General features: G+C 38.2%; 11 protein-coding genes, 1 long non-coding RNA gene and 1 pseudogene across 20 annotated transcripts in view; 7 read left to right on the top strand and 6 right to left on the bottom strand.

The window, feature by feature from the left end:
• LOC109066606 (D(5)-like dopamine receptor) overlaps positions 1-1,707 on the top strand; it is a 2,092-nt gene extending 385 nt beyond the window's left edge. The window contains exons 1-2 of the mRNA XM_042753365.1: positions 1-810; positions 1,581-1,707. The exon at positions 1-810 is cut by the window's left edge and continues 385 nt beyond it. Of these exons, the coding sequence (XP_042609299.1) occupies positions 1-810; positions 1,581-1,623 (853 nt within the window). The 3' untranslated portion in view covers positions 1,624-1,707. The remainder of the gene's footprint in view (positions 811-1,580) is intronic.
• A 1,996-nt stretch (positions 1,708-3,703) lies between these two features.
• On the bottom strand, positions 3,704-5,702 carry LOC122142402. The gene is made up of 2 exons (XR_006158574.1): positions 5,617-5,702; positions 3,704-4,962 (listed from the first exon to the last, which is right to left on the bottom strand). It is a non-coding gene; the product is annotated as an uncharacterized LOC122142402 (long non-coding RNA).
• Positions 5,703-8,669: 2,967 nt separating this feature from the next.
• Positions 8,670-17,904, top strand: LOC122142401 (annotated as a pseudogene).
• An 8,728-nt stretch (positions 17,905-26,632) lies between these two features.
• Positions 26,633-29,919, top strand: LOC122142400 (adenosine receptor A2b-like). 2 transcript variants are annotated; one of them, XM_042752894.1, is made up of 2 exons: positions 26,633-27,893; positions 28,213-28,494. In XM_042752894.1, exons 1-2 carry the CDS (start codon positions 27,022-27,024, stop codon positions 28,373-28,375), a joined length of 1,035 nt encoding a protein of 344 aa, XP_042608828.1. In that variant the 5' UTR covers positions 26,633-27,021; the 3' UTR covers positions 28,376-28,494. The 2 variants fall into 2 exon arrangements, with proteins under 2 accessions (XP_042608828.1, XP_042608829.1); XM_042752895.1 differs by lacking the exon at positions 28,213-28,494 and adding an exon at positions 28,509-29,919 and having other exon boundaries at positions 26,637-27,893.
• A 13,849-nt stretch (positions 29,920-43,768) lies between these two features.
• LOC109092850 (melanocortin receptor 4-like) lies at positions 43,769-46,189 on the top strand. Its single transcript, XM_042753500.1, has 2 exons — positions 43,769-44,717; positions 45,344-46,189. The coding sequence occupies exons 1-2, from the start codon at positions 43,846-43,848 to the stop codon at positions 45,378-45,380; spliced, it is 909 nt and encodes a 302-aa protein (XP_042609434.1). The 5' UTR covers positions 43,769-43,845; the 3' UTR covers positions 45,381-46,189.
• A 953-nt stretch (positions 46,190-47,142) lies between these two features.
• LOC109099123 (D(5)-like dopamine receptor) lies at positions 47,143-48,173 on the top strand. Its single transcript, XM_019112663.2, has one exon. It carries the CDS (start codon positions 47,226-47,228, stop codon positions 48,102-48,104), a length of 879 nt encoding a protein of 292 aa, XP_018968208.1. The 5' UTR covers positions 47,143-47,225; the 3' UTR covers positions 48,105-48,173.
• Positions 48,174-54,488: 6,315 nt separating this feature from the next.
• LOC109099124 (melanocortin receptor 4-like) lies at positions 54,489-57,375 on the bottom strand. The gene is made up of 2 exons (XM_019112665.2): positions 56,130-57,375; positions 54,489-54,916 (listed from the first exon to the last, which is right to left on the bottom strand). The coding sequence occupies exons 1-2, from the start codon at positions 56,999-57,001 to the stop codon at positions 54,865-54,867; spliced, it is 924 nt and encodes a 307-aa protein (XP_018968210.2). The 5' UTR covers positions 57,002-57,375; the 3' UTR covers positions 54,489-54,864.
• Positions 57,376-60,184: 2,809 nt separating this feature from the next.
• prnprs3 (prion protein, related sequence 3) lies at positions 60,185-67,240 on the bottom strand. Of its 2 annotated transcripts, XM_042752757.1 has the most exons (3): positions 67,075-67,240; positions 62,777-63,130; positions 60,185-62,740 (listed from the first exon to the last, which is right to left on the bottom strand). In XM_042752757.1, exons 2-3 carry the CDS (start codon positions 63,126-63,128, stop codon positions 61,539-61,541), a joined length of 1,554 nt encoding a protein of 517 aa, XP_042608691.1. In that variant the 5' UTR covers positions 63,129-63,130; positions 67,075-67,240; the 3' UTR covers positions 60,185-61,538. The 2 variants fall into 2 exon arrangements, with proteins under 2 accessions (XP_042608691.1, XP_042608690.1); XM_042752756.1 differs by having other exon boundaries at positions 60,185-63,130; positions 67,075-67,238.
• A 1,374-nt stretch (positions 67,241-68,614) lies between these two features.
• On the bottom strand, positions 68,615-80,182 carry LOC109099130 (inner centromere protein). Of its 7 annotated transcripts, none has more exons than XM_042753004.1 (21): positions 80,108-80,182; positions 79,230-79,379; positions 78,736-78,843; positions 76,615-77,216; positions 76,365-76,416; positions 76,176-76,248; positions 75,450-75,579; positions 75,332-75,359; positions 75,157-75,244; positions 74,805-74,942; positions 74,654-74,671; positions 73,738-73,847; positions 73,506-73,629; positions 72,721-72,843; positions 72,007-72,194; positions 71,819-71,915; positions 71,531-71,623; positions 69,892-69,975; positions 69,697-69,789; positions 69,287-69,434; positions 68,615-69,175 (listed from the first exon to the last, which is right to left on the bottom strand). In XM_042753004.1, the coding sequence occupies exons 2-21, from the start codon at positions 79,367-79,369 to the stop codon at positions 68,991-68,993; spliced, it is 2,622 nt and encodes an 873-aa protein (XP_042608938.1). In that variant the 5' UTR covers positions 79,370-79,379; positions 80,108-80,182; the 3' UTR covers positions 68,615-68,990. The 7 variants fall into 7 exon arrangements, with proteins under 7 accessions (XP_042608938.1, XP_042608937.1, XP_042608943.1 ...); XM_042753003.1 differs by having other exon boundaries at positions 79,985-80,142; XM_042753009.1 differs by having other exon boundaries at positions 71,840-71,915; positions 79,985-80,142.
• A 151-nt stretch (positions 80,183-80,333) lies between these two features.
• On the top strand, positions 80,334-116,175 carry si:ch211-272n13.3 (ankyrin repeat domain-containing protein 26). The gene is given in 46 exon segments (XM_042752755.1): positions 80,334-80,664; positions 81,154-81,447; positions 83,565-83,679; positions 83,764-83,937; positions 84,228-84,334; positions 85,079-85,216; positions 85,513-85,670; positions 85,806-85,838; positions 87,385-87,421; positions 87,513-87,585; positions 87,676-87,733; positions 88,021-88,226; positions 91,943-92,054; positions 92,145-92,209; positions 94,035-94,134; positions 94,372-94,461; positions 94,871-94,923; positions 95,392-95,467; positions 95,558-95,602; positions 96,169-96,468; positions 96,546-96,623; positions 96,710-96,783; positions 97,488-98,237; positions 100,354-100,577; positions 101,004-101,198; positions 101,567-101,597; positions 102,015-102,156; positions 102,253-102,264; positions 102,267-102,465; positions 102,556-102,739; positions 102,826-102,972; positions 104,255-104,641; positions 104,734-105,315; positions 105,848-106,000; positions 106,156-106,331; positions 107,347-107,440; positions 107,648-107,674; positions 108,034-108,111; positions 109,107-109,241; positions 110,023-110,135; positions 111,263-111,404; positions 111,553-111,843; positions 112,575-112,810; positions 113,858-114,107; positions 115,406-115,451; positions 115,882-116,175. Coding segments are annotated over 45 exon segments (7,038 nt in total). The 5' UTR covers positions 80,334-80,664; positions 81,154-81,250; the 3' UTR covers positions 116,037-116,175.
• Positions 116,176-117,732: 1,557 nt separating this feature from the next.
• On the bottom strand, positions 117,733-123,237 carry ccdc77 (coiled-coil domain containing 77). Its single transcript, XM_042752891.1, has 12 exons — positions 123,131-123,237; positions 122,502-122,549; positions 121,841-122,000; positions 121,610-121,752; positions 121,434-121,530; positions 121,247-121,328; positions 121,042-121,124; positions 120,538-120,686; positions 120,215-120,464; positions 119,122-119,247; positions 118,665-118,817; positions 117,733-118,519 (listed from the first exon to the last, which is right to left on the bottom strand). The coding sequence occupies exons 2-12, from the start codon at positions 122,534-122,536 to the stop codon at positions 118,373-118,375; spliced, it is 1,425 nt and encodes a 474-aa protein (XP_042608825.1). The 5' UTR covers positions 122,537-122,549; positions 123,131-123,237; the 3' UTR covers positions 117,733-118,372.
• A 100-nt stretch (positions 123,238-123,337) lies between these two features.
• LOC109099411 (haloacid dehalogenase-like hydrolase domain-containing 5) lies at positions 123,338-129,759 on the top strand. The gene is made up of 8 exons (XM_042752892.1): positions 123,338-123,676; positions 125,047-125,250; positions 125,372-125,484; positions 127,199-127,292; positions 127,403-127,436; positions 127,517-127,691; positions 127,777-127,965; positions 129,166-129,759. Exons 1-8 carry the CDS (start codon positions 123,560-123,562, stop codon positions 129,575-129,577), a joined length of 1,338 nt encoding a protein of 445 aa, XP_042608826.1. The 5' UTR covers positions 123,338-123,559; the 3' UTR covers positions 129,578-129,759.
• A 1,860-nt stretch (positions 129,760-131,619) lies between these two features.
• Positions 131,620-142,587, bottom strand: LOC109099137 (ras-related protein Rab-19). Its single transcript, XM_042752874.1, has 4 exons — positions 141,711-142,587; positions 141,218-141,546; positions 134,904-135,087; positions 131,620-133,599 (listed from the first exon to the last, which is right to left on the bottom strand). Exons 2-4 carry the CDS (start codon positions 141,410-141,412, stop codon positions 133,322-133,324), a joined length of 657 nt encoding a protein of 218 aa, XP_042608808.1. The 5' UTR covers positions 141,413-141,546; positions 141,711-142,587; the 3' UTR covers positions 131,620-133,321.
• Between the last annotated feature and the right edge of the window lie 469 nt (positions 142,588-143,056).

The raw sequence follows: 143,056 nt of genomic DNA, 5'->3' as shown, positions 1-143,056 counted from the left end.
GCTTTTGTTTCTCTTTAATATAATTCTCGCCACCGCCATTGTTTTTGTCAACGCGTCCGTGTTTATCGCCATCGTGATAAGCCGATCACTGCGGAACGAGAACCGCTTCATGTACATGCTCAGCACGTGTCTCAGCGACATATGCACGGGCGTCACGTATTATTATGCGGGAGTTATGAATGTACGCGATTATTATGACTCCCCAACTCGCACTTTCTTTCTCGCTTACAGTTTTATGGGTCTGTCCTATATAGCGATTTTGGTCGCCCAAGCAGACCGCTACCACGCGGTCTCAGCGCCTTTCAAATACTCGCAGCGCATGACTCGAAACAGAACCCTGCTGGTGATTCTGGGCTACTGGGTTTATTCTTTTTTTATAGTGGCTGTTAATAATTTGGTGCCTATAGGTGTTGCTATAAGAGTGACGTTCCTTGCTGCTTTTGTGAGTAACTTTTTCACCGTCATTATCATGATTGGGCTGAACTTCAGACTGTTCTTCATTGCCAAATTTCAGCTAGGACGCGAACCGCCGAGCGAGGAACGCGACAACAAGCGCGCGTCCATTTATCTCATCATAATAGTAGCCGTGTGTTTTCTGATCGCGTGGTTGCCCCTTTTTCTTTCTGTTATTGTGTGTAATTTTGCGGGGTCTTCATGCTATTCATTCAAAAATGAGGGCACAGACCCCCTGCGCATTTTGGCGCGTCTCAATGCAGTCACCACTCCTTTACTGTACATCAGAGGCTGTACTCCACTCAGGAGCACCATAATGATTAAAGTCTGGAGAATACCATGCTGCAAGAGTAAAGGGTAAATCTATCACACACTCACATGTGCACTTTGTCATAGACAATATGAAATAAGATAAATTTATAAGCCTGAAAATAAATGCAATCTTTGGAAACTCTTTCTATAGTAATCAGCTATATCTGTATATATTGATAAATTAAATCCTTATCCAGTAATGATGAATGGGTCATGAAATTCTTATGACCCATTCATCATTACTGGATGAAGTCATTAAAAAGTCATGAAATTTCCAGGGATGTTGTGCTGGTCTGCAGATTGAAATCTTTACGTTTGTAAGTCAATGAAATCCAGACCTACCAACATGAGACATATGGCAGGGCATTTGTTGGTTTTGCCCAGTAAATTCCTCTTTTTTTTCTATCCATGCATCCATTTTCCAACCCGCTTTATCCTCTGAAGGGTCACGGGAGGCTGGAGCCTTTCCCAGCATCTCGGGCCACAGTCAGGGTATCCTGAACAGATCACACACACACACACAGAGAGAGAGAACTGCAAGCAATTTTACAGTATCCAATTCACCTGTGCTGCATGTCTTTGGATTGTGGGGAAAACCCGTGCAGACACACAGTGAACATGTAAACACACAGAAAGAAAGGCCTTTCACTGAATCAATGTGACACCCACTTCTTTCCTGATTTTCCTGGTTAATCTTATTCATAGTAGTGAATGTATTTTCTCCCATACTTTTTCTCTTCCAGATTTAACCTTTCATATTTTCTCTGTTGCAATCTTAGACATATTATGGCAAAAGCTGCTTTATCTTTTCTCAGAGTGAAGCCACAGAATATGGAGAAGACTGTAAACAAGATGTAGCATGGATGTGACAAACTTCGAGTGACATGACTTTTTAAATTAAAGAGACTTCAAGAATTCACTGGCCAAAAGAAAAAAGTTATCATTTGGATTTAAATATGCAAATGCTTAAGAGTGAATGATTGTATCATTATTGCAGTCACTGATGTGTTTCTAGCATGATATATGGTTGACAACAATTATTTTAACCCAAACTGATGCGATGTGCAGCATTTTATTTCTTAAACAACTATGTTCGAAGATGTATTTAATGGCCATATTTTAGGATGATGATGCCAGGATTCAGTCGCTCAAACTGTAAAAGAATGGTTCAGGGTACATGAGGAATCATATTCACAAATGAATTGGCCACCACAGAGTCCTGAGCTCTACTGAAAGACTTTACAGAGTGGCTGTACATATTGACTTTCCCATTGTCAATACAAGATCTTGGAAATATGGAAATACATTTTGTGATGCTGCATAAGATTTTGAAAAAAATGTCAGAATAAATGCACGTGGTAGTCAAAGCTAAAGGCACTGCAGCAAAATATAAGAGTGCAGCAACATTTTTTTTTTTTTTTCGGCCAGGCAGTGTATATTTAAATATTCAGTAAACATCTGTGAATCTAAAACACACAAGTTAAAGCTAACTCTATGAGCAGTTTCATGTCTGTCCTTTTCCCACTTGTCTTGACATGTTTTTATCTTGAAATAGCATTTAATAGGGCAAATGTATTATTGCTTATGCATCTTAATTCTACTTTCTTAAGAAGTAACTTGTTGAAAATATGAAGTGCCAAGATGACATTGTGTATATGACATCTGTATGTAGCCCTACAAGCTATGACTGATGAGTGACTTCTTTTCTGTAGTAGGCTATGTGTCCAAAAAACAACTTACTTTTTTATCCACTGTTGTTTTTTATTAGTTTGTGTAAATTAAAGTTTGATAATCATTAAAAATATATATATATATTAATCACTTTTTATTTTTAAATTGTCCTGCGAATACTTTTATTATTTAGGCTAATATATAACTGTTTTCCTAATTTCCATAATGTTTCTGTTCGTTAAACACCTTTTAAACACCACCCTGCATTTGCCTCAAATTATAAATTGCCTTCTGAAATCTCAAAAATAAAATGTATATGCACATGAAATCTTAAAATTAGTGCAATGTTTAAGTTGCACATGTTATTTACTGTATGTCTGTATTCCTTCAACCCTACACATAATAGTGTGCTGCTTTTTTGAATAAAAATATAAACCCAAATACTTTCCTTGAACCTTAAATAAGCCAACCTGAGTTGCTACACTAAATTTATTTTCAAAAAAGTTTTCAAACATATTTTTCAGAGTTATTGATTTTTTTTAATCCAAATATAATTCCCGATATTTGAATCATGAATATTAAGTATTTTAAAACGAGATGACTAGAGAGATGCACTGATCGACCGGCCAGGGACCGGAATTAGCCGATTTTGACCAGGGCCGGATTGGGACAAAATACAGAACACACCCACCCACACACCCCAGCTTACCATATTCGTCGCAGCGACGTACCAAATAACGTTCCAGCGACGTAACTTTGTGATTCCCATATCCGTCGTGGCGACGTTATAGTGGAACGTCGCTGGAACATGAAGAGTACGTCCTAACGACCAAACTGGCACGTTGTGAGGACGTTACGATAAAGTACCATATTGGTCGCAGCGACGTACCATATAACGTTCCAGCAATGTAACTTTGTGATTCCCAGATCCGTCGTGGCGACGTTATAGTGGAACGTCGCTGGAACGTGATGAGTACGTCCTAACGACCAAACTGGCACATTGTGAGGACGTTACATTACCGGATCATATTGGTCGCAGCAATGTACCAATGTCCTAACGACCAAAATACCACGTCCACATTTATTTTTAATATTTTCACCTCTCCATTACCTTGAAATACATAAAGAACTAATAAACTCAATCCATCTCTGGTGCAAAAAATAAACCTTATGAAATCTAATTCATAGTAAATACATTACATACATGCAATGCAAACCAATACAAAAACGTTAAATTCTAATCGAAAATAGACAAAATCACACTGCATTCATTCACAAATCAACATTTATTAAGCACTACTTTCTAAAAATACTAAGCCAAAACATTTTGAACATTGCACCTGTTCTTCAACCATGCAAGTTATGAGCACAGAAAACTGAACACATCAATTCATAGATTACACAATATAAACAATAGAAAATGTCTGTCTTAAGGATGGGGATAGTTAATAATGACGTTATCAGTGAAAATTATAAATAATTATCAGTACACTCATTGATACAACTCTACATAATTTGGTGCAAAAAATAAAGACATGATAAATAGATATGAAACAATTCAGCAGATACGGCACTTTTTTTCCAGAAAAAAAGTTAAATTGTTTCCTGAGCGTCATATATGAGGCATCTGGTATAAATGTCTGGTGGTGATGTGCTTTAATTACACGGCATGCAGAAAAAAAAAAGTAGGCTAAATCGTGCCACGATTTACTATTTCATTCCCTCGACTTGCTTAATCGTGTACACTATTTTATAAATCGAGAGAACAAATTAGTAAATTGAGCGGACGATTTAGCAAATCGATGAAATGTCAAAGTAATCGTGCACGTTTTTAGTACATTGAAGGAACGAATTAGTAAATCGTGGACACGATTTATTTATTTTTTTCTTGCATGTCTCACTATCAGAAAATAAACCTAAACAATATTGCAGTTACCAAAGAACCATAATTCTTGAGCTTCTCAGAAGATTAAAAAAAAAAAAACATTCATAAAGGGTAAAGATATGAAAAATGAAAAATATAGAGATTTCTAGCATCTCTCCTGTATTATTTTTCCCACCCCAAAAAAAACACAAACAGTTTAAGAAAATGAGCATATTGACTTTCTCAGGAGAATCTGTGAATACTCTGATAACGAACTGTGGAGAAGACTCTTTCAGTCAGTGCTGAGGAGGCAGAGTTAGGTGCTGGACAGCCGATAGAGAAGAGGAAGAGTGTCTTTCTTACCCCAGCAGCAGAAGACAGGCTCTTCTGAGGGAAGGACAGGAAGCTTGATGCAGTGTTTTGCTGTAGAACAAGGCTCCTTCTCAGCACCTGATCTTCTTCAGGAAAGAGTTCCTCTAGTGTAGAGTCAGAGACTCAGATTTCTTGCAAACTGGAATCTTTTAATACCATTTAGCATATTACTGTAGTCATGTTCATTGTTTTTATTATAACACATGGCAAGTTTATGAGAAAATTGTTAAACATGTTCTTCCTCCTCTTCTTCATCCTGAGCCTGCATTGTCAATATCCTTCTCTGGCAGCTGAAAGGGAGGATCATCTTGTTAATGTTGCTTATGTATGTACACAACCAGTCAAAAATCTGGAATCTTTTCTTTATGGCTTTCAAGAGAAGTCTCTTCTGCTCACCAAGGCTAAATTTATTTGATCAAAATTACACAAAAAAGTAATATTGTAAAAAAAAAAAAATGTAAATAACAGTTTTCATACTCTTTTTCGAATATACTTTAAAATGTATTTATTGAAATAATTATGAGGCAAAGCTGAATTTTTTCAGTAACTTTACTCCAGTCTTCAGTGTCACATGATCTCTTTCATATACTGATTTGCTGCTCAGGAAACATTGCTGATTATCATCAATCAGTGCATTTACATGCACCTAATCGCATTATTGCCGCTATGATCAAAGGGTGCATCTGAAAATATTGGGTAGCACAACTGTTTTCAACATTGATAATAATCAGAAAAATTTCTTGAGCAGTAAATATTAGAATGATTTCTGAAGATCACGTGGCACTGAAGACTGGAGTAATAACTGCTGAAAATATAGCTGTGCATTATAGAAATAAATTATACTTTAAAATATATTTAAAACTTTTGACCAGCTGTGTACATTGCTACATTTAAATGAAAACACAACTTGTAATAAACAATGCACACATTCTCAAAGAACTTACATTCTGGTGATTACTTCCTTCCCTCACTGCTGTCTTCTTCAGTCGTTCCCAGACCTCCTTATTTTTCACCTTTCCCTCAAATCTACACAAACAAACAAATAATTTTATAGACAATTTGGATAAGTCACGAATTGCAGTAGGTTATATAATCACAATACTCAATTATGGCAATATATATTGAATCGCCACACAAGTATCGAGATAGTATTGAATCGGCAGATTAACGTGTCATCCCAACTCTAGTTACTACAGTCAAAACAATGAAACTCTCTTCAAGAGCGCACAATAACTGAGATTTAAAACTGTTAAAAGAAAAGGCTCAAAATATTGCACACATATAATACAGAACATCAATATCTCTTCCCTTGGTGTTTTGAACATTTATATGAGTAATGCTGCATGCTGTGACTCTGTGTTGCTTCAAGCGCATCATTCTGCGCACTGGTTGTGTATAAGCACTGTGTGCTGTATAGGAGCCATACCCTTTCGTATTATAATACTTTAGCACAATGAAAGATTATTATGTCTTTCTTGTTCTGTCCCATCTATCACATGTTGCTGCCTTCATTACTGTGCTATACATTTAAAAGAAATGTATTTTACACACACACACACAAATACACACACACACACACACACACACACACACACACACACACACACACACACACACACACACATATATATATATATATATATATATATATATATACACACTTTTGCACATCCTGTCATACCGGTGACTGGGTGTTGCTGCAATAGACGTATTTTGCAGCATTAAGGTTAACAATTAATCGATTAATTGATCGTTAATTTAAACGATGATCGATCATGGGAATTATCGAAAACTGACATCCCTACACAGAAGTATAGAAATTCTACATTGATTTAAAAAAAAAATGCAAAAAAACGACACTGATATCAGATCGGAATTGGCAGATACTGTCTCTTCTCATAGTGACAGCCAATCACATTAGTTTTCTGGTATTACATGCACTCGATTGGTTTGCGTCTACACTAGGGTATTTGCATAAGGGGTTCTGATTGGAGGACGGCAGCATTTGCGATTGAAGTTTTCAGCTTCTGTCACGAGCAACGGACCCACAATTAATTTCGCCAACGCTTGACATCACTCCATTCAAAGTAAACGAGAGGCACTGACGCCGACGCCCCGTATGAATGGGGCGTTATATGTCTGGATACCGCTGCACAAATCTTTCAACCATGAGAAATGCAGTTCCAGCATGGCCTTACATCCAGGACAGCAGAATGGTCAGGATGACCTGAAACACATAACCAACTGAAATAAATTTAAATGTATTTAGTCTTGCCTGAGTGATGCTGAAACAACCAGGTTTAGTTTTTCACCCAGGATTCACTGCTTCCTATGGAACAGTCTTCATGAAGAATCATCTCTTGATCCTGGATCCTTGCTGCCATCCACTTGGAGATGATTTGGATGATCTGTGGTTGTGTCTAAAGGATAATGAATCAACGTTACAAGAATACTGATAGCAGCACTATTGATCCTGTAGCTTATATCAATTTTTTCAGTACCGAACAAGTCAGGAACCAAAGTAGTACCAGTTCTGAAAACCCATCTCTACTTGTAATAGTTGTCTTGTTGCTGCTGCCCAGACTGTCTCTTCTCCTGATGATAAATATATGTGTTAATTTTAAAGCAATAAATAAAACATTAAACTACTAGGTGGCAACAGATTAATATATTTTCTTAAAAGCAACTCACCGAATCATTGACTCAACTGGTGGCAGTCAGGACCTAAAAAAAGTGAACGATTTGTTTACTTTTGTTGAAACTAAAGTGTCAGATCTATTTTGAGAATTAAACTAGCATTACAAAGCATTCATGTGAAAAACACCATTAACACCAATAATCAATAATGAGCAGATGACAGAATTTACAGGCCTGCCTCTTGAGGGAGAAAGGGGTAAATTATTAATCCCACATACACTGAACATGATTTCGGCAGCCTCGATCTAATTAAAGTTAAACTTTATACAGCGGTTTATATTCAAGTTCACAATATGACTAGCGGGAGCATCATCAAGCGCAAGCGGCAGACATTCAAACAAACTAACGTTACTACGGTTAAAATTTAAAGAATTAGAAAGTGAATACTGCATAGTTTATCGTGTTAAATTTCAAATAATTTAAAACAGGTAACGTTATATTAGATTTTAACAGTTAACGTTACCTTAGACCACCTCTGAGACTGCTTTTGAGCTAATTAACCAAACAGAGCATTTATTTATTAAATTGAATTAGAAAACCTACAAAAATACAAAACACTACTCCTCTTTGATGTCATCTAACTTTATATCAGTTAAAATCTATGAATAAAAGTAGATTTATAGCGCTTACCTTTTCCTCCGCGTCCGTCGCGTCCGGTGGAAGTTGACCGTTACAATATGACGGGCACGCGCACGTCGCGCACTTAACTCAGAAAGTGACGCGCGCTGCTAGTTTAAGGTTTAAATATTAATTTGTCCCGTACTCTCTTTCAATAAATCTCTTTCATTAACAAACATTATCACCATTTGCTAAGTAAATTGTTTATTTGTTTTGTTCTTAAATTGATGGCAAATATTATATATAGAATTCATGCCATCGTTTAACATGCTTGAATTTTTAGTATATTTTCCAAATAATAGGCTGTTCAAATGGTATCTTAATAATAATAATAATAATAATAATACATGTAACGTTAGTGCAATAATATGAAAAGTTATCTGGAGACCAGCTGACCACGTCGCTACAACGTCCCCAATGGGACTAACTAGTAGCGACGTCTTTTGAGGACGTGCCCACGACGTTTCTGGGACGTTAGCCGAGATTCCAAAAATGGAACTTTACCACGACGTCCTCACAACGTCTCCATAAAGTAATGTCGCGCTGACCAAATGACGACGAACTGGCGACGTCCTCACAACGTTCTGTGTTTGCTGGGCCGATTGCGTAATCGCTACGGACCAATAAAAACTCAAAGGTGTTTAGGAGCCAAACCGAACTCCCCCAGAAAGTTCGCTTTGGTGATCTGTTTTGAACTGCCGAAACGAACTCAAAACGAACTTCGTTTCGGCCTGATTTTGTTCGAAATGACGTCATATCAGTTTGTTCTACGATTTCGTTTGAAGTATATCGGGACCTTTATACTATTTGATAAACTCTTGGTTATCCATGATATTATGCAAACATTAAGTTAAAGGCGGGGGGGAAAGGCTGAAACTAGTTTCCAGGAACCTGCCACGTGAATCTCAGACAGTCCTCCTCCTCATTTTAAAAACGCCCCGCACGCGTGTCTGCGTTCACTCGCGCGCTCTCATCATCAGCGGTCATCAATACTATCAGCGATGGTTGTGCTTTCTTCCATGTGCATTTACTGATACTCTCATCACTCATGAATATTTCTGAGAGCAGTGTGCTCGGCACCGTGCTGCCTCTTACTAGTTTCGAGAACGTGCTCGTGTTTCTCTTTAATATAATTCTCGCCACCGCCATAATTTTTATTAACGTCTCCGTGTTTATCGCTATCGTGATGAACAGATCACTGCGGAACGAGAACCGCTTCATGTACATGCTCAGCACGTGTCTCAGTGACATCTGCACGGGCGTCTCGTATTATTATGCTGGAGTTATGGATGTACGCGATGATTTTGATTCGCCGACTCGCACTCTCTACATCGTTCCCACTTTTCTGGGACTGTCCTATATGGCGATTCTGGCCGCGCAAGCGGACCGCTACCACGCGGTCTCAGCGCCTTTCAAATACTCGCAGCGCATGACTCGAAACAGAACCCTGCTGGTGATTCTGGCCTACTGGGTTCATGCTTTTAGTTTAGTGGCTGTTTATAATTTGTTGACTACGGGGGTCGCTAAGGCGGTGACGGGCTTGGGTACTTTTGTGGCAAACATTTTTAGTGTCATTATAATGATTGGCTTGAATTTAAGGCTGTTTGTCATCGCCAAATTTCAGCTAGAACGCGAACCCCCGAGCGAGGAACGCGACAACAAGCGCGCGTCCATTCATCTCATCATAATAGTAGCTGTGTGTTTTCTGATTGCATGGGCTGCCGTGGTTTCTTCTTACGACTGTGTGTACATTTAGAGGAGGTTCGTGTTATCCGTTTAGAAATGACGGCACAGACCCCCTGCGCATTCTGGCGCGCATCAATGCGCTTATCACTCCTTTACTGTACATCAGAGGCTGTACTCCACTCAGGAGCACCATAATGATTAAAGTCTGGAGAATACCATGCTGCAAGAGTAAAGGGTAAATCTATCACACACTCACATGTGCACTTTCTCATAGACAATATGAAATAAGATAAATTTATAAGCCTGAAAATAAATGCTATCTTTGGAAACTCTTTCTATAGTAATCAGCTATATCTGTATATATTGATAAATTAAATCCTTATCCAGTAATGATGAATGGGTCATGAAATTCTTATGACCCATTCATCATGTTACGTCCTCTGGACTTAATTGTTTGTTATCTGTCTTTATTGTGGTGATGTTTGTTTTTGTTGTGCAGTTTCCCTTCTCTCTCTCCCTCCCTCTCTTTTCCTCTGCGCAGTGTTAATTGGATGCAGCTGCAGGTGATTATGTGGAGGATGGAGCATGCTTAAAAGCTGAGGAGGATGGCACTGAGGGAGGCGTGTCGGTCATTCGACATGTGGGTTGTCGGTTGATGTGGTTCGGCGTTGGGAGCTCGCTGTGTATGCGCGTTGCAGAGCTCCACGGTATTGGCCGCTGCCGTTCTGCCCGCCGTCTCCTGCCCCAGACATTCATCGCACTGGTTGCCCTGATGGTAGCTGTTGGGTGGTTGCCGTTCGAGTGAGAGTTCTTTGTTCTTATGTTTGCTTTAATGTAATCTTTTGTTTGTTTTGGAAGCCGTAGGGAGGAGGTTGCCATTTGCTTTATGATCCCTTGTTTTCTCCTGTTTTTTGGACAGCTAGGGAGTAAAGGGGAGACTGATGTATTTTGTTTTGGGTTTTGGTTTTGTTAGGTAAGTTAATGTTTAATCATGTCTTAGTTAGTTCCTCTTTTGTTTGTTATTTTGGCCATAACCCCTCCTGAAGATTCACGCTTCCTGTTATGTTACTTTGTGAATTAAAAGCTTTCTCTCTTAAGTATACTCTCGCTCCGTTGTGTTTGTGTCAGCTGGGACAGGAGAGGGGCGGGCATCGTCTCTAAATTCTTTATTTTAACTTTGTCCGGAATCCCCGACCCTAGACTGGGGGGAGGACGTGACAATTGGGGGCTCGTCCAGCCGTTTTGATAATTGGTATTTCGTCCGGTTATTATAACATTTGGTGTTTGTTTGGCCGTTCGCTCGTCTTTTTGTAATTCGTATGGCCGTGACACCATAGCAATTGGGGGCTTGTTTGTTCGTGGTGATTTGTTATGGTTGTTTGTTTGAATCGTTATCTGTCGTCAAAGCCTTTTTGCTTGGCTGTTTTGATCTTTTGATGGGGGAGGAAGTTCATAGGGTTTAGGATGGATTTCGATTTAGTTAAGTTCACTCTTTCGCCCACGTTAAGAGAATTTGAACGGTGTAGGAAAGTAGACCTGATACAGATAGCGGATTTCTTTAATATAACTGTTTCTAAAGAGGAAAGGAAGCAGGTTGTTAAGGAGGAGTTGTACGCTAGGTTAGTAGAGACTGGTATTTTGCCTGAACGTTCCATAGCTGGAGGTCCGGAGGCAGAGACTGATGGAGAGGTATTTGACGATGTATATTCAGGGAATGGTAAAAAGCCTTCTCAAGTAGATCCAATGGTAACTGTTCGCTTAAGAGAGTTAGATCTTGAGTTAAAGAAACAGGAATATGAAACGCAACTGCTTCGGCTGAAAGAGTTGGAGATAACCGATGATCGAGATGTTAAGCTGCGTAAATTGGACCTGGAAGCTCAGATGTGTAAGAGACCAGTTCCGTCACCACGCTCCAGGCTGGCTTCCGGTAGCTCTGAGATGGATCAACCCGACTTTGACATTAGTAGGTATGTCAAACTCGTTCCGCCATTCCGTGAGACTGAGGTCGATTCGTACTTCGTGGCCTTCGAACGTGTTGCGGCTAAATTGAAATGGCCTAGAGAGATGTGGGCATTATTATTGCAGTGTACGCAAAAACCCAAATCGCAAGAGATTTTTGCGGCCTTGCCAATTGAAGATTCACTGAATTATGATGTTGTGAAAGTGGCTGTATTGCGCGCTTACGAGTTAGTACCGGAGGCGTACCGACAGAGATTTAGGGCATGTTCAAAAGCAGCCAAGCAAACCTTTGTGGAATTTGCGCGTGAGAAGAGAGCGTTATTCGAGAAATGGTGTGCTTCTACTAAGATTACGACTCTTGAGGGTTTGCAAGAGTTGATCTTACTTGAAGATTTTAAGAGCTGTCTGCCCGAAAGTATTGTGGTACATTTGAACGAGCAGAGAGTATTTAAACTTTCTGATGCAGCAATACATGCAGACGAATTCGTGCTCACTCATAAGACTGTATTCCCGGTTATGCGCGCTCATAAAGCACCCTTCATTCCGGATGTAGGGAGAGAAAAAAGGATGTTAAGGGGTAATTTTGTTAGGGCTGACGATGAAGCAAATACATTAAAACGTCCTGACAAAAAAAGAGCTTGTTTTTATTGCCTTGATCCTGGCCATCTTATCACAAATTGTAAAGCCTGGCAGCAAAAAGCTAGCAAGTCTAAAGGGGTAGCGTTTATTTCCGTGTCTGGACAGCCACCGCATTCTAGCCCTAATGTGTTTGAATCATTTTTGCAAACCTGTTTAGTTTCGCTTTCGGATGATTCTGAGGCAAAGCCTATAGTCATGCTGCGAGATACAGGGTCCGCACAGTCACTGATATTGGAGAGTGCACTGCCGTTTTCGAGTGCGTCATATACAGGCAATGATGTACTCATTCGAGGTATTGAGATGGGCTGTACTCCTGTGCCGTTGCATGTAGTCCATTTAAAATCTGACCTCATTTCGGGTCCTGTTAGCATTGGTGTGCAGCCACAGTTACCTGTGGAGGGCGTGAGTATGATCTTGGGTAATGATTTGGCTGGAGCTAAAGTTTTTCCATTCCCGATTGTGTCAGCGAAGCCTAATGTTAGTGAGCAGGTAGCTGCTCTGTCACAATTCTCCACTGTTTTCTCGGCATGTGTTGTAACACGTGCACAAAAGAAATTTGAAGATGTAGTGGATCTGTCAAGTTCCTTTTTAGCTGCACTGCCTGAGGTCGCAGAATGTAAATTGCTTGTTAAACCCCATCCATTACCGTGTGATGAGAATTCCAGCGCAAACGAAACCTCCTTAAAAGTGGGAAGGGGAACAGTTAATCGCTGCGCAAAAATCTGATTCAACTCTGTTTAAATGCATCAGTGCGGCTGTTGATAGAACTCGAGCGTCAGATGCTTTGGTGGGGTTACTTTTGGGATGAAGATGTGTTGATGCGCTGGTGGAAGCCGTCAACCCCAGGCAGTGATCGTGTATATCAGATTGTTCTTCCTACTGGTTATCGTTTGCAAATTATGAAGCTAGCTCATGAACATATTTGTTCAGGTCACCTTGGTGTTACAAAAACGTACGACCGCATCGCTAGATATTTTTTCTGGCCAAGTTTGAAGTCTTCCGTGTCTGCATTCGTTCGGTCTTGTCACATCTGTCAACTTGTGGGCAAACCTAATCAAGTGATTCCGCATGCGCCACTCAAACCTATTCCTGTCATAGGGGAGCCGTTTGAGAGACTTATTTTGGATTGTGTTGGCCCCTTGCCAAAATCTAAGTCTGGCCATCAGTACGTTCTTACTATAATGTGCGCAGCCACCCGCTACCCCGAAGCTGTGCCATTGCGCTCTATAAAAGCGAAAGTGGTGGTTAAGGAGCTGGTAAAGTTTTGCTCTCTGTTCGGGTTACCTAGAGTAATTCAGACCGACCAGGGAACAAATTTCACTTCACGTTTGTTTGAACAGCTGGTAGATGAATTACAAGTGGAACACCAGATGTCGAGTGCGTATCACCCTGAATCGCAAGGTGCGCTCGAGCGTTTTCATCAGACGCTAAAATCAATGTTGCGCACTTATTGCGTTGAAACGAATAAAGAGTGGGTGGATGGACTACCTTTGCTAATGTTTGCAATAAGGAGTACCAAACAAGAATCCTTAGGATTTAGTCCGGCCGAACTCGTGTTTGGACACACTGTTCGTGGACCCTTGAAATTGTTAAGTGAACAGTTTCTTGCTAAAGATCCTTCCTCGTGTACCCCTCCTTGAATATGTGAGTACGTTTCGTGAACAACTTCATGGTGTTTGGGAAGTTGCTAAACAGCATCTTGCTGAGAGTCAAATTAAGATGAAGAGTAGACACGATAGAACAAGTGTTGTTCGTGACTTTCAGGCAGGTGACTCTGTGCTTGCCCTTCTGCCTGTGCCTAATTCCCCCATGCATGCTCGTTTTGCCGGTCCATATAAAATCGAGAAAAAACTGAGCGATACTAACTATGCAGTTCTAACTCCAGATCGACGACGCAAAAGTAGAGTTTGCCATGTGAATATGTTAAAAGCATATGTTGCCAGAGACGTGCCTGAAGTCAACCCTTCTGCTGCAATTGTGACTACTACGAATGTTGTTGAACCATCTCTCATTGGTGCACTAGAGACAGGTGAGGTGACTGGCAAGGATGTTCAAGCATCTTGTGGGAGATTTTCCGAATTCTTCTATCTTAGCCACCTTGCCATCTCACCTTTCGTATTTATCTAAGAATCAGCGTGATGATGTTATTGAACTGATTCACAAGCATTCTACGTTGTTTGGTGATGTTCCTTCGCAGACAAATATGTTAATGCATGATATTGAAGTGGGTCAGAGTACGCCGATCAAACAACACCCATATCGAGTTAATCCACACAAACGTCAAGCGATGAAAGATGAAGTCAAGTATTTAGTGAGTAACGGTTTTGCTGTACCCAGTCAGAGTCCATGGAGCTCACCCTGTCTACTTGTGCCAAAGTCTGATGGCTCGTTTCGATTCTGCACGGATTTTCGCAGAGTAAATGAGGTTACTAAGGCTGATTCTTTTCCTCTCCCTAGGATGGAGGATTGTGTTGATCGTGTGGGTTCATCACGTTATGTCACTAAACTCGACCTTTTAAAAGGTTATTGGCAGGTGCCGTTAACAGCGCGCGCTTCTGAAGTTTCTGCGTTTGTTACACCCGACGCATTCCTGCAGTACACGGTCATGGCTTTCGGGATGCGCAATGCACCTGCCACATTCCAACGGTTGATGCATCTTGTGTTGTCAGATGTGCAAAACTGCGAAGTCTATTTAGATGACGTGGTAATATATAGTCTGACATGGGAAGATCATTTATGCACTCTTGGTTCAGTTATGGAGCGATTGGGCTAAAGCATCTTTGACACTTAATCTCAGTAAATGTGAATTTGCTAAGGCGGTAGTGACTTACCTTGGTAAATTGGTTGGACAAGGTCAGGTTAAACCGGTTCAGGCTAAGATTGAAGCCATTGTGAAATTCCCTTCACCTATTAATAAACGCGATTTGCGGCGTTTCTTGGGAATGACTGGGTACTACCGAGGTTTCTGTCGGAATTTTGCCTCTGTAGTTGCACCTCTTACTGACTTGCTGAGCACGGAACGTAAATTTGTGTGGAATGAAACTTGTGAAACCGCTTTTTGCTCTGCTAAGGATCTGTTATGCAATGCTCCAGTTCTCCAGGCTCCGAATTTTTGCTGTTTCCTTTAGTCTGCAGGTGGATGCGAGTGCTAATGGTGCTGGCGCGGTGCTGATACAAGCTGATGATGCTGGGATCGAACATCCAGTGAGCTATTTCTCGAAGAAGTTCAACCGGTGTCAAAGGAATTATAGCACCATAGAGAAAGAGGCTCTAGCTCTATTGTTGGCTATTCAGCATTTTGAAGTATACATAAGCTCAGGTGATCACATAGTGGTGTACACAGACCACAACCCTCTGATATTTTTAGCTCGTATGTCTAATACTAACCAACGCCTCATGAGATGGGCACTCTTTTTGCAAGAGTTTAATTTAGACATCCGTTATAAGAAAGGGACAGAGAATATTGTAGCCGATGCGTTGTCCCGGGTTTATACCGACGATAGTTCGATGGCCTGTTGAAAACTGCATGGCTTGCTACCTTTTGTCGTTACTACAAATCGGGTTTTTGTAGTTAAGGGTGGGGGTGTTACGTCCTCTGGACTTAATTGTTTGTTATCTGTCTTTATTGTGGTGATGTTTGTTTTTGTTATGCAGTTTCCCTTCTCTCTCTCCCTCCCTCTCTTTTCCTCTGCGCAGTGTTAATTGGATGCAGCTGCAGGTGATTATGTGGAGGATGGAGCATGCTTAAAAGCTGAGGAGGATGGCACTGAGGGAGGCGTGTCGGTCATTCGACATGTGGGTTGTCGGTTGATGTGGTTCGGCGTTGGGAGCTCGCTGTGTATGCGCGTTGCAGAGCTCCACGGTATTGGCCGCTGCCGTTCTGCCCGCCGTCTCCTGCCCCAGACATTCATCGCACTGGTTGCCCTGATGGTAGCTGTTGGGTGGTTGCCGTTCGAGTGAGAGTTCTTTGTTCTTATGTTTGCTTTAATGTAATCTTTTGTTTGTTTTGGAAGCCGTAGGGAGGAGGTTGCCATTTGCTTTATGATCCCTTGTTTTCTCCTGTTTTTGGACAGCTAGGGAATAAAGGGGAGACTGATGTATTTTGTTTTGGGTTTTGGTTTTGTTAGGTAAGTTAATGTTTAATCATGTCTTAGTTAGTTCCTCTTTTGTTTGTTATTTTGGCCATAACCCCCTCCTGAAGATTCACGCTTCCTGTTATGTTACTTTGTGAATTAAAAGCTTTCTCTCTTAAGTATACTCTCGCTCCGTTGTGTTTGTGTCAGCTGGGACAGGAGAGGGGCGGGCATCGTCTCTAAATTCTTTATTTTAACTTTGTCCGGAATCCCCGACCCTAGACTGGGGGGAGGACGTGACAATCATTACTGGATGAAGTCATTAAAAAGACATGAAATTTCCAGGGATGTTGTGCTGGTCTGCAGATTGAAATCTTTACATTTCTAAGTCAATGAAATCCAGACCTACCAACATGAGACATATGGCAGGGCATTTGTTGGTTTTGCCCAGTAAATTCCTCTTTTTTTTCTATCCATGCATCCATTTTCCAACCCGCTTTATCCTCTGAAGGGTCACGGGAGGCTGGAGCCTTTCCCAGCATCTCGGGCCACAGTCAGGGTATCCTGAACAGATCACACACACGCACACAGAGAGAGAACTGCAAGCAATTTTACAGTATCCAATTCACCTGTGCTGCATGTCTTTGGATTGTGGGGAAACCCGTGCAGACACACAGTGAACATGTAAACACACAGAAAGAAAGGCCTTTCACTGAGCCACTTCTTTCCTGATTTTCCTAGTTAATCTTATTGATAGTAGTGAATGTATTTTCTCCCATACCTTTTCTCTTCCAGATTTAACCTTTCATCTTTTCTCTGTTGCAATCTTTGATATATTATGGCAAAAGCTGCTTTATCTTTTCTCAGAGTGAAGCCACAGAATATGGAGAAGACTGTAAACAAGATGTAGCATGGATGTGACAAACTTCGAGTGACATGACTTTTTAAATTAAAGAGACTTTAAGAAATCACTGGCCAAAAGAAAAAAGTTATCATTTGGATTTAAATAAGCAAATGCTTAAGAGTGAATGATTGTATCATTATTGCAGTCATTGATGTGTTTCTAGCATGATATATGGTTGACAACAATTATTTTAACCCAAACTGATGCAATGTGCAGCATTTTATTTCTTAAACAACTATGTTCGAAGATGTATTTAATGGCCATATTTTAAGATGATGATGCCAGGATTCAGTCGCTCAAACTGTAAAAGAATGGTTCAGGGTACATCAGGAATCATATTAACAAATGAATTGGCCACCACAGAGTCCTGAGCTCTACTGAAAGACTTTACAGAGTGGCTGTACATATTAACTTTCCCATTGTCAATACAAGATCTTGGAAATATGGAAATACATTTTGTGATGCTGCGTAAGATCTTGAAAAAATGTCAGAATAAATGCACATGGTAGTCAAAGCTAAAGGCACTGCAGCAAAATATAAGAGTGCAGCAACATTATTTTTTTTTTTTTTTGGCCAGGCAATGTATATTTAAATATTCAGTAAACATCTGTGAATCTAAAACACACAAGTTAAAGCTAACTCTATGAGCAGTTTCATGTCTGTCCTTTTCCCCACTTGTCTTGACATGTTTTTATCTTGAAATAGCATTTAATAGGGCAAATGTATTATTGCTTATGCATCTTAATTCTACTTTCTTAAGAAGTAACTTGTTGAAAATATGAAGTGCCAAGATGACATTGTGTATATGACATCTGTATGTAGCCCTACAAGCTATGACTGATGAGTGACTTCTTTTCTGTAGTAGGCTATGTGTCCAAAAACAACTTACTTTTTTATCCACTGTTGTTTTTTATTAGTTTGTGTAAATTAAAGTTTGATAATCATTAAAAATATATATATATATATATATTAATCACTTTTTATTTTTAAATTGTCCTGCGAATACTTTTATTATTTAGGTTAATATATAACTGTTTCCCTAATTTCCATAATGTTTCTGTTCGTTAAACACCTTTTAAACACCACCTTGCATTTGCCTCAAATTATAAATTGCCTTCTGAAATCTCAAAAATAAAAATGTATATGCACATGAAATCTTAAAATTAGTGCAATGTTTAAGTTGCACATGTTATTTACTGTATGTCTGTATTCCTTCAACCCTACACGTAATAGTGTGCTGCTTTTTTGAATAAAAATATAAACCCAAATACTTTCCTTGAACCTTAAATAAGCCAACCTGAGTTGCTACACAAATTTATTTTCAAAAAAGTTTTCAAACATATTTTTCAGAGTTATTGATTTTTTTTAATCCAAATATAATTCCCGATATTTGAATCATGAATATTAAGTATTTTAAAACGAGATGACTAGAGAGATGCACTGATCGACCGGCCAGGGACCGGAATTAGCCGATTTTTACCGCATGCTCGGCTCGGAATCGGCAGACCGCCTGGCAGGTCACCGGTCCGAGCCGAGCATGCGGTAAAAATCGGCTAATTCCGGTCCCTGTTTTGACCAGGGCCGGATTGGGACAAAATACACCCAAAACAAAGTTTGAAACCAAAGACAGCCCTATTTTTTCCATGGCCATCACAATCACATAAAAAAAAGGTTTAAGTTCTTTTGCCGGGGGCATGCAAAATAATTAAAGGTTCGCTCTTGAACTGCGCTTTCATTTTCCTTTTCAATCTGTTAATTTTCCCTGATATCTCTCTGTCTGTCATTTGTGTGTGTGTGTGTGTGTGTGTGTGTTAACTTTACCCGATGATTTTCTTGTAGTAATATCTGTCACGAACAGAACACACAGTCTCCACCTTTTTGCAAAACAACCACCTCATTGTAATTTGTTTGCATGTAATATATATTTATTTTAAATTTAATATATAAGCAAAATTAAATTATATATACATTTATTTTAGTTATATTTAAAGTATACTACCATATTTTATTGTTTTATATTATGACTTAGCCTAAATATTAGAGATTTAACAAAACTATAGCTTTATTTTTTACTTTTTTTTATTAGTGTGGCAAAACCATGGTTAATTCGAGGTTAACATGGTTCAGAGCATCTCTATTGAGTGTGTGCTGAGTGGGCGATGACGTAGCACAAAGTATCCTGACTAAAAAACATTATGTGGCCCATTCACTTATTTTGTCGGACCACAAACCTGCCCGTTACTACAACTATTGGAACGATGGGTCTCACAGTGCTTTTGCTTTGGCAGTTAAAAAGACAGGTCAGTGCGAGACACAGGTCAGTGGAATTAAAAAAGCACAAGGTCTAGAAATGTGTTTTCAAAAGCTGTACTTCTCTGAACTTGAGCGCCGTGTTTTATCATTCGCGTGAAGCTGATAAAGACCCGAGACCAGAGCGCAGCATTCAAAGACGTCCATAACGCATTTACATTGAAACACAAAAGTAGCCTACCGTTGTGGAATGACTACAGATGGCAGAGTATTTAATAATAGGCCTATTAAAACAAAATCGCGTAGGTCAACATATTCGAAAATTCTGACATTCAGGAAATAAATACATTATAGATCACCAGATATTAATATGACAGGTGATAACACCGCCGCCCCCAGAAATACTTACTTATGTCTGCTTTACAATAAAACACATATAAGCAACTAAATACGATCATCTAGCTCTCTTTTAAACATAAAAAATAAAATAAAATAAAATAATAACATTTCATCATACCTTTAGCTTACATGCAAGGCCTACATGCATTCTTAGTTGGATGGGAGGTTTGTGTGTCAAATGTAACAATTAAAATGTGGATTTGTCCTTAATTGTTGCTATAGTAGCGTAAAATCAATGCTGTTGGCAACTGTATTTTTAAAATGAATAATTATATTTCATAATTAAAAGTAATTTTCATATTTTTCACAATTTTCACGAACAATATACTGCCCACTGACTGTCACGCCCCGAGGGACTCCTTCCGCCCAAATTCATCCTCCTCCTGGTGGAGCAGCGGGAAAATTCACTCGAGGGTCATACCAGACTGTTTCTGGCTGTGGCCCACCATACTATCCGGACAACGCGCTCTGCGCGTTCTATGACACCAGCCTCAACACCGCGTGCAGAGCGCTGTCGTCCGAAGATGGTCCTCGAGCGGGATTCACCACCTTTATGGAGTGGACACTGGCGAGAAATGGATCTCCGTTCCCCGCCGGTTCTTAGGGATTAATCGCCAGTGCCACTCCTGACTCACAGCCCAGCCCGATGTGCGGAGAGCATGCCTGAGCCCATCGCTGACGGAGAGCCACCGCCGCGACCGACGAGCTATCCCTAGAGAGAGCGACAGAGCTGAGGATCGCCGCGGAGGCCGTGACGTCAGTCAAGATGTATGAGCAGGCAACAACACCTGCCACGAGGGAGAAAAGACACCGCATCGCACCACGGCTGAGAGTGATTTGGGTATGGAACGCCAAAAGGGCCAAAACGAGGAGGAGGCTATGTTGACTGGGAATCTGATCTGGAGATCGAACTGCCCCCTCTACTCTCTCCGTTGTTTTAGCTGGTCCGGTCCAACCCTTCTTCGCCCATGGTTCCCTCATCCAGCCCCGAGGGGTCTTCCGATTCTCCAGTGCCTGCTCCTATAGCCTTTTCCTATAAAGCCATCAAAGAATCGAATGGGCTTCCAGACAATCTAAAGAATAATGCAGCTTCTCACGGACAGTCAAAGACTGGCATTTAGACCACTAGTCCTGTTCACACTAAAAGCACCAGATGGGTATCTGGCCATCAGATGATACCCTCGTGGGTACCATTTGATGGCTTTTACACTGTATTGTGCTATGTGTTATAAAAAAAAAAAAAAACTAAAAGAAACTGTTGCACTCCATATATTTAGTACCTTATAACCTTGCAACTAGCTAATTTTGCACACGCATTGGTAATTTGCACTTTATATTTGTATATTGTACCTTCTCTGTAAACTGCCTTTTTATATCGTATTAACCATCTTTGTTATATCATTTTTTATATGTTAATTGCCTTTGTTATGTAATTTTAACTCTGTTATGTAATTTTAATTGTGTAGGACTACAGATGGAAATTAGCATAATGCTAAATCTGGTGCAGCCATCTTTTTTAAGTAACTGCACAGTGTCCTGATATAAATAAATAAACTAAACTAAACTAAACTAAACTAAACTAAACTAGAAAGCGCCCTCCAGTGCCTGCTCATAGAATGCGCCCTCCAGTGCCCCCTCCTCAAATATCTGCCCTCCCACCTGCTCCAGCCTCCTCCACTGCTGTCGCCTGGCAGCCCCTCTGCTTACCCTCAGCCCTCCATCATAGGAACCACCAGCACAAACAGATAAAGTTACCTTACAAAGATAGCCATCTGTCTTGTTTACATTGTGCATACCACTTTTTTCTGATTCAAACATATATGGGTTAATTAAAACAATATTTCAGTATACAGTCTATGATCAGGAGGCGCTGGTCGGTGTGACTGAGTGGAGGCAGGGATAATTTGCATATTCATAGATCCGTGTAGAGTAAATGAAGAAAGGGTGCAGAGTTTCATTCAAGCTATTTTGAGGCATGAGAATTTTCAAAAGAAAAACATTTAAATATGTCATTTTGATGATCAAAGATGAGTTTTAAGGGTTACATGTTTTGACTACGGGGGACTTTAAAGTTCTTTGCCATCCTAATAAGAGCGCTGCATATGGAGCAGCAAGAATTTCTAATATTGGTGTTTGGGCACTTTATAGTGGTTTGTTCAAACAACACCATTATTGTGATTGGAGTGTGGAATGTTAGAAATAACCATAATTTATAGCAGTAATTAATTTACTGCTAAGAGCCACAAATGCAGAATAAACTGTGAGCTGTAATGTACTTAATCGAGTATCGTTACTGAAACTAAACAGATTTTTAAACCTGATTTTAAGTGCCTATGCGCAGTGGTCGTGCGAATGGCTGGAGCCACGCGCATCTGTAGACTAGCACAGATTAATTATCACACTTTAATAGTATTTATATCTCCTAACAGGCTTGTGACTGAGGAATAATGACTACTTCAAAATATAAGTTGGTATGCAGTTTTCCCTATTGGTCGCTTGCAGTGATGCCCAGTGGCGCCTGCAGGTGTACGGCCTGAGAATTGTCCCGCAAACATTTCAGCAGTATCATATGCATCTCGTATTTCTGTCAACTGAACCAGCCATGCCATTAATTATGAATTTATCAGTCTTTTTAATTGGTGCTTTCACAATCGATTCGCATTCGTTCGAACTGCTCTCTCACTGTTTCTCCGTTAGCACCATCTCATATCAGTAGCAAGATTGTCTGCACGCCAAAGTCAATTTCTGCGTCTAAATATTAGGCCGAACAGAAACAGAAAATCATGCTATAGCCCACGCACTTTCATGAGATCTGGAAAGCCTTCAACAATTAATTTGTATTTTACAAATAGGAATACAACAAATTCATGATGATGTTTTAGATTCAAGCTACCCGTATGAAGTTATTTAAAATCATCTGGAATGCAAGTATTTTTAAAGCTGTTTTTTAAAGCATTTGCTGCATTGATTAAAAATATTAGGCTAATAAATAATTCACATATCAGACATTTGCGTAGCAGCAAATTATTTAAATTTTATGGTATTCAGCAACAAAAATCTGAAATTATAAGCAGCTATACAATTATAGTACAAAGTTTTACATATGCCATTATAATTTGTGGTTTATTTTATAATTTGATACAATGATATTTGTTTAGGACTATTTATTTTATTCCTTTTTATACATGTTGTTTTACTTTGTTTTTCTCCCTATAGAAGCGCTGCAGGTGCGTAATGTGTGAATCCTTATAGTTCTGGGCTGCGTTTCCCGATAAAGCGGTCTTTTAGCGTACTATAAGGCTCTTAAGTATGCCTTAACTAAAAGGTATACCATTTCTAGGAATGTTCCTCGAACTACAGTAGTCAACATTTGAAGTGGATCAAAAAGTTCAGAGTTATCATAAGAGCCAAGTTATCCTAAAAAGAAGGTTTCATGACAACTTTGGTGAATGGTTTTGATCCACTTCAAACGCTGACTACTATATACCTTTGGAGGTTGCTATGCCTTCTTACATGTGACGTTACCAGGTGCTGTCCGTTACCATTTGTCAATACTTCGCAAATAGAATAGAGCAGCAGTTTTCTGTCGGGGATTTGTCATATGTCGTGCCGCATCCAATGTAGACCGCATCAATGATTAAACTGAGTTGTAGTATTTTTTGCGCCGCTTAAGTTTAATGCTTAAGTAAACAAAGACAAAAATACAACAGCCTTTTTACAGATGAAACTGTAAACAAGTCCTAAACAAGTCAGAAGTTAATTGTTATTTCTACCACTTTCCAGTCACAGGGCACTTTTAGATTTATACTAGATTTTTGTTTGTATGTACTGTCGATTATAGTTCTTCGAAGCAGAGAAACACCCGAGACAAGTTTTCCAAAGCCATGAAAAGAGTGAAAGGAAAGAGTAAAGATATAAGGTAGCAAGTACCAAATACATGTTTCAATTAAATGTTACACTATACTGCTGCTGTTGTTCGTTTAATAAGCGAATTTAAAGGGTATACAGTAAATGAAATGCCAAACGAACATACAATAATAAACCTTTGTTTATCCAGTTTAATAAAATAAATGGACACTAATAAAATAAAGCAACAAACTGATTCCAATATTTTTTTCCCCACATCATGCTAAAGTTTTCAGATTATGAGCCATTCACACTTTCCATAAAGGACTGATTATGGAATGGTACTTTTGTATTGCAAACGTGATACTTGACTCTCAATTGCTGCTAATCATTATTCTTTTGTCTATAATATTCTGACCACTGGGGCCCGTCTCACACCTAGATTGCCTACACTTCTTCATTTCATCGTTGTTTTGTTTAGGGGATACACGCGAGCGTTGTGACATATGTTTCCATTAATCTACACCCCGCCTCCAGCAGCGCGGGGGTGTTGGAAAGTTCGTTAACAGTGCACCGTCGCTCAGCCATTTCGAACTTCTTTTTGCCCCGAAACGAAGAACGAAAACGTACTTCGTTTTAAGTTTAACGTAAAAAAAGAAGTTTGAAAAGGCTGAGTGACGGTATACTGTTTCCGAACTTTCCAACACCCTCGCGCTGCTGGAGGCGGGGTGTAAATTAATGGAAACATAACTCGCGACGATCACGCGTATCCCCTACAAACAACAACTATGAAATGATGAAGTGTAGGCAATCTAGATGAGTGAGACGGGCCCCAATGGTCAGAATATTATAGACAAAAGAATAATGATTATGGGAAATGTGAATGTCTCATAGTCTGAACACTTTAGCATGGCGTGGAAAAAAAATATTGGAGTAAGTTTGTTACTTTATTTTATTAGTGTTAATTTATTTTATTAAACTGGATAAATTGTTACACATTTTTATATTGTATGTGGTGTCATGATTTAATTTTGATATAGACAAAGGTTTATTATTGTATGTTCGTTTGGCATTTCATTTATTGTATACCCTTTCAATTCGCTTATTGAAAGAAAATCAACAACAGCAGCAGCAGTATGGTATAACATTTATTTGAAACATGTATTTGGTACATGTACCTTATATATTTACTCTTTCCTTTTATTCTTTTCATGGCTTTGGAAAACTTGTCTCGGATGTTTCTCTGCTTCGCTTTTTGCATAACTCCGTCTCCGGGTCATCAACACCAAGCTTCGTTGCAATTTCTTTCTAGGAATTAAATGCTTTCTCTGAATCTTTAAAATCTGTCCGCGAGCGACCGAACAGGTGCGAATATATATGTGCAGCTCAGCTATTCGACACTCCAGTGTAGGATTCATGTTGCTAGTGAATAGGCCGGAGATATTGTTAGGTGCGTTCGACTTCACGCAGCGCTGCACAGACCGATCGCAATCTGACTTGAAGCAGTGCATGCCGGTTAGAAATTTTGTCCGACTTGAGACGGCACCAACGCCACATGACGTTCACGTGTGGCATCAAAGTACTGCGTAAACGTTTCGAGAGCAGCCGGCTGACTCAAGGTGCGTTCGACTTGAAGCACGGCAACAGGCGGCGATCAATGAGTGCAGCTGCTTGCAGTCGGGGGCGGAGTTGAAAACAGACACCTCAAGCTGGACACTTTCTGTTCCCATAGTGGCACTCACGCTGTGTTTGCAAACTTTATCACAGATGAAGCGAATTAAATGCAACATTTGTTAAATACACAGACGTTTCAGAAACGTTTTCATGAGCAACAGAAACACTTTTTATATACTGCTTACTACAGCGCCATCTTTTCAAGAATAAAGATCATACAATTTAAATACTAATAAAGTGGGGGTATATATGTTTTTATCAGTGTTGTATGATAAACATTACTCAATACAACAGTGCGACTACAGTAAAAAAGCTTTTACCATTCTAAAAACACAGATTTGTGGCCATTATTGGAATTGAAAAGGTTAGAATAAACCCGAAACACACGAGATCGTTGTCATGGTGAATCTGGCCAATCGTGAAGCAGCTGTGTCGTCATCAGCGCTCCTGCAGCTGCTCTGGAGAAACTGCACCGGCTGAGTCAGCCGGCTGCTCTCGAAACGCTCTCGCGGTACTTTGATGCCACACGTGGCCGTCATGTGGCGTCGGCGCCGTCTCAAGTCGGACAAAATTTCTAACCGGCATGCACTGCTTCAAGTCCGATTGCGATCGGTCTGCGCAGTGCTGCATGAAGTCGAACGTACCTTCAACCGCCGCAGTTTCTCCAAAGCGACTGCACGAGCGCTGATGACGACACAGCTGTTTCACGATTGGCCAGATTCACCGCATGACAACGATCACGTGTGTTTCGGGTTTATTCTAACCTTTTAAATTCCTATAATGGCCATAAAATTGTGTTTTTAGAACGATAAAAGCTTTTTTACTGTAGTCGCACTGTTATATTGATCCACGCCCACGTTTATCATACAACACTGATAAAAGCATATATATCCCCACTTTATTAGTATTTAAATAGAATATGATTATGTTGAACTTTATTCTTCTAAAGATCACGCTGTATTAAGCATTATATAAAAAAGTGTTTCTGTTGCTCATGAAAATGTCTGTGTATTTGACAAATATTGCATTTAATTCACTTCATCTGTGATAAAGTATTCAAACGCGTGAGTGTCACTAACTGGAGCAGAAAGTGTCTGGCTTGACGTGTCTGTTTTCGCAGAAAAAAATCGCACTTCAAAGAAGGTGGAGTTTCAGAACACACCCACCGATTGCGTAATCGCTACGGACCAATAGAAACTCAAAGGTGTTTAGGAGCCAAACCGAACTCCCCCAGAAAGTTCGCTTTGGTGATCTGTTTTGAACTGCCGAAACGAACTCAAAACGAACTTCGTTTCGGCCTGATTTTGTTCGAAATGACGTCATATCAGTTTGTTCTACGATTTCGTTTGAAGTATATCGGGACCTTTATACTCTTGGTTATGCATGATATTATGCAAACATTAAGTTAAAGGGGGGGGGAAAAAGGCTGAAACTAGTTTCCAGGAACCTGCCACGTGAATCTCAGACAGTCCTCCTCCTCATTTTAAAAACGCCCCGCACGCGTGTCTGCGTTCACTCGCGCGCTCTCATCATCAGCGGTCATCAATACTATCAGCGATGGTTGTGCTCTCTTCCATGTGCATTTACTGATACTCTCATCACTCATGAATATTTCTGAGAGCAGTGTGCTCGGCACCGTGCTGCCTCTTACTAGTTTCGAGAACGTGCTCGTGTTTCTCTTTAATATAATTCTCGCCACCGCCATCATTTTTATTAACGTCTCCGTGTTTATCGCCATCGTGATGAACAGATCACTGCGGAACGAGAACCGCTTCATGTACATGCTCAGCACGTGTCTCAGTGACATCTGCACGGGCGTCTCGTATTATTATGCTGGAGTTATGGATGTACGCGATGATTTTGATTCGCCGACTCGCACTCTCTACATCGTTCCCACTTTTCTGGGACTGTCCTATATGGCGATTCTGGCCGCGCAAGCGGACCGCTACCACGCGGTCTCAGCGCCTTTCAAATACTCGCAGCGCATGACTCGAAACAGAACCCTGCTGGTGATTCTGGCCTACTGGGTTTATGCTTTTATTTTAGTGGCTGTTTATAATTTGGTGACTACGGGGGTCGCTAAGGCTGTGACGGGCTTGGGTACTTTTGTGGCAAACATTTTTAGTGTCATTATAATGATTGGCTTGAATTTAAGGCTGTTTGTCATCGCCAAATTTCAGCTAGAACGCGAACCCCCGAGCGAGGAACGCGACAACAAGCGCGCGTCCATTTATCTCATCATAATAGTAGCTGTGTGTTTTCTGATTGCATGGCTGCCGTGGTTTCTTCTTACGACTGTGTGTACATTTAGAGGAGGTTCGTGTTATCCGTTTAGAAATGACGGCACAGACCCCCTGCGCATTCTGGCGCGCGTCAATGCGCTTATCACTCCTTTACTGTACATCAGAGGCTGTACTCCACTCAGGAGCACCATAATGATTAAAGTCTGGAGAATACCATGCTGCAAGAGTAAAAGGTAAATCTATCACACATGCACTTTCTAATGGAACATTGAAAAATAACAGGGATTAAAATTTTTATCTTTGTCAAATCTTTCTACATAAACAGCTATATATGTATATACTGATACATTAAGTTCTTATACAGTAATGGTGGATAACTGGAAAATCATGACATTTTCAGTGATGTGGCATTGTTCTGCAGATTGCAAGCTGTTACAAAATCCAGATCTACCAACAGGAGACATACACTATAGCAGGCCTTTGTTTGTAAAAGGCCCAAAATCCTTTTTTTTTTTCATCCATCCATCTTCCAATCTGTTTTATCTTCTTAAGGTTCATGAAGGGCTGGAGCCCTGAACACACACAGACATGCACACAAATTCACACGCAATTTTACAGTATCCAATTCACCTGTGCTGCATGTCTTTGGATTGTGGGGGAACCCGTGCAGACAAACAGAAAGGCATCTCACTGCGACACCCAGTTTGTTTCCTAATTTCCTGGTTAAACTCACTTATAGATACATTTTCTCCCATAATTGTTCTCTTTCTGATTTATCCTTTCATATTTTCTCTGTTGCACTCATATGTTTGACATATTATGGCAAAAGTTGTTTTATCTTTTCTCAGAGTGAAGCCACAGAATATGGAGAAGACTTTAGACTAGATGTAGCAGGGATCTTCAGGATGTGACAATCTTCGAGTGGCAGGTCTTTTAAAGAGACTTTAAGAATACACTGCCTGGCCAAAAGAAAAAAGTTTCCATTTGGATTTAAATAAGCAAATGCTTAAGATTTCATGACTGGATCAATATTGCATTGAATAATGTTTCTAGCATGTGGTTCACAACAATTATTTTAACCCTAAATGATGCAATGTGCAGCGTTTTATTTCTTAAACAACCAAGTTGGAAGATGTATTTCATGGTCATATTTTAGGATGATGATGCCAGGATTCAATCGCTCAAACTGTAAAATATGGTTCAGGGAACATGAGGAATCATTTTCACACATGAATTGGCCACCACAGAGTCCTGAGCTCCACTGAAAATCTTTGGATGTGCTGTAGTCGATTTTACAGAGTGGTTTAACTCTCCCATTGTCAATACAAGATCTTTGCCAAAAATTAATGCAACTTTTAAAGGAAATACATTTTGTGATGTTGCATAAGATTTTTGAAACCGTGCCACGATAAATGCACAAAAGGCACTGCATTTACAAAATATTACAGCATGCAACAACCTTTTTTTTTTTTTTGGCCAGTTATACTTAAATATTCAGTAAACATCTGTGAACAACTCTGTGTACAGTTTCATGTCCCTGTCCTTTTTCCCACTTGATATATCTGTTGTATCTTCAAATAGCATTTAATAGAGCAAATGTATTATTGCTTATGCGTCTTAATTTGACCTTCTTGGGAAGTAACTTACTGAAAGCAGATTAATTATATAAAGTGCCAAGATGACATTTTGTTTCAGAAATCTGTACTGTATGTACAAGCTAAGACTGATGAGTGATTTTTTTTTGTATCTATATATGTAGGCTATTCAAAGACAAGTTCCCTTTCATCCACTGTTGTTTTTATTGGCCTGTGTAAATTAAAGTTTGATAACCATTTAAAATGTTAATTTAAATTGATTGATTTTTTTATTTAATGTGTAGCACAAATAGTTAAAAAGTTCCTGTTCATCAAAAACCTTTCACAAACCTGTTGACCAACACTCTGCATTTACTTCAGATTATAAACTGCTTTCTTACATCATGCATGTGTGAATGTATGTGTGTGTGTCACTTAGGCCTACAGTTTTGGCCACAAAAACACTTTAATTTAAAAATTTTAAAAACGTTTTAAAGAGTTTACTGGCGGCATTTTGGTTTGAATTGCGCATTTTATAGTTTCTACGCATCACATCAGTGACTTCTACTGTTTGATAAAGTCCATACGCGCACATTTAATTAGAAAAAAAGGCTGAAACAGTTTCCAGGAACCTGCCACATGAATCTCACAGAAAACCATCATAAGGCTTAATGTGTTATTAAACGAGTTGCATTCATATTCAGGGTTCATCTGATTTCTTGTACATATATACTTTATTAGTATAATGTTTAGTGAGTTTGATTTTTTAAAATCATTGTCTTAGTACATTAAGCCACGTTAAGCGTTTTCTTATAACGGTTTTCTATGGGAGGAAAAAGCTTAATGTGTTATTAAACACGTTGAGATCATATTCATGGCTCATCTAATTTTGTATAGATAGTATAATTTATTAGTATGATGTTTAGTGAGTTTGGTCTGTTAATAAGTACACGTTAAGCGTTTTCTTATAGCGGTTTTCTATGGGAAAAGGCTTAACGTGTTATTAAACGCGTTGCATTCATATTCTGGGCTCATCTGATTTTTTGTAGATAGTATACTTTATTAGTATAATGTTTAGTGATTTTGGTGTGTTAATATCACTGTCTTAGTACATTAAGCCACGTTAAGCGTTTTAGAATGTCCCCATGGTCGGCTCGGACCGGTGACCCGCCAGGCGGTCTGCCGATTCCGAGCCGGCCAGGTCCGTTTTGACCAGGGCCGGATTGGGACAAAATACACCCAAAACAAATTCTGAAACCAAAGACAGCCCTATTTTTCCCATGGCCATCACCATCACGTAAAAAAGTTTTTAAGTCCTATGCGCAACAGACAGTTTTTTCACACAGTTATTGATTTTAACCCAAATATAATGCCTTATATTTGATTCATGAATATTAAGTTTTTTTTAAAACTATTTTTAACGGGTCTGGTTGCTTCCGGTTCAAGCATTTTGCATATGCTTCGTTAAATATGAAGCAGTTTTACTCAAGATGCCTTCAAAGTAGATACCAATGATGATCATAACCGATTTCCGGACTGATATCTAAAAGTTTTTTATTATTCTTTTCACTAACATTTATATAGGTTATAAAAATTTAACAAAATGTCAACAATAAAAGTAGCTAGATAGTTTAACTGATTATCTTAAAAGTCCATAGATATCGCTATTATTTAACACGACTGTTAACAGGTTCTCCGACAAGCGGAAGCGTTGAGACCTGTTTTTCGGGTTTGGTCAGGTGACGTTCGACATATTATCCCTGCCTTCCATTGGGAAGGGCTCATTCCTGTGCCCTAGTCCCTTCAAAGGGTTTACCCTTCGGAGTGAGAGCTTCGAAGGGTTGAAGGATGTAGGAGACCAAACAACTGTTTCTTGAAGTGCCCTTCTGCGTCATCATCACGTGCCCACACGGAGGCGCCGTGATCATGCAAAGAATCTGCGCCAAGGATCATGGGAGCCCGAGGTGTCCATCAGTTGTACCCTCCGAAATCCTTCATCGAACGCAGGGCCTATTGAGTGTGTGCTGAAGCTATGAAAGGGGGCGATAACGTAGCACAAAGTATCCTGCTTAAGAAATATTATGTGGCCCATTCACTTATTTTGTCGGACCACAAACCTGCCCGCTATTACAACTATTGGAACAATGGGTCTCACAGTGCTTTGGCTGTTAAAAAGAAAAGTCAGTGCGAAACACACTAAGATCCAAAGGTGGAAAGTAACGAATTACATTTACTCGCCTTACTGTCATTGAGTAGCTTTTTTGTGTACTTCTACTTTTTAAAGTAATTTTTTAAAAACTGTAATTTTACTTTTAATTGAGTATATTTTGTTTGAAGTATAGTACTTCGCTACATTTTAAAACACATTAATTACTGAGTAAGAAAAAAAAATTGCTCCCTGGAAACTACAGCAGTAAATAATGGACAGGAGGGCAAACTGGCGCTAAAATCACAAGAAAGATGCAGACGGACAAAACAGGTGTTGTGCAGATGTCAGATGGGGAAATGTAAAGTGGGTTGAGGGGTAGTATGGCTCCTTTGTTATGGGTGTGTTTTAATTTGATTGCAGTGAGATCCTGCGTGCAGTGTCAGTGTGTAAAGATATTGAGCACGTGTGATGTGTGTTTATAATGAGCACGTGTGTTGTTAACGTTGTTTTGTTGGAAGCCTACTGATGGACTACTGCAGATGGTCCCCATTGACTAAATAGCTGCCACACCTCCCGATCATCATAATCATAAACTTACAGCTCTATAAAAGGGACGGAAACTTACCATGGAAAAAAAAGTCCAGGCGCTGATCTACCTTTTGTTGTTTGTGATCTACCATTTGTTGTTTGTGTTTCAGCGTCCTAAAATCAGTTGTTTTAAACTGCAGTGCTTAAAAACGCGTGCAAACATTAAGTTTTCGTGACCACGCGCACAGTAACGTGACGTGAACGCGCATGCTGTTATTTACGTTTCTATGGAAAGCCAAATGGGTCAGAATTCGCGTGCTTTTCACTGCCGTATCAATTAGGGCTGCACGATTAATCGCATGCATTTGTCATGCGTGTCTCATCAGTAAAGCTGGTTCCGTGATTAGCGGTAAATATCCGTCACCTGTTTTCAAATGCACCGGGAGTTCATACACAGAGCCGTAGTTCACTGACAAGCTACGCAATATCGTGTTCATAATCGAATGCGATTAATCTCAATTATGAACAGAATATTTCGTAGCTTGTCAGTGAACTACGGCTCTGTGTATTAACTGCCGCTCCCGTTTGAAAACAGGTGACAGACATTTACCGCTAATCACGGAACCGGCTTTACTGATGAGACACGCATGACAAATGCATGCGATTAATCGTGCAGCCCTAGTATCAATATTAAAACGCCGTTTTCATAACGCCGCCAGGTGTTAAATAAGCACCGTTAGGCGATAAGTTAACGGCAGACGTCACCACGTATGGAACGCCAAACGGTTCACATTTCGCCATTAACCAGATGCCTTGTGTGCAGTTTTTCGTCCAAAAATGCCGTAAAATACGGCGTTTTGTAGTACAGACGGCGTAAATTACGGCGTTTTCACTGCAGAACCGCCGTTAATATCGGCGTTTATTGATGCAATCCAAAACGCCGTTCATTTCGCCGTTTGGCCATCCATAATACGCCGTAATTCACGGCGCTCCGTTTGACAAAGACGGCGTAAAAACCGGCGTTTTCTGTAATATTAAAATCAGCCCCTCCTTTTCTGCACAGTCCAGCCCCTTTGATGCAGTAGGCAGTCAGACATGAACAGTAGAATGTCGATGTGAATGGCGATCTACTTCAAGGATCCTGTTTTTTTAACAATATGTGGCCAATATTTGGACTTTAATCATGTGATGTTTTTACTTTTTCACTGGGTACACGTGTGTCTTCGTCTTCTTTTTCATATGTACACAAATGGTGCAGTTTTATTATCTATTGGTGTGAATTATTGTGAGTCAAATATTCTGTAGTGCTGTGGTCTGCGTTCATGACAACCGTGCAGCGTTGCTTTAGTGACAGCAGCTCGAGTCTGAGGTACGATGATATTTTCTCTCTTTTTCGTTTGTTGTGTATTAGAATGTATTTTCAATAATGGAGAAACTACACTTTCTGCAAATAACAGGAAGAACAGGAAATTGTATTATTCATCAGCCTTTGCGAATCAGTTGAACTAAGCAGTGGCGTCCGTTTTTATTGTTGATTAAATTTGACTTCCCATGTGAAAGCGCTTGTTTTGCTCGTTTAGGTATAGGCTTGCTTGAAGTATGGGGATCTGCACGCTGTTACTGCAGAAGGAATCATATACATACACTGTTTTAAATGTATTTTAATGTCATGGTTTTTATTGTAGTGGCATGTTTATAAGGATTAATCTCCAATCTGTCTACAATATATGTGCTATCCAATAACTACACTCAGACCCAGAGAATCTGACTCTTTTAAGATGATCAGATCAAAATTAACAGTTATTTTAAACCGGCTCTGGGCTTGGAATATTTCCTTTTTTGATTGACTCAAATTTGAAGTAACACCAAATCGAAATAAGAACAAAAAGAAATAAAGAGAAATGACAACGCTGTTTGTATTATTATTATTAGCCCATTATTATTATTACTATTATTATTATTATTATTATTATTATTATTATTACTATTATTATTATTATTATTTCGTTTTGTCCGAGAAAAATATTTTATATTTTATTTGTGAGTAAAATAATAATAATAAAAAAGCTTATGCTATTGTGCGTGGGTGGCGCTGAAAGAATACTTTTGTCTGTCCCATCACGCAGGATAAGAGTTCATCTTATGTGGCGCTCAGCAAGTTAGTCTCAATAACGTTTCTTCATGTTTGGCTGCTGCATAGGCTCTTGCAAATATAGGCTAGCCTATCTCATACCAAGCGCATAACTGCACTTCTCGGGTCGGCAGCGCTGGCGCGATCCCTTGCGTTGTGATAACTAACAGAGGAAAGAAATATGAATGTCTGCTTCATTTTGTGTACTTCCACAAAACGTTACAAATTGTTTTTGTAAAGTAGGCCTATAGACAGCTTGAATGGTCTACTTAAATGAAACAATCGAAAACAAATGTATTTAATTTGTATAAATCAAACAAGAGGTAGGCTACTATGCAGTCCGTCCAGTCAGAGCTCCTTATCTGCATTGTGATCACACCCACTCGCAGCGCAGCTTATTCCTACAGTATAAAGCATGGTATTTAGCCTAAAAAAGTTAGAATTTAACTGTCGTATACAGGGCCGGGTTTCCCATAACGACTGATCTTTTTAGTATACAGATCTGTAGAACAACAGGTTACAGAATGAAATGAAATATGCACAATGTCGCTTTAAAAATTCATTATTTAGAATTACACATGCTACACTTTTGTTTCAGAAGCTGCATCTGAATCGACATATATTTACAGACTAAAACAGTTTGGTTATCAATATTCTTCAAAATATCTTCCTATGTTCCTCAAAAGCAATAAAGACATAAGGTTTGAAACAACATCGGGGTGAGTAAATGTAAATAAACAGAATTTCAATTTTTGTGAAACTATCCCCAACTATTTTTTAAACTGAAATGATAGCTTACTCAAAATATAATATAAAAATAAAATAATAATATTACTTTCTTATTAATTTAACTGTTGTATGAAATTATTTCCAAATTTGCACTCATTCGTGCCTGGTGTGATAACTTTATGAGACAAAAGCTCATTCAGGGGCATTTTTCCCCTATATCTAGAATTGTAAGGGCTGTCCTTGCCATCTTCGTGCTCTTGCAAACTGGATGCTCTGACTTGCCATAGAGTCCTCGTAGCCATGAGAGGTGTGTCCATGTAGATGAGCAAATAAATCTGCATCTTAAGTGGCGTGTGCCGTTATTTTAACGCGTGGTGGCGTCTGGCATTAACTTATCGCCTAACGGCGCTTTTTAACGCCTGGGGGCGTATTAATATTGATACGGCGGTGAAAAGCACGCGAATTCTGACCCATTTGGCTTTCCATAGAAACGAGAATAACAGCATGTGCGTTCACGTCACGTTGCTGTGCCTTAATGTTTGCATGCGTTTTTAATCACTGCAGTTTAAAACAACTGATTTTAGGACGTTGAAACACAAACTGTTTCTCTGTGAGAGGAGTGCGCGTAAGCCGCGCATTAGCTAGGCTACTAATAGAGCTTGTGAGCATTTTTGCCGCTTTTTTGGCTTTGAAGAGTTGCATAAACACTTATATGCGTCCACATGCTCGTCCAAATGTGTCCAAAGTATCCTCATAAAATCAGTCATTTAGGTCTTAAGGGAATGTAAACAGTTGCGAGAGAAAGCTCATATGTAATAGTATATTAGATCCGGACTTCGGTCTTAAAGGGGAACCTGTCCAATATTCGTCCTGTCTGCAATTTATGTTAAACAAACAACAGTGAGAGAAACTGTCTCACTGCTCTTGACTAAATCACTTTTGTAACTAGAATAAGAAGAAAATAAATAAATAATGATAATTCTTATAATTATGCCTATATATACATATATAAATAAAATATATATATATATATATATATATATATATATATATATATATATATATATAAAATTACAAAATTAAATTAAAAATTAAATTAAATCGTTATCATGATTTAAAATTACTCATATCTTGATATAAGATTTTGGTCATATCACCCACCCCTAATTCTAAATGCATTTTAGCAGACTGAATCACACAGTGAAAGAACGCACTCTAAATGCGCACGCACATTGTTAAAACAACAATTATGATATTATCGCATATATCGCACACTCCGCACCACTATCTTTTTGGCTAATTTGTGCAAAACCTCTTGCTAAAATGTCAAAGCTTCATTTTAACCACCAATTCAACAATGCAATTATTTAGCTTACCTCTACATGCTTGTGGAGGGTTGATGTCTTGTCGAGATTATATAAGCTGCTAGTTTGGTCTCCCTAGGCAAGCACCGCTTACACTCCATAATAGAGCAAAAATATGGCCAGGGGTTCACTTAATTTCCTTCGAATTCAACTTCAGAATATGACGGGGTTTCGTTTTCAGCGGTGTCTGCACCACTAATGCCTGTTTTGTCTGTCTGCATCTTTCTTGTGATTTTAGCACCAGTTTGCCCTCCTGTCCATTATTTACTGAAGTAGTTTCCAGGGAGCGATTTTTTATTTTTATTTATTTTTATTTTTTTACTCAGTAATTAATGTGTTTTAAAATGTAGCAAAGTACTATACTTCAAACAAAATATACTTAAGTAAAAGTAAAATTACAGTTTTTAAAAATTACTTTAAAAAGTAGAAGTACACAAAAAAGCTACTCAATTACAGTAACGCAAGTAAATGTAATTTGTTACTTTCCACCTCTGGTGACGCCCCCGGGCTGGACTCTGCCTCATCCATGATGAAAGCCGATCCGGCGATCCTTTGTCTTCTGGTTGTTTAGTTCCAGATTGTTGGTGGCACACCACACAGCAAGGTGCTGCACCTCATCCCTGTAGGCTGACTCATCATCATCTTTGATCAGACCTACCACCGTGGTGTCATCTGCGAATTTGATTATGGTGTTGGAGCCATAAACAGGAACGCAGTCATGGGTGAATAAGTAGTACAGAAGAGGGCTCAGTACGCAGCCCTGTGGCACACCGGTGTTCAGGGTGATGATGGAGGAGGAGAGGTTATCTAATTTAACAGACTGGGGTCTGTTAAGGCCCGTTCACACCAAGAACGATAACTATAAAGATAACTATAAAGATAACGATATTAGCGTCCACACCAGCGAACGATATCTTCTGTTTATTCTAAGCGCACGCTCGTCTGCCGCTTTAAGTTCTCGCGCGTTACAACAGGATGGATTCTGATTGGCTTCAAATTTATTCAAACTACATCACACATCTAAAAAATCATTTTTAAAGTTACCCCAACGATATCATTTTTCTTTGTCTTTATCGTTATAGTTGTGGTGTGGACGCTGGCTGTTCTTTAATACTGAAAACGATTTTTAGAACTATATCTTTATCGTTATCTTTATAGTTATCGTCCTTGGTGTGAACGGGCCTTTAGTCAGAAAATCTAGAATCCAGTTGCAGAGAGATGTGCTCATTCCAAGCTGGCTGAGCTTGGAGATCAGCTTGGCGGGGATTACAGTGTTAAATGCAGAACTGAAATCAATGAACAGCATTCTCACATGTGTATTTTGACTGTCCAGGTGGGTGAGGGCAGAGTGAAGTGCCATAGAGATGGCATCCTCTGTTGACCTATTGCGGAGATAGGCAAACTGGTATGGGTCTAGTGTAGCAGGGAGACAGGATTTTAAATGGGACACAACCAGCCACTCAAAGTACTTGGCAATGATGGGGGTGAGTGCGACAGGATGGAAGGCATTAAGGGCCGAGGCAGTGGAGTGCTTCGGTACTGGCACGATGGTGGAGGTTTTGAAACTAGTTGCCTGGACCAGGGACAGATTGAAAATGTCTGTGAAGACCTCAGCCAGCTGTTCCGCTCAGGCTTTAAGCACACAACCAGGTATTCCATCAGGGCCAACTGCCTTCCGTGCATTCACCTTACACAGAGTGGAGTAAACATCTGAGATGGAGAGTGTGAGAGGCAGTTTATTGGGTGGGTGCTCAACTTTGAGGGAGACCTCCTTATTGGTTTGATCAAAACAAGCATAAAAGTGATTGAGCTCGTCAGGGAGGGAGGCAGAGCTGGAGGGAGGCACAGTGCTGGGTGGTTTGTAGTCTGTGATAGTTTGTATGCCTTGCCACATACGCTGAGAGTCTGAAGAATTGAAGTGTTCTTCAATCCTCTGTTTATGTGTGAGTTTGGCCTGGCATATACCCTTACTCAGGTTGGCTCTGGCTGAGCTGTAAGCCTCCCGGTCTCCAGACCTGAAGGCTGCATCTCTTGCTTTGAGCAGGAGGCGAACCTCTCTGTTCATCCAGGGCTTCTGATTTGGGAAAATGTATATTGTTTTGTGTGTGGTCACTCTGCCCACAACACCTGTTGATGTGCTCCAGGACATAGTTGGTGTAAGTGTAAGTGTCAGTGTCGACCTGAGAGTTTGTGGTGGACTGGGCAGCATACTCACTCCAGTCTGTGTCCTGGAATTGATGTTGAAGAGTGGAGTCAGCACCTTCCAGACAGATTTTGACAGTTCTCATTGTAGGTTTCAAACGATTGATGACTGTGGTATACTTGGGGAGCAGGAACAAAGAGAGGTGGTCAGACTGACCCAGGTGGGGGAGGGATGTGACTTTGTAGGCATCAGTCACATTAGTGTATATACATGGTCCAATGATGTATGTCCCCTTGTAGTGCAGGAGACATTTTGATGAAATTTAGGGAGAACAGATCTAAAAGTGCAGTGATTAAAGCCCCCAGCAACAATAAATGCCCATCCGGGTGCAAGGTTTGTAATTTGCTAATAGCAACCCAAAGTTCTTTCATAGCCACGTTAGCATTAGCATACGGCAGTACATAAACTGCAGCAGCAACAATGCAAGTAAACTCACGTGGTAGGTAGAACTTGCATTTGATAATCAGGAACTCCGGATCAGCAGAGCAGTAGCTATCAACAATGACAGAGTCTGTACACCTTGATTTGTTTACATAAATGCATACTCCACCACCCTTGTTTTTACCAGAGGTTGCTGCTGCTCTGTCAGCCCTGAAGAAAGAGCGTCTGTCCAGATGCACCACGCTGTTTGGGACATCGTTACAGAGCCATGTTTCAGTGAAGAACATAACATTGCAGTACATAAGCCATTTCTGTGTGAGGGTCCAGATCTTTAGTTTGTCCAGCTTGTTCATCAGAGACCGTACATTGGCAAGGAAGATGCTAGGTAGAGCTGGCCGGTGTGGGTTTAGCCTTAACTTAGCCACAGCCCTCTACGCTTCCCCCGTCTTTGTTTATGATCTCGACGCCAACGCCGAACACTTCCGGTCAGTGCATGTGATCTGCTTGTCCGCGGTGATCTCTGTAGCTCCGGAGGGAGTTCGCCGAAGTCGAAAGACTGATCCAAAACTATGTTGTTGATGTCCAAAAGTGATTGTTTACTGTAGCTGTAGTTTGCATAACTGAATCGAGCGAACACGCATATAACCAGGTAATAACCAGGTAAATAAACACTATTATCCGAAATCTGGTCAGACGCTGAGCCTCGTGATGCGCCTGTGCCTCCATCTTGTCCGAACTGACCCCTTTAAAAACATTAAGATGTGTCTCCAATAAATGGACATTTGCACCAGCAGATTTTATGTTTTTCTTTTTTTTTTTTTTCAATTGTACATATCCACTTTAGAGCCCTGCATTTCATCCCAGGCCTGACAGGCTCCGACTTATTATTTAAGCCCTTATAGGGCTGGGCTTTGGGCAAATTTTCACGTAGCTCAGATGCGGGTCAGGCTTTGGGACGTTTTTTTCCCTAATTTTTATATTTTAGACATCCATCAATATGGTGATGGAAAATGAGCAGCTCAAACCATGTTTAGTGACCCGCCAGGAGCAGCTAGAAATAGTAAAGTGATATTTGAATTAATTATAAAACTATTGTTTTTTGAGTCAGTTTCGCAAAGATGAAGTTGGTGATCCTGACTCGCCATTACTTTACTGGACGCGCCTTGAGAAATGCATCTTTACTGATTACATAATGAAAGAGTTTTTGTTTTCGATTTGAATTATTTCATACAAAAGTAGTAATTTAAAGCTTTATATATATATATATATATATATATATATATATATATATATATATATATATATATATATATATATATATATATCATATCAGTTAGGCAAGTGTTCACTGAGTTTCGGTTAATTTTTGTGAAGCGCTCCTGTTCAAGACAGAGACGGCAGAAAACGCATCTGAAACGCAAAACATTTTGTTGATGATATGAGTGCACACAATGCGCAAAAAATAGACCTTTTACCGTTCCGAATGATGTATTATTCAAAATTACAGCATATTTTAAGTTGTTTCCACTAATAAGAAAAAAATGCAAGTGATTGCGCTGGTGCCTTCATGTCCTGTAAAGCACGCTTTAGCTTCCACTCTCAGCACAAACGATTGGATATGCATCTAACAGTGCACATTCATATAGATTAAACGTTTAAACTAACATTGTGATATGCTTGATCTGTTTTATGTCTATATTATTTTATGCAAGTCGTGATGATTTGAGAATGCTAAATTGATCAAACATAGGCTATGATCAACTCACTGTCTGTCATTGGCCACTACTATAAGTATTTAAAAATAAAGTAATTTTAACTAATATATATCACAAATAGAACGCAGCAGTTTTCTGTCGGGGATTTTTCATGCCGCATCCAGTGTAAACAGCATCACTGAGTTCTAGTATTTTGTGTGCCACGCCACTCGCCTCTGGTGTAGACACGGTTTAACAGATGGTAGCAGTTTAATGCTTAAGTAAACAAAGACAAAAATACAAAAGCATATTTACAGATGAAACTGACCTGCACTTGAAGTCCTAAACAAGTCAGAAGTTAATTGCTATTTCTACCACTTTCAAGTCACAGAGCACTTTTGTCAGGGATCTGGAAGGAGGACCCAATCACAATGTGAGTAACAGGAGTTTGACAAAAACTGATACAAGATGGTAGTGAGGTGCACAGGTGATACCACAACAGGAACACAGTAAACAGACAGCTAGGGAAGGCCACTGGAACAGCCTCAGAAGTCAACAGCAGAATACTATAGCAGCAGAGGGGGCCGGCAAGACCTGCAGGACGTGACATGATGGGAGTAACTTCAATGGGCATGGCTGACAGGATCGACTTCTGAAAGCATGTCATAAAGGCTGGAACAGTTTCTGGTATAATTTCTGTAAACAAGTTAAATAAACCGGTAGGCTTGGGAGAAAACTTTAACTGTAACTTGAGGCTCTGACACCAAGGCCACTGAACGAGACAACTCTGGACTCACAGGGCTTGAGGGCTCTTGACTCGGGTACTCCTGGACCCATGGGTTGGGTGTTCAGAAGGAAGGCCCATAAGTTGACGCATGTCCCCTCCTTCTCCTCCTCATCTGAGGGGATGACAAAATATTGATCAGCCAACACAGGGTTACGTGAAGTGGACTTGATTAACTCAGGTGGCTACAATGGCATGAGTCGTCACAGGAATGACCCGAAATGACTTGACTGCAGTTGGGATGGCCACGTCAGTCTGGATCAACTCAATTCCAGAACAGACTTGACTGACTTGGATAACTGTAATGGTCCCAGGAATTATTTGAACAGACTTGCTTGAAGCAAGGATGACTACAGCAATCTCAGACTCAGCAGAGTTTGAAACTGACTTGAGTGATTCAGGAATGGTTGCAGCTCAGAGGTAGCTTGAACTGACTTCACTGGATCAGGGATAACCACAGCATTCTTGGGCAAATCAGGAGTGTATGGAACTGGTTTTACTGACCCAGGGATTGCTGCAGCAAGTTCAGTCAACTCAAGGGTATCTGGACCAGAGCTGAAATGTGTTCCTGTGGCTCAGTGGTAGAGCATTGCGTTAGCAGCGCAAAAGGTTGTGGGTTCGATTCCCAGGGAACACATGTTAGGTAAACAAATGTTAGCCTGAATGCACTGTAAGTCGCTTTGGATAAAAGCATCTGCTAAATGCATAAATGTAAATGTAAAAATTCAAGAGAGGGAAATAAAAAACTGGAGAAGCGTAGCTCATCTGCTGGGTCCTGAAATTGGCCAGTTCATAATGTCAGGAATCTGGAAGGAGGACCCAATCACAATGTGAGTAACACGGGTTTGACAAAAACTGATACAAGACGGTAGTGAGGTGCACAGGTGATACCACAACAGTAACACAGTACACAGACAGCTAGGGAAGGCTACTGGAACAGCCTCAGAAATCAACAATACTACAGCAGCAGAGGGAGGCTCCAAGACCAGGCCGGTGGAGAGACCAGAGCAAGGCTCCAGAGAGCTGAGCTCAGGTACTTGTTGACCATAAACTCTGAAGCACCCCAGATGCCAGACAAGGGAACCAGTGGACAGTAACAGGTCAGGACAGAAACTCTAACACCACAAGACAAAACAAGGCTCCACAGGAACACAAATTACTCCAAGACAGGCAAGAAGAGACAAAACATGAGGTAAAATTATTATTATTATTATTATTATTATTATTATTAAACACAAATAACTTAAATATCAAACAAAAATGCAAACCAAAGATCAGGACTAAGAGAACTAAATTAATACTTAAATAAAAACAAGAACATAGAATACAAGAGACAAGACTAGGGCAAGAACTAGAGCACAAGATTAAACAGGCAGGGAGGGAGGGAGGGAGACAGGAACACATACTCAGCCACATCCACAGACAGAAACAAACCCAGTGGCAGTGAGGGAAAGAATGACCACAAACCGGCAAAGACAATAGGGCACAGGGCACTATAAATAGGGAAAAAAACACAAGGAACAGGTCAGCACAATTAGACCAACAAGAGGGCGTGGTAAAGAGGAAACAAGGAGAAGGGGCTAGAGAAGCACATGGCTGAGAAAAACAATCAACTAGGCCAATAATTTTTAGCCTACTCATTTTATTCTATGACTATTTAAGAAAAATCTCACAGGTAACATGTCTTCATTTGCTATTACAAACAACAGCAACTGAAGCTATAACTTGAAGAGCGCAACAAAGTACTGCACTTCTTTGGTCAGCGGATCCCGATCTACACACGCCATCCCGATAAGAGCGAAAAAAGCTTCAGCTCCGTCAGTTTTGGTTGTAAAACACCCTGAATAACAACAAAACATTACAAAACCCTGTTGTAAAATAAAGAAACCTAACAGGGTGTGCTTTCTGCCATTTCGGTCTGTCTCCCTGAACTTTTTTCTAAAAACGCATCAGAAACTAACTTATAACCATGTCTATAGATAGCTCGAAATGTCTACTTTTAAAATAAACTATTTTAATAGAAAAAATAATTATTTCATGTTTATGTAATTCATATGAAACCAACGAGAGGTGCAGTGTTTCCCGTCTGAACTCATTATCTGTAATGTGGTCACACCTCTCTTCATACTGTCATCAACCACGGAATTGCAATCGGTGCATCTCTAAAAATAATATTCCACCTATAAACTTGTGCCCCCACAAAATGGTTTTAATTTAGACATTTTAAAAATGCAAAATGTGTGTTCGAGTGTTTATTCTTTATATATATATATATATATATATATATATATATATATATATATATATATATATATATATATATATATATATATATATTATAACATTTATAAAATTGAATTATATATAGCTTATTTTCTGCTCATCACACAATAGACCTTTATTCTATTTGATAAACTCTTGGTTATGCATGTTATTATGCAAACATTGAGTTAAAGGGAAGAAAAAAAGGCTGAAACTAGTTTCCAGGAACCTGCCACGTGAATCTCAGACAGTCCTCCTCCTCATTTTAAAAACGCCCCGCACGCGTGTCTGCGTTCACTCGCGCGTTCTCATCATCAGCGGTCATCAATACTATCAGCGATGGTTGTGCTCTCTTCCATGTGCATTTACTGATACTCTCACTACTCATGAATATTTCTGAGAACAGTGTGCTCGGCACCGTGCTGCCTCTTACTAGTTTCGAGAACGTGCTCGTGTTTCTCTTTAATATAATTCTCGCCACCGCCATAATTTTTATTAACGTCTCCGTGTTTGTCGCCATCGTGATGAACAGATCCCTGCGCAGCGAGAACCGCTTCATGTACATGCTCAGCACGTGTCTCAGTGACATCTGCACGGGCGTCTCGTATTATTATTCTGGAGTTATGGATGTACGCGATGATTTTGAGTCTCCGCATCGCACTTTCTACATTGTTCTCACTTTTCTGGGTCTGTCCTATATGGCGATTCTGGCCGCGCAAGCGGACCGCTACCACGCGGTCTCAGCGCCTTTCAAATACTCGCAGCGCATGACTCGAAACAGAACCCTGCTGGTGATTCTGGCCTACTGGGTTTATGCTTTTATTTTAGTGGCTGTTTATAATTTGTTGACTACGGGGATCACTAAGGCGGTGGCGGGCTTGGGTACTTTTGTGGCAAACATTTTTAGTGTCATTATCATGATTGGCTTGAATTTAAGGCTGTTTGTCATCGCCAAATTTCAGCTAGAACGCGAACCCCCGAGCGAGGAACGCGACAACAAGCGCGCGTCCATTTATCTCATCATAATAGTAGCCGTGTGTTTTCTGATTGCATGGCTACCGTGGTTTCTTTTTATGACTGTGTGTACTTTTAGAGGAGGTTCGTGTTATTTGTTTAGAAATGACGGCACAGACCCCCTGCGCATTCTGGCGCGCATCAATGCGCTTATCACTCCTTTACTGTACATCAGAGGCTGTACTCCACTCAGGAGCACCATAATGATTAAAGTCTGGAGAATACCATGCTGCAAGAGTAAAGGGTAAATCTAACACACATGCACTTTCTAATGGAACATTGAAAAATAACAGGGATTAAAAATGTAATCTTTGTCAAATCTTTCTACAGTAAACAGCTATATGTGTATATACTGATACATGAAGTTCTTATACAGTAATGATAGATAACTGGAAAATAATGACATTTTCAGTGATGTGGCATTGTTCTGCAGATTGCAAGCTTTCTGTTACCAACAGGAGACATACACTATAGCAGGCCTTTGTTTGTAAAAGGCCCAAAATCCTTTTTTTTCATCCATCCATACATTTTCCAACCTGCTTAACCAGTCTTCTTAAGGGTTATGAGGGGCTGGAGCCCTGAACACATCACACACAGACATGCACACAAATTCACACATACAGGCAATTTTACAGTATCCAATTCACCTGTGCTGCATGTCTTTGGATTGTGGGGGAACCCATATAGAAGATAAACAGAAAGGCCTCTCACTGTGACACCCAGTTTTTTTCCCCTAATTTCCTGGTTAAACTCACTTATAGATGCATTTCCTCTCGTAATTTTTCTCTTCCTGATTTATCCTTTCATATTCTCTCTGTTGCACTCATATGTTTGACATATTATGGCAAAAGTTGTTTTATCTTTTCTCAGAGTGAAGCCACAGAATATGGAGAAGACTGTAGACTAGATGTAGCAGGGATCTTCAGGATGTGACAATCTTCGAGTGGCAGGACTTTTAAAGAGACTTTAAGGATACACTGCCTGGCCAAAAGAAAAAAAAGTTTCCATTTGGATTTAAATAAGCAAATGCTTAAGATTTCATGACTGGATCATTATTGCAGTGAATAATGTTTCTAGCATGTGGTTCACAACAATTATTTTAACCCTAAATGATGCAATATGCAGCGTTTTATTTCTTAAACAACCATGTTGGAAGATGTATTTCATGGCCATATTTTAGGATGATGATGCCAGGATTCAATCGCTCAAACTGTAAAATATGGTTCAGGGAACATGAGGAATCATTTTCACACATGAATTGGCCACCACAGAGTCCTGAGCTCCACTGAAAATCTTTGGATGTGCTGTAGTCGATTTTACAGAGTGGTTTAACTCTCCCATTGTCAATACAAGATCTTTGCCGAAAAATTAATGCAACTTTTAAAGGAAATACATTTTGTGATGTTGCATAAGATTTTTGAAACCGTGGCATGATAAATGCACAAAAGGCACTGCATTTACAAAATATTACAGCATGCAACAACCTTTTTTTTTTTTGGCCAGTGTATATTTAAATATTCAGTAGACATCTGTGAATCTAAAACACACAAGTTAAAGCTTACTCTGTGAACAGTTTCATGTCCCTGTCCTTTTTCCCACTTGATATATCTGTTGTATCTTCAAATAGCATTTAATAGAGCAAATGTATTATTGCTTATGCGTCTTAATTTGACCTTCTTAGGAAGTAACTTATTGAAAGCAGATGAATTATATAAAGTGCCAAGATGACATTTTGTTTCAGAAATCTGTACTGTATGTACAAGCTAAGACTGATGAGTGATATTTTTTTTGTATCTATATATGTAGGCTATTCAAAGACAAGTTCCCTTTCATCCACTGTTGTTTTTATTGGCCTGTGTAAATTAAAGTTTGATAACCATTTAAAACGTTAATTTAAATTGATTGCTTTTTTATTTAATGTGTAGCACAAATAGTTAAAAACCTTTCCTAATTTCTGTAAAGTTCCTGTTCATCAAAAACCTTTCACAAACCTGTTGACCAACACTCTGCATTTACCTCAGATTATAAACTGCTTTCTTACATCATAAATAACTGACAAATAAAACTGCGTATGCATGAAGTCTTTAAATTAGTGCGATGTTTATAAATTGCACTTGTGTTTACTGTATTCAACCTTACACGAATGTTTAATGTACTGTTTTGTGTGTTACATCGTGTCTACACCGGACGCGATCGTCTATAATCAGAGATTCTGTCTGCAATGAATGCGGCGCGATGCAACACGACAAATCCTCGACAGTAAACTGATGCCTGGTTCTTGTCTATTTATGACGCACTGACAGACGCAAACTAGGCCATACTACAATTTAAACGGTCGCGTCCAGACACGTGTTAGTCAAAAGTAGGCCTACCTTAAATGCACCTTTGCACAAGTTTATTTTCAAACATATTTTTCAGCTGTTGTTTTTTCTGCGTAGGCCTAAATCATATTTGGTTCATGATTTTTTTTTTAACCTATATGTGTGTGTCACTTACGCCTACAGTTTCTATGCATCACATGAGTGACTTCTATTGTTTGATAAAGTTGTTACGGGCACAATTAATTAGAAAAAAAGGCTGAAACTAGTTTCCAGGAACCTGCCACGTGAATCTCAGACAGTCCTCCTCATTTTTAAAACGCCCTGCACGCGTTTCTGCGGTCACTCTCGCGCTCTCATCCTCAGCTTTCATTCCTATTATCATCAGTGGTTGCGCTCTCTTTCATGTGCATGCACTAATACTCTCATCACTCATGAATATCTCTGAGAGCAGTGCGGGTCTCGGAACAGTGCTGCCTCTTACTAGTTTCGAGAACGTGCTTTTGTTTCTCTTCAATGTAATTCTCGCCACCAGCATTATTTTTGTCAACATGTCCGTCTTTATCGCCATCGTGATGAACAGATCTCTGCGGAACGAGAACCGCTTCATGTACATGCTCAGCACGTGTCTCAGCGACATCTGCACGGGCGTCTCGTATTATTATGCTGGAGTTATGGATGTACGCGATTATTATGACTCCCCAACTCGCACTTTCTACATCGCCCTCACTTTTCTGGGTCTGTCCTATATGGCAATTCTGGCCGCGCAAGCGGACCGCTACCACGCGGTCTCAGCGCCTTTCAAATACTCGCAGCGCATGACTCGAAACAGAACCCTGCTGGTGATTCTGGCCTACTGGGTTTATGGTTTTCTGATAGCAGCTGTTAATAATTTGGTGCCTATAGGGGTTGCTAAAAGAGTGACGTTTCTTGCTGCTTTTGTGGGGAACATTTTCAGTATCATTATCATGATTGGGCTGAACTTCAGACTGTTCTTCATTGCTAAATTTCAGCTCGGACGCGAACCGCCGAGCGAGGAACGCGACAACAAGCGCGCGTCCATTTATCTCATCGTAATAGTAGCCGTGTGTTTTCTGATCGCGTGGTTGCCCCTTTTTCTTTTTGTTATTGTGTGTAATTTTGCGGGGTCTTCATGCTATACGTTCAGAAATGAGGGCACAGACCCCCTGCGCATTTTGGCGCGTCTCAATGCAGTCACCACTCCTTTACTGTACATCAGAGGCTGTACTCCACTCAGGAGCACCATAATGATTAAAGTCTGGAGAATACCATGCTGCAAGAGTAAAGGGTAAATCTATCACACACTCACATGTGCACTTTCTCATAGAAAACTGAAAATAACAGGAATTTAAAAGCCTGACAGTAAAAATGTCATCTTTGTAAAATATTTCTAAACAGCTGTCTATATATATATTGATAAATTAAATCCTTATCCAGTAATAATGGATAACTGGAAAAGTCATGAAATTTCCAGGGTCAAAGGATGTGGTGCTGGTCAGCAGACTGAAACCTTCACTTTTGTTAGTCCATGAAATCCAGACCTATAACATATACGATGCGTCAGTTAGATTTGGCCAGTAAAGTCCTCGTCTTTTTTCCATCCATCCATTTTTTTATATAGTTGCAAAGCAGCTTTACAGAAAATTAAAGTTTCTACATTATATGTAGTAATAGCTTATCAGTGGTGACTATCTGATGACCATATGGCAAAAATTTACGGTAAAAATCAAACATTTAATGTCACGTAATCAAACAGATGGTAAACACTATTAACAGCAATGATTATATGTTGCGATCAAACTCGTAGCAAAATTTGTTTGTTTTGTATATTGCCTGAGGATTGGCATCATCTCTTCTCAGGTTTTCGTTCGTCTCAGGTCTTTGTAAGATTTTCTAACCCGCTTTCAGTGTCTAGGGCTACAGATCACACACACACACACACACACATTCAAACCTTTAATTCACCTATGCTGCATGTCTTTGGATTGTGGGGTAACTCACAAAGACATGCAAACTCTCCACAGAAAGGCCTCTTGCCATGAGGCAGGGCTAGACTGGGACGCAACTTCAGGCCAGGAAATCTCACTCATCCAGGCCATACACCAACAAATTTGAAAACCACAGGCAACCTTATTATTTGTGTGGCCATCACATTTAAAGGTCTAATCATTAGTCTGGGGCCGTGGAAAATAATTTAAAGTTGTTTCTTGAACTGTACTTTCACTTCCCTTTTCTTAATTTTCCTCAATGTCTCTGTCTCTCCATTTTTTTCTGTCACTTCTTCGCCAGCAGGTCTACTGTTATGAATAGAACTGTGTCCACCCTGTTACAAAACAACCACCTCATTGCAACTTGTTAGCACAGAATGTTATTTATCTTAAGATGACTTTAGATTTAGCAAACATATTTAAACACATTTTCTAAAGTGTCTAAAAGTCAAAATTAGTACAAAATTGAAAAATCCTAATACTGAACACACTATTGTATTATTAGGCTGTGACTCATATTTTTGGGTTGCTGTAGCTCCTCGTAAATCCATGTGAATATATGTATGCTAAATTTATTAAGGTAACCTTACATCGATAATGATGTCCTTTAGCACAGTATTCTGACTGATGATATAATGGGGTGCTCCTGGTAGCCACCATCGAGTCCTGTGTATCAATTAATCTGTTCGAAACCATTTCTGTGAGGCAAAATCACTACTCACTGAGCCACTGAGACACCCACTTCTTTCCTGATTTTCCTCGCTAATCTCACTCATAGCCATATTTCCTCCCATAATTTTGCTCTTCCTGTTTTAACATTTTATATTTTCTCTTTTGCATTCATATTTTTGACATATTATTGCAAATGTTTTTTCATCTTTTCTCAGAGTGAACCCACAGAATATGGAGAAGACAATACATATAGAAGTGATGTGACAAACGCAAGACTTTTTAAAGAGACTTTAAAAATATATTTAAATATTCACTAAACATTTGTGAATGTACAATGCACATGTTAAATCTCTGTGAGCAGATTCATGTCCCTGTCCTTTTTCCCCACTTGACATGTCTTGAAATAATATAGCATTTTAATTGGGTTAATGTATTTTTGCTTGTGTTTTAATTTGACATTTTTTAGAAACTAACTTTTTGATGAATTATATAAAGTGCCAAGATGACATAGTGTTTGTGACATCTGTATACAAGCTATAAGACTGATAAGTGATTTTTTTAAATGCGAATTTACAATGGCCTTTTTCTGTAGTGTTGTTTTTGTTGACTTGTGGAAATTAAAGTTATTTTAAATTGATTTTTTTAATTTCCCATTTTTTGTTTAGAAATGTAAACGTGAAATAAATAGTCAACATCCATACGATTAACAAACCTGTTTACCAGGTTTAAATGAAAGATTGAGAACACATGAAATATTACAATTAGTAAAATGATTCAAAATCCCACTTGTTGGTACACATTTTAAGTATGTCTGCTCCTGCAAGTCTAAAGTCCTCTAATGTGTGTTTGTGTGTTGGCATGAAGCTCATCCATCAGTCTACTCAAAAGTAGTTCCAACTTTCAAATTCATGTGTTTTCGTCAGTTTAACTCTATCACTGTGTTCTGGGTCACTAGCTCAGCTGAGACAATTACCATGATCAACATCACAATAATAATCGGAGCAGAACAGGTTTCCTAAGAGACTGTCTTAACTAAACTTTACAGACAGGGCAGTGTTATGATCATTGACTGTGTGCACATCTGCTCTGCCTGGTTAACCACACTAATCATAAGGAAAAAATAGTCACCTTCCCAGGTGTTTATTTATGTGCCAAAACACACAGGCATAAATAATGCTTCTGACAGGATCCAAGCTTTTTGTGGCATGTTTGGACATGATTAATCATCAATTGACAATCCTAACAGCTTTAAGGCCACACAGGACTCCACTGTAAGTGCAATTAAGCTTTTAATGAGGCTTCCAATCTCTCATGATGGGTGAAGGGAAATCAAGTGCACTGGAATAGGGGAAAACAGGTGGCAGAAAACACCTCCCCCAAAAGAATAAGACCGTCACATGTTAAGCAGGTGAATGGTTTTTCAGCCCTCAGTGGGCGTGTGTCTGAGAAATGTCTAAAAAACAACAATGGAGATGATTGAATGTTTGTGTTTGCTGAGGGTTTTTTCCAAAGCTTTGTGTGTTTCATATGTGCTGTTTGCAATGTAAATATACCAAGGATGCAACTGGACTGGGAAACAATTGAGACAGCTGGTGGGCCTTTTTTGTTTGTTTTGAAAAAATAAAGTTAAAGTGCCCATAGGGCACTTATGCCTAATTTATGCCTAATGTTAATGTAATCCTATTAACACACACATCATAACACCCTATTTTAGGCAAGTACATATAGCCTACACGCTGAATAAAAATAAAACAAGGTAATTGCAACTTTTTATCTTACAATTTGTACTCTCTCGCAATTGTGAATTTATAGGCCTATCTCATAGCTAAATCTGATTAATTTTGTGCAAGGTTTTTTTTTTTTTTTTAATTATTAATTGCGGAAAAAGGCCTCCATGTAGCCTACCAGAAAGGCCTATATGGGTGTCAAATATTTTCAATATGACCGAATTTGTAGCTATACAATGTGATCATAATTTAATAAAAACATTTAAAGTAATTATAACACTTTAATTTCCAAACAGCACATAAATTATATACAAAAAGCAAGCAAAGAACATTATCAAAGAACATGATGACTGACTTCAGTCTAGCGCGAGTTTAAGCACGCTCAAAAACTCCCGTTATAATCAATAATGCTGCCTACAATGTCAAATCAATCTCTTATACGTACATTTCCACTTTGTTCTTTATGATGAGAGAATTCGCATTCATTTAGCGTACGCACGCTTTAACACATCTCGCGTTTCAGCGATGACTCATCAGAGCGCCTCTGATTGGCCATTGCATTCAAAAGCTCAACAGAATCGTGTTTGATTGGATATAATTCCGAACGCTGTAAAAACGCATAATTTGATGCATCATTAGCAGATCTAAAATGAATGCCACAACTGACATTTCGTTTTCACTTTATTCGTGACATCTTAATAGATTTAGTTTAACTGTACAGGGGCATATTTGCCCAATTTGGTGGCATTTTTGCCCCAAGTCCCCATTAATTCCAGAGCCGTGGCCAGGGGCAGGGGCGGATTTAGTGAATTGGGGGCCCCAGGCAAATATAGGAATGGGGCCCTATACATTTGCACACATTTACCTAGATCAACCCTCGAGGTCCTTTTTTGTCGTGATGCTTGCTGCTGCACAATGGTGCCACATTGTTGTGTCCAATGTTTCTACATTTTTTATGTACATGTTCTAATGGGATTCTTTAATTTACATTTATTCATTTAGCAGATACTTTTATTATTTCATGTTGTAGACCACGAAATAGCAATTGATTTACCGTTTTGTTTTTTTTTAACATAAAACAAAATAAATTATAAAATGATAAACCTCACAACTGAAACTTTATATTTCTGGGATGAGTCAGAAGTATAAATTATTATATTATTTAAAAACAGATTTATGTGAGTGAATATTCACATTGGTCTGAACAAAAACTGCAGACTGGATTATTGAAAATGCACATTCATTCTCTGCCAGTAGGAGGTGCTTTTGGAGTCAGAAATATAGTGGTTTCCCCGGTAACAGCTCTAAACAAAACAGCTCAGCTCATAAATGGTACTTTATCTGGTAAAATGAAAATGTGAGTTACCAGCATAAGCCTACATTTTATTTTAGTCATTTTAACTTAGGGCTGTCAATCAATTAAAATATATAATCACGATTAATGGCATGATTGTCATGAGTTAACTCGTGAATAATCGCAAACTTAATTGCACATTTTTATCTGTTCTAAATGTACCTTAAATGAATATTTTCCCCATGGTTTCACAGACAAGGCTTAAGCTAGTCCCAGACTAAAATGCATGTTTGAGCTGTCTCAACTGAAAATATCTTGCTCTGACATATCTTAAAACTCATTGTTCTGTGTCAATATGCACACCTGTAACACTTTCTTTTAAGGCATTTTTGTAATGCAAAAAATTAATTTATGCAATAAATGTTTATTATTAGTGAAACCAGTTTACAGAGCATGAAGAGTAGACATGTTTCAGGTCATAGATGTTTTTCAAAGAACTTGTTCATGTCTATTAGACACATGAAAAAAAAAAAACAGAAATACTAGCTTCCTATTACTTCTCTTTCTTTGCACTGAGCACTTTACACAAACCTGTTTGCATTTTCGCATGACAGGGCAGCTCACTTCTGAACATGCAAAATGTACATTTATTATTTATTATTACATTTGTTTGCCTCTCTGTGCCACATACTGTATTTTGATGCAGCTAAATTCTCAAAAACTGTTTTCATTGATACATTTGACTGTTTGTTGTCAGACAACGGGATGAATATGAAATAGTGACTGAAACGCGACCCATTAAGACTAACCAGCTCTCCCTTCCGAGAAGTTAACCTGCACAAAAATATATAATCGCGCCGTCGTCTGATAAAAATCAAATAGGCTACAGAATAGCTTGAAGACAATAGCTGTGCTGTGATTTCAGCTATACTTATATGTAAAATTAGAGAAGCAACATATCAGTGTTTTAACTGAAAGCGCAGCTCCTTTCAGCCGCGCGCTTAACGCAGAGAGAGAAGTGTGCGCGCGCTGGGAAAGAGGGACCTCGCGCTCGTGCGGCAGTCAGCTTTAGATGCATAAAATTTTATTTTGCTACAAGCTGGATACACAAGAAGCACGTTCAACTCGGACGCGCAGACGATTGTCGTGCATAAACACCCGTAAACAGCAACCGTTCGCGTGTCCGCGCTTAATGCGCATCTCCTATATGAAAAGCATTAGGGGGCCCTTGGCTTTTGGGGGCCCAAGGCAGTCGCCTACCTTTGCCTAATGGGTAAGTCCGCCCCTGGCCAGGGGAAGACTAAGCCTTGCCCAGCCTTACACACGCTCCTCCTATGAAAGTGCCCATTGAATAGATTGAAGGTCATTTTAATGCTTAAAAATTATGTAAAATGATCTTCTAAAATGTAGAATATTACCAAATACTTTTAACACATCAGCTACAAAACATAGGCCTACTATTGGAAACACGTATCTAGCCTAAACAATAAGCGATAAAGCTTAATTTATGCCACTTACGTGTCCTGATTCAGAAACGAGGTCTGAAGAGCGAAAACGCGGGGTCTGCAATCTCTCTTCGTAGTTTTCTTTAAATTTAAGCTTCACATTAATGTTTTATCACTCATATACCATTTTCATAAAACGTTGATATAATTTGTTTTGATTTAACCGTCACCTCAGAAATTCGCGCCGTTCCTGTCAGTCTTCTGTGCAGAGCGGAAGTAGTATTTTATTAGTTTTTTTTTATTTTTTACACGTGGTTGATATTTACACTGAATCATAATAAAGATCTCATCGAATCACAAAAACACTTGACTTAGCCATTCGTATATTTATTTAAAATATAATAGTTACTAGTCTAGCCTACCTTTCCTTTATGATAATTTAAACATGCAACAATTGGCACACTGAAAAAAAGACCTACACAACATTACTGAATTGTTTTTTAGGTGTTTTTTTTTTCTTTAAAGATGACACCAAAGAAATACAATAAGATACAGTATCACAACGCCACGTGGAATTTATTAATAAATTATTCTGATAGCAGCAAGAGTTCCATTTCTCAGACAATTAAATCTTTCAAAGATGCATGTAAGTTCATTTTTTATTTCCATTTGTGTAGAATATTGCATAATAATGTCGTATGGGGAAGGAGGCATAAAAATATCACTCTCAAAGAATATGTACAATTTGAATTTTTTTCACGTCCCTGCCAGGCCTATCTGTGATACAGCCTATCTTTAATATCACAGAAATATTTGTATATCTTGTGATATAAATGTGACTGTATTGTTATTTCAGAAACCAGAAAACATCAAGAATGGCACTTGATCTTTTAAATGATTTTCCTTTTCTGCCTTGGCTTGTGAAATCACATCTTGAAAACGACACCTCCATTCTTCTCCATGGACAGGGGGTTCACACTGAGAAAGAAAAAAGTGGAAAAAAGCTTTGCAGATATTCAGTGTCCTTCAATGACAGCTGTTTGTGTGCCTAACCAGCCATGACTATTCATATTATATTAATAAATATTGCAAATAAATATTTTCACTGCTTTTTAGACTAATTAAAATCTCTGATATATTGTTTCCTTAAAGATCCTATATTATATAGATATTATATTATATTTTTATTTTGCTGAAATGGTTTTTGTGTCAGAGGTTGTTTATTCCCACCTTTTTGTTTTCAAATCTGTAACTGTTAAAGCCTGGAGATCAACCATCCAACACTTTCAACATATACAATTCTTTCTTAAAATGTCTATTAATTTAAACTTTCGAATTGTATGGTTTTCTCTCATGTACTTTTCTCTTTTTACACAACTTAACATGTGTCCTGCTCTGTTGAGGATACTATACTCTTCTCTATTGAATTAACAATCCATATTGTTCGATTTTTTTTCGTTATTATTTGGGTTTATGCATAAACATCCCCAGTCCAAAAAATAAATAAATACATTTTAACATGGTGAATGGCTCACATACTGTCCTTTTTGGCCTTTAAGCAAATATGCTTGTACTTAATTTGAAGAGGCACACTGTAACTCTAAACTCAGTTGTGTTATTTCAGATGTTGTCACATCCCACAACCTCATCATCATGAGCAGAGAGAAACTTGGCCTTCATTACATTTATTTTCAGATTCTATTTTGTTTTACTTCTTAATATATTTGTTTATGTCTTATGTCAACTGTAGTATTAATTTTTCATAATTTTTTGCTACAATGTCACATGTCAAAAAAAATAATAGTACTGTAAAACTGACACAAGTATATTTTTTATGTCAGCATATGGACAGCCAGAAAAAGCTGTTAAACAATATTAATAAATAATATATAAAATAATGTTAACAATTTAAATGATAATCATATAAATACCATACACTAATACTTTTGCAAGTACAATACAAATTTACAATAAAAATTGGAGTAGGCTAGATGTATAAAATCATTTTAGTAACCTAGTAAATAAAAAAGACTGTACATAATTTTAGTCTTATTTTGAATTCAAAAGCAACAATCTTTCAAAACCCAGCAGAATAAATAATGCATCAGAGATTGTCTAGAGATTAATTACATTAAGATCAATATTTCATCCATGTGTGCAAGAGAGACAGAGAGAAAGGTAGAGAGATTACCCTTTCCTCTTGCAGCACGCGGGTCTCCAGACTTTACTTAGTAGTGTGCTCCTAAGTGCTGAACAGCCTCTGATATACAATAAAGGGGTCAGAACTGCATTCACACGTGGCAAAATGCGCAGGGGGTCTGAACCCTCATTTCTGAACGTATAGCACGTAGACCCCGCGAAATTACACGCAATAATATGAAGAAAAATGGGTAACCACGCGATCAGAAAACACACGGCTACTATTATGATGAGATAAATGGACGCGCGCTTGTTGTCGCGTTCTGCGCTCGGTGGTTCGCGTTCTAGCTGAAATTTAGCGACAAAGAAGAGCCTGACGTTCAGCCCAATCATGATAATGACGGTGAAAATGTTCGCCACAAAAGTGCCAAAGCCCGTAACTCTTTTAGCAACCCCCAAAGTAACCAAATTATTAACAGCAACTATCAGAAAAGCATAAACCCAGTAGGCCAGAATCACCAGCAGGGTTCTGTTTCGCGTCATGCGCTGCGAGTATTTAAAAGGCGCTGAGACCGCGTGGTAGCGGTCCGCTTGCGCGGCCAGAATCGCCATATAGGACAGACCCAGAAAAGTGGGAACGATGTAGAAAGTGCGAGTCGGGGAGTCATAAGAATCGCGTACATCCATAACTCCAGCATAATAATAAGAGACGCCCGTGCAGATGTCACTGAGACACGTCTGCATGTACATGAAGCGGTTCTCGTTTCGCAGAGATCTGTTCATCATGATGGAAACAAACACAGAGACGTTAATAAAAATAATGGCGGTGGCGAGAATTACATTGAAGAGAAACAAAAGCACGTTCTCTAAACTAGTAAGAGGCACCACGGTGCCGAGACCCGCTCTGCTCTCAGAAATATTCATGAGTGATGAGAGTATCAGTAAATGAAGTTACAAGAAAAAGAACAGAGCCATAGCTGACATGTACACGAGTGCACGAGAGCGCACATGGGTGCACGCTTTTAAAATGCGCGCGAAGAAGGTGGTCTCACTAGTTCTCTCACGGGACAGATATGAAATAATATGCAAGCAGCATGATCAAAACAACATGCGAAACAGATTTAATATTAAAACTTTAACTAGAGCATAAGAATCAGAGAAGAACTTTTTGTTTATATGATGAATTGCTCACTAATGGGTTTCTCAAATCTTTAAGGAATAGTTCATCCAAAAATGAAAGTTTGCTAAGAATGCACTCACCCTCAGACCATGTAGGTGAGTTTCGTAATCGGAACAGATTTGGAGAATGTAGCATTGCATCACTTGCTTACCAATGGATCCACAGCAATTAATGGGTGCCGTCAGAATGAGTCCTAACAGCTGATAAAAACATTATGGTAACACTTTATTTTGATGGTCCCCCAACACATCACTGATTAATGTCTTGTGATGCAAAAAGAAGCATATGTTTTTAAGAAACAAATCTGACATAAAGGTGTTTTGACTTAAACAGTGTCTTCTGGCTAAAATACCAGTCCACAATCCATAATAACATTTCCTCACATCAAAATCCAGTTGTTTAGAACTGTTTTGGAATGGTGCTCTTGATCTGCATATTTCTCTCCTGATTCAGACAAGACTATTTTTTTATCACTGAGAAAGCAATATTAGCAATAGAGGACTCATATTCATCTAGCCTACATCTTTTATGTCTCAACTGTAAATTTTCCCCAAATGGTCATTTTTGGGTGTACTATTCCTTTAAAATTTAAACACAAATATTTCTACTCAATTAAAAATAAGTTTGATTGATATGCACATTCATACAATAGTTACACAGCAACACTAACATTGTAGCAGCAAAAATTCCAGTGAAAGTTTTAAACCCTGTGACTTTGAAGTATGTAAAATATATTCAATTCAATTCAATTCAAGTTTATTTGTATAGCGCTTTTTACGATACAAATCATTACAAAGCATATATGAACCATCTCTGCCCAGTTCTGCTGCTTTTTTTGAGCCAGTCACCTGAACCTAAATGCTATGTGACTAATCACTCTAGGGCTCCTGAAATTGCATGAGTATGTAAGTCTTTTCAATAAAAATTTACTTCGCGATTGTTAGAAAGTATGTTCTATAATAGTATGAATGTGAATAATATGAATAATTCAGTCTACTACATTTGCCATTTTGTCATAGTCATGTGACCTACAAGTGCCAGTTTCTTGTCTTCAGTTTCATGTGATAGCTAAGTGTCCATCAAAATGCACATTTCGCAATCCAGCCAAAAGTAGTACATCTGGCTACTTTTCGTCCACTGTTTTATGAATAATATAAATTCAGACATACTAATTTTTTAACATACTGTTTTTAAGTTTAGCTACAATCCTAATCAAACACACCTGAGCCAGGTTATTTACATTTAGTCATTTAGTAAACGCTTTTATCCAAAGCGACTAACAAAGTAGCAATCAGACCAACGAGAGAGGTGTTGTGACAAGTCTCAGTTAGTGCACATAGAAAGGTGCCTCTTTTTTTATATACAAATAAATGAGAACAGAATAGAACACAATAAAAAAGGGTAAGTGCTAGTATTAATCGGTCAGGTGATGGTGAAAAAGATGGCTAAAGACTCAGCTGCTCTGATTGAGATAGGCAGGTCATTCCACCAGCTGGGAACAGTTCAGGAAAAGGTCAGTGAGAGTGATTTTGTGCCTCTTTGGGATGGCACCACGAGGCGTCATTCACTCGCAGAACGCAAGCTTCTGGAGGGTGTGTAGGTCTGAACTAGCGAGTTTAGATATACTGGTGCAGCACCAGTGGTTGTCTTGTATGAAAGCATCAGTACATTGAATTTAATGCGAGCAGCTATTGGCAGCCAGTGCAAGCTGATGAAGAGAGGTGTGATGTGAGCTTTCTTTGGCTCGTTGAAGACCACCCGGGTTGCTGCATTCTAGATCAGTTGGTTATCACAGTGCTTAGCATTATACTAAAGGTGTGTTGGAGCAGGGTTGGAGCTGAAGTCTGCAGAAAAGTAGCCCTCCAGATGTTGGCAACCATTGTTCTAGGAACCGCTAGATGGGCCACATATGATAGTTGCATTTACTGAGACGTTTTTTTCAAACAAACTGCTCTACATTGTATCGATGTGGGTTCATCAAGATTATGGGAGTGCAGGACTGGTGGTAAAACTCTATATATGTACAATGTCATCCATTTATGCCGTTTTGTAAGGTCACAATACCTTAATTTCAAGACTTTGTCTTGGATATTTATTATCTTAACCAATTAGAACCAACAATGGTCAATTAATCCTTTTATTTCACACAATCATTTTCAATTAAATTGGAAAAACGTGTGTTCACTGTACAATCTTTTGCTGGTCTTCAGTCTTCTATCACTACCAGTGTCCTGTTCGTGGTATGTCTCGTGTGATGTCTCAAATTGCATCATTAACAGAAACATATTGTGATCTCTATTTGTTTTTGTGTGTATATGCCTGATTAACCACAGTAATGATCATCAAACAAGGGATTTTCATCTCCAGTGAACCACCGTTGTGCTGAAGTATTCTTCCCAAGGGTTAATTTGTATTCCAAAACACTGGTGATGATAAATGGTTCTGACATTTTTTACCTTTGCATGTTTTAACACAATTAGTCCTGTATTTGGATTTTGTCACTCTTCATAGTCTTATAACCACAACAGGCTCACCGTTTTCCGCTTAGGGTATAATTAAGTCAAGAATTAGTTTGGCTAATATCTTGCATGTGTCAACTTGAGGATATCAAGTACACTTGAATGGTTATCAAAGACAAAAACAACAAAATGACTCCTCCAAGGGAAATGATCACAAAACACTGAACACAGATATACATTTAGCTTACCTGACACCATAATAGGAAAAACTGGTTTTGCTTCAAGGACCAAATTTTACATTGGACATCAAGTGACATCTGTAAAAATGAAGTAAATGAAACAACATGAACTTGAACAAACTGGAACAATCACTAGGCCTAAATTTAGAGTTTTCAAGAATGAGGGCAAAAAACATTTCATCTTATGATTTTTCTAAAAATATAAAATTGAAAAAGGCAGACACAGAACTAAGGTGCATTTAATCACTTTAATCGCAGTAATGGGTAACATTATACACATTTTCAACATTCACAACATCTCAAAGGCATAACAATACATATGCAGCTGAGCAACAATAAAGGCGTTAAGTTTTGCCTTCTACTGGTCATCCGGTGGTCACCATGGGCCTTTTAGATAAATGATTTAGCAAAGTGCTAAGCTAGGTTGATTATCTACTTGAATGTTCAGCAGTAATATTCAGAGAAACCATAGCACCAATCTACTGATAAAGATCCAGCTTTATATCAAATGTTGTTTTATCTAACCCCTTTGAGTTCAACTGCATGAGTGTCATAGTACTTGTACGTGTGATATGAATAAAACTGACAAGTGGGGTGATTATTGTACATACCGAGTAAAAAAAAAAAATAAAAAAATAAAAAAAAAAACTATTATGATCACAAAAACATTCACTAAGAAGCCATTCACACAGAAAGTGTTTTTTAATTTAAGAACATAGAATGAAAAACCACAAGACCTTTGAATGTCTTTTAATGTGGCACTGCATTCTAAAAATGCAGTGTTTATGTGTTTTTACGGCAAAAGTGTAAATGGTCAAAAATGTCCATCTAGTGCAATTTTATACAGAAAAACAATGGAGTAGAACGCAAAAACATGTTCATTGTGAACGGCCCCTAAAAAGTAAAAATAACAAAACTAACAGTGGTGGACTGTGAAAAACCATTAAAATTATGTCTATGATAATAATTTAAAAGAAATAAATACATCAGTAGAAAGTGAATCCATAAATTAACAGTCCAAACAATCAAAGATAACACTACAACACAAAATTTTACATATGTTCTACACAAGTAGGAGTGCTATCATGAGAAAAGAGCTGGAAGTCACCATTCCATGTTATAACAAAATAGTCATGGTTTGTTGTGATTGCTGTTGCCAGTGGAAAACAATAAGTCAAATGCCAATGCCATGCACAATTTTGTTTAAATTGTAGATAATAAAGGGTTCATGTGTTATGCTGTCTTAGAAGAGAAGTTAGTGTATGCCAAAACATGCAAGAAGGTGGCAGTGATGGAAGGGGAATATTGTAAAAGTAATTGTATGCAAATATTTTTAGCTCCTTTGGAAATTGATATGAAATGTGGGCTAATGACAAATTGTTAGGTGGCTCATTTAGTAGAGTAAATTTACAGGAGTCATTGTGAGAAATTCTTTCTTTTGAATCTTCAATTAGTCTTTCAAGAATTCCTTGTCCAAAGTCTCTAAGCATCCAAGACAAATTCCTCAGATAAAATTTGATGGGTGCGAACGATCCATTTCTCAGTCTGACTCAATGACTTTATGTGTAACCTTTTCTAGAATTTCAGTGTAGAAGGGAAATGAAGATGAGCGACAGAATGCTAGTAAAGAGTAGCATGACTCCATGGCCAAAGGGTCCAGGTAAGTCACCGCTACCATTGCTAGTTTTATCATCTATGTTACTGCGATACTGCAGCTGTTTTTCTGCATGCTGTTCCACAGAGACCATGTACAGCTCGACACAACGTCGTGCTTTCATTTGCTCAATTAGCGCAGGATAGCCTATCTCCATAATGCTAACAGTGTCATCTTCATCACCATCAGCTTCTGCTTTTCTTTCATGGGTATTCTTTTGAGGCTGACTGGGTGTTTTGGGCGGCTTTGAGGTTACAAAAAAAGAACTTCCGGATGTGTCTCTTTCTGCAGTGCTGTTATTGCTTGTGGCGTTTTCTTGCGTACCAATAGGATCATTGGCTACTTCTGCTTCTTGAACCTCAACAACGTCAGTGGATCTCCTTGATGTTCCTTCAGGTTTCTCTCGGAGCAAGTCTGTCCTCTTCACACACGTCTCCATGAAGCTATCATAGGACTGTGGTGGAGGATTCTGGAAGATGTCATGAGGGTTAACGTTTCCTTGTCCAGCAGAGGTCGATCCTGCATTGCCTGGGTTTCCACCTTGAGAGTTAGAGTGCCTGTTCATGTTACCGTCAGGGGGAGGTTGGCCGTAACGTCTGTACATATAGTGATTGTAGTAGTATTCCTCCTGTGGGCTGTGGAAATGGAAATGGGGGCGAGGGAATCTTCCGAGGCCATATCCCAGAGCCATACCACCCACCGCCCCAGCCCCAGCCGCCAAAATTGCCTGCTTGCCAAACCCCTTTGATTTATGTGAAGGGGCCATACCCATGTTATGCACTGACTGGGCGAAAGGTGATCTGCCGCCATACCCATAACTACCATAGTTGCCACCGTAGCCTGGGCTCATGATTTTGTTGTTGGGGTTCCAGTAAGGATATTGCGCCGCGGCAGGGTATCCACCTGCACCTGCTCCTACAACACCTCCACCAAACTGGTTAGGGCTGGAACCTCCCCGGACTGGATAACCTGGATAAGAGCCTCCAGCTGGGTAAGGATGTCCATATCCTCCGGCTTGTCCAGGGTTCCTGTTGGGGTATGAACCTCCTCCTGGATAAGATCCTCCTCCTGGGTAACCACTACGCCCTGGGTAGTTACCTTGTGGATAACCACCTTGGGCCGGGTAACCACCTTGAGCCGGATAACCACCTTGGGCCGGGTAACCACCACGCCCTGGGTAGCTACCTTGGTTAGGGTATCCTTGACCTGGGTTAGAGCCTGCTGGTGGATATCTGCCCTGCCCCGGGTACCCGCCTCCAGTACCAGGGTAGGGGGGTGGATTCTGGTTTGGTACTTGAGGTTGGCGAGGATAGTTTCCAGGGGACGAGTGTGTCCCACGTGATGAAGTACCTTTATTACTACTGCTGCTGCCACTTCGGCTTCCTGTGCTGCTTCCACCTTTGTATGAGCTCCCCCCACTTTTTCCCCAACTGAATCCACCTTTACCGCCACCCCCTCGTCTGGCCACAACTGATACCACAAGAGCAAGACAGAGTAATAGCACTGTTAGGCGACCCATTTCTGTTGAAAAAGAGAGAGAGAGGTTCAATGAAAAGCAATCATTTTCAAAATTGTCAGTTGAGGTGTTTCACTTATGCCAGGCACACACTGTATAATTTTAGCCCCGATTTTCACTCGCCAACAGTTTTGTGGAAATCGCTGACAAATGCTCAAAATGGAGGAAAATTGGTGCTCATTGCACATGAGTGACAATCGCATATTGTGTGTTATCAATGACGCAATCTGAGAGAAGCACCAATGTGTTGCAGATACCCAAGAGATATTTGACATGCTTAATATCTGGACCTGTCGGCAACTCGCAGTCCTGCAGAGTAAAATGTGTTTTAACTGGAAATGACATCGGCAATGACCTGCGACTAATGAGAGAACAAGATACAGGGCAAGGGAAAGTTCATTGGGAGAAGTCATGATAGACCTGCAACAGAACATCAGCAAGCAACCACTCTCTCCTTCACAGTTTTTGACAGAAATAAATCCATTCTTGTGGGAGAATGCCTGTCTCATGTGTGATCTTACATTATTTCCTGTCTCAATTCCTGTTTGTGTTTGGTTGTGTGTGTTTAGTTTGTAGACAAGGTGGAGTTGTCTGTGATTCTTCCGAATGAAAAGTTGTGTAATGTGTGACCCCCTGTTGCTGATCCGTCGTGTAGTGTGCACACAACAGCAACTAGGCTACATGATATGACATTTCCACTGACAGAAAGTCAGGAGAGAGGTTGTGACCAGCAGAAACAGAAAAGTCTTCACTGACCAAAATATTTTTGCTTTTAGGCCCTAATCAGACAGCACGTGTTTTTCAGGTTTGAAAACGTGAAGCACACAGCACTGGCCTTTTTTTGGTTGATTTATATATATATATATATATATATATATATATATATATATTATATATATATATATATATATATATATATATATATAGAAAAGAGCAGTGTGCTGCAGTTTGTTTATGGATCAAGGATTAGCCTATAGCGTGAGCACTCTAAATCTTTGGTTTGCTGTTAACTAAACTGTTATATTAATAGAAACCTTAGAAAACAGCTCCAGATAACCCGCGACAGCCACCACAAGTTTCTTTCCAAGCAACTGTAAACTCATGTCACAACGGAAGACCCGCCTCTCAATTCATTCGACTGGACAATGGGGAAAGAAAAAAAAAAGGTGAATAACTTCGAGCATTTTTCTGCGTAGAGTTGCTATTTTTCAACTCCTTGTGCTCAATGCTCTCCTGCAAAAACACGAGGTGAACAGGCGGCTAAAACTCACTGTCATAGCAAACAATTTAAAAAAGGTGCCTCTCACTGCAAAAAAAAAAAAAAAAAAAAAAAACCTGTTCTGTCTGATCGGGGCCTTAAACGGCATCTCAAATTAATGTATCTGTGACAGCTAGCCATTTCAAACTGCATCATACCTGTAAAGAGGATTGGCTCATTCATATGACTCCGGTTATCAACGTCTTGTAGTACACATAAACACATTCACTAAATTGTGTAAATATATGCATGTAAGACACTATATAAAGCTCTAGAATGTGCAGTAGGTAAATGAAAGCTGGGCGGCCCCGAATGAACGAAGTGTTTCACTTTTAACCTCTTGAAGAAAGTAAATGAAGAAATGAGTCATAAAGCACAAAATTATACCATCCTCAATGAGCTACATGAACTTTTCCTGATTAACATGTTAAATAGTGACACAGACTAATAAGATTTAGAAAAATTTCATATTCTTTAAAAGTGTGTCAGTGTATATAAATCCATGGCCGTAGCCAGGGTCTGAAAATTTGTGAGGTCTGGGGTGGGGTTAGGAATTATAATATAATTACCCCACATACAACTCATTATATACACTGTTTTGGAGGAATGAGCATGAGCATAATATCATATTGCACCATTATCAGTGTATAATTTTATCAGCTGTTTATTATTCATTCAACAATACATAGCCCTATTACAGTAGTACAACTAAATTATGCTGTTTATAATAGTATTCCTGCTAAAGATTCTGACAGATAATAAACCGTTTCTTCCCTGCTGAAAGAAAAGCATATGCTGGTTAGGTATGTTTTGACGCTGGGATGCTGGTTTATGAAGGACCAGCATAAACCAGCATCAAAACATACCTAACCAGCATATGCTGGTATTTTCAACAGGGTTTGTCTTTTTTTGTTTGTTTGTTTTTTGCGTTTGCCGTACACAGTGTGATATCCTGTCAATCTTCATCATCTTTGTGGGCTTTTTTGATTACTGTCAATTTCTGGCGATCATCCGCAGTGTTGCCAGATATTGCTTGGAAGTAGCACAAATAAAAGAAAAACAAAAAAAAAAAACGAAATGAGTTAAAATCTTTTGTAAATAAAATAATATAAATATATCGCTAACCCTTAACTGCAACTTCCCGCTCTATTAACGTTATAAAGTACAAAAGACAAGTCCCAAGACACTTACAATAACTGGATCTGGCAACACGTTGTGACCGCACCCTCACTCACAATTCTCTCATGCCTTGTTCACTCTGCAAGCTGTCTAAACCTAATTATACATGCAGACACTCATATAAGGAGTTTTAAACAGCAGATTAGTCATTTAGAGAACAAATTTATTTTTGAGCATGAAAAATTTACAGAGGTCCGGACCTCATAGCTGGCTACGGGCATGTATAAATCCATATGTCAGTGTATATAAATCAATATAAAAGACACAGGGGCTATTTGTCACAGGGACTATATCTCAGTAACTCAAATGATTTGAGTCAAACTTCCAATTACATAAATCGTTTTCTTTAGCATGATTTCGGTTTTCAAATGGTCCCACCTTCCAAGTTAAAATTCCAGCATTGTCGTGTTTTTAAAATGGTTAGGGTAACAAATTAACACATTGAAACTACACTGACACACATTCAAACATAATGAAAGAGTTGAAGGGAAATGAAGGCTTTTAACTCAACTGCAATCTCAGTGTAAGGGCATTTTCCACAAGTGTTAGGGTGGGGCAAGTTGTCACTTGTTTATAAAATTTTTAGAAATTATAGAATTCATTAATTATACTATGTTGGTCAAAACAATGGTTGAAATTTTGTTACCTTTAATATTTTTGCCCATTGTGACAATTTTCTGCATGCATTGTGACAACATTCCCTGCTATAGGGTCAATTTGAACCATTTAAATTTTTATCCCATTGTATTAACGATTTAAATGTTTAAAGGTTGAAGTCTAGAGTGTATAGTTTGTGTCTGTATGCTCAAAAATAATCAAATTTTAACCAAATTTTACATAAAACCGTGACAACTATCCCCGGCCACACCTACAGTGCTCAGATTTATGTTAACAAAAGGTGTGGCGTCCTCCTGTATTATTTCTCAATAATGATTTAGTTTAACAAGTTAAGACAGACCAGTTATCACGTTCAAATGAGTTTCTTAGTAGCCTGCGTGACTAAACGTGTACTGACAGGAATGAAAACAGTACAGTAAGTGTGTGTGTGTAACGTTATGTCCATCATTGTTCAGAGGCCATGTCCGACATGTATTCATGGCTATAAAGATGCGCTGTACAAAATTAAATCTAAGTAACGTTATTCAATAACTCGGACAATATCAAACTAAATTCAATATATATCAACATTAACATTTTTATTTTATTTTCCTTTTATACAACATATTACTAAATCATTTAAAACGCGAGCGAGGAATGTGTTGTATATATTATGTAAATATGTATAACGTTAGTGTCAAGATACCAGTTTATAATCGATCTAAACAATACCAGGCCGCTAGTCGCGCGTAACTTCACAAATACTTTAAATAGCAGGACTTTATTGGGCGTGTGACCGTCAACTGCACCTGTTATTATGAAGCAAAACGAATAGCTACAATAAACCAGTGGCCAATCATAACGCAAACAGCTCTGTTTACTCTAATAATAAGCGTGGTTTGATCGCTAGCTTACCTTCGTGTTGATTTCAGCGCGTTCTCCTGGTGATTGTTGTCCCTTGGCTGCAAGACGCCTTCAGTGACGAGGAAACTTTCCACTGGCGTGCGCGCTCACGAGGTGTGTAACTGGGATCATCCGCGCATGCGTATTGTCCGTAATCCTTCCTCTGACACAATTTACCAGAACTGTCGTGGGGATATTCTGGGCAAACCCTTATATAATTAAGTAAATGCTTTTTCTCAACGTATCCTTTCAAGTGTCAATCAAAACATTTTACAGCCAGAAGTACACATTTTTTGACGGTCATTTCAGTATGCAATAGCTTTTCATGCCACTATCATGTCTTTATTGAATAATTTAACTCTAAAAAGGTCAAAACCATAAAGAGACATCAGAAAATTAATGTATTGCTATTTTCCATCTTATACACATAATTGCTGGAGTGACAGCATTTATGTAAAAAAAAAAGAAAGTATAAAAAAAAGATATAAAAGTTTACGTTTACAGTAAAGATAACAGTATACTATTTTTATTATATATATTGTATAAAATATGTTGCACTCTAAAATTGCAATAAAATCGAAGTTTGAATCCAAATTTGAAACTGGTATCATAATTATGGTTCCTGTGAGATTTTGTTTGGGCACTATAGCAAAAATAACCACTGGGTTACACCATACTCTACAGAACTTTTTTTTTTGTGTGTGTGTGTGTGTGTGGATGAAAATCAATCATGTTCTGTCAAAGTGACAGTGAAATCTCACTTTGCTAGCTAATTTTGGTATGGTAACAACACTAATGTGAGCTAGAGCAACTTTTATCAGAGGGTGAATAGATGGTCATGCAGTTTTAAATGCTTCCTGTGAGTTAAGCAAAGAATGGAGAACCAGTCACCTCATACAAATCTTCACCACAAACACCCTTTCAAAATGAAACCAATAAGACCAACACTTTCACTGCTTCTCAAGGATACGTTGCCCCTTTTAGGGTTGAATTCACACTTTTCAAGATAGAAAACGATTTGTCGAATCCAGTTTGAGAGAATGTGACTAATTCAGCTTTGTCTATAAAATTTACTAGCTTAATTAGAAATATTCCAAGCATTTCATGTTTTTAATGTGGTGTAATGTTGTCTGTCTCACTCCATTCTATCCCGTTACATGAAATCAAATAACTAGGTTCAGTATTTTTAAAATATAGGCCTACTTAAAAGTTGATTTTATAATGTAAGCTAACAGTCTCTCTCAAAAAGAGCTAAGTGGCTCTTTATTTCCAGCCGATTATTGTTTCCTGCCCTTGTGTAAATGATCAAGTTAGAAACAAAGTCGTGGTAAAGTTTGACAAGAGCACATTCCTTAAAGTTTAAGAAACTTCCTATACTAGAAAAATACTTCCCTAAATTACAGCAAACTCAAATGTCACTGTGACACGAATGACCAAAGAAATCAGAACATGCTACCATTTTCCCTTGAGTTTTTTTTTGTCAAAGAATCGTAAAAGATGCAAACAGATGCACCCAGATTTAGTTTTCTGACCTTTCAAATCAAACACACACTTTGAAATGATACCTTTTATCAACAGTCCAGTGTAAATTTCTATATCCCCATCCCATTTGTAGCAGCTCCCGTGCTACTTCCAAATTTATAACATGTAATGCTATATTTAAATACATTTATGACAAGGTAGTCCCTTTTTTCTTTTTTTTCCTTTTTTTAAAAAAAGCAGGTAAATTAAACTGAGCCCATTCCCAGTCTGCCCTCAGCGAAAGGAAACTGGGAATGGGCATCATCTTTTGTGGAATCTAAATTACACATTCTGCTCTTTTTTTCCCCAGTCTAACCTACTCTAAAGTGAGCTCAAAGTGAAAAAAAGACAACATAAAAGACGACAGAACAAAAATAGGAAAAAAAAAAAAAAAATTCCTCTGCTTATTAATTGTCCAGATTTCCCAAACGTGGTGGAGAATGCCAGACGGCAGAGCTAGTGCGTTTAAAGAAGCGAGGTTTTGTCCGCCTGAAGATCTCCTCCAGTTTGGGTGGTTCAGGTTCTCCAAAATGTGCATGGAGATCTAGTGGATTGTAATATTGCTTCATGACGGCTTGCTGCAACTGCATACCTGCAAAACATCACATTCGGGGAATACAGTACATAGTTCAAAATAAACATGAACAGAGTTATGATGGTAAAGATGGAACATAACGTAAACGGTAACCACAAATAAACATACCCTCAGCCCAGGATGGGATGGGTTTTTTGGGCGCAGATTCATCATCTGTTGAATCATCACTGTTCTGGTCCATGCCATAATCTTCAGGATTCACTAAAACATTCACTTTCTGGCCCTTTGGGGTGATCTGGTATGATTGTGGAGATTGCTGCGAAGTATAAAACAAGAGATGGGGTCAGAAATCAGCTGTTCCAGACATAAGAGTTGTTTTTTTCCCCCTCAAGTTGGAAGACCTCATTGGCTTATATTATGAGGAAAAAAAAAAAAAAAAAAAAAAAAAATATCCAACTGGAAATTTAAGTCTTCATCGCTTTGCTTCTCTGGGAACTATTCTGTGCTTAGTAATGTTCTCCAACACATTCCCTCCTTCAGCAGGGGAAAAAGACACATAACTGTTGCCGTGACCTCACCTCAATGTCCATGGTCACGTTGAGTCCAGGTCCGAGATCTACGGTCTTATTGTGAGCAGCTCCTTTCCCAACTGGAGTATTTAGAACAGAGTTCTGTGGATGGAATAAGAGCTTTAGTAAATATTAGATGCATATTTATTAAATGCTTGGCATTTAGTACAACAAAAATGAACAAAAAGAAAGCATAGGCATTACCTCAATATCTACAGTCTTGTTTAAAGCTGAACTCTTAGTTATAGTTGTGTTGAGTATGTTAGCTTGTGTTTTTGCGGCAGAGACCTGTTAATTTGACAAAAACCATTTCAAATGGATTTGGAAAGGACCAAATATAAAATTATAAATAAAATGCATGCATGAATAGTAAAAAAAAAAAAAAAAAAAAAAAAAAAAAATTATATACACACAAAAAAAATTAAAATCTACACAAGCATGTTTGCCATCCTTATCTATACACACACATACATATTATATATCTATCTATATCCATCCATCTATCTATCTATACACACACACACAGGGGAAAATATTTATTTGATCCCCTGCTGATATTGTAAGTTTGCCCACTATTTGTCCCTCAATGTGGTGAAGTCGTCCTGTACCCTTAGCAGAAAAACAGCCCCAAAGCATGACTGACTGTAGGGATGGTGTTCTTGGGGGGTCATATTCAGCATTTCTCTTCCTCCAAACACAGCGAGTCGAGTTAAGGCCAAAGAGCTCAATTTTGGTCTCATCTGACCATTTACATTTATGCATTTAGCAGACGCTTTTATCCAAAGCGACTTATAGTGATTACACTATACTTTTTTTTTTAATTTATTTTTTTATACCTAACATGTGTTCCCCTGGGAATCGAATTAACAGCCTTTTGCGGTGCTAACGCAATGCTCTACCACTGAGCCACAGGAACACTTATCCATAGTGGTGGGAGAGGTTGGAATGGAAGATACAGATTGTATGGACAGGTGTCTTATACACCTAACAAACTGAGATTAGGAGTAACTTCTTAAAGTGACAGGACTAATCGGTGTTCCACATGGGCACATAACCAACCTGTGGGAGCCAGAATTCTTGCTGGTTGGTAAGGGATCAAACACTTTTTTTCACTGAAATGCAAATCAATCTCTAACCTTTATATAAAGTGTATTTTTCGGTCAGTATTTTGTCTCTATCCGTTAAAATAAAACCTACCATAAAAAAAAAAAAAAAAAAAAAAAAAAAAAAAAAAAAGACCCTTCATTTCTTCATAAGTGGGCAAACTTACAAAATCAGCAGGGGATCAAATTAAATAATTTCCCCAATGTACACACACATTTTTAAATTTAGTTTTATTTTTCCACAAAACGCTGCCTACAAGGCCAGTGTTGATATTGTTAGGTAAAAATAAACAAATTATAAATCACATGAATAACTTAAGCAAAATGAGAAATATTGAATTAGTAACTAACTGAAGTTAGTTGAAGTGGTAAAATTACTACATTAAAATAAGTTACTAAAATAAAATGGAAAAAAGTAAAATAAAAATATAGAAATTACACGCATAAATTTATACCAATAAAAAGGACAAATGCACAAACCTAAAAAGTACATGTAAAAGCTAATTCAAAGTTACTAAATACTATCCACCCTTCTCTTGCCGTAAAAATGGGCGCGGCCATGTGTAAATTATATGGGTCTAGCTTCCAGTCTCATCCGCGTCCAGCTATTTGTAGCTGTACAAAACAGTTAGTTTTGCTGCTTGATATTGTAAATTTGTAAATTGTAAAAAGGTGGATAGGAATATATAATAAATAATACTAAAAAACAAGGATAATTGACTTTAGCTGTTGGTAATTACCTGTGCTGTAACTGTAGGGGGCGCCGGGGCTGAGGCTGCAGCCACACGTTTCTGTTGGGCTTCCCTCTCCTCTTCAGCCTTCCGCTGCTCTTCCTGTTAAAAGGAACAAACAAATTTGATGAGATTATGGGATTGTTATGTAACACAAGTGTCCTACACATTGGGGGTGGATCCAGTGGCGTTCCACATGATAGAAACAGAAAAACCAACCATCAACACACCTTGTTGCATATTTTGTGACTAAAATAACAGTAAAGTCATTAGGACAACAAACAACAAAATCCTTACCATCTTCCTCTTCTCCATCTCCATCCTCTCTTTCTCTCTGGCTGCTCTCTCCAGTTCCTTCTGAAGAGCAATAGCCTTCTCTCTCTCTAGTCTTTCTCTGCAAAGACACAAACATGTGAATTTAGTAACTCTGAATGTCATGCTTTCATTTCAAACAAGGGCACAAAAAAAAAAAAATGAACACCAACTTCTCAGCTGCAGCCTGTCTTTCTCGCTCCCGCTCGCGTTCTCTTTCCTGCTCCCTCTCTTTCTCCCGCTCTTGTTCCTTCTTCAGCTCCAGAGCACGTGTGGCCTCGGCCAGTTTGCGGGCCTTCTCTCGCTCCTCTTCAGCCTTGCGTTTGGCCAGCATCTCCTGGTGCCGCCGCTCCTCTTCCTCCTGAACAAAAAGACAAGTATATAAACGGTTAACTATAATTAGCTACAAAAAATAAAAACAAATTATACAAGTTTGGAATCAGTACAAATAATTAAAATATATAATTTCACTTTTATGCATGAATGCACTAAATTGATCCAAAGTGACAGTAAAACACTTATCACAGTAGCATTTACATTTCAAATAAATGCTGTTCTTTTTAACTTTCTATTCAAAGAATACTGAAAAACACAAAAAAAAGCAGCACAACTGTTTTCAACTTTGATAATCATAAATGTTTCTTGAGCAGCAAACTAGAATCATTATTAGATTAAATAAATGCAGCATTGATGAGCATAAGAAACGTAAATATATAAAAATCAATCATATTAAGCTTGATATTATTTGATCGAAAAGGAAAGTTGTTGCAAAAGAATAAATACACAATTTGTTTGTAAAGTACACTTCCATTATGTGAGGTTATCCATCACCTACACTTGAATTTTTCAACACGGACTCCCCACTTTGATTGCTGAGGTTGACTTACAACTTGCTGAAGTTTCTTCTGTCTGGCTGCCTCCTCCTGTTTCTTGCGGAGCTCTAGCTCTTCCTGTCGTTTAGTGGCCACCTTCCTCTTGGCTTTCTCCTCAGCCAACCTCTCAACACGCAGCTGAGAGAGAGAGAGAAAAACAAAAACAAACTTTAAATCAAACACTCCAACTTAATAGAAAGTTAGTGTGGGTTTCCCCTGAGTCTTAAGATCTTCACAACCCTCTAAGGGCACCTTGGCAATAGAATCAACATTAGCTTGTAAATTATTTTGTTTACTCGCCTGACTAATATGAAATATTTGATATACTATTTTATATACAAGTACACTTAACAAGTACACTTACCATCAGTCAGTCAAGAACTATAATATGATATTATGACAATTAGGGTTACACCGAAATGAAAACTCTTGGCTGAAGCTACAGAGCCGAAGGCTGAATATATTTTTTCAAAAAAAATTTCCCCAATTTTACTCATTTTGAGGTGTGCGCCTTTACACTAGAGTTTATGGTACATCAAATACAGGTGCACTGCGCATCCGTTCAGATGAACTGAAAAATAACAGATCACTTGACGGAGAAACTCTGAAGCGCTCAGTCAGTGTTCGGCGAGTGAAAATATATCTGTGCAAAAACTTATACTTAGCGTCCAACTCACACACTGGCAAGTAAAATCTAAGAAATTATAAAGCCCTTGGCTAATATTAGACATCATTTAGTCGCCCAGAGTGAAGATTTAGTCGCATATGTGAGTGATTTACTCGGAGGGTTGCTTAAGTACCATATCATTTTTCTTCTCCAGCTGTGCCAACTTTTCTTCAATCTTCTTTTTCTTTTGCTGCTCCTTTTCCTTTTCACCTTTCACTCGAGCCTCAACAACCCGTTTCAAACGCTCGTCCCGCTTCCTAAAACGGACAGAATTCACTTTTGAGTCCTGATTTGCATTCACACTTAAACTAGATTAATAATTTGGATTCATTAAATAGCACCAAATCGATCAGTGGCAAACACACCTTTTCATTTCTTCCTGTTTCTTTCGTCTCTCCTCCTCAATCTTTTTCTTTCGTTCATTCTCTTGTTCTATTTTCTTGTTCAAGGCGTCCCACTTCTGCCGTTCTCGCTCCTGGAGGAAAAGTGGTCATTTTAGAGTGCCCATTTAAATAAAAAAAAAAACCTACAGCAATTAAGTGAGTGACTGAGGTTTCAAACAAGGATGATGGAAGCTAAGTTAAGTTTTTTTGCTTTACGTGAGAAACTGATTAAAAACAGACAGATTTCTTGCTAATGTCTCAGACACAAAAAGGGACGAATGTGAACTTCCCCAAACAGTCCACACACCACCTGAGTGATGAGGTTAATGTGACAAATTCTGAATGGTACGGTCACAGTGTCATTTCAGTTTAGTGACAGTGCCTATTAAATGAATTTCAGTACGAGTTTCACTACCGTTCAAATGCTTGGGATCAGTAAGATTTTTAAAAAATTTGTTGAAAGAAGTCTATGATGCGCAGCTGAATTTTCAGCATCATTACTCCAGTCTTCAGTGTCACATGATCTTCAGAAATTCTAATATGCTGATTTTCTGCTGAAGAAATATATGTTTTATCAATGTTAAAAACAGTTGTCTTGTTGTGGACTGCGATACATTTTCTCCAGGACTCTTAGATTAATAAAGTTCAAAAGAACAGCATTCATTTAAAATAAAAATGGTTTGAATTATTTATAAATGTCTTCACTGTCATTTTTGATCAGTTTAATGGAAACTTGCTGAATAAAAGCATTCATTTCTTTAAAAACCATCTTACCAACCCCAAACTTTTGAACAGTACAAACAGATGGCCACTCGTAACCCGGGGATAGACAAACAGAAATAAATAGTTGTGACTGACATGGAAATGACCTCAGTCTTGATTCACTGTTTATACTCACCACAGAGCCAGAGCCCAACTGAGGGGGAAAGACAGGAAGAACAATTACCAACTAAATTACTTCTACTTGGAGAAGCACATTAGCAAATATTTATAGTCAATGCGACCAAACATATTAGACTACTCTGAAATACAAAAACATCCCTGCTCACCTTGGTGTCAGTTTTGGTGGCAGATTGTTTGATGAAGGATTTTATGATGGTGCTGCGGCCCAGAGACCCAGGCGTCGTCATCAGCATCTGGTTCTTCTGCACCGTTTGCAAGAATGATCGGATGTGTGGAGCAGTACTCTACAGGGACACAACAAATGGACACAATGGATTGTCTGGTCCGATCCAAGACTTGCTAATCAAATCGTCAAGAAATCATTCAAAATCCTTTTTACAGAATGCAAACAACCACAAATAACCATAATGTGGAATTCTGTGGAAAGCTTTTACTCTCAACAAGACTGTTGTGGCTTCATAATGGATTAGTTTTGGTGGTTGGACAAGATGCTCATACCGTGAGGCACTTCTTCGGAGGGGATTGTTTTTTCTTTGGTGTGGTGCTTTCCTGAGCTGCATGACGCTTTGAGCCTGAACAACTAGGCCTGATGGAAAAGCACAAAGACTATTAGAAAACACTCAGCATAAATCCACCAACTATAATGAAGAAAACAAATTAGCAGACTGCTCACCGATCATCTCCTTTGGATCTTGCTCCATCTGTTGTTACAGGAAATTAAATAGAAACCTTACTTGTCAACCCAATTACATGCTCTGTTTTTAATATCAGCAGATCTGTTAGACACGTACCCGTTTCTGAAGTTCGGGCCATGGATCGTGTGTAGCGATGGTTCTCAGTGGTGCTAGATTCAGCAGTCTCTTCTGGAAGTTCATCTTTTACCTTAGATTTCATTTCTTCAGTCTTCTCGGGTTCAAGTTCCTATGAAAGCACCCAGCCATCAGTTATTTACAATATGCAATAAAATAGTTTCTAACATCATACCAGCTGTGTTTGCTTATGGCCTGATCACACTAAGAGCTATAAATATAGCGTGCTGTGCAAGAGTTTTAGGCCATTACTATTTTCACCAAAAAAAAAAAAAAAAAAAAAAAGTGGTTTTAAGCCAGTTTTTTTTTTTTCAATATTTGCTGTAATGTGTCAGTAGGAAATATCAGTTTACATTTCAAAACATTAATTTTTCCATTAACTGTAATAATCCAGTGAGATTTTTGTATACACAAGCACTCTGAAATCAGCCAGTGCCCCACACATAGATCTGATATCATCATTATCATCCAGTCCAATGGATTGCTGTCCATGTTTGTATTGTTCATCAGCGGCAAAAACTTCGAAAGTGATCAATTATATTCTTCCTCTGTATCATAGTTACAGCTCTGATGCGATTCTTAAATTTAGAAAAATGTATCAAACTTTATCCTTATGGTTATTGTCCTTGTTGTGAATGGGCCTTAAATCTAGCTCGTGTCTTTTATTAGCAAAGGTAAATAAAAACCACAGCATAAAGTTCTTCTCACCTCAGTTTGGACGATTTCTGGTTCAGGTTTGGTTTCAGCAGCTGGTTCAGTGACCATTTGCGGTGCATCGGCCCTAAAACAGAACAGTGAAACAGTGTTCAAAAGATCTCGACTGATAACTGAAAGGTTATGGGTTTGAATCCCAGAAGAAATGATTCAACAACTGAAATAGAAAGTAAAAGCACTCACTGTTCTTCTTTGTTCTCCATCTCCTCAGTTTCAACATCCATACAGATGTCTTCTGGAAAGAGCAATGAAGATTTAGATGACAAAGCTAACAAAGAAACAAACACTTTAAACAGCACAAATGATAAAGCAATAAATAAATCCTATTAAGGCATTCGAACCGACCTCAAACCATTATATTACAATTGGAGTTGGTGCCTCAAAACGATATGGGTTTAGTTTTTAGCAGTGACTGTAAATGTAGAAGTCTCACCGCTGACAGAGCTGCTGCAGGTCGAGTTTCCCAGTCTGGCTTTCTTCTTCAGGAAAGAGCGCCGGGATGCCCTGCGAACAGCTTCCTGGGTCATGCTCTGCCTGAGGCCCACCAGAGAACGGCGTACCACCAGCGAGCGCCGAGCTGATGTCCGAGATGAGCCCTGAGGTGTCGTCTGCAACCCAAATGCAGCGATGGGGATTTTATTAGCAGATCGGCCCGGAGACACGCCAGCGTTCAGCAGCAAATCTGCACTCAGACGCTCCGAGGAGGGAATCTTAACCACGGCTTCAGACACCAGGTTCTGATCCTGATTGGAGCTTGAATCCTGCACCTCAATGGGTTCATTCACATCTGACATGCTCTCTGCCACTTCTTCCACGTCCTTAGCTTTGGCGCCACCTTTGTTACGGGTGCTGCGCTTGACCGGGTCGGTTTCAGTCGGGGCAGTGGTTTTGTTGCGACGTGTGCGGTGAGAAGGTTCCTCCATCAGGCTCTCAGAGCTGTCGCTCGGCACGTGTGGCGTAACAAGTTCAGAGACGGTGATCAGGGTCATCTGGACCGAAGAGCGACGCAGGTTGCTGCGTTTCCCCTTGGAGAAACTACAGAGAGACAATGACAGCATATACTACATTGTATGAGTTAAAAAAAAAAAAAAAAAAAAATCTGCTAATTTGAGTTTGCATTTCCTGGGAATCAAACCCATGACCTTTGCTTTACTGTTGAGCTACGGGAACGTAGGTCTGCACAACTAATCATAAAATTATAGATTTGTGAAGTTAAATAGATTTGTAAAGAGAAGCTTAAAGTTCACAAGCAACAAAAGCTGATGTTTCACGTTTGAAAATTAAGAAAAGCCACAAATATATGTACAGTACAGACCAAAAGTTTGGAAACATTACTATTTTTAATGTTTTTGAAAGAAGTTTCTTCTGCTCATCAAGCCTGCATTTATTTGATCAAAAATAAAGAAAAAAAAAAAAAAAAAAAAAAAAAAAAAAAAAAAAAAGTAATATTGTGATATATTATTACAATTTAAAATAATTGTTAAATTTATTATACTTTAAATTATCATTTATTTCTGTGATGAAAAGCTGAATTTTTAGGATCATTATCACATGATCCTTTAGAAATCATTTTAATATGATGATTCATTATCAAAGTTGGAAACATTTCTGCTGCTTAATATTTTTTCAGAACATGTGATACTTTTTTAGGATACTTTGATGAATAAAAAGTAAAAAAAAGAAAAAAAAGAAGCTATGTTTTTAAAATATAAATATTTTGTAATAACAATATACACTACTGGTCAGTAATTTGGGGTCAGTAATTTTTTTTTTCTTTTTTTTTAAATAAAATCAATACTTTTATTCAGCAAGGATGTGTTAAATTGAAAAAAGTGATAGTAAAGAAAATATATTATTAGAATATATATTAGATTTTTTTTTTTTTTTGAATAAATGCAGTTCTTTTTAACCTTTTATTCATCAAATATATTAGACAGCAGAACTGTTTCCAACACTCATAATAAATCAGAATATTATAATGATTTCTAAATGATCATGTGATAGACTGGGATGTTACATGTGACACTGAAGGCTGGAGTAATGATGCTGAAAATTCAGCTTTGCATCACAGGAATAAATAATTTTTTTAAAGTATATTCAAATAGAAAACTATTATTTTAAGTTGTAATAATATATTTCACAATATTACTGTTTTTTCGGTATTTTTGATCAAATAAATGCAGGCTTGATGAGCAGAAGAAACTTCTTTCAAAAACATTAAAAATAGTAATGTTTCCAAACTTTTGGTCTGTACTGTATATATAAAAACACATGCATGTATATATTTAAGAAAAATTTTACATTTATTTTAAATATTTTTATACATAATATAAGTTATATTAATATAAATATCTAAATGTTTACTGTATATATATATATATATATATATATATATATATATATATATATATATATATATATCTATATATATATATATTATATATATATAGTAAACATTTAGATATATATATATATATATATATATATACCGACATAATAGATGTACACAATGCACACACATTATGTACAAATAGAAGACTGTGAAAACCCTTACCGTCTTTTGCTGCGAGACTCATTGAGCTCCATCGACACTCGCTTCCTGCGGTTTGTCTTTTTCTGTGACGGAGTCTTTGGCATGAGTTCTGGCTCGGTGCTGAAGTCACTGCAGCACAACCAAACATGTTCTTTATTAGCATGTCTAACAACCTGAATAGTTTGCTGCTTTTTTTATTTTAATGCCATGCCAGCTTCTGTGGCTATTTTCACAGCAAGAAGAATTTATCACCTGATTATCAGGTATTTTACAGTTTATTTTCGCTGTATGCTCTAAAACTGTATTTGGCTTAACTTTGTTAAAAATCTCTTCAAAAGAGTTAACTGAATACAAAAAAAAGTTCTCTCACAGGGTTAAAACCAGCACAAGCTTTCATAGATAAAGGCTTTTGGACAGAACATGTTGGAGGATAATAACTGAGTGATAAGTGACAGAATATAACAACAGTATGAAGGGTAAAACATACTCCACCTCACATTTACAGTGTCTCTCACCTGGAAAACATGCGATGAGCTTCCTGCTGGATCTCCTCCAGCCACACCATGTGGACATTATCAATTGCATTAGTAAAATCCTGCAGTTTCCCATTAAAAACCTCCATGAGGGAGCGCGTGGTCTCCGGCAAGGAACTCATGGTGGTGCCCCTGAAAATACACCGTGAAAGATCTGCAATACTGACGAATAAAGCCAATCTGTGAAGTGGAAACAGTGGCATTTTGGGGGACAAAATCAATTTGCATGCAAATGATCACAAACTACTTTACTTTATGTCTCCACTGGGCACTATTCCCAAGCTGTCAGTTTGAAAACACACTCGTTTAGATAACTCAAGGTGTTTAAGGGAAATGGAAAATCATGCATTTGCTTTTTCGTGGCAAACTTGACAACAAAGAGCAAAAGGCCCATTTGCATCCAGGTAGATCACTGCGTACTAAACATTTATGACTAACAAACTTTCAAGCGCTTTTTTTTCTACAGTCACGTGTAAACACATTGAATCTAATTACGCTTTTATAAATGAAATCTTTATTCCGGTCTCAGTCCAAACACAGCCGCGGATGCACATGCTTGAATAAGATAAACCAACAGATATTAAGTTACATTTATGACGTAAGGATATTACATTTACACAAAATAACATGCGAATAACTCAAATGTAAGTTTATTTCTGACCTTATTACGAATCCTTAGCCTACCTAGCTAATCTAATTAGCAGTTTAGTACATTTTAAAACGGCATCTAACGTTACCTCTGTAGCCTGTTTGCACGATAGCACTGCAAAATCAAAGACTTGATGACCCAAAGTTATAATCCTGGCTTCTATTCTGTTGATAAACATTAGATGCTAATTTAACATTACAAACTAACTTACTTCACTCGCTGTCTCTTGTTTTCCTGCCACCCGCTCAAAGCGGTTTAAATAGTTGAAAAAAATGCGAACTCGGCCAATCACAATCAAGGAAAATTCGAGCTGTGCTGTCATTGGATTATACGCATGTCTGTCATTGATTCAAACCGTCCAATACAGGAAGAGAGCGGCGAAGTCCCCGCCTCCATCGTGACGTGTGTTTGACATTCCGTGTGAAAACGGAGCAAAACGTAACGAGTTCCGTGCTTTGATGTTATTAAACATAAAACTAGATCAGCTTGAAAGTTTAACATTTTTTTATTCACAATAGTTCTTGAAATTTCTCAACCGTTTTGTATGTAGTAAAAAAAAATTAGAATTCATTATAAGGATACAATACGAGCTTCACACTGTTACCATGGTAACAGAAGCAGCTAGCTTGCTAGCGTCGTAAACGGCTCCTCGTTCGCGCAGACCCGATGTGTCTTACTCGATAACGAGCATCATTTGTAATCTTTTCGTGTTTTATTTTTCGTTTAAAATACAAATAATAGACGCCCCGTACTGAAACGACAATGTAGGTGAGTTTGTAAACTCGCATTGTTGACTATCATTGTTATTTTAGCAGATTAAAATGATGAGGTGATCTGATCACTCTTAGATTATAAGCTTTTCTAAACAATGTAAATATATTACATTTTTATTTAAACGACTGTTTATATGCGCTTTGTTTGTCGCATTTGATTATAATACAATATATTGTTCTATAGTTAGCTGGTTTTTAGCTTATTCAATATGAAACCAGTGATTTATAATAATAATGGTGTTTTCAAAAGTACCTTGTAAACACCATGCTATATGAATAAAATACCATGATATTATCATCTGATACTGCCACCAAAGCATGGTTTTTGACCACAGTGTCTTTTTATATGAGGTTTATAATACACTTTGTTCTGTCTGTTTTAATAAATCAAACAGAAGTCTCGCAAGGACAGCAAACTAAACGTGCACACGACAGACTGAGCTGTGCTTCTGTCATTATTAAATAACTCTAATCCTCTTTGCAGGATTTATTTTTAGAGGATGGACGAGACATGCAAGGTGATCAGAACCTGAAGCTCAGGGAAAGGACAGTCCGCTGATGGAGATGCACCGTCACAGACCATGAAGAAAATATTCAACTTCAAGAAGAAGAAGGGCTCCCCCGGCCCCTCGGAGACTGGGAGCGTGCTGTCGGCCAGCTATGATGTGAAGGAAAAAGACCTCGGGAAGGTCCACAAGGCTGCGCTCAGCGGAGATGTGGTCAAACTCAGACAGCTGGCCAAAAAGAATGATTTAAACCAGCTGGATAAGGAAAACAGGTAATGGTTGATGAACTGCAACTGTTTTGTTTGTAGTGGACAAAGCAAAGTGTAAATATGGACTCTTACCACCGACAGTGATTTTCAGATGGAAGATTGAACTTGGCACTTGCCAGATTGAACCTGGTTAGATCTTAAACTTAGACTTAAGATAGAAAGTTTGTTTGATGCGGCCCAGTTGTCACCATCAGACTTCTCCTTCAGGGCTCAGCAATATGGATTTGGCCAGTAGTTGTTTTACTTTTTAACCTTCTCTTGCTAACATTTTAATTTCTCCCAACTACAAAAGAATGACCTATATTTATTTTTCAGCAAATGCTTTTTTTATTTATTTGTTAGATATGTGTATTTTTCATGAAATTTAACTTAACGTTTATTAAAATTATTATTTGCAAAACAAAAGTGTGCAGTGTGCATATTGTTACGAATGAGGTCAAATCTCTACTCAAAGAGTATTTCAACACCCATTCATAACAATAATCAGGGAGCCGATCAACAGACTCCTTGGAGCCTTTGAAGCCTTGGCTCTCACTCCCAAGGCTTCAAAACACCAAAAACACTCTTTAAAGTAAAAAAGTAAATTTATAAAAACAAAAGTAGATAAGGAGCAACATAAGCTTCAGGAGGGGGAGGAGCCAAAACAAATAACAAAACAAAGCTAACTCATTTTAGAGATACTAACCTAGAATTAAAATAAAACAAGTACAAAAGCTTCCCTCCCTAATTATCATAACCAGGAGAAAACGAATAATAAAAAAAGGCACCCACCTCCCTACCATGCTCCAATTAGATAAGGATCAGGATTTAACAAAAAGAATCATAACATAGCAAAAGAAAGTGGTTTACATCAACGGTCTCATAACAATCAGTTAACAAACACTATGGTCACCATACTACATAGAGAACACATCTGTCTATCAGTCAAGGAAGCCATGAGAGCAGGGAGCCGTAGATCCATGGTTCAGGAGACTTAAAGGTTAGTTCAGCCAAAAATGAAAATTATGTCATTAATGACCCTCATGTCGTTCCAAACCCGTAAGACCTCTTTTCATCTTCGGAACACAGTTTAAGATATTTTAGATTTAGTCCGAGAGCTTTCTGTCCCTCCATTGAAAATTTATGTACGGTATACTGTCCACGTCCAGAAAGGTAATAAAAACATCTTCAAAGTAGTCCATGTGACATCAGAGGGTCTGTTAGAATTTATTGAAGCATCGAAAATACATTTTGCTCCAAAAATAACAAAAATTACGACTTTATTCAGGATTTTCTTCTCTTCCAGGTCTGTTGTGAGCGCGTTCACAACACTGTAGTGATGCCGCTGACGTACGACGCTGCTGACGTGTTATCTTTTTTTTATTGGGCGAGCGTCGAAACACATCAGCAGCGTCGTACGTCAACAGTCACAGCAGTCGCGTTCACAACACACCCGGAAGAGAAGACAATCCTGAATAAAGTCGTAATTTTTGTTATTTTTACGAATCATTTAATGGTAGCATTTGTTGATGCATACTCATATTTGCAGTCCTAGCAGCTTAAATCCCAAGAAGAAACATTCATACATTACTGTTTAAAAGTTTGGGGTCTGTAATAGTTTTTAATGTGTTTAAAATAAGTCTCTTCTGCTCACCAACCAAATACAGTAATATTATGAAATGTTATTATATAAATGTTATATATTTAAAATATCTGATTTCTATTTGTATATATTTTAAAATGTAATTTATTCCTGTGATGTAAAGCTGATTTTTCAGCATCATTACTCCAATATTCAGATTCACATCACAATAAACAAATCAGTCTAATATGCTGATTTGCTGCTCAAGAAACATTTCTTATTATTATCAATGTAACAGTTGTGCTGCTTATTTTTGTATTCATTCTTTGATGAATAGGAAGTTCAGAAGAACAGCATTTATTTGAAATAGAAATCTTTTGTAACACTAGAAATGTTTTTACTTTACCTTGCTGAATAAAAGTGTTGATTTTTTTTAAAACAAAACAACAACAACAAAAAAACGTATTTTTGTAGCTTCCAATTTTTGTAATTTTTGTAGCTTCCAATAATTTGTATCTTCAGTAATGCTCTAATTTATCCTCTATGATTGGACCCGCAGGACTGCGCTGCACATCGCTTGTGCCTGCGGACACACAGATGTGGTTCACTTCTTAGTGGAGAGCAAAGTGAAGCTGAACTTATGCGACAATCAGAACCGCTCCGCCTTAATGAAGGTACATTCAGTTTGTTCTTATGAAATCATATACATATAAGTAGTTGCTGACTGGAATATCTTTGTTGTTATGCATGTCTGGTAGGCGGTTCAGTGTGAACAAGACCGCTCCGTCTCTTTGCTCCTGGAACATGAGGCTGACCCCAACCTGGTGGACATCAGTGGAAACACGGCACTCCACCTGGCCGCCCGTATCCCCTCCCTACCTGTGGTGCTGCAGCTCCTGGAGCACTCAGCCAACATCAACGCACAGAACAAGGTGAAACTATACTTTCCGACTTCAGATTATCACAGTATTAACCACACACAGTGGCTGTCTGATACATAAAGATGAAGTGTTTAATATCTGCAGTGCCAAATTACACTGCAGTAGAATAATGAACTACTAACTTTCCACTTAGTGCGTACTGCATAATATACACTAAAATGATTACTCATACCATTGGTTGAGCTAGATGCACTTATAAATATAAAAGCGATCTTCTTGCACATTGAAAGGTAAGATAGTTAATGCAGGCTAATCTTGTTTTGTTGTGGTTTGATTGACAGGTTGGCAACACTCCACTTATGCTGGCTGTAATGGAAAACCATGCAGACATGACTGAGCTTTTACTGAAAGAGGGAGCGGATGTTAATGTCAAGAATCAGGAGCAACGGTTAGGAAGATGCACTTTAATGGATTAGTTCATCCAAAGTGAAAGTTCTGTAGTCATCTTGGTATTGTTAGATATTGTTCTAGTGTGCATTTAGGAAGATATAATGGAGAAATGTTATGAAATTGTGCTCTATTAATTTTATTTCAACAAACAAACAGGAATAATAGGACTGATAAACAAATGGATAAATAAACAACAATTGATTTGTAAGCCAAAGAAATTAAAAAGTGATTCACATAAGTATTATTTTAGCATTATTAACATTTTGCATTAGATTTAATTTTGTTTTTTATTGTCATTTTAGTAATTTATTGTGCATTTTAGTTATTTTTATTAGTTTGTTATTTTGTTGTCATTGTTGTTGTTTTTGTTTTAGTTTTTAGTAATTTTGTGTTAGTCATTAGTAATTGTTAGTAATTTTGTGTTAGTCATTAGTAATTGTTAGTAATTTTGTGTTAGTTTTTTTGTTATTTTATTATTGGTATATTGTTATTATATTGTTTTTTGCTTTATTTTTATAGAACATTTATTATGTGGGTTTTTGTAAAATTTTTATTGATGTTATTTCACTTTTAGTAATTTAAATACAAAATGAAAATGAAAAATGTTGTCTTCACAACTAACTGAAGTAAAAATTAATATTAATGTTATGAATAAATGTATTGCAGTTAACACAAATGTCTTCTAGCATTTTTTAGTTAACAATAACAACATTGATTTACATTCTGTCTGTTATTGTTAAAGGTCTGCTTTAATGATAGCAGCGTGCAACGGACAGATCAGCATGGTGCGTTTGCTTCTGCAGTACGATGCCGACATCACAGTGAAAGATGATAAGGGATGGTCTTCTGATGATTATGCTGTCATGAATGGACACCACGCGTAAGGACTTTCTTCTTTTGCCTGCTTATATTTCAAACTCACCATTTGCTTTTAAATAGTCCTTTGTTTTTCATGTTGTTTTTTTGTGTTCGGTTTGTGTTGCTACCTGTTTTAAAGCATTGAAATTTAGGAACATTTGAAATGCTGATAACGATATGTTCACATTGGCAATGTTTCATTAATGGATATGAACTTTCACACTTGTTTTGTGTGTTGTGAAAAAGACAACAACAAAAAAAAGCTCTATTTGAAGCGTTTGCTTGTAGGAGCTCATATCAATAATTGTTCTGTTCCAGATGTTCACATCTGATTATCGAGCATGGGACGAAGAGAAGATCCCTTCAGTCACCTTCCTATTTCACTGGCAGCAAAAAGAAACAGACGTCCGTGCTCGGTAGCCCCGGTGGTATTGGGGCAAGTTTGGCTTTGGGAGGACCAGCTCTGGATAAAGATGGTGAGTCTAATTGCGTTTAACTTGATTTGCATAATTGAAGGATTTCAGTCTTATTTGTATTTGTGTGTCAGTATTGCTGCAGTGTTTTGATTCAGTTCTGTTTTCCCACTGTTACTCCACACTCATCTGTTGTAGCAGCAGGAAGCAGCTCTGCGGGAGCAGGGAAAGGTATTGCTAATGTGTGCCAACCAATGTGCTGTAGATCATATACATTATTCTCAAAAATTAGAATTTGCTAAAAATGTACTCATCCTCAGGCCATCCAAGATGAGTTTGTTCTTCATCAGAACAGATCTGGAGAAATGTAAGATTACATCACTTGCTCACAATGAATCCTCTGCAGTTAATGGGTGCCAGAATGAGATTTCAAACAGCTGATAAAACACCACATTAATTTCTCTAAATCTGTTCTGATGAGGAAACAAACTCATCTACATCTTGGATGGCCTGAGGGAGAGTAAACTTTAAGCAAATTTTCATTTTTGGGTGAACTATTCTTTTAAGACACGATATTAAGAGTAGTGTGAGATCATTTAGTGTTGCTTAAATTGGTAAACCATGGTGTGTCTTGTCATAGGAGCTGTTCTTTTTTTGTATGTCGTATGCTTACATGCTAGATTAAAGACCTACTCACACCAAGAATGAAGTTAAAAAATTTCAGTCTTGAACAATTTAAAGTAAAAAAGGGCCTACAGATTTCACTCAGTGTATTGTAAAAGTAATGTACTTCAATGTATTTTAAGACTATTTTTGCTTACTCTTCAATGCTGTGATATAGAAATATATGCTATAATAGGAGTGTAATAGCTATACAGATGTTGTGATGACATTAAACATTGCCCCACTTTATCAGAAAATGTTTTAAAAATAGGTTTTAGATACTTGACCCAAATGCTTGTTGTTCTTAACCCATTGGTCTTTTTGTCAAACAAATGATAAAAAAAGATAAAAAAAAAAAAAAAAAAAAAAAATTATCAGTGTGAATAGGTCTGTTGGAATGCATTATTTCACCACAAATTATTATTCTGTCTAATTGGGAATGGGTCTTTAGATTTCTAGTTAAAGCTGCAGTACGTAACTTTTGGCGCTCTAGCAGTTTATAAACAGAACTGCATGCGTCTTGCAGAAGAACATCTCTGTTTATGTCTGTGACGAATCACGCAGTTACTGGGCTACTCTGCAGTGGTACCTACCTGAACCAGTCTAAAATAGTCCAAATATAAACATTATAGGTGTACCGTAATGATTCAAGACAAGCCAAAAACACTGTTTAGAAAATGGATTCATGGTGTACTCGTGGCCTAGTGGTTAGAGAGTTTGACTCCTAACCCTAAGGTTGTGGGTTCAAGTCTCGGTCCCCAAACACCAAGACTGAGGTGCCCTTGAGCAAGGCACCGAACCCCCAACTGCCCCCCGGGCGCCGCAGCATAAATGGCTGCCCACTGCTCTGGGTGTGTTCACGGTGTGTGTGTGTTCACTGCTGTGTGTGTGCACTTAGGATGGGTTAAATGCAGAGCATGAATTCTGAGTATGGGTCACCGTACTTGGCTGTATGTCACGTCACGTCACTTGTATAAATTTTGTAAATTTTGAACACAGAAAAAGTTACAGACTGCATCTTTAATTTGGCAAGAACATTTTTGTATTAGCAATGGATTTTTTTTTGGCCATGCTTGTCTTAAGTGCAGATAATCCTTTATATTTCTCTCCTCAGATACAGAAGAAATTTCTCACACAGACTCCATTAGCAGGTGAGATGGCACTGATATGTCAAAAAAGAAATGGGTGATAAAAGCAGCTACAAATTATAATTTTATCTAACTAGAAATTGTTCATTTGCAGGGCATCAAAAAGTGGTGCTGCTGATTCCTGGCCTTCATCAGATGATGACGACGAGTTAGATTTGAGCCCAATGGTATTTTTAAGCAGTTCTGAATAGCACATGTAAAATTGATTACAAACATTGTAATATAGGGTTAGGTAACACAATGCTTTTTTTTTACAGAAACAGAAGGTAAACTTGAAGAAACTCGTAAGTGCCTCAAAAAAGGAAAATTTAGAAGGTAAGTTTTAAATTTAAATGTTTTTGTGAAGTCTGTAAGAATTGTGGTTGTGTTGTTGTAATTTGAAACCCCTACTTTGTAGCAAAGTCCTTTTAAGGCAAGGCAGTCCAATTAGGTGGCCATCTTGGGAAGGATAATAGGCAAGAAAACATTGCTATTGTCCACTTGATTAGGGAAAGACAGTGTGTGTTTAAAATATATGACTAAGCTTGTTACATTTACATTTTAAATCAACCATTTAAAAAATTTAAAAGGGTCCATTGAGCATTGTGATATGCTGTCTGTAGTCATAGCAGATCGGAATGCAGACAAATCCTGGAGCGGATCAGAGTCTGAACCGGACAGTGAGGATAAGGGTGCAATCCGCCCACCACTGTCTAGACCACTCCCCTCCAGCAGCACCTCCCTCCCGCAACCCCCTGTAGCAACCCCACCTGCCTCTTTGCCCCACCCACCTCAGATGAGCTCCACTCCCTACAGCAGAACCCTTAAGGTAACCCTCACTGTGCCTCTGTGTGGTACATTGTCTAACTCTTCACTTCTTTATTGTTTTTATTCAACCCAATCCACCCTGCCATATCAGGTGGGCGAAGTGAGCCTTTTGGTTCAGAGCGGCCTTCTGGTAGCAGTCTAGATATGGAAGGCAACGAAAGTCCAGAGGACGAATCTGAAGAAGGTGAAGATGCTGAAAGTGAGGATGATGAAGGTGAGGATGACGATGATGGTGAAGAAGAGGAGGAGGAAGAGGAAGGAGAAGATGAGGATGATGATAATGACAGTGATGATAATGTAGATGAAAATGAAGATGGTGAAGAAGATGATGAAGTGGAAGATGAAGAAGAGGAAGCTGCTGTGGCTTGTGAGACAACAGGTCTTCCTGGGTTGCCCAAAACCATGGCTCTTGGTACAACAGAACAATCAGATATGGCTGATGAAAATGTCAAACAACCTAAGCGGGACATGATGGAGGATAGCATCTCAAGAGACAGTCCTCTAAAGGTAAAGACAGATCAAGCAAAAGATGCTCCATATAAAATGGACATGAAAGAAGCAATTCCTGAAAAGACACTTTTTGGAAGTCCAATTCCAGGAATACTTGATTTAGAGGATGGGGGTCTTGTGTCAGCTGTCAGAGTTGAGGCGAGATTCTCTGATGAGGAGGACAATGAGGAGGCCAGTGATAGTCCAAGTCGTCCATCAGAATGTGAAACTTCTTTACCAAGTGTGGACAGAAGATCAAACAGAAATCCAATTGAGAGCAAGAATGAAAAACAAAGTGATGATGATGATTGGGAAGATGAAGATGATGAGCTGTTAAAGGCTGCAAAGAACATTTTAGAAGTGGAGCCCTCGCAAGGGACAACCATTAAATGTGATCCACAACTTCAAGATGAAACGGATGAAGTTCAACTTAGACAAAATAAAGGGAAAGCTGATCTTGACACCAGCAATCTGGATGCTCCTTCAGCATCACCTAAATCAAAGGCTTTAACTACTGCAGATGATGATGAAGATGATTGGGATAGCGTTGACGAGGAAGAAGAAGTGCAAACGAAGAAGCCACTGAACCTATTTCTGACATTGCTGGGACGGAAGGAGCCAGAGAGCCCTGAAGTATCTTGGGAGTCTGGCTCAGACGAAAGTGATGGGACGCCTGAAGGAGATAAGGAATCAAACATGGAGATGCCAAGTGCAGAAAAAGACCAACATCAAGAGGCTTTGGCTCAGGAGGACAGCACTTCAAAAAGGGCATTGTTACAACCTTTTGAGCACCTTTCCCAGAGTCCTAAACATAAAGAACCTACTGGGCACCTTTCCCAGAGTCCTAAATATGAAGAACCTACTGGGCACCTTTCCCAGAGTCCTTTACATGAAGAACCTACTGAGCAACTTTCCCAGAGTCCTTTACATGAAGAACCTATAGAGCACCTTTCCCAGAGTCCTTTACATGAAGAACCTACTGGGCACCTTTCCCAAAGTCCTTTACATGAAGAACATATAGAGCACCTTTCCCAGAGTCCTTTACATGAAGAACCTACTGGGCACCTTTCCCAGAGTCCTTTACATGAAGAACCTACTGGGCACCTTTGCCAGAGTCCTTTACATGAAGAACCTGCTGAGCACCTTTCCCAAAGTCCTTTACATGAAGAACCTATTGAGCACCTTTCCCAGAGATCTTTACATGAAGAACCTTCTGGGCACCTTTCCCAGAGTCCTTTACATGAAGAACTTACTGGGCACCTCTCCCAGAGTACTTTACATGAAGGACCTACTGGGCACCTTTGTCAGAGTCCTTTACAGGAAGAACCTACTGGGCACCTTTGCCAGAGTCCTATACATGAAGAACCTATTGGGCACCTTTCCCAGAGTCCTATACATGAAGAACCTACTGAGCACCTTTGCCAGAGTCCTTTACATGAAGAACCTACTGGGCACCTCTCCCAGAGTCGTTTACATGAAGAACCTGTTGAGCACCTTTGCCAGAGTCCTTTACATGAAGAACCTATTGAGCACCTTTCCCAGAGTCCTTTACATGAAGAACCTACTGAGCACCTTTGCCAGAGTCTATTACATGAAGAACCTACTGGGCACCTCTCCCAGAGTCCTTTACACGAAGAACCTACTGAGCACCTTTGCCAGAGTCCTTTACATGAGGAACCTACTGGGCACCTCTCCCAGAGTCCTTTACATGAAGAACCTACTGGGCACCTCTCCCAGAGTCCTTTACATGAAGAACCTACTGGGCACCTTTCCCAGAGTCCTTTACATGAAGAACCTACTGAGCACCTTTCCAAGAGTCCTTTACATGAAGAACCTATTGAGCACCTTTGCCAGAGATCTTTACATGAAGAACCTTCTGGGCACCTTTCCCAGAGTCCTTTACATGAAGAACCTACTGAGCACCTTTGCCAGAGTCCTTTACATGAAGAACCTACTGAGCACCTTTCCCAGAGTCCTTTACATGAAGAACCTACTGGGCACCTTTCCCAGAGTCCTTTACATGATGAACCTTCTGGGCACCTTTCCCAGAGTCCTTTACATGAAGAACCTTCTGGGCACCTTTCCCAGAGTCTTTTACATGAAGAACCTGGGTGCATCGATCAGAGTGATGAGAGTGAAACTATACCAGTGTCCATGATTGTTGGTCAAAGTGATGAAGAAAAGAGTTTAAGTCAAGAGGATGACAGCCAACTGAAGCAAATGCAGTATGACTTTGCAAGTGGCTCAGTCAAGGTTTCTGAAAAAGATCAGATCTCTGATGTCTCTGACGATGAATCTATATTGGAAGAAGATGATGGATGTATTGATGATGATCAACCACAGACTTCAAATCTCTCCAATAGTAGCCCAAAACGTTCCACCATGTCAAGTCCAGCACAAATGGAAAAACCATTGCTGATGAGATCTCTCTCAAATAGCCCCAAACATTTAAATGCAATGAGCCCAGTTCCAACAAGTCCAAAATCCCCAATAAGTCCTAGTCCCAAACACAAATCAAGATCAAGACAATCTACTACACCTAGCCATCAACATTCAACAGCAACTAGTCCACAAAACCCAAGTTCCTCAAGCCACTCGCCAAGTCCCCAACATTGTAGTCCATTGCCTTCAACGTTTATCGATCTGGATCAAGACTTACAGGACATTAATAAATCTACAAATCCAGAATCTCCTCAACAGTCAAGCCATAACTCTCAAGTTGAGGATGACCTTTCGGTTGAGTTTGCAGATGAATATCCAACAGAGGTGCTTGAACCAGAAACTACTCTTCAGGAAGAAATTCCCTACACTGTCATAGATGAAGTTGATCTCACTTCTGATTCTGACAAAGAGGATGGTGGGAAAGAACTTGAGAAGTTGCATGAACAGAACACTGTTAATACATCTGTAAAGGAAGAAAGATGCTCTAAGCAAGGATCATTGCAGGTACTCAGGAGATGATGGCTAGAATAGCCATAGCTTGTGGATAGGTGTTGACTTGTGACTTGTAGTTATAGCTTCAAGATGTCGTAGCTATGGATAGTGGACAAACACTGAAGATGCAGTCCTGAGAAATGTTCTTGCTCATCCCACTTGTTTTTTTGTCTTTTATACTTTTATTTATCTAATCTCATTGAAGTAGACCACTTCTATGCCAACAGTTTATTCAGGTTTGAGTGTAAAATGCTTGCCGTTTATACTGCTTTGCAACTTATCTTCTTTGAATAGGAAGAGGCCTCCACAGAGGATGAGGAAGAAGAGGATGAAAGGGAAGAACCGGAGGAAATTTGTGAAAAGGCTAAAGATTCTCAAAATGGTGCTAGCAAGGAGAAGCGAAGAGGTATATTTTAATCCTTTATGGTTTGAAGGATTATTTTTTACTTCAAATGTATTACATGAACATATAACATTCTTTGCATATTTTTTCCAGATTTTCTTTTAGAATTGGGACTCGAAAAGGAAGATGAAAATGACGAATCTCCCTGGGATTCAGAGGTTAGTCGCAAGACGTATTAAACAAAGCAAAGCTGATGAAGTCTCTATACAGAAATGCAGTATATGTATCACAATCAGGAATTTCCCAACCAGTGATTGGAAAACAACTTGAAGTTTGTGATAGAACTGCAAGGAGTTTGTGGAATTAAATATAAATTAATTAAACAAAAACAGTGTGTCCGTGGGTCCTTAAAAAGTCTTAAAATTTCTTAAATAACATTTTCCTAATAAAAGGCCTTAAAAAGTCTTAAAGGGCCTGTTTACACCTGGTCACTTCATGCGTTTTTTTCTGATCGGATAGCAATCTAATCGTGAAAAGACCAGGTGTAAATGCGCTCTGAAAACGCATTTGAGACGGATATAAATCCGATCGCTCAAACCACTTCAGGAGATGGCCTGGGACGCATTCCAGATGAAACTAGAAGTGTAAATGCATCTGGTTGTTGAAATCACATTAGCAAATTTTACTCCTTCCAAAACGTTAAAATAATAAACTTGTGAGAGCATGTTATAGGCTATATGACATTATAGTCAGATATGACAGCGCTAATGCAACACGCATTGCCACGGACGAGTAGCTGAGCATCTCTTCAGCAAGCCGACACGCATACTGCTGTGAATGAAACTGAAAGTAAGACGCAGACGCTCAACACACAATTATCTTCATTAAAAGTAGTGTGACTAACCTATCTTTCCAGCGTAGAGTCCTGCAACGGGTCGGGTACCCGCGGGTGGATTGTGACATTCCTAAAATTCACGGGCGGGGATGCGGGCAGATAATTAATTACTTGCGGGCGGGTAGTAGCGCAGATGAAAAATATGTGCAATATTTGTATGTCTAAATTACCATTACACATACACAACAACGATATGACATTTGACCCATCACGTCACCACCACTGCAACAGTGCGACTTTTGTTGATGCTTCTCGTAGCCTAGTAAGGCTATTGTTTGTGAGCGACAGGCTCAGGTTGTATTTTTTCTTGTTCTCTTTTTTTCGTTAATAGGTCAATTTGCGTATAGTTATCAGGTTCCATAGCCTATTTAGGTGCCGATGGTAGGCTACTTGAATGGCACAAAACAAAGCGCACTTTAGCCTGTTTCATTAGCCCATTCATGACGCTGTTGTGATGTTGAGAGAGGTGCGAGATAAAAAATAAAGCACTTTAATTGGAATGATTTTAGCGTGTGTGATTTATCGCGGGCACGGATCGGGTAACAGGCCAAATATTAACGGGTCTGGGCGGGTGCGGATTTAATTTTGATATTATCACGGGTGACAGGTCGGATCTGGTGCTGAACTTTGCAGGTACAGGCGGGGGCGGGTCTCCAAAAATGGACCCGTGCAAGACTCTGTTCCAGCACTGATGCCGCGCGCTCTCCTATTGCGGGCTTTGATCTTGAAATAAGCTGATTATTAATAAAATGCAGCACTTATCTTTTGATTTCGTTGATGTGAACTCCGTTAAATTTAAATATAGCACAGGAATTGAAGATCAGATTTATATCCGTTTTGCGACAACACATTTATGTGGCCAAGTGTAAATGGAAACGTTTTAACAAATCAGATACATATCCGATCAGCAAAAATGCATGAAATGACCAGGTGTAAACAGGCCCATATATATATAAAATAATTATGTAATTTAACAATTATATTTAATTAAATTTATTTATAACGATACACATACAGTTGTTTATGTAAATATGTAGAGATGAATTTTTATTCATTGAAAATGTAAAAAAAAACAGGTTGTGATCATCTGTTCTAAGGTCATCTGTGACCACATTTCATCCTGATGTTTTCTCATTTTCTCCTCGCAGTCTGGTTCTGAGAGCCCACAGAAGAAACAGGCCAGTGCCCAACACACTCCCGCCAAATCACATAGATCTATGCACAGTATTTGTGAGGAGAACACTGAAGGTACGTCATGTCTAGTGATTTTTTTTATTGCATAAAAATATGATTGCATTTTAGAATGAAATACCATAATAGCTTTGTCTGTGTAGCCTTCTGCGACCATTTCATGCTTGAAAATATGCAAAAGGTTGACATTTTCCATTGCTTCTGCTAAACAGACAAGACTTGCTATGCTGAATTATGCAAAGTTTATCTTATTTGTAGATTTGCATTTCATAATCTCATTGAATTCCTTTGTAGACTTCTTATACATTCCCTCCTTCATAAGAGGAGGGAGGAACGTTAATTTATTGAGAAGTATAGGCCAGCCAGGAGGCTGCAGGCCGATGGGTAGGCATTCATGATTTGCTGTTGTCCTGCTGGATTAATTATCACCGTTACAGCCGTCACATTAACATCTTGTCCTCGGATCCTGATCTCTTGTCTTATGCATCTGTTGTCATCTGTGCATTTAAGGCATGTGATGTGACACGGCATGATGCTCAGCTAATACATGCTTTAGTGGGAAAGGTCCATTATTGTTACTCATGTTTACAAGATGAATTCATTGAAATGAACTATTTCCTTTATTGTCTTTGAGTATTTGGTCACTCTCAAACCCCAGTTCACAGGCATCATGGGAGATCTCCTTTGCTGCATGTGCATGCCTGCACACTCGTGACATGGAAGATTGTCTTTGTCTGTTGATTCTCATGTTTTTTGAGGGGAATTTTGAGCATTGTCCCTTTTTGCCTTTCAGTTTTAAGAAATGACGAGTATGAAGATGAAGAAGAGACGGAATCCGAAATACCAGTAAGCAACATTTTGAACGTTTTTGACCTTGATTTGCTTTTCCTAAATGAAGAACCAATTTTTGCTACGCAGTTTTTTGGTAAAATACATTAATAATTAGATTGTTAATAAAGTCAATATGGAATGTTCACAAAAAAACAAAACATACTGAAATTATCTAGAAAATAAAGTTTGAATAAAGTCTGTATGTTTATTAGTATCACCTGATTTCATTGAAAATTTGTAAATTATACTGATAAAATATTAATGTATTCATGTAGCACAAATAGTTGAGAAAGTGCTAGCAACACCAAGGTCATGGGTTCAATTTCCAGGAAATGCACAATCTGTTTAAAAAAAAAAACATTTGCAGTGTAAGTTGCTTTGGATAAAGGCGTCTGCCAAATGCATGAATGTTAATGTAAATTCATAAATATAAATAATTCATATTTTTAATATATTTCATAATAAATGATTTTTTTCTCACAGCCCAAAGTGATCAAAAGGGAGCCTGTCTCTGTTCTTAGTAAGCTGATGGATTCAAAAGAAGCTAATAAGAAAACAGGTCATCTCCTTTTTTTTTCTTTTTTTAAACAACAATTAAATTATGTTGTAACATATTTGTCTACTCATTTAAACATCTTTGTTCTTACAGACCTGATGGAAGAGCTTGGTTTGGGGGATGCTGATGATCTTGAAGGTAATCTTGTTGTTTTTCGTTCACTAAAACATTTCCTGAATCAAATTTTGCATTCAATTAATGTTTTGTATGTCTGATGTGTTCATGCTTTTGCCTTAATTTACACAAAATCAAATCACCAATTTGCCTCCAAGTCAGATACGCAAGCACTTATTCTCTGTGTACTTCCAGTAGTTCATTGATAGTTCTGCAGATACTTGCTAATATCAGAGCCAGGGCTTAGCAGTTTCAGTTCGGCTTTTGCCGTTTTCCTGTTTGCCTGGCCTTTTTCCACATGACTGGCTTATTTCAAATGGCAAAAAGGCTGAAAATAAATACATATTTTATATAATATATACATTTCAAAACACTCTTTCTGAACTTGATTAGCTTGAAAGCTCTTTAGTCAGAATGTCGATGAAATCTCTTCAGTTCCACACTGGCGGTAAAGACTGCCCCCCCTTTTTTTTATTTTAACTGTTTATTTTCATATTTTCTTCTTACCATATACAGAAAAAAGAACTTGTAAAAAAAAAACTGCCCCTTTTAGGCTTGCATTTATTATTTATTTTCACTGCCTCACATAGATGCTTCAGACTGGGACTCCGCCAGCACCACCAGTAAGGCCAGTAAGAACTACCCAGTTCATAAGCTAGAAGAGGAACCTCTCTTTGAAAGCCCAGCAGCTTCCACACTACCCATAACACCTCAGCAACAGGACATGGACACCAGGGAACATGAAGAAGCCAATCCAGAGAGAAACAAACCCACAATCTCAAGCACAACACCTCTACCTAGTCCACGATCTCTCAACCCAAACGTCAGCTCAAAACCACAGCCACTGCCACGGCTGCGCTTGGACTCCAATCAGAGGCCAGAGAGTGAAGGTAGAACTCAGAAACTGCAAATCTTAGATTTAGTTCAGTAAATATATATGCTGATTACATAACTTGTTTATTTACAGAATCGGACTGGGATACGGACACTTTCAGTCCAGCCAAGAAGACAGCTTCACTGCCAAATGTCGCTGAGCCTGATGCAGGTAAAACTGTGAGGGTGAGCACTCAGGGTTTAATATTTCTCACTGTATTTTATATAACATAGTAACATGGGTGAATTTCTCTTCAGTTCGTCGGCAGAAACCCAAAGCTGAAGATGCAGAGAGTGAAGACCGTTCTGACGCAAGCGAAGATGTAGATCAGGTGGGCGATTCATAGAAGAAAAACAGCTCTGTTAAAATAAAAATCTGAATAAGATAAAAATCTGGTTAAGCATTTCATTATTGAAAATGTAAAAATAAAACAAAATTACAATTTACAAGAGCACTCAAGACCCACCTACTGATTAACAGAATTTACATACAGGTTGACTGATGATCGAAAATAAAATAAAACCTGAAAACTTTACATTTTAATTTGATTTATGTCACTGTTATTGCTTTAGCATTAAGAAAATTTCTTTAAAAAAAAATTATTGCATTTAATTGCATTTAGTGTTGCAAATACATTTTATTTAATTTGATAGGGAAAAACAGTATACTGTAGTTTTTTAGTGACTTGATCAGATTTTCATTTCTATCATTTTATTAGTTTATTTTAAATTGAAAGAATATGCCTTTAATAAAACTCTGCCTCTTCTTATTAAATGAAATGTTGAAAATACAGTCTTTAGACTGTTGGAAGCTCCAATGATGTTTTCTTCAGTGGATTTGGTCTTTAATGTCACCACATGTTTCTTTTGTGCTTTATTTTAGTTAAATATGGTGTTTGTGACAGTGATACAGTTTAAATGTCGGCACGAGTCACTTGCATGTGTCTCGCATTTGGTCTTGCCAAGTCCTTGCCAACCACACTTGTTTGGTTTTTCATTGTTAATTCTATTCTTTTGTCTGATTGTGCAAACAAAGGCAAGAGAGGCATTACAAGCATCTTCCGTATACATAAATAAGCCATCTAACCATGAACCACTGGAGCGCCCAACCTCTCCTATAGAGGACGAACAAGAGGAGAAAGCTGATGGGATTCCCTGGGAGGAACGCTATGAGAAAATCTGGGTGGATAATGAAAAAAAGGAGACCAAGTCCCAATATAAAAACGTGGCTGCTGAACTAAAAGAGAGGTTTGGAGAACTGGAGCACAAGGAACCACCAAGTAGGCTTTCGGAGCAGGAGTGGAAAGAAGATGAACAATATGATGAGGTGGAAAAGGAAGCAGATGATGAAGATTCCAGTGAGGAAGATGGAGAGCTAATAGTGCGACCCACCGCCCGGGCAAGAAGTGCCATACTGTTGCCCATCCCAGAGCAGAGAGAGTCAGGCCTGGAGGACTCACAGTCTGAAAGTGTCCACCGCACAATTAGTGTTGAGGTCAGTGATGCAGAGCTTCCCAGTGACCACCACAACCCCCAAATCATCCCAGAAGTCCTAACAGATGAAGCCCAGGAGCCAGAGAAACGAGCGGATGACATTGAGGAACCTGATAGTGGAAGCAAAGAAAAGTGTCCACTAGAATCTGGAAGCAACATAGATGAAGAACCTGAACTTCACAGACCTTCATTGCATGTTGAGAATGAGCTACAAATCCCACATAAATTTCTAGAAGTGACCCCTTCTGACTCCGATGAGGTTGGCGAGGGCTTGTGGAAGTCCAGACTTGAGGTAGGACCCCGGGAGGAGTCTCAGACAAACTTATATAACCAATGAAGACTTTCAATTTTGCCTCTGTCTTCTTGTTCTTCATTCACATAAACTCAAAATGTGAGGGAAAAGCTCCAGCTTCAAAAACAAAACCATCTGTCGTCTTGTAATGCTGCCCAGACGCTGACGGGCCAAATTACACAGCTGCTCCCTATCTCTGGTTGTGCTAATCATTAGCTCTGTTCCAAAACTAGTGAGCTGCCTAGCTGGACATGACATGCTTCTGATTATGTTGCCTTGTTTTGTCCAAAAACGTGTTTTTAAAACTTTTTATAAGCTCTTTACCGGTACATTTTGTGCTCATGTTGCAGTGCTTTGAAGCTAATTTAGCGCATTTACGCAGAAAAACAATTATTGTAATTGTGAATTTGCAAATATTTGCATTTTATACAGTATTGAAATTGTTGAAAAAGGCATTAATCTAAATAAGCACATTTCAAATTTGTATGTGTCGTAGAGCAAGCAGTGGTCTTCTCAGTGACGCTCGAGAAGCAGAGTTCCAGATGTCAAAATAAGACTTTATTGTACAAAGCAACAAAGCTGAGATGACAGCCACCGCATCTGGGTCTTTGTCTGTCTGGGCAGCCATACTTATACCTTGTTCTTATCAGTCGTTTTTAACCAAAAATTTGTAATCTGGTTTCTTATTGGTTTCGCTTGTCTGGTTTGCCACAATTAATTAATACTCCTCCTGACTTCTTTTGTAAATGTGGAATCTGGCCAGATGGGCCATTTTTAAAATTACTTTTATTTTGCTGTCTTCTTTGGGTTGGCACAATAAAGAGATGTTCCTACATCTCCCATGTGCTTCATTTTGCAGGTTTCTGCCAGTATAAAATCTTTCAAATCAGGAATTTATGATGTTCTATGATGGTTGTCATGGTACCTTAGAAGGCAGCTGCCTATGTAGGCAGTCGTCAGTGAGGCAGCACACTAGTTTTTGAAAGAGCTATTATCTTGTCAAAATTTTTTGTACTACCGATTCAATTCCAAAGTGTTTTCAAAACATTTACATTCTTCATGCATGTTAAGACCCCATGAAATCAGTATTATTTTAGTATTATTCGTATACTATAACAGTATTTTTTAATATTTTGAATGAGCTTTTATTTTTATATTTTTAGTTTATAATTCAACCGTAGTTTTGTTATGTTGTTTTGTTATGTTTACCTCAACTTTTCATATCAAATTCAATTCAAATTTTCATTTCCATATTTTCAAGATTTTTATTTTATTTTATTTACTGAAAATGATTTTTACTAGTTTTAGTTCATTCTATTGTAACAGCCATCCTTTATTATTTATATCATAGCCTGGAAAAACCATGGTTTGGGCTGGATCCATAATGAGCTTGTGCTGATTGTGCAACAATAATTGTTTTAGACAGTAGTATGCTTCTTGCCTCTTGCCCCTCAAACTGATCAATTACTGCTTTGACTTTTAGGAGGATTTAAAAAGACATGGGCTCCAAAGCTCCCAGTTTGATTTCATGGGGTCTTCAGTTGTCCTGTCTTGTTCTGTACATGTTTTAATATGTGTGACCTGACCAGCACTTGTCTTGAATCCAGTCTGTCACTTTATTAAATATTTATCAGTTAATTTTATGCAGTGGTGTCAAATGCTTCACTTGAGGCCAGGTCAGTTCACACCTCATCTGTCGTGTGCATGTGTGCCAAGGATCTCTTCCATTAGCTGTCTGAAGATCTCTCCTCATCTTCCTGAAGATCTGTCATACTAGTGTTAATGTGTGTTTTCATGATGCGTCTCAATGGAGGAGTTTCCAACAATCATTTTTAACCTGGAACTTCTCTGTTGATGCTGGCTTGAAGTGTGTTTTATGTTGCTAGTGCTTCTTTTTAAATAAGAAAAGAAGACATGTATTATGTGGTGTTTTGTTTCCGTTTTGTCTTGTATGTGTCTGTACATGAATGTTTTGCATGATCAGTTGACTAAATCATTACATTCTTAAACATTTTCCAGAAACAGATTTAAATACAGAATTTAATTTTGCTCTTAGAGTAATGCTTAAGTGCATATGTTTTTAACTCTCTCAACAAATAATATCTTCTTTTTTTAGGGTGGTAAGGAACAGGCGGATGGCATGAAGGGAGAACACCAGCCCGGTGTTTTATGGGATACTAGAGGAACCAGAGAACGAGGTGAACTTGACCAAGGAAAAGGGAAGAAAACTGACACCAACTCTGGGAACCCAAAACCTAAACAGGACGGGATGGCTGACAGCAGGTCTTTGGGAAGAGAGGGTAGTGTTTCGCCAAGACATCTGACAAGAAGTCAGAGAAGGTACATATGTCATATTACTAGATGGAATTAATGTGAAGGGAGATGTTTTTGTAATGCAATCATGTAGAAGAACTTACTGAAAAAATTACTGAGGACACCCTGAAGTAAAGAGCTTTCAGCAAACAGCCATGGCTTGGAGATCAAAACACGTTTTTACAAATTTATTTTCGTTCTATTTCTAAAGTATATGCATGCATAATAAAAATATATATAATCATGGAATGCAAGTATTGTGTTTTTTTTTATTTTGTCAGTTACGTTTCATGCTAATAGAATACAACAATATTGCCATCAGGCTTTTGCTGAAGCTTTGAATTTGCTTCTGGTGTCATCCTTGCCATTTTATTTCTGGGTGTTTCCCTGGTGGAGGGTATTCAGTTGCCAATTTTTTGTTCAAACTTCTTGATGAGATCTGTGCACCTCCAGTACTGACAGGGCACCACCACATGGTGAGGAAGATGAGGAGGAGGAAAAGAAAACTGTAGGTAGCCAAGCCAGAAATCTCTGTGTAGCTCCCCCTCTGCAGGGCAAACCCTCCCGACCTGCGACCCGCCATAACGGAGACCTCGAGTCTGTCTTTGATGATAGTACTTTAAGTGAGCTGTCGGAAGAGGACAGGAGGTATACATGCAGTATTTACATGCTTTTAAATTTAATGAATCATTTACAGCTCAATTTTATATGTTGCAGTGTTGCAGCAGCAATATTTTAAGTATAACCTGGCCTGCACAGAATCTGTGCCCGCAGAACTCTACCAAATTTGAACACTTGTAAAATTTATACCTGCAATGCTTACACCAACAATCAGTGCAGAATAAATTAAAACAAAAAAAAAGTGGGCAGATTCCTTATGGGCCTTGTTATAACGTGTATTTTTTCTTTTTTAAGGGAATACTGCATTATATCCTCATTTTAGAGCACCAAACTTGCTCTCCGGTAGACTGGTGTTGTCAGATAAAGCTTAAACCATGTTTACTCTGTTCTGACAGGTCCCCGTCTTTAAGGCCTAAGAAAGAACAGGTGAGCTTTTGCCCTGATAAGGTAAACCTCTAAATATGAGTGTTTGTTTAATGTTTTAAGACCACAGGTCACCAAACTGTGCTCTGGCTTTTGAGAATATGAAGTTGTTACAGTTTAACACAGGATACTCAATGTTAGGGGTCAACCTATTATCGGCGCCGATATTAAGCAGTTTAATGGTTATCGATATCATTCATTTTCACAACCAATTTGCCGATAAAATAATTTTAAAGCATTTAAAGAAAGTTTTTGTCAGAGCCCTTGTTATTCTTAATTTTGACATTTTTCATTTTTACACCAGACATCTATATCTGTTCAAAATATCGGTTTAATAATCAGTATCTGAAAAACACATATCCGTCGATCCCTACTCGGTGTCATACATGTGTTGTATTGACTTTAATGTCTCCTACGCAGAGCACTGGAGAGCTAGAAACAGCGGATGATTTTGAAGATCTCACTCAGTCTTCTGACACAGCCACTGAGGAGCTGGAGACTCCAGTATCTGGATACCGCAATGCTTCTCTTCTCTTCAAACAACTCGACTCAAGCTATCTGGGTGAGTCGGTCAGCTCCAGTCAGCTTAAAGCAAACAGTTAAGTTCAGATGTTCAGAAAATGAAGATGTGCACCTGTTTCTTATGTCTGTCCTGCAGACTCTGTGAGTGTGGTAAACTACAGAACATGTTTCATGAATACGAACGCACCATCCAGAGGGAGAGAGACAGACACAGCCGTCTGGCGGATAAAACCTCTCAGCTGGAGCAGGAACGCAACGAGCTCAAGATCCTGCTGGATGATATCAGAGGCAGCAAGTCCAGCCTAGAACATCTCAAACTGGAGCTGGAAACAGATATGAACAATCTCAAGTGAGCTCAACTAAGTGCATGTGAAAGGAGGTCTGCAGCTCACCGGGGTTTGTGACGTTGACTCTCTCTTCTCTCTCTCCCCTCATGGAAGTTCCTTTTGAGACAGGAACAGGAAAAGCATCAGAGCGCTCTCATGCTGTATAATAAAACCCGTGAGCAGCTTCAGAGGAAAGAGGACCAGCAGCGAGCCGAGGCCGAGGAGCATCACAAAGCTGAGCTGAAAGTCCGCAGTCTGGAACTGGAGATCAGAGCCCTGAAGAACAGCATCAGACAGGTCAAAAGCAGCAGACTGTTAGATTTAGCTGGTAAAACCAGCCCATAACACAGTTTGCTGAACAGTGTGTGCGCTTGTGTGTTTAGATTGAAGAGGACAGAGATGAGTCTCAGCGTCTCCTGTCTCATGAGCGCAGTGCTCGTGCCCTACAGGAGGAGTTACTCAACAACCACCTGCGTAAGCAGCAGGACATTGAGCAGGAGAACCTCCGAAACCTCAATAAGAGCAATGAGGTACTGCTGTCACCTTCTCAAACACCAACTATATATGTGTTTGTCTGGGAATATAGTCACATATGCAGTGATGTCACAGTTTTATGGCCACACATGCACTGCTGATGATGTCATAGATTTACAGCCATATATGAAGTGATGTCATAGTTTTACAATCACATATGCAGTGACATCATGGCCCGGTTTCCTAGACAGGGCTTAGCCTAAACCAGGATTAGGCCATAGTTCAATTAAGACATTTAAGTAATTTTTATAAACATGCCTTAGAAAAAAACATTACTGCTGTGCATCTTGAGACAAAACAAAGGCACTGATATTTTTTTCTGTAATTTAATTACAGTTACTTCTTATGTAATTGAACTTATAGTCTGTAGAACATTCATATACAATACAATAGTGGATTTAACATAAAAATGTAAAGTCTAACATTAAAATGCATGCTTTTTACGTAACCTTCTCACTTTAAATACTTTGGTGAGTTAATAAAAATATTGGTAACACTTTAGTGTCCAATTCTAACTATTAACTAAGTTGGTTATAGCATGAATATTAATGGGATAATGGCTGTTTTTTATTACTTAAAAAAAAAAAAAAACATATTAATGTCTTATTCTGCAAGTCTGCAAGACTGTTGAAGATGTAATTAGTAACTAGTAGTAATTAATTACTTTTTTAGAGTAACTTACCCAACACTGGTAGTTACGTCATAGTTTACTGACACATAAAGTAACATCATAGCTTTACAATCATCATAGCTTTACAATATGCACATTCAAACCAAGAAACCATAAATATGAACATAATTGAGAACAAATTTACCAATATGCATTGATTTCATATCTTTGCAGTCAAGTATGTAGTGGCGTCATAATCAGGACTGTCTTTTAGGGGGTGCAACTGGTGCAGTCGCACCGGGCCCCACGACAGCTAAGGATGGCCCTGGTCATAATTGAGAACAAACAACCAATTTTCCTAAAAAAAATACTTTAAAATCAATTACATGAACTTCATGATTTAGGTTTACCGCATATAAAACACAGTCAGCAGATCTTCTGTGTAACCCAATTGCTCTAATCCTTTTTGCTGACATGTGATTGGTCAGATTTTCAGGCTTTGTCCTAATGACCTGCACTTAGGCATTAACTTACAGTTATAGAGTCAATCACTCTGTTGCAACTAGGCCACATGCTCTGTTATTTAAAAAAATATATATCATTTAAAAAAAATGCTAAAATGTGTTTGTCTCATGTTAATCTGGGTTCATTTCTGATGCTGTGCTCAGGCCATGTCCCAGCTAACAGAGGCGTCAGACCGTGAGCGAGAGTTGATTCAACAAAACCGAGCCCTTCTGGATGAACTGAACGCCGCTCGGGCCGAGCTGGACCGCTCGCAGTGCCACAGCCGACAGGAAGAGTCACGGCTGGCGGAGGAGTGCGACGCCCTTCGTGAGAGACTGGAGGACGCCCGGAGGGACATGAAACTGAGCGAGGAGGCCTTGACCCAGACCGTATTCCAGTACAACGGGCAGCTGAGTGCGCTGAAGGCCGAATGCTCCGTGATCACGGCCAAACTGGATCACGAGAGGCAGGTGAGGCAGCAACTGGAGGCCGAGGCTGAGGCGAGCAGAGCACGGCTTCAAGCGGCGCTACAAGAGGCCGAAAGATGCCAGGTCAGATTCACTTTTTTTTTTTTTTTAACCAAAGGGAAGGGATTTTAGGAACTGCTATCAATTTGTCTTTTATTATTATTGCAACCTCTCAGGCGTCACGCACAGATGCAGAGCGCACTCTCCAGCGAGACCGTGAGGAGCACCAGCGGGCGCAGGAAAAGCACATCTTTGAGTCCAGTAACCAACGGGACACCATCCAGTCCCTGTCCCAGAAACTCAGCAAGGCAGAGGCGCGTGCCAACAGCCTGGAGAACGAGTGTCACCGTAATGCTCTGACCGTCGCTGAGAAAGGTGTGCTGCTGGAGACCCTGGCCCGGGAGAAAGACCAGGCCCTGGCCAAACTCAAAGAACTGGAGGCAACAGTGCTGAGCGAACGGGAGCAGGCCAGCCGTGCTGGGGTCAAACAGGAAGCCATGCAGGAGAGGCTGGCCCAGGCTCAGAGCGAGAACACGCTGCTACGACAAAAGCTGGAGGAGGCGCTCAACAAGGGCTCGGCGAAGGATAAAGCCGTTACAGATGTGCACCAAAACTTTGCAGAAATGCTGAACCAGTTACGTGCAGACGGAGAGGAGAGAGTCCACCTGGTGGAGGAGAGAAGCAAAGAGCTGGCTAAGACGAACAGCGAGCTGAGAGAGCAGGGCTACAAACTAGAGCAGGAGAAAGCTGAGAGAGAGGTAGAGGACACAGAGATTGTGTCGTGTTTTTTTTCTTTAGAAATAGCTGCATCATTGCATTTACTGTAAGTGAAGAACATCCAACATCCTGTTGTCACTAAAGGGCTATATATCTGTATCTATATATATATATATATATATACACACACACGCACACACAAAAATATGTATGTCAATATATTGTTTTAATATGTAAATAATTTATTTTAATTAAAAAAATTTAATAACAAATTTTGTATTAATAATAATCATGATAACTGCACACACATATAGATTAAATACAAAAATATATGCAACACACCAGAAACATTTCATTGATTAAGCAGTGGTCAAAAGTTATTAAAATAATTAATACAATGCATGCAAAAATAATTAAACAAATTTTAATAATAAAAATAATAGAAAAAATACATATGTAAAACAGTAATACATAATAATATGATGAATATAATAAAAAAGATTTTAGGTATTTTAGGTTATACGTTTATTTTTAGATATCCAATGAGAACATTAAGCTGTTGTTTTTTTTCAGGATTCTCTGAGGCAGCTGCAGCAGGAGCTGGCTGACTGTCTGAGGAAGCTGTCCATGTGTGAGGCTTCTCTAGAGGTCAACACACGGTATCGTAATGATCTCGAGGAAGAGAAGGCGCGCACACTCAAGGACATGGACAGATTGAAGGGAAAGGTAACCATTAATCTTCTTATACTTCCTGAAAAGCATCAGATCAGTTTGGTGTCAGACACTAACAGTACAATCTGTTTAACCGGAGTACATTCATTCTCAGGAACAATATATGTTCAAGTTGCTTGGTTTTATACTCTGTTGGTGTTCAATTGCAGCTGCAGGAATCTGAGGAAGTGTACGTCCAGGCTGAGAAGCGCATCAGCAAGCTGAAGAGCTCCCTGGACGATAAGGAGCGAGAAGCCTGCAGTACCGCTCAGAAACTAGAGGAGGCGCTAGCTGCTTCTACAGGCAAAGAGCAAACCGTTAAACAGCTGGAGGAGGCGGTGCAGAGGTACCATTAATTTGTGTTAACTGGGTCCAGAAACACTCACTCATTGGCTTCACATAGTAAGTCGCTCTGTAACAACAATGGTACTGATATCAAAATCACACCGTTTATTACAGAAAATAATGTATATATGTGTATGTTTATATTAGTGCTGTCAAACAATTCATAGCGATTAATCGCATCCAAAATAAAAGTTTTTGTTTACTTAATATATGTATGTCTACTGTGTATATTTATTATGTAAACAAAAACTTTTATTTTGGATGCGATTAATCGTTTGACAGCACTAGTATATATATATATATATATATATATATATATATATATATATATATATATATATATATATATATATATATATATATATTAGTGTATATGAATATATTTATAGTCATATAAAGTCATTAAGTGGCATGCCATTAAGTTTAATATGAACATTGAATGAGTACATTTATATTCATATTTGCATGTTACAGTAGTCATTTATTGCATGATGAATATTCTATTAAATTAATGTAAATATGTTATTAATATATTTACATAATTTAGTAGTAATATATTGCATAATTATGTGAAAATTATATGAATATTAAGATTCATGTTCAGATTCATATAGTAATGATATTTAGTGCATACTATTAAGGTAAGACATTTACATTAAATGAATATGTATATTATTGTATTTATTTTTATATATTTCAGTAGTCACTTGTTGCATATTATTAAGTTATTGAAATTAAAATGAATATATTCAAAATATATTTAAGTAATAATTTGTTGCATAATATTAAAGTATTTAATTGGAATAATATATATATTTCCATATTTAAATATTTCAGTAATGCCATTTATTGCATACTTTTACGTTTTTGTAATAAAAATGCATTCAAATGAAGCACTTTGTTCTCTATCATCTTACATCCATCAGTTAAACAAGACAAAAGTGTCCATCATTGTTAACCATAATCAACTTCTAAGCTATCTGATCATGGTTCATGTGATTATGATATCTCTGCAGGTTAGAGATCGAGAACGCCAGACTGGAGGCCATGGCCAAACAACAGACCAACCGCATTGAGGTGCTACAGAAGGGCGTTCAGGAGGGTGCTGTGGTGAGTTCTCTGTCCTGACTCAGCTGATGATGGTAGATTTAGACATTAATCCTGACAGAACCTCCTTTTACCCTCTTAAGTCATCTGAGCTTCACTTTAGATGAACTCTGTTTAAATGTGCCAGTGCAGAATGAGCTTGACTGTACATGAGAGTCAGTCAGAGAGGAGATTTCATGGAAACTGATGGTGTAGTTGGTCTTTTCACAGCTATCAGGCTCATCACCTGGAGAAGGGGTTGGTATCAAACATCCAGCTGTGATTCTAGCAGTTCACTGTTTTGGTTCTTCTTTCTTTACAGCTCTTCAGGACTTAAAATCTTACTGTGATTTACTCTTGAAATGAACGAGAAACAATAAAGTGTCTGTATGCTTTATTGCTTTTCTCTATGGGGTTGTTAGTGGGGTATTTTCTCTGTTTTGGTGGTGGGTTAGGTTTTAGGTTGACTTGCATTGATTGTAAACTCGCTACCTTCTGCATTTCTGGTTTCTGAGATCTAAAGTAGATCTAGATCTGCATGAAGTACTATGTTAAAAGAGTGATTTGAACCCATCAGCAAGATCCTGATGAATATTGACATCTGTGATGGTTCTCAGGTCAGGAATCGTTTGGAAGATTTCGTCACAAACCTGCAGAGCAGTAAGATGACGCTAGAAGAACAACTCAACCGAGAGGTGAACTTTATAATAAACGTGTCACATTGAGCTTCAAAATGCATCTAAATGCAGTGGATGAAGAGAAGATAGACTGAGTTTCTGAATTTCAGTTTATTCGTAGATATATTATTAGTTTTTATTAATATTTTAAATTCGTTTTTTTTTTTAAAGATTTTTTGTTTCATTTTTAATTTTAGAGAAAGTTTTTTTTTTTTTTTTATGTCTGTATTTATTTAATTTTAGTACTTTACCTTAAAGGGATAGTTCGCCCAAAAATGAAAATTCTGTCATTAATTACTCTCCTTCATGTCGTTCCAAACCCGTAAGACCTTCGGAACACAAATTAAGATATTTCTGATGAAATCTGAGAGCTCTCTGACCCTCCATAGCCAGCAACACAACTGAAATGTTCCCAGGTCCAGAAATGTAGTAAGGACATCAGTAATAGTCCATGTGACATCAGTGGCTCAACCGTAATTTTACAAACCTACAAAAATACTTTTTGTGCACAAAGAAAACAAAAATAACTTTATTCAACAATTCTTCTCCTCTTCATCCCAAGGATAAGAATTGTTAAATAAAGATATGTTTGTTTTCTTTACGCACAAAAAAAATATTCTCGTAGCTTTCTAAAATTACAGTTGAGCCACTGATGTGACACAGACTATTTTACCGATGTCCTTACTACGTTTCTGGGAACATTACAGTTGTGTTGCTGTCTATGGAGGGTCAGAGAGCTCTCAGATTCCATCAAAAATATCTTAATTTGTGTTCTGAAGATGAACAAAGGTCTTACGGGTTTGGAACGACATGAGGGTGAGCAATTAATGACAGAATTTTCATTTTTGGGTGATAGGGATAGTTCAGGAATGTTGTATGTTTTTTATACATTTAATTTAATTCAGGTACCGAGGTATCTTTTTTAGTCTTTGCTTTAGTTAGCAATAATAACCCTGATTCGTAATGCTACAGGAAAATATTATCAGTTTTTTAATTGCGGTCCTCCTCTCCAGGTGCAGAAGCAGAGTATGCTATCCCATAATGCCCAGGACTCACAAGCACTGTGGGAAGAGGAGCTAAAGAGCCGCTCACGACTGGGGCTCCGCCTCTCTGAGCTGGAGAAAGAGAAAGGAGAACTGACCAATCAGGTGCCAGAAAGACACAATAATGCCCATCCAAAATTTAATTACACCTGATATTTTCATAAAATATGGAATGAGCGTTTGCTCTTTTACTTTGAAATTTATATATTGCAGAACCATTCAGTCATTTGGAGTCAATAAATTTATTTTGTTTTTCTGCTTTTTCTTTGAAATAAAGAAATTAATACTTTTATTCAACAGGGATTCGTTAAATTGATCAAAAGTGTCAGTAAAATCATTAATAATGTTACAAAAGATTTAAAATAAATGCTGTTCTTTTGAACTTTCTATTCATTAAAGAATTATATAAAAAATGTATTATGGTTTCCACAAAAATCTGAAGCACCACAAACATTGATAATAAATGTTTCTTGAGCAGTAAATCATCATATTAGAATGATTTCTGAAGATCATGTGACACTGAAGACTTGAGTAATGATGCTGAAAATACATCTTATAACACAAAAAAAAAACACATTAAAAAATATACCAAAATAAAAAAAAAGTTATTTTAAATTGTAATGATATTTCACAATTTATTTATTTTTTTGTATTTTTGATCAACTAATTCAACCTTGGTGAGCAGAAGAGACTTCTTTCAAAAACATCAATTGTACCAACCCCAAACTTTGAATGGTAGTGTATTAGTGTATAGAGGAATATACTGTTAAAAATATTATTAGCTGAAAATATTATTAGTGATATTTCATATCACACAGTGGAACACATGCCAAAGTGTCTTGCGGGCCAGAGTTTCTAACAAATGCGTCCTCTCTCTGCATTTTAGATGGAGCTCGAGAAGAAAAAGGCCAAAAAACTAGCCGAGCAGAAGAAATCTGTGGACACCCGTCTGGAGCAGGAGATGAAGAGAAACACTGACCTTCAGAAAGAAATGTACAGGTGACCCTTTAACCTTTAACCCGACTGCTGCAGCTCTACACCTGTAGACGTGCTTGAGTACATAGAGAAGCCGGCTATGCGGATCCTCCTGCTTGTGAATCTGTGAGACACACACACACATATACAGTGCACATTGCTTTATCTTAGAAGGACTGACTCCAAGCCTGTCTTCTGTCCTGCTGTAGTGCTGCAGGATGACTTACATCTGTGTGTAGTGCTAAAAACTTTGATACAGCATTTGAAAACTGATATATTTCGAAAAAAGTCTTAACAGGATATTTGACAGCACAAATTCTTTTCATCCATGTTAATTAAAAGTAAGAGGGATCATTGAGTAAGACCTTTGTTGACTAATATATATAGTACTTATACTATTATATTTATTTATTACACACACACAGGACATAAGTACCTATATCTTATGGTTTAATTGACTTCAAATGCAAGCAGCACAGCGTTCTTTAAAAAAAAAAAAAAACTCTATTATAATATTATTATATTTATATATTCGATTACAATATTTATTAATATCTTGTATATATTAATACTTAATAATAAGCTTTTGTTTTTATTTTTTATTTCTCATTTAATTTTATTTTGTATTTTAGTTATATGTATTAGTTTGTATTAAGTATTTCTGTTTAGCTTTAATTTTAGTCATTTTAGAACTTAATTTAGCTGCTAAACCAACATTTCTAATTCTTCATTTACATTTTGCATCAAATATTTATATTTGATTTTATTTCAGCTTTATTTCAGTTTATAAAAAAAGTGCTCTTTTATCACTTAATACTTTATTTTGGTGCATCAATCTATTATATATACAGTTTATACTGTATATATATATATATATATATATATATATATATATATATATATATATATATATATATATATATATATATATATATATATAAGAAACAGTGACCGGCACTAACAAAAATAGTCTTCATTGAACGTTTTATTTTACATTCATCACAAGCAGGAAGAAAGAAGACTATTTTTGTGAGAGTGGATCATGGTTTCATATATGATTTTTTTTTTTTTTTTTTTTTTTTATAGTTAACAATAAAAACACTGACACAGAATGTCTCTAATTTCAGTGTCTCCTTCTGTGTGTGTGTCAGGTTGAAGACACTGTTGAAAACCGCTAAGAAGCAGCTGCGGGAACAGGGCGGTGGACAGCTGGACTCTCCTCTGGGCAGCTTCAGAGCAGACATGAGCCACCGGCTGGAGGCAGAGAGCGCCGTCAGCAGAATGAAGACTCGGGTACAGGCTCAGCTTTAGGCATTTACAGACATTTTTGGTCATTTTTAAGACTGTCAGATCAGATAAAAACAGGCAAACTTGATATGGTCTCTTTATTTCCTCCTGTTCTGCTCGCGTCTGATCCTGTTGCCGACTTCCTCTGGTGTAGGTGGATGAGCTGCAGTCTCAGTATGAGCGGGAGGCGTCGCGCTGCTCGCGGCTGGAGGAGGTGAACAGACAGCTGAAGGAGAAGCTGTCGTCTGTGAAGAGCCTGAGCCAAAGCCACGAGCAGCTGGAGCGCAGTAAGAGGCAGCTGGAGGAGGAGGTGTCCAGTCTGCGCAGACAGCTGGAGGCCGGTGTGATGGACCAGAGCCAGGCCGAGCAGTACCGCCGGGAGACAGAGGAGAGAGCCCGGCAGGAGATCCGACACAAACTAGAGGAGGTCAACCTCTTCCTGCAGGTACACAACATGAGTCAGACACTCAACATTCACCATAATGTGCTCACTTTAACATTGTGCTTGTTGTTACATATTTGTATGCAAATCCAAAGTAAATGATGATTAAGCACCAAATATAAGTGAAAAAGCAAGTGAATACAAAATCGTTACTGGCCAGTTTCAGTCACATTACTCAAAAATTATGTTCTCTAACTCATTTTAAGTATAAAATATTATTTTAAAAAGTTATTAGAATAATTTAGCTTATTATTTATGTATTTTTCACTCTTCAAATGCAGACAGCATCTTATTTTGTTTACTGTTATTTTATTATTATTTATTTTATATATATTCTAATTAGAATAATTTTGTTTTCATACTTTTTTAGACATGGTTTTATGCAGGCATTATATTTTGTTATTTTATTTTATAATATTATATATATATTATTAAAATATAAAATATTACTTTATAGAATAATTTTAATAATTCTCCTTATAAAGTTGATATAATCAATATATTGATATAATCAGTTGATATAATTCTTCATTAAAAATTTTATGTTTCACACAGACAGCATTTTATTTTACTTATTTATTATTTTTATTATTTTACAAGTTAAAAACAAAATGTATTATTTTATAAAGATAATTATAATTATTTTGTTTATATATAATATTATATATTTCTAAAATATAAGATAATTATAATCATTTAGTTTATTATGAATTTTTGTATGTTTCCTTGATCAGACACAGGCGGCGTCTCAGGAAGCTCTGGAGCAGATGAAAGCTGCTAATGAGGCCAGTCAGCGAGCTCAGCAGGAGCAGCGCATCAGGGATCTGGAGGGAGAGCTCAGCCGTTTACGCAGCGTTCAGCAGGACAGTCTGCTTCAGAGAGACTCCAGCCGCACAGAGCTGGAGCGCTACAAACAGCTGTACAGCGAAGAGCTCCGCCTCCGCAAGAGTCTGGCCGCCAAATTAGAGAGGTGAGAGGCATCATGGGAGCCAGTCCTCAGAATTACATTTAGAAATACTGTATGTCTTCATTATAATCACAGTTCAGTCACATTTTCAGATTCAAAAATTGAAATTAGTTGCATTAGCCACAAAAAAGAGTTTAATGGTGACCAGGTGCAGAAAATTATAAAAAGAATAAATTCTAATAAATTATTCAAAAATATATATATATAAAAAAAAGATTAAATATTATTTCAAAATGTATAAAGGTAATCAGAAAAGTATTGTAAAGTTAGCAAGTAAAACTAAAAATAATAAATACAAATAAATTAATAAAATAAAATATAAATAAATAAATATTATTTCAGTGCATATTGAGGAAGATGGAGAAATCATGATAAATCCCCATGATAAATATATTATTATATTATAAAAAAAAAAATAATATAATATATATATATATCTATATATATATATATATATATATATATATATATATATATATATATATATATATATATATATATATATAATAACTAAAATAAAAATGTAAATAAAACTTGTAAAATGTAAAAACAAATATATAATAAATGTATATTATTTCAAGAGAGTCACAGAAAATTATCTACCAGGTAAATAATAATAAAAATAAAAAAAATTATATATACAAAATATAAACGAAAATGGTCAGATATAAAGAAATATTATTTCAAAGAGATGTGTAGAAAATGCTCAATTTACAAAGCAGATCTAAAAATAATTAGTACAAATAAATTAATCAAATAAAAAAATAGTAAATAGTCAAATTAAATTAGAAATAAATATTATTTTAAAGCATATTAAGGGAGGCAAAGAAAATTATGATAAACTTACCAAGTTAAAAAAAATTTAAGTAAAAAACAAGCATGATTAAATTCTTAAAATATATTTTTTTAAATTACTCTAAATTATTTTTATTTTAAATAAAAAAAAAATAGGCTGCTATTTCTGTATTTAGTTGATTTATTTCTGTTTCATAAAGTTTTTTTAAGTTTTTTTATAATGTGCCAAAATGTGTGTTTGGTAATTTTGTGCAGGTCGAACGAGAGGTTAGCGGAGGCCAACACTAAGCTCCTGAGCGAGAGGCAGCGCAGTAAATCTCTGCTCACCAGCAGTATAGTGAACGGCGGTTTAGGAGGCCCCGCTCTGGATGTGGCGTCTCTGGGCTCCGTGGGGGCATACGGAGCCTCTCTAGGACCCCTGAACAGGAGTCTGGGCCTCGGGACGCCTCTGCTGGGTACGGTAGGGGAATCCCAGAGCAGCCGCGTAGAGGCCTACCTGGCAAAGGTGAGCGATGCCGCATGCAGTCTTTGACTCTCATTTAGATTGTGAATAGGTTTCCAAATCCTACACCACACTGGCTCAACATTCAACTCTAACCATGAGCTGATACTTACTGTTAGCTTTAGAAGAGCCACCCAAAATAAATCCCATGCCAGGTGGTGATTCTAAAACTAACAAACAATGATATATTTTCTCCTTCCACTATCCCTCCCTTCATAAGCGTAGTAAATAACCTCGTGGTCTGTTTTTCCTTTGGCTGCTGTCTGGACTCATGACCTCTTCTGTCTCTGATATCTTCAGCTTCTAGCTCAAAAGTCTGTTTCTCACCTGTCCTCTCTGCAGCCTGATACCTGAGCAGGTGTGTAGCTGATGTGTGCAGATCTCTGACTGTCAGAACACACACATACATGATTACCAATGCAGTAAATGAGTATATTTTTTAGTTTTAATGAAGTTTCATAGGTAATAAATCATATTACATTTTAATTATTTTGTGTAAAAATGTTCATTTTGGAAGTTGGGTCAGAGAGTTCATTCATCACACTGGAAATGGAAGGTAAAGTCAAGCGCATTGCATTGTGGGATACAGTACTGAGTGTGGTGTGCTCTGGTTGACAAATGTAGTAGGTTATTTAAGTATTTAAATGATACAGAAAATCATAGTAAATATCCTACAGAAGTAGCACGAGTATCTCTTATGTCTATATTTAATTTTCATGAATATTTATATTTAAACAAGATCTATGATTTATGAACAAATATGTGATGTGTAACATGTTTTTTTTTTTTTTGCTCCTGTCTTAATTTGATATTTTACTAATGAAATCATAAAATGAAATTATATCACTAGCTAGGGTTACATTATGGCTGTGTGTGTTCAAGCAAAAAAAAACTTAAAAAAAAAAAAACTGGTCTTGTGACATTGAATACTGGAGTAATGGTGCTAAAAAAAATCAGCTTTGATCACAGGAATAAATTACATTTTAAAATGTATTCAAATAAAAAACAGCTATTTCAAATTGTAATAATATTTTATGATTTCTCTGTTTCACTGTATGTTGAATCAAATAAATGCTGCCTTAAAACACAACATTTTTGAATGGTAATGGATGCTTTTACTAGCATTTGGATTTTGACCAATCAGTTGTGTCAAAACCATGGCGCATCTGCATAGTCATGGTTCTACATTTTTATAGTATGAACGCTGTGACAACTTAAAAAAACGAGCTGGCTGAGTGCTAGTTTTAGGACATGCGTGTTAGATGAGATCATGTGTGTGATTTGGTTTGTTCCTGTTGCAGATGCAGACGGAGCTGGAGAAGCACATATCCAAGGAGCTGGACTATGGTGAGACATTATTACAACAAAATGTTCACATGTATTTTATGTAAATAGTCATTTTTACTGTTATGAGGATCACATTCATTTAGAATACAAGCTATCATCATTTATATATTTAATTTATATTAGAATTTAAACTCAATATTCTCCTATATCACACTATATGAGCCATAAAATACAAACAAAATGCATGCAAAAGTTTTTTTTTGTTTTTTTTGTCTGAAGGTTTAATAAACTGTTGAGTTAAAAAAGATAATTTTTTCAGACAATACTTGAAAATGTCAGGCTTTACAGGGTTAATATGATCCTTAAGTTAGAATTACATTATGACTGGTTGGATCTCCACTCAAGTCCAAGCAAAAATGTATTCTGTATTAATGTGAATGGCCTCAAATGTGACTTTTTTGTGATTTTCTTTCTCGTGTCATTCTCTCAGTGACAGGAGAGCTGGAAGGAGGAACCGCCCGCATGTCACCCGTAGGATCGGCCTCTGGCTCTCAGAATCTGAACGTGAGTCTGGAGCCGCCGGACCCCGTCAGCAGAGCCACTCAACAGTACCTCGAGGTGCTGAAGAAGAACTACATGATCTGACCCGCGGTCAGTCCACACACTGTGAGCACAATCAACTCCAGCGCCTTATCGCTGACCCACAAACCCACTGGAGCACCCTAAAAAGCCTAGAGATTGAGAAAACAAGAGTTTGTTTACTAAAGCTGGTGTTTTAAAAGCAGTTATGGTGCCTCCTTATGGTCACAGAAAGAAATAGTTCACCCAAAAATGAAAATTTGCTGGCCAACTAAAAATGAGTTTGTTTCTTCATGGGAACATATTTGGAGAAATGTAGCATTGCATCACTTGATCACCAATGGATCCTCTGCAGTGAATGGGTGCCGTCAGAATGACAGTCCAAACAGCTGATAAAAACATCACAGTAATCCACACCACTCCAGTCCATCAGTTAATGTCTTGTGGATTATATGTTTTTATCAGCTGTTTGGACTCTCATTCTGACGGCACCCATTCACTGCAGAGGATCCACTGAATGCTAAATACATCTTTGATGACTTTGATGAAATTTTCATTTTGGATGAACTATTCCTTTTAACACTCAAGTCTATCTGAACATGTTCTTCAGAGTTTGCCTAACAAGGCTCATTATCGAAGTAGAATATATTCATAATTGTAAAACCCCAGCACCAGACAGATTCCTGCTGGTCAGGAACCAACGTCGCCATTTTGTTGAGTCAAAATGAGTGAAAAACTCCATGGAGACTGAAACGAGGCTGCCTGTCTGGACTTGTGTATTAGTCCAGACCACCAAAAGGGCCAAAGTTTCAACACTACAATCAGTTTGTGATCTTTAATCGAGTGTGACAATGCACTTTTGTGCCTCAGGAGCAAGTGAACTGTTTAAGTCATTCTGTTGTTGAAGCCATACGAGCGTCACTGAGGTTTAAGGTACGTGTGAAGTGCAGCTTTCAGTGTTGCGTCCCCAAAGTGTTTTGTTTTTATCATATGTGGGGTTTTAATTGACTATGTATATATTTTGGCTGTTTTTGTAGTCGAGGCATATTATAAAGAGTGTTACATTTGTACCGTTAATATTATTGCCAAGTAATGACAATGGTACATTCTGTTATCGTGCAATATATACACAACTTATTTTAATTTCAAATGACCATACACTCATTTAGAGATGTTATTTTGGGAAATTAATGCTATACTTGAATGAGACAAAACCAGACAATGATCTTGTGATTTTCTAGAGTATGTGATGGTGTCACCGCTTCGCTGTGCTCAGAATGAATCTTTTCGTGTGTATGATTGAATCTCACCAGGTCATATTTTAGATGTTGCATAAATTATATTTTGCATAATGTTATTAAAAAAAATACAGTTAAGAGCTTAACAGTTAAGCACATTTCACCCCCCAAATTAACATTATTGTAATTAAAAGTATATATATATATATATATATATATATATATATATATATATATATATACACACACACACACACACACACACACACACAGTCAAATCAGACACTACAATGCATATACAACTGTACATTTTTATATATATACACGTTTTTTAAATATATATATAGAAACAAATATATAAATAACATTAACATTTGCTTTATTATTAATTGTACTAAACATGCTTAAGCTTCATTTGCAAAATGTCAATAAAACAATGTTGTGTCTTTAAACAGACAATTAAACTGATTTTACCACCAAATTCTTATTGCTGGCATTTAAAAGAAAAGTTTTAAACTTAATTATTTTAATACAAATTAAATTCAGTAGAACAGACACTACCATGCAACATGCTATATATCTATATCTAAATATATACACACACATACATATACACATTTTTGGTGTGTTAATGACAATTGGAGCAGAAAATGTGCTCAACTGTTAACTGGTCAAAAACTCTTTAAAATAATCTTTGTTTTCATTATGCACAATGATTTTTTTTTTTTTTTGTGAAATATGACCGTAGCATGTTTTTAATAGTTTTCATCAGATTCATCTGTATGTTTTAGTTTTTGTCAACTGAAATATGTCCAGTCTCTTCCAAGCATTTCAGTATTGTTTTTGTCTCGAGAGGATTCAGATGTTTAAAAGCTATAAAATAAACATGGGCCTTACGGTTGTTTGTGTCATTGTCTCAGACCAGTCAAAAATGGTGAATCACTTTCATAATGAATACAAAAAGCAACCTTTATTTATCTAATATACAAAATTCAACAGCACAAATCAACACTCAGCTCTATGATGTCCAGCTTTCCTCTGAATCATTCAGTCAGTGATGCGTCTCAGAAGTTCTTCATACTCAAAAGGATGAATATTTGACTAAAGAACATAGTGTGATGCTGAGCTGTTAGCGTTGATCTTCTCGATCCTCCTCATGAGTCTTCAGCAGAATCTCAGGTCGTTCTCCAGTTTGTAGATTTTGGCCCTCAGGTTCTTCAGCTCACTCTGGACCTTTACCGTGCGGCTGTTGGTCTGCCGAACTTCATGGAGAATCGCCAGATCTTGATCAGGGCCCACGTTGAGTGTCAACTAGTGAAAGACACAGCCATCAAAATCTGCATCAATTAATGCTAATATCAATGACTAACAAATAGTTGCCAATTTCACATACATACATACATACATACATATATATATTCTCAAATAGCAGAGATACATGAGAGAAATGACTGACTTTAAAGAGATATTTCTCCACGTCTTTGACTTTCTGCCGCAGGAGTTTGATATCGGTCTTGAATCCCTCCACCTCCATGGCCCGCCTCTTCTCCAGAGCTTCATAACGTTTAGTCATCAGCTGCAGACGATTGGCCATCTTATCAGAGCGCTCCTAAAAACACTAAAGCTTAGTTTGACACTTAAACAACCTCGACATTTCAATAAAATATTTTCATGTCAGAAGCATCTCACCCCTTGTGTGCTTCGAAAAAGTACTTTTTTTTTCTTTTTTTTTTTAAATAAACATAGGAGAGATTTAGCATGATGTTTAGGCTGCTCTTGTCTGTATGACTCAAGGACATTCAGCTGAACATCTGGTTTTTGTGAGCCACAGAAGTTAATAGTGCTAGCATTCATGAGGGTGGCTAATCAATAATTTCTTTGTTTTTTTCTGGTGAAGGAGTTTGTTTGCGTACTTTGAAGATCTCTCGGCCCACGTCGCCCTCCTCTCTGATCTGGGACAGGTCCGTCTCCAGATTCACACACTGCTCTCGGTACATGTCAGCCAGTTTATGAGCCTGTTTCAGTTCCTCACGCAAAGCCTACTGGGAAAAAAAAGAAAGAAAAAAAAAAAGAGAGACAAACCCACTTGAGACCTGGATAAAATCTTGTTTCAAAAGATAGAGAATGTGATAGCTCCATATAAAAGTGTTTTCAACTAAAGCATGCTTATCCTGCACAAAAAAAAAAAAAAAAAAAAAAAAAAAAAAAAAAAAAAAAAAAGACATTTTAAAATTATTTAATATTTAATTTATATACAAATAATAAGCATACCTGTACATTATAAATATAATAGCTAATGTAAATATATAAACATCATATATACATTTTTATAAATATTATATATTAAATAAAACAATAAAAAATTTATATTTATGTTCTTTTTTTCTGTTAAGCATAACAGTTGATCCTTAAAGTTTATTAATATATATATAAAAAAACAAAAATAAAACAAAATTACTAAAACTTGTTAATACTTCACAATTTTTACTTTTATTTTAAAAACTTTAATAGCAGATTAATTCTAATTAAAAATAATCAAATCCTGATTTATTTTTAAATCATTTAAAAAATATCTAAAAATATTTAAAAAATACATTTTCTGTAATATATATATATATATATATATATATATATCCTATATATATATATATATGTATCTTTTAATTAAAAAAAAAAATAAATATATATATATATATATATATATCTATATTATATATATATATAGATATATATATAAACAATACTTTTATCTTATCTTAGGCTTTAGTACATTAACAGTGTAGATGGCAAATAGTTATTTTCTTTAAAAACATCACATTACTTTTCTCACGTTATTATTAAATACAAAGCTGACTTTATTATTTAATAAGGGGGTTTATCATCATCATATTTGGGTGTCTTTGGCATAAAATTTTTGAAAAGTTCTGCCTTAAACTTTTCCAGCCATTTGTGCCATTCCAAAAACCCAAGCTGCTTAAATGAAGAAGGAAATGGGAGCTGTCTGACCCGGATCTCCTCCCGGTGTGTGTGGCTGCTCTCGTGTTTGGGCTGTGAGATGAGCGGGACGTCTGCAGACAGAGGCGGAGGCTGCTCTGGGAAACCGCGCTCCTCTCTCAGCCGCTCCTGACAGGAGTCCAGCTCTCGCAGCAGACGGTCCTTCTCCAGCATCCAGCTCTTCTCGTGAGCTCGACTCTCAAACTTCAGCTGCAGGAAGTCCCTGGTGCTCTCGTGCAGCAGGTTCTGCGTGCGCTGCAGTCTGAACACGAGACAGAGTCCAGCTCAGGCCTGGTGCTCGGGGCTTGTTGAATCAGGAGGACGGATGGACTTACTTGTCGGTGAGGGCCGTGACTGTGTCCTGGTCGCGCTGGTGCTGTACCTGTCTCTCCTCCCGATGAATGCGTCTGTCCTCCAGCAGCGCCTCCACCTGCTCTTTAGCCAGCCGCGTCTGCTCCTCCAGCTGAGCCTGCAGCGCCTCCACCTGGACTCATACAACAACAGCAGCCATTCAACACACAGCAAGCTATTAAAAAACAAAACAAAAAAAGATTAGCACGTGCTTATTAAATTAAAATGTTTATTCTGCACAAAAATTTTTTTAATAAAGCTAATTATATGTATACCTACACATGATGTACATCTATATTTATATATTTACATTTAATCATTTAGCAGATGCTTTTATCCAATGAGGACAATGGAAGGAATAAATGAAATAAATAAAAAGAAAACAGACAGAATGCAAAAAGATTAGAAAAGCTAGTGTGCATTTTTTTTTTTTTTAATAAATGCAGGCTTGTTGACCATGAGACACACACACACACACACACACACACCTGCAGCAGTAACGTCTGGTTGTCTCTCTTGTACTGCTCTGAAATTGTGGCATCTTCTCCTTCTCTGGACGATTTCTTGCTTCCTGTAGTTTAAAACCCCACATCCTCATCTCAGAAGATTATGAATGTATCAATGCACCCATAAAACCACCACAAATTAGTCACTAGCAACTAAATACGAAACAAAATAAAGGTGAAGGCGGACCTTTCGCTGACACAGGCCTCGGTTTCACCCCCTTTGATTCCTCATGTGATCTCGGCAGGACCTTCTTCTGAGGGACTGTGACCTGAAACCATATAAATACAAAACAAACGGAATTCACGAAAACATAAAAATCGAGCATAATACTTCACAAATGGCTATAATGAGGTTGACGCATGTTGTTTTGAACCTTGTGCGGAGGCTCGCGATGGAAGTACGTGATCTCGCCTGGATCTGGACCCACCAGCGCTAGAAGATGCTGGATCTTCTTCCGGTCCTCCAGCTCTCTGTGACGATAAAAAAAACACACTTCAGCTTGAGATATGAAGTCTGTGCTCTGGTCTCTGTGATGAGGAGACATGTGACCTGATTTTGAGCCGGTCGTTCTCGGCGTACAGTCGCAGCGCCTGCTCTCGCTCCTGGAAGAGATACACCTGCATATCACTGAGAGCGTTCTGGAGCTCCGCGATCTCCTCCTCGCGCTGACGCACCTCCCACTGCAACTTGTGCTGCACAAGCACACACAAAAAACAATAATACAACCAGGAGCAAAGGATATAACAGAGCAGGAACATCCTCCAGGTGACAGGAGCTCACCTGCTCCTCCGCGGTGCTCCTGTACTTCTCCAGCATCTGCAGCAGGTCATCATGCTCTCCATCAAACTGCGCCAGCTTCTGCCTGTAGAACTCCAGCAGCTCGCGGGACGGCCGCAGATACGCCAGACGCTCAGAGACCGAGGGCAGCGGAGACTCAGGACTGACCCAAACAGAGAAGAAGAGGATGAGACGCTTAAAAGAGTGGCATTTGGGATTTCAGATAATGTTATCTGTAATTATATATTAGAACATATTATTATTATTATATTAAATAGTATGTAAAATAAAATACTATTTAAATAATATAAATACACGTAATATTACTAGTGTGTGTGTGTGTGTGTGTGTGTGTTGTTTTCTTTAACCATTAAGATAAAAAGTATTAATGGTCAGAAAAAATAATTTATTACATTTACATTTAGTCTTTAATCCAAAGCGACTTACAAATGAGTGCAATCAAAATCAACAAAAGAGCAATGATATGCAAGTGCTAGAAGTCTCAGTTAGCTTAACAGTACACGTAGCAAGGTTTTTTTATTATATGATAAAAAGAAAACAGAGTAGAAAAAGAATAGAGCAAGCTAGTGTTAGTGTTGCTTTGGTAATTGTATTATAAATAAAAATAAAACATAGATAGATAGACAGACATGTATATATTTACCTTTTACGTTGTTTTGTAGGAGAAGAATCCATCATCACAGTGTATGGCCTAATTTAAAAAAAAAGGATTTTAATGTGATGCACTCAAAATACATTTAAAAAGTAGGCTACAATAATAATAAAATAAATTAATTTTACACCAATTTTTAAGGTGATTTTATCTAATATAATAATCTGTAGGCGATCAAACTTCAATCTAAAATTAAGGTAAATTAAAGACAACAAGCAATATGTAAATATTCATAAAAACAGGCCAAAGTACAGCTCTGTTGTTCACATCCGGGTGTGTTCAGTTCAGTGTGACGCGCTTCTGGTTGTCATGTAAACAGTGACGCTCCCGGTGGGAAATTTGAACGAATAAAGCGTTATACAGGTTCATTTAGACTGTTTAACGATATAATTAACTGCTTAAATTATCACCTTAGTCACTTTATGTATTCATCAACCTGTCAGATGTGCAATTAATAGTTAATGTTGCACAATAAAACCAAAATATCATAAACAACGGTAGTTAATGATTTAACTAAACAGCTAACTTACATCTGCCAGCATTTTCAATATTTACCGCACGATTAAATCGCTGTTATAATACTATTCTCGCTGTAAACCAAATGTTAATGTAATAGTTACCTTCTGCGTGCGTGTGTATAACGTTACTCGACGCTCGCTTTTAAAACACGCCGGTTACAAACCGGAAGTCTTGGTGTTTAATCGAGCGGGTTATGAATGCGTCCCCTGCGACGCAGAGTGTGCGTAACAGCGACGCAGCCTTGCGTCAGACTCGAGCAGCAGACGCCTGTCAGTTCTTCTGCTGACACACACACACACACACACACACACACACACACACACACACACACACACACACACACACACACTGCACGGGGATTGATTCAGATGAGAGCCACACACGGATCCCATGCGTGGCCTTTAGAGCCAGAAAAACATGTTTGACAGCTGCTGATAGCATGTGGGCTAAAGCTTAGCAGCGCAGGAGGAGTCATGCTCAGGTCAAAGTAGTAGCACTGTCTTGCTTCTTCATATATTTCGAAGAAAACCATGGCAGAGATGTTTTCCCTGTGGAATATGTTTAGAATCGGGTGGAGAGGCGTGAAACTGAGCAGGAGAGTCACTAATGCAGCTGTTTCTGCGCAGACGCAGCGCCGCTACAGCACAGTGAGTTCACGCGCGTTATTATTATTATTATCGTTCATAATTCAATCCTCAGTGATAATAACAAGCCAACAAACACCCAAACCACAGCGAGACGAGAAGTGTCATGTGCTCTTAGGCTTGTGTTGTTTTGTTTTCATGAGTTTCTGGATGTGTTTCAAACCGTTGTGAGCTGCCTATCTAGACAGCATTTTCTGTCCAAAAATACACATATTATATTAAAATCATGTGTATATACAGCTGTATATTATTATAAATATAATATATGATTATTTCTATGAATATATAATTATTTCTATGAATATTTATATAATATAATATCAAATATTCTATATTAAATATTATACATATGGATATTTATATAAATTTTTATATGCAAAAATAAAAAAAATTATATAATATTTATATATATATATTAAAAATATAAAAAAAAAAAAAAAAAAAAAAAAAAAAAAAATATATATATATATATATATACATACACACACACACACACACACACACTTTTTATTACATTTTAATGAAAAGAAAAGCAACAGAAATGCCAATAATGCACGGAAAAGTGTCTAAAAGCCTCCGATACTCAGAAATGATGCCCAGGTAAGCAGCATGCTAGGTTTTGACACACAGGCTTTGACATTTGACAAGAGAATGAAACTTCTGCAATCAATCTACATGAACTTTCACCTGGATTTGTGGGATTTTTCTCCCTAAATAGTACAGCAGATGTGAGGGGACGTGCTCAAGGTTTCGCTTTCCTTTTGCAGGATATGTGAAACAGTTTTAAGGCGGGAATAAAGCACCTTGTCATTAGAGGGTGGTGTGGCGTCATGGTTTAGTTTGGGCCTGAAGTTGATCTGGAACTTGAAGGTCGTAGGTTCAAATCCCTACTTAAGTTATGACCATTGTGACCTTGAGCAAGACAATTTATCCTCTAGGAAAACCAAGATTAACAGATTTATACATCATCTGAAAGCTGAATAAATAATCTTTCCATTGATGTATGGTTTGTAAAGAGGACAATATTTGTCTGAGATACAACTATTTAAAAATCTGGAATCTGAGGGTGCAGAAAAATCTTAATATTGAGAAAATCATCTTTAAAGTTGTCCAAATGAATTATTAGCAATGCATTTTACTAATCAAAAATTAAGTTTTGATATATTTACGGTAGGAAATTTACAAAGGATCTTCATGGAACATGATTTTTACTTAATATCCTAATGATTTTTGACATAAAAGAAAAATCTATAATTTTGACCCAAACAATGTATTGTTCGCTATTGCTACAAATATACCCCAGAGGCTTAATAAGTGCTGACTAACTAATAAAAACTTGCAATTAATATTGTTTTGGGGATGTGTGTGAGCAGGAGTGCAGCTTGTTTGGGCTTCTGTTTGACATTGACGGGGTGCTGGTACGCGGACGGACGCCCATCCCTGCAGCCAAACAGTGTTTTAGGAACCTGGTGGACGGCGACGGAAAATACAGGGTTCCTGTGGTGTTTGTGACAAATGCGGGAAACTCTCTGCGAGAAACCAAGGCCGAGCAGCTGTCTCACCTTCTGGAGGTTGAGGTGAGACACCTGACGACAGGTGTAACCACAAAAACTGCACTGTCCGGTAGTTTACACATAACATGTGATTTGTTTACATGTGTCCGAGAGCAAGACGGGACGGTTTGATTTCTCCACACAGGTGTCACCGGACCAGGTGGTGCTGTCCCACAGTCCTCTGCGGGTGTTCACTCAGTTTCATGACCTGTGTGTGCTGGTGTCCGGACAGGGACCCGTGGTGGAAGTTGCACACAAGTATCCTTCTTTACCTTGATTTTGAGGACTATAATTATATAATAGTTATAAAGATTTATAATTCTAAAAATAAAATTTATATATTAGAATTTATATAACATCATTTGTTATTTCTTATAATTATAGTTATTTATTATTATTAAAATATTGTAATAATTATAACTATAATTATTTTTATATTTAAATAACATATAATTACTATAATTATAATTAATAGTTTCAATTATATATATATATATATATATATATATATACAGTACAGGTCAAAAGTTTGGAAACATTACTATTTTTAATGTTTTTGAAAGAAGTCTCTTCTGCTCATCAAGCCTGCATTTATTTGATCAAAATACAGAAAAAAAACAGTAACATTGTGAAATATTATTACAACTTAAAATAATAGTTTTCTATTTGAATATACTTTAAAAAAAAAAATTATTCCTGTGATGCAAAGCTGAATTTTCAGCATCATTACTCCAGCCTTCAGTGTCACATGTAACATCCAGTCTATCACATGATCATTTAGAAATCATTCTAATATTCTGATTTATTATGAGTGTTGGAAACAGTTCTGCTGTCTAATATATTTGATGAATAAAAGGTTAAAAAGAACTGCATTTATTCAAAAAAAAAAATATTCTAATAATATATATTCTAATAATATATTTTCTTTACTATCACTTTTTATCAACCCTTGCTGAATAAAAGTATTGATTTTATTTAAAAAAAAAGAAAGAAAAAAAATTACTGACCAGTAGTCTATATTGTTATTAAAAATTATTTATATTTTAAAAACATAGCTTCTTTTTTTTTTTTTTTTTTTTTTTACTTTTTATTCATCAAACTATCCTAAAAAAGTATCACATGTTCTGAAAAAATATTAAGCAGCAGAACTGTTTCCAACTTTGATAATGAATCATCATATTAGAATGATTTCTAAAGGATCATGTGATAATGATCCTAAAATTCAGCTTTGCATCACAGAAATAAATGATAATTTAAAGTATAATAAATTTTAAAAACAATTATTTTAAATTGTAATAATATATCACATTACATTTTTTTCTGTATTTTTAATCAAATAAATGCAGACTTGATGAGCAGAAGAAACTTCTTTCAAAAACATTAAAAATAGTAATGTTTCCAAACTTTTGACCTGTACTGTATGTATAGTTACAAATATAATTATTGTAATAAGCATAATAAATAATAAATATATAATTTAATATAATTAATATACTACTATAATAGTTATTTAATAAATAATCAAATTAAAATTAATAAAATATATTTAAATATTTTAAGTATAATTTCATAAAAATATCATTAAATTACATTTGTAAATTATAATGAATTTCTGTAATTACTATAATACTTCAATAGTAATACAAAATTTTATTTTTTAAATAATAAAGATTATTACAGTATATATATAATAAAATATATAATTTGTGAATACATAAGTATATTGAAAATATAGATTTTAATATATAAAATATATGTCTAAAATAAAAAGTGTGTTTGTATATATAGTAATAAATTATTATTAAAATGTATTACAAAAATTATATATATATGTGAGTGTGTGTGTGTGTGTGTGTGTATATATATATAAATATATATATATATATATATATATATATATATATATATATATATATATATAGTTTCTGTTTGTTTGTTTTTGTTTTTAATTGTCCTTAACAAATAAACTCAGTGTAGGTTTCAAGAACGTTGTGACCATTGACATGCTAAGAGAAGCGAATCCTCTCCTGGATGTAGTGGATCACAATCGCAGACCCAAAGACTTGGTGAGTAGAAACAATGATACTTGAATATGTTAGTCTCACTATCAGCCTACTCTCTGAACAGATTCCTAATCTTAACCATTAAGCTCTGTCTATATAACGTACTTCCCCAGATTCCCCCGTCTATGGATCTGCCACCAATAGATGGTGAGTTTCACTCCACTGCTTTCACGTTTTGTTCTGGAAATCTGTGTCCATTCTCATCTGTAATTACCGTCACTTTACAGCTGTCGTCCTGTTTGGCGAGCCTATCAGGTGGGAGACCAACTTACAACTGATCACTGATGTGCTCTTGACCAATGGGAGGCCAGGAAACCCTGTGACATCATTGCATTACCCACATATCCCCGTGCTGGCCTGCAACATGGATCTGCTGTGGATGGCCGAAGCCAAAAACCCTCGGTCAGTGTCAGGAAGATATTTTTGTCCAATCTAACGGTGAAATGGTGGTTAAATCTAGCAAGGGATGATGTTTGTTTGTCATTAGATTCGGACACGGCATGTTCCTCGTGTGTCTGGAGAGCATCTATAAGAAGATAACCGGCTGTGAGCTGAAGTACGAGGCTCTGATCGGGAAGCCCAGCGTTGTGACTTACAACTACGCTGAACTGCTCATTAGAAAACAGGCCGAGAAACTGGGCTGGACCCGACCGGTCGAGAGACTTTACGCCATTGGGTGAGACTGAATGGTCAGATTTCACTGACCTTGAGCTCAATCCATAGCACACACTACTGGTCAGAAGTATTTTTTGTGCTCACCAAGGCTGCATTTATTTGGTGAAAAACATGGTAAAAACAATAATACTGTGAAATATTATTACAATTAATATATCTGAATATTCAGCATCATTACTCCAGTCTTCAGTGTCACATGATCCTCCAGAAATCATTCTGATATGATGATTTGCTGCTCAAGAAACTCTTTTTAGAATTTTTGTTGAAAAGAAAGTTCAAAAAGAACAGCATTTTTTGAAATAGAAATCTTCTGTGACATAATAAAAAAGACTTTACAGTCACTTTTAATCAATTTAACGCATCCTTGCTGAATACAAGTATTATTTTCTTTCTTAAAAAAAATAAATAAATAAAAACTCCTACTAAACCCAAACTTCTGAATGGTAGTGTGTGACAGTTTCCACAAAAACACTAAGTAGCAAAAACAGTTCTCAATATAAATAATAAGAAAACATATTTCTTGAGCAGCAAATACGTATATTAGAGGATTAAGGATCATGTGACACTGAAGACTGGAGAAATGATGCTGAAAATTCAGCTTTGCCTCACAAGAATAAATTACATTTTACAATATATTCAAATAAAATAAAAAAAAATTACCATTTACACAATATTACTGTTTTACTGTATTTTACATCAAATAAATGCAGCCTTGGTGAACAGAAAGTGTGACCCTGGACCACGAAACCAGTCTTAAGTCTCTGGGGTATATTTGTAGCAATAGCCAAAAATACATTGCATGGGTCAAAGTTATAGATTTTTCTTTTATGCCAAAAATCATTAGGATATTAAGTAAAGATCATGTGCCGTGAAGATATATTGTAAATTTCCTACTGTAAATATATCAAATTTTAATTTTTGATTAGTAATATGCATTGCTAAGAACTTCATTTGAACAACTTTAAAGATGATTTTCTCAATATTTAGATTTTTTTGCACTCTCAGATTCCAGATTTCAGTGTCTCGGCCAAATATTGTCCTCCTAACAAACCATACATCAATGGAAAGCTTATTTATTCTTGACACTTAAGACTGGTTTTGTGGTCCAGGGTCACAAATACTTTTCTTTCAGAAACATTAAAAATCTATCTAATTATTGAAACCAGTCAAAATGTCTGATGCAGGTGTATCTCTCTCATAGTGACAACCCGATGGCTGATATTTATGGTGCAAACCTGTACAACCGCTACCTCAAAGCGATGCATCGCACCCGTGTGCAGGCGCAGGGCAGCTCGAGCAGCCAGGTGCCCGGAGACCAGCAGTGTGAAGCGTCCGACGATGCCAAAGGTTCAGGACGGGTGATGGTGGGAGGCTCGTTCGATCACCGTCTGCCCGAAGGCTGCAGCTCCATCCTGGTCTGCACGGGCGTCTACAACCGCGACCACCAGGACCTGCCCTCGGACCCCGAGCAGACGGTCACAGAGCAGCGGATCTTCCACGGTCACCGGGACTTCCGCTTCGACCCCAGTCTGACGCAGCCCTCCTTCATCGTGCATGACGTTCGGGACGGAGTGGAGCTGGTCTTCCAGCGGGAGGGTTGGTCGCTGCAGTAAACCATCGTTTATCACTCCACGTCTACATGCGATGAGTCACGACTAGGGCTGCAAAACCATTAGAAAGTTTGTTTACATTCTATATGTGTGTGTACTGTGTATATTTATTATACACACATATATGTATTAGTGCTGTCAAACAATTAATCGTGATTAATCACATCCAAAATAAAAGTTTTTGTTTACATAGTTTGAAAATACTTACATGTATATATTTATATTCATATAATTGATATTGTATATTGATATATTTAATATATAAAGTATCATTTTTCTTAAATATATACATGCATGGGTGTGTATTTATATATACATTATAAATATACACAGTACACACATATACTATGTAAACGAAAACTGGATGCACATTAAACTTGCATTTGGCCATATTCCGAACCGATCACGTCTCCGCCCCCTCCGCCCCTGTCAATCGAGAAGGTCAAGAGACGTCAATCTCAAGAAGAGATTCAAGGTGAGAACCATGGACAAGACAGTAATCGTTTCACAGCACTAATATGCATATATTTTTAAAAAATATTTGTATGTAAACATTTATTTATATTATATATAAATATGAATATTTTACATATAAATCAAACATATTTTTCCTTAATATATACATGTATTTGTGTGTATTTATAGATACCTAATAAATATACACAGTACACACATATAGTATGTAAACAAAAACTTTTATTTTGAATCGATTAATCGCGACTAATTGTTTTGCAGCTCTAGTCACGACTTGTCGAAACAAAATCAATCCCCATCATAATTCATGTCCATGGCGTCTTCGGATTTTGTAATTTTGTTTGTTGTGTTTGGATTTTTTACATGCTTTTAAGCTATTTTTGAGCCATTTTATTTTTCCTCTTCATCTGAAATGATTTTACTTACAAATATCATATATGTTAATTAACTCAGGCGTTTAATATTTTGTCACTTGCCCTCTAATTTAAATCATGTTTTGCATTTGAAAACCTGTTTCCAGAGTAAAATATAAATAACGTAATTGTAAAGGTGTGGTCATATTTGCGAAATTTGTCAATAATCGCAGCTCACAACAGCAAAAAATAGACTTTCACGTAACTGCACAAGCATACAGTTCACTGAGGCCCATTTCAAAGGCAGCTTTGTATCTTCCAATTTACCCAACTTTATATCTTACAATACAACATTTCTTATTTCTTACACTTTTTCTAAAGGTGATGTCACATTTAATGCCATATTGCAAAAATATATATATATTTTTGTGGCTAAAATATAGGTTGCAAACAGTGAAGCTCAATGGAATATATTTTTTAAAATAGAAAATATATTTAGTTTCAGCCTTCATACACCAAAATGTATTTATAAATGTATTTCGGGGCAAGAAAATACATTTCCAATCTTACAGTAGCCTACATTATGTGGAAATGTGTATGTCCTATTAGAGTTCAAAAGGAAGATTTATAATGATTTAATAATGTTTCATATTTTTATATATTGCAATATTGTATTTTTTGGAGCATTTTAAATTGTCCCTTGCTAAAGTTTATTCAAATGTGTTATATGTCCACCCATGTTATAAATAACAACTCAAGTTTTGTTTTAAATGTGACATATGTGAATGCATTTTCTAGGACTGAACTATATAGAGGTCAAAGAATATTTTTTAATTGAATTTATACCTTTAAAATATATTTTCAAAAATATATTGGTAGAAAATATTTACATAAATATATTTATATATGATATATAATATATTTTTGTATGTTTTGAAATATATTTGAAAATATATTTTTTCTGCTGTTGGAAATGTTATAAACCAAACAGCTTTCTGTTGGTCAGTGCATTAAATCTGTGTGACCAACTTGACCTTGTTACAAAATCTGTACCAGGAGCTCTTTAGACCTCATGTGAAAATCCTTATCATGTATATTCATACAGAAATGACTGGATTTCACCCACAACAATTTGCAGAACACCTTAAGAAAAAGTTTAAGAAATAAAGATGCATTGTGAAGCTGCACAAGTAACAGCAATTGGAAGAATAAAAAAAGTCGCAAATACCCTTTTTTTTTTTTTTTTACTCTAAAGCAGAAACAGGCTTCTATCAATTGTATTTTTAATGCAGTTACATAAAGTCAATTTTTATGCTAATGGAGTTCATAAAAAAAAAAAAATATTCCAAACTTTCAATACAGTGTTTTTCATCCACTTTACTGTTACTGCAGTCTGCTGTTGACCTGGTTCGTGTTTGTCTGTCTGTTAATAGTGTTACACCTTGTCCTTGTCCCAAAGCATGCCTTCGCACTCAATCTTCTCTAAGCAGTGACCCTTCCTCTGCAAACACTCTTGTGAGATTTGAAATGTAGCAGTTAACGTTTGAAAGAGTTTCACAGAATGATGTTCTAGACGAAATCAAGTGCACCATTTGGGACATGATGTGGCTTATGGGTAAATTGTAATGAGCTCAAACAGAGCAGTGAAAGAGATATTTTCAAGAGCACAAGGTTAAACGCTTGCAGCAAGGAAAGACGTTCATCCATGAAGCCATACTAGTTAATGAAGAAACAACACAATGCCGTTGACAGGAGGAAGTTCTTTTTTAATTCCTCCAATAGGTGGAAATGTGTCTGTTCTCTGATATATTTGCCATTAAAGTTCACATACGCCTCGGTTAGTTTGTGTAAATGTGAACACTTTGGTTTTCTGTGTATAACAGTACCTCTTAAGCGTCACACAGTTTTGTTTGTGCTGTTTTGTAATTGTCTTATGTACACATGTCGGGTGTTTTGGGCATCATGTCGTACTGTATTTTCAGACGTAATTCAAGTTAAAAATAGTTCCAGCTTTTACAATCATGTTTTTTTTTTTTAATGCATTATGACTAGTAGGACAACGCTGCTAAGAAGCCGTGTGATTGTTCTTGGTTTGTCTAAAAATTGAACACACAAAATCCTCAATTCATATCTAGTCCTTTAAATATATTAAGTGTTACGAAAAAACAAAAAATGGATTTATTGACGAACTGTTTGTAACGTTTTATGCATTTTATTGTACTGTACGCAACCGACTGCAGAATAAATGTCCCACAAAAGGTAATCTGTAATATTGTACTTGTATACATATTTATTATAATTAATTCATTTAATGCATTTTACATTTTCTGAGATGTCTAATCTGTTTTTACACCAGATCCACAATATTTAGCGCACCATATTTGTGTTTGCGCTCAGCAAAGCGTCCAAGGTTTCTAATGACAACGTGTTTTTGCAGCGTTGAGCAGTTTAGCCAATCACAGACATATATGTTGATTTCTGGAACGCAGTGCTGGCCAATCAGGCGTTGGAATCCACTCAACGCTTAAAACACAGAAGTTTTGAATTTGCCAAGCGCGTAGTTCCTCTCATCGAATCCTCTCATCATATAAACAAAGTGTTGACACTGTGTAAATGATATATTTCTTAATTATAACGGGAATTTGTGAGATCCTGATAAAACGAAATAAATGACAGCTTTTTAGTGATTATAGCGTGCAATTTGCAAGATTTCCTATTCATTACCCGCTATGGATAAATAACTACAGGAATAACAAAGTGTGGTAAACGGTAAAGCTGTTTGAGCAACAAAACAGTATGTTTATGATTATAAATTAAAATAATATGATAACAAAATAGCACTTCAAGCAGTCCGTTCTAATAAAGTGGAAAGTAGTTCACCAATATTTGCACCTGGACACTGATTTTTAACATAATTCAGTCAGCAGTCACATGCCCTCTTCTCCAGGTGTTCTCCTTCATGCACTGGATGAGAGTCGGAGTGCAGGAGAACAGTCGGTGAATCTGATTGGCTGTCCGGATGGACTATTCCTCCGTGTCGCACTATGAGTTCGCGTGCCATCAGTTCGAAAGCTTCCTCGATGTTGTGATGCTGTTTGGCCGAGGTCTCGAGCGCCGCCAGCGCACCCGTCCGCTCCGCGAGCGTGCACGCGTCCTCAAATAGCACCTGCCGCTGCGCCTCCAGGTCACACTTATTACCTGCAGGACACAAAAGATATCATGAATATCGAGTTTGTTTGCTGCTGGAAGCCTCAGGCATCTATCCTGAGTAGTTTTCAAAGATTTGATTCAAATAACCAATGATAGAGATTTCATAAAAGACACTGTGAAGAAAAATTGGACAGGGACTAAGTAAAAAAATAACATGAATCAATCAGTGTCAATTTAATAAATTAAATAATAAAACATCATAAAAAGTCACATGCACAATATATTTAATTCTGCTGTAAAATAATAAAAGTTTTATTTTAAAACTGTAAAATAATGTGTGTGTGTGTGTGTGTGTGTGTGTGTGTGTGTGTGTGTGTGTGTGTGTGTGTGTATATATATATATATATATATATATATATATTAGTGCTGTCAAATGATTAATGGCATCATATATATATTTTGTTTACATAATATATGTGTGCATGCATACTGTGTATATTTATTATATATATATATATATATATATATATATATATATATATATATATATGCATATAAATATACACACACATGCATGTATATATTCAAGAAAAAAGTTATATTTGTATAATTTATATATATATATATATATATATAATATAAATTATATAAATATATACATGTAAATATTATATACTGTATGAGTGTGTATTTATATATACATAAATATACACAGTAAACACATATATTATGTAAACAATAGGTTGTTACGTTTTAATATTCATTTAAAATTCACATAAAATTTAAATATATATATATATATATATATATATATATATATATATATATTATATATATATATATATAATATATATACACACACTATAAAAATACAATAAAACATTTATTATTATTATGCAATTGGAAGTCAAGAAGTCAAATGTATTTAAGGTTAAATAATTTTTTTTTTATAAATTATTATTATTATAATTCATATTATTAATTATGTACATATTTTTCTCTTATAAAAATTTGATTTAATTTAACCGAAACATAATTTTAATTTAATAATAGAATTTATGGATTTTATTAATTTATTAATATGTTAACTCTTTTTGGAAGAAAATTAAATACTGAAGATTAAATACTAAAAGTATTTATATTTATATATATATATATATATATATATATATATATATAATAATTTTACCTGCACATCATGTGACCATTAACCAAAATTAGACAACTGTGCATAAGTGAATGTCTTAAATTATTGAATTGCCTTTTAAAACCTTAGGGGGAGTTCAAGTAAATATTTTATGTCAAAGGGGTTCAGCTGGCTGACAAAAAAGTTTGGGACTCGCAGCTCTGACCTATCAGAACGAAGACCACGTTGGCGGCTCCGTACTGCTCCACACCCTGTATCCAGTGCGGCAGAGACTCAAAGGTGGGCCGTCGGGTCAGATCATACACGATCATGGCGCCGTGAGCACTTCGGTAGTAACTCTGTGTGATGGTGCGGAAACGCTCCTGTCCCGCCGTGTCCCAGACCTGCATCTGATCTCAAGAACATCACACAGATCCACACACACACCATCACAAATACATCTCTTTAAAATCTCAGCTGTTTCTTCTAGACAGCAGTGAGACTCAGTGATCTCACGTCTACTGAAGAGATCTCAACACCGTCTCAAACTGTGCTCACATTTGCTCAAGATACAGTCAAAAGGTCTGCAGTCAAAGGTCAAATGTCAATATGAAATTAAACATTTCACATCAAATTCATCCAAGACTGAAGAATGGATAAAATTGATCTGAACTGCTATTGTATAGCTCTATATTGACTCTAATTCTTATTTTATTTCTTTAACTCTTCTGTTTATATGATTCTATTTTTACAGAAAAATATCTGTATGTGTTTAATAATAATATACATCTATATATATATATATATATATATATATATATATATATATATATATATATATATATATATATATATATATATACATACATATATACACATCTATATATATATATATATATATTATATATATCACCGGCACCAGCTCGTCACATTGTGACGGGTGTCCCGAGCGCTCGTCAGCGTCGCCCTGGCAACACATTGGAATCACCGGCACCAGCTCGTCACGGGGCTGAGCGGCCGCACCTGCCGCTCATGAAGAGACATCTACTTCAGCCGGGGAGGAAAGCAGTATGGTGAGCAATGTCTCCCGACACAGAGCCTAACTCTTTCCTCCTCTATCACAGAGAGCAGCGTGTGACCGTCAGCCCCAACCCGGAGAGCACCGCACGGGATCCACCACTCAAGACACAGAGGGCACCAGGGAGTTGGAGCACTACGGAGAGCACTGTCTTCACTCAGAGCACCAAGTTGTCAATAAATCCACCCTTCGGGGATTTTCTCTGTCTATCGGTTGTCGTGTAGTTCCTCACCTCGCCACACTGGTGGAGAATGCGGGCATAAATAGTGTGAGGTGAACACCGACAACCGACCCCTGAGGAAGTCACCGTCACCCATTTTGTTTTCTTTTTTTTTGTTTGTTGACATTGGTTTTTTGTTCCCTCTGCTCTGGTTCCACAGGCGGCCGCTCCTCCCCCCGGCATGGAAGAGCTGCTTAAACACCTCACCGAGGTGAGCATCCGCCAGCAGCAAATACTGGAGCACATGGCCTCACGTCAAGAAGACGCCGAACGCGAGCTCGCCGCCCTCCGCACCGCCGCCCACCGCACGCCGCTGCCTGACCCCCGTGTCCAAGGGTCCAGGAGCGACGCTCGCCGGAGGGCACCCAGCGACCCGTGAGCAGGCCTGCGGTTCCCGGCCCCCAGGACGAACCGATGCCCACCGAGCCGCCGCGCTCCCCAGGACGGATATGGCTAGCAGGCTGTTCAGTGCACGACCCGCCGCCGGAGGCACCGCGAGCCGAGGTGCATATCAATGGCCGGCCGTTCATCGCCCTCCTCGACTCGGGCAGCGGGGTAAGCCTGATACAACCCACTGTACTTCCGCCCAGAACCGGTTCCAGAGCCCGGCTGGCGATAACGTGCCGTGCACGGGGATACCAGGCAGGTACCGGCACGGCGAGTGACCATCACCGCGACACCTGGTTCCTGGCCCGTCGAAGTGGGAATCTTAAAGGACCTACCGGTACCCGTTCTCCTCGGCCGGGATTGGCCGGGGTTTGATCAGCTCCTCACCTCCAGCACACAGCCTGCTAGCCGGGCCGGGGGACCGCCGACGCCGGAGATCAGCAAGGCGCCCTCGACGACGCCCCGCGCTGCTGACATCGGACAGCCCGCGAGGAGGTGAGTCCCCCTCCCAAAACTCTAACCTGTTCTTTGATGTCTTCCAGCAGATAGCGGGAGGGGGAACACTCGCCAACGAGCAGCGCGGGGACGAACGCCTCAAGCATTGCTGGTCTCAAGTGCGGGTGGCGGAAGGAGAGGGATTTACAACCGGCTCCCCACCCCATTCCCCATTTCGTTGTCCAAAACGGCCTGCTTTACTGTGTCGCGCAGCGAAGGGGGGAGGAAAAGACGTTGCTGGTGGTACCGCGAAGCAACAAAGTCCAAACGGTGTTGGAATTCGCCCATGCCCACCCAATGGCTGGCCACCTCGGCGCTCAAAACACCGCGCAACGGATCCGGGATCGCTTCCACTGGCCAGGACTGGAGGGGGATGTCAAGCGGTACTGCCAAGCTTGCCCGACGTGCCAACGGACATCGCCACATACTCCTCCCCCCAGCCCGCTGATCCCGCTGCCTATCATAGAGGTGCCCTTCGAGCGCATCGGGATGGACCTGGTGGGGCCGCTGCCGAAGTCCGCCCGGGGGCATGAACACATCCTAGTTATCGTGGATTATGCCACCCGCTACCCAGAGGCCATTCCCCTCCGCAAAAGCCACCGCAAAGAACATCGCACAGGAGCTCTTCCTACTGAGTAGTCGGGTTGGCCTACCAGCGGAGATCTTGACCGACCAGGGCACTCCTTTCATGTCCCGGATCATGGCTGACCTCTGCAAGCTCCTCAAAGTCCGGCAGATCCGGACCAGCGTATACCATCCACAAACGGATGGACTCGTGGAACGGTTTAACAAGACCCTGAAACAAATGCTGCGACGAGTCGTGGCCGAGGACCAACGCGACTGGGACCAAATGATCCCGTATGTGCTGTTCGGGATCCGGGAGGTGCCCCAGGCTTCCACCGGCTTCCCGCCCCTTCGAGCTCCTCTTCGGCCGCCAACCCCGAGGGCTGCTAGATGTCGCCCGGGAAGCTTGGGAGCAACAGCCGGCGGTAGGTCGGACCACCCTCGACCACATCAAGGCCATGAGAGAGCGGATCGACAGGGTCATGCCATTGGTCCGGGAGCACATGTCCAAGGCCCAGCAAGACCAGCAGCGCCTCTTCAATCGGGCCGCCCAACCACGGGAGTTCCCAGCCGGGAGACTACGTCATGGTTCTGGTCCCCACATCCGCCTGTAAATTCCTGGCACGCTGGCAGGGCCCATACACGGTCACCGAACGGGTAGGACCCGTCACCTATAAAGTGCGCCAACCAGGTCGCCGAAAAAAGAGGAGCAGCTCTATCATATAAATCTGTTGAAGCACTGGGTGGGGACCGGACCCCAGCTCTCGGCCCTCGCCACCACCTCTCCCGTGGTTGTAGGCATGGATCCCAATCTCTCCGCGGCCCAGAAGACGGAACTGCCAGCACCCGGTCGGTCAGTTCTCGGATGTGTTCTCCCCCCTGCCAGGGCGGACGACCGTCATCCAGCACGAAGTCCGAACACCACCAGGAGTTATCGTCCGGCAGCGACCCTATCGTGTCCCGGAGGCTCGGCGACACGCCATCGAGACAGAGGTACAGGAGATGTTGAAGTTGGGGGTAATTGAGCCCTCGCGGAGTCCCTGGTCCAGCCCCATCGTAATGGTCCCGAAGCCCGACGGCACCCACCGGTTCTGCAACGACTTCCGCCGCCTAAATGAGGTCTCGGAATTTGATGGCTACCCCATGCCCCGAGTCGATGAGCTCCTGGATAGACTGGGAAGGGCCCGGTTCATATCGACTCTCGACCTCACCAAAGGTTATTGGCAAGTCCCTCTGTCTAAGGATGCCAAGCCCAAGACAGCCTTCTCAACCCCCAGTGGCCACTGGCAATACCGGGTCCTTCCCTTCGGCCTGCACGGGGCACCCGCCACCTTCCAGAGGCTCATGGATGTCCTGCTGAGGCCCCATATGGCCTACGCCGCGGCCTACATCGACGACGTGGTCATCCATTCTGAGACCTGGGGGGAGCATTTAGAGCGGCTCCGGAGGGTGCTGCTGGAACTCCGCCGGGCGGGGCTCACCGCCAACCCCCGGAAATGTCACCTGGCTCTCTCCGAAGCCAAGTACCTGGGCTTCTGCGTGGGTCGCGGCCTCATCCGGCCCCAGGAAAATAAGGTGACAGCTATCCTCTCGGCACCGCGGCCCACTACCAAGACCCAGGTGCGAGCCTTTTTGGGGTTGGCGGGATACTACCGGTGTTTTATCCCTAACTTCTCCTCCTTAGCCTCTTCCCTGACAGATCTGACCAGGAAGGGGCAACCCGAGAAGGTAGCCTGGAGTCCGGAAGCGGAAGAGGCCTTCCAGCAGGTGAAGTCAGCCCTCACCACGGAGCCAGTCCTGCGAGCCCCCCGATTTCACCTGCCCCTTCCTGGTGCAAACCGACGCCTCAGACACCCGGTTAGGAGCCGTTCTCTCCCAGGTCCAGGACGGCGAGGAACACCCGGTGATCTATATTAGCCGGAAGCTGACCCCGACCGAACAACGGTATGCCGCCGTGGAGAAGGAAGCGTTGGCTGTCAAGTGGGCAGTCCTGGAGCTTCGCTATTACCTCCTCGGCCCGCCGGTTCACCCTGCTGACCGATCATGCGCCACTGGCAGTGGATGGCCCGCGCAAAGGACACCAATCCCAGGGTGACCCGGGGGTTCCTTGTGCTCCAGGACTTCCACTTCACCGTACAACACCGGGCGGGGACAGCCAACGCCAACGCGGACGGCCTCTCCAGGATAGGGGCAGCTTTCGCAGGTCTGTCAGGCTCCACTCCCCACCCTCCCCATATCTCCCCATTGTTCCGCAGGCGCAGGTCGACGCTTGGGGGGGGGAGTGTGACGGGTGTCCCGAGCGCTCGTCAGCGTCGCCCTGGCAACACATTGGAATCACCGGCACCAGCTCGTCACGGGCTGAGCGGCCGCACCTGCCGCTCATGAAGAGACATCTACTTCAGCCGGGGAGGAAAGCAGTATGGTGAGCAATGTCTCCCGACACAGAGCCTAACTCTTTCCTCCTCTATCACAGAGAGCAGCGTGTGACCGTCAGCCCCAACCCGGAGAGCACCGCACGGGATCCACCACTCAAGACACAGAGGGCACCAGGGAGTTGGAGCACTACGGAGAGCACTGTCTTCACTCAGAGCACCAAGTTGTCAATAAATCCACCCTTCGGGGATTTTCTCTGTCTATCGGTTGTCGTGTAGTACATAAACACACAAAAATATATATATACATACATACATCTATATATATATATATATATATCATATAATTGTATCGATATATTTACCCTATACAAATACAATAATAATGCATTATATGTATTTATTTAATTGTTTATTTATTTTTATTATTTATAATAAAATTAAGAAATATTTCTTGAAGAAAATTTAAAATAAAATCCCTATGAAATAAAATAAACTTTTTAATACATGAATACATACATATAATTAATACATAAAATAATATATAATGTTATGTATTCATTTACTAGTTCATTTCCTTTATTATTTCATAATAATAAATATCTTAACTGTATTTATTTGATAAAAAAATACAGAAAAAACCCTGTTGTTTTGTGAAATATAATTGCAATTTAAAATAACAGTTTCTATTTTTAATATACTTTAAAATATAATTTATTTCTGTGATTTGTTCTGAGATTTATTCTGTGAGAGTCAAATGATGCTTTTACAGCATTCTAATATGCTGATTTATTATTAATGCTGGAAACAGTTGTGCTGCTTCATGTCTGGAACCTGTGATACTTCTTTCAGGATTTTTTTATGAATATAAAATAATAATAATAAAAAAAAGAAAAAACAGCATTTATTCAAAATGGAAATCTTGTGTTACAATATACACTACTTTCAAAAAGAGTCAGTAATTTTTTCCTTCTTTTTTTGAAAGTAATGAATACTTTTATTCAGCAAGGATGTGTTAATAATAAATATATAGGCCTACAGAAATAAATTATATTTTAAAGTATATTAAAACAGAAAACCAGTATTAGAAATTGAAATAATATCTCACAATATTAGAGTTTTTCTGTATTTTTGATCAAATAAATACAGCCTTGATGAGAACAAGAAAACATTAAAAAACATTAAAATCTTACTGATCCCAAACTTTTGAACGGCAGTGTATATATACATATATATAATTAAATATATTTTATATATTATATTTTTTTATAATAATGATTGGATTTTTACTTTAAGAAATATATATATATATATGCAGAAAATCCTATACAGCCTTTATAAGAAGAGTTCTTTACTGAATTTAAGGGCCTGAAACTCCAAAAAGCCTTTTTTTTTAACTATAAGTCATAAATATGCAAGCTGACCTTCACTCTCTTGCCATCGATGTCTATCGTGCGAACGGTGAAGTCCACTCCAATAGTGTTGTGCTGGCTGTCTCTGAAGAGCCCAGACGTGAAGCTGTGGATCACGCAGGTCTTTCCCACATTACTGTCACCAATCAGGATGATCTTGAACAGAAAGTTACAGCGGTCTTCATCATCCAGCCCTGTGGACTGCATTTCTGCAATAAATACTCGCAGATCGTGACCCACAGACCCTGAAATGATTCATTCAGGGGCGCAAAAGTCACAGCTCCAGTGCTATTTTCACCATATCTGCAATCAGTTCTCTGAAGACAGGCCTTTTCTGTAAGCTAGCACAAAAAAAATCGCATATTAAGAAATCACCATCCTGCCCAAACAAAGTGAGCTGACCTCGTCACACAGCATTAACTCAACATTGACTCATTTTTTCTGCCATGTCCCTTGTTTTCTGTGAAACACTGAGTCAAATGCAAACAGACACACCCCTGTCTACCTGCGTCTGGAGGCGAGACGTCCAGTCGCCTGCCCACCTGCGGCAACTGCAGTTTGTTTGTAGATATTGCAATCTATTGGAAAAGAAAATGTGCACATTTAAAGTTTTACATAAGAGAAAGCCTGTTGCTTCTCTTCTAAACCATTTAAACATGATTCTCAAGTAAAAAAAAAAGATATGAACACATATGCATCTTAAAAAGCGCTAGACTAGAAATCAAACACAAAGCAGCGCTGCTGTCTTGAAAGGTGACCTTTGCTCAGCAGAACAGGATATAAACACATATCTCACGTACACCGTCTTGCTCTATTGCACACAGTCACGGGTCACATTTGACTGTCGTAACAAATGAGACAAACTCCAGATCCATCTGTCAATCAGTCTTATAAACTACAGAAAGAATAGGCAATGGCACTTACAGCATGTCTGCTCCAGTAAAGTGTGTTTATGTGAACGTGGAGGGCTGAAATCTACAGTAATGTGTGTAAACGGTGAATGCACACCCACACACACGTCATTAGCTGAAGTGAACACGAGGCACCGCTGCTCGCCGGACAATGCACACATCTGTGTGAGGGGGGTGCTTGGCTCTCGGCCCGGTCCAGAGGTCAGAGGTCTTTGTGTCTGGTCACAAGTTGACTCGGGGAAATGCAGATAAGCCAGTTAATGACGACTCCTGTTTGACTCAGAAAAAGTCTTCTGTTAAACTACACCATGAGTACAAACACTGTTTGTTTTTAAAATTATGCAAAATTATATCGAAATGTACTAAATGTGTAACTGGACTTTCATATTTTTCATATTTTCTAAATGAAAATGTGAGTATTTGACCATACCAAAAAAAAAAAAAAGAATGTTGCTATATGGATGCAGAGATGTTTAAGTGGTTTTGGGTATTTTTCTACACTAAAATACAACATTTTAGCAAAACGTGCATTTAAAATAATTTTTAAGAACTTGTTTATATTTTAAAAGATTTTAAATATTTATTAATTTGTCCATTTAAAACTGTTTTTATTCATTTGTTCATTTAAAAAAAAGTAATTATTGGTCTTGCAGTGTAACAAATTGTTTTTTTTAGCATAAATATTCTATATAGTCACTTAAAAAAACTGAGGTAATAAAAATGCTATGTATATGTCATTTAAAATTGACGTAGATAAATCAATCCTTTAATTTATCAAGAATGCATTTAATGTATAAAAATTGAGAGTAGAGACATTTATACTGCTACAAAGATTTTGACTTCTCTTTTTTCATTAAAAATCCTGTAAAAAAAAAAATGCATCACACTTTCCACAAAAATATTATTCAGAAAAACCTGTTTTTAACATTGATTAAAATAA

The sequence above is a fragment of the Cyprinus carpio genome, chromosome B25 (genome assembly GCF_018340385.1).
Source record: "Cyprinus carpio isolate SPL01 chromosome B25, ASM1834038v1, whole genome shotgun sequence".
Lineage (NCBI taxonomy): Eukaryota > Metazoa > Chordata > Actinopteri > Cypriniformes > Cyprinidae > Cyprinus > Cyprinus carpio.
The sequence above is the reverse complement of the archived record's forward strand: the minus strand, read 5'-3'. Positions and strand labels throughout refer to the sequence as shown.

What these genes read in the sequence shown, in the direction of transcription:
- LOC122142400 (XM_042752894.1), top strand. Translation starts at nt 27,022, where the DNA reads ATGAATATTTCTGAGAGCAGTGTGCTCGGCACCGTGCTGCCTCTTACT. An exon ending in CCATGCTGCAAGAGTAAAAG is followed by an intron (nt 27,894 to 28,212) that starts GTAAATCTATCA and finishes TATCTTCTTAAG; the next exon opens with GTTCATGAAGGGCTGGAGCC.
- LOC109092850 (XM_042753500.1), top strand. Translation starts at nt 43,846, where the DNA reads ATGAATATTTCTGAGAACAGTGTGCTCGGCACCGTGCTGCCTCTTACT. An exon ending in CCATGCTGCAAGAGTAAAGG is followed by an intron (nt 44,718 to 45,343) that starts GTAAATCTAACA and finishes ATCTTTTCTCAG; the next exon opens with AGTGAAGCCACAGAATATGG.
- LOC109099123 (XM_019112663.2), top strand. Translation starts at nt 47,226, where the DNA reads ATGAATATCTCTGAGAGCAGTGCGGGTCTCGGAACAGTGCTGCCTCTT.
- LOC109099124 (XM_019112665.2), bottom strand. Translation starts at nt 57,001, where the DNA reads ATGAATATTTCTGAGAGCAGAGCGGGTCTCGGCACCGTGGTGCCTCTT. An exon ending in GCGTGCTGCAAGAGGAAAGG is followed by an intron (nt 54,917 to 56,129) that starts GTAATCTCTCTA and finishes TTTCTTTCTCAG; the next exon opens with TGTGAACCCCCTGTCCATGG.
- prnprs3 (XM_042752756.1), bottom strand. Translation starts at nt 63,128, where the DNA reads ATGGGTCGCCTAACAGTGCTATTACTCTGTCTTGCTCTTGTGGTATCA.
- LOC109099130 (XM_042753004.1), bottom strand. Translation starts at nt 79,369, where the DNA reads ATGAGTTCCTTGCCGGAGACCACGCGCTCCCTCATGGAGGTTTTTAAT. An exon ending in CAGAAATCGTCCAAACTGAG is followed by an intron (nt 75,580 to 76,175) that starts GTGAGAAGAACT and finishes GTGCTTTCATAG; the next exon opens with GAACTTGAACCCGAGAAGAC. An exon ending in AGATCCAAAGGAGATGATCG is followed by an intron (nt 75,245 to 75,331) that starts GTGAGCAGTCTG and finishes CTTTTCCATCAG; the next exon opens with GCCTAGTTGTTCAGGCTCAA.
- ccdc77 (XM_042752891.1), bottom strand. Translation starts at nt 122,536, where the DNA reads ATGATGGATTCTTCTCCTACAAAACAACGTAAAAG. An exon ending in GGAGCACCGCGGAGGAGCAG is followed by an intron (nt 121,753 to 121,840) that starts GTGAGCTCCTGT and finishes GTGCTTGTGCAG; the next exon opens with CACAAGTTGCAGTGGGAGGT. An exon ending in ACCAGACGTTACTGCTGCAG is followed by an intron (nt 120,687 to 121,041) that starts GTGTGTGTGTGT and finishes GTATGAGTCCAG; the next exon opens with GTGGAGGCGCTGCAGGCTCA.
- LOC109099411 (XM_042752892.1), top strand. Translation starts at nt 123,560, where the DNA reads ATGGCAGAGATGTTTTCCCTGTGGAATATGTTTAGAATCGGGTGGAGA. An exon ending in ATCGCAGACCCAAAGACTTG is followed by an intron (nt 127,293 to 127,402) that starts GTGAGTAGAAAC and finishes GTACTTCCCCAG; the next exon opens with ATTCCCCCGTCTATGGATCT. An exon ending in GGATCTGCCACCAATAGATG is followed by an intron (nt 127,437 to 127,516) that starts GTGAGTTTCACT and finishes GTCACTTTACAG; the next exon opens with CTGTCGTCCTGTTTGGCGAG.
- LOC109099137 (XM_042752874.1), bottom strand. Translation starts at nt 141,412, where the DNA reads ATGCAGTCCACAGGGCTGGATGATGAAGACCGCTGTAACTTTCTGTTC. An exon ending in TCGATGGCAAGAGAGTGAAG is followed by an intron (nt 135,088 to 141,217) that starts GTCAGCTTGCAT and finishes TCTTGAGATCAG; the next exon opens with ATGCAGGTCTGGGACACGGC. An exon ending in CGTGGTCTTCGTTCTGATAG is followed by an intron (nt 133,600 to 134,903) that starts GTCAGAGCTGCG and finishes TGTGTCCTGCAG; the next exon opens with GTAATAAGTGTGACCTGGAG.